The following is a 141,710-nucleotide window of genomic DNA, read 5'->3' on the forward strand; positions in this document are numbered from 1 at the left end:
GTCTTGTGCTCTGTGTATTTAGATACTGATTTATGTGTCCAGAGATCTGGTTGCAGTCATGGCCATTGTCTTTTTTTTTTTTTTCCTGAGACAGGGTTTCTCTGTATAACCTTGGCTGTCCTAGACTCACTTTGTGGACCAGGCTGGCCTTGAACTCACAGCGATCCACCTACCTCTGCTTCCCAAGTGCTAGGATTAAAGGTATGCGCCACCACGCCCGGCGCCATTGTCATTTTTATAAAAGAACCTCCTGTCTCAATGTTGTGTAAAGAGTGTTCTCCATCAGCCAGGTGCGGAGGCTGACGGAGGCAGTGGCAGGGGAATCTTTGCGCTTGAGGTGGTATAGTCTACAACAAGAGTCTAGGACAGGGGCTGGAGAGATGGCTCAGAGGTTAAGAGCACTGACTGCTCTTCAAGAGGTCCTGAGTTCAATTCCCAGCAACCACATGGTGGTTCATAACCATCTAAAATAAGATTTGGTGCCCTCTTCTGAATAAATAGTAAATACGTCTTAAAAAAAAAAAGAGTCTAGGACAGCCTAGGCTACACCAAGAAACCCGGTCTTCAAAAACCAAACCAAACCAAACCAAACCAAAAAATTGTTCTCTATCATCCCTGGTTGGACAATAAAGAGCTGATTCAACCTATAGCTGGGCAAGCGAGCGCAGGAATCAGGACTTCCGGTCCCAGTCAGGGGTCTCAGGTAGGGACCACAAGGAGCAAAAAGAAGAAGAGAGAAATAGAAGGTCACCATGAGGTCGCCAGGCGGACATGGAGGAGACAGCCAGGACAAGAAAGAGGCTAAGATGGACAAGTAATGGGCCGTGTGAAGGGATGGAGGCCAGGCAAGTGTGGTCAGGTTAAAATAGCTGAGAATCTGCCCGGCTACACTGCCATAAGCTTATAATCAATCTAAAAGGTCTCCATGACATTATTCCATCTGCTGGCAGTCTCTGAGAGAATCCTGGTTTAAGTGCTAGGAACCGAACTCAGGTCCTCTTCAGTAGCAGTATGTACTCTTAACCTCTGGACTATCTCTCCAGCCCATGGAGTATACTGATACATGTGGCTATGTTGTATATCTTTTTTTGTTTTGTTTTGTTTTGTGTTTCAAGACAGGGTTTCTCTGTGTAGCTTTTTTTTTTTTTTTTTTTTTTTTGGCTGTCCTGGACTCGCTTTGTAGACCAGGTTGGCCCGTGACTGAGCGATCCATCTACCTCTGCCTCCCGAATGCTGGGATTAAAGGCGTGTGCCACCATGGCTGGGCCTGTATACCAATATGAGTCTCCTGCTTTGTTTTCTCTTGACTTGCTTGCAGTTTATTTTACACTTATATTATGGAAATTGTGTTAGACAAAAAGCAGGCTCGAGTAATTTTGTGATTTTGAGTTTAGGATGTATGGCAGGGCAGCAGAGCTGACTCAAACAGTAACAACAGTGCATTCGGCCGGCCGAGTAACATTCCGTCAGGTGGAGGTTCAGGAGCTGTTAACTGACATTCCACACAGTGGTGGTCCCCGGACTGCTGACCTTCCACTCGGTGGTGCTATAGGAACTGCTAACTAACTTCCAGGTGGTAGTTGTTCAGGAAGTTCTGCAGAGGCAGCAAGTGAGAATAGAACGGCTGCTGCCAGAAGCTGGCAGCTGCAGGGACAGTTTTCAAAGAATTCAAACGTGGGCCATTCAGCAAGCAGGCATTTGTCATTTGCAGCAAATTGGAAACGTGAAAAGGCTTGACCGATGGGTGCCTCGGGGACAGACGGAAAATTTAAAAACCAGATTCTGTGTTCTCTTATTCTACAAATGAGCCACTTCTTGGTTGGATTGTGGACATAATGAAAACATGGATTCAAGCTTTGTTCCCCCAGCATCTAAACAAGGCTGAGTGGTTGCCATGTTCTTTAAGCTTCATCACACTTCCTAAGGATGACTAGAAAGGGGCTGGAGAGATGGCTCAGTGGTTAAGAACACTGTCTGCTCTTCCAGGGGTCCTGAGTTCAATTCCCAGACAGAACTCTGTATACATAATAAATAAATCTTAAAAAAAAAAGAAAGAAAAAAGAAAAAGGATGACGCTGGGCGTGGTGGCGCACGCCTTTAATCCCAGCACTCGGGAGGCAGAAGCAGGTGGATCGCTGTGAGTTCGAGGCCAGCCTGGTCTACAAAGTGAGTCCAGGACAGCCAAGGCTACACAGGGAAACCCTGTCTTGGAAAAAAAAAAAAAAGAAAAAAAAAAGAAAAAGGATGACAAGAAAGAAGGATACCAGAAAATTATCCAGAAACGACAAGATTCAGTAGGCCAGTCCCCGAGGCAAGACCAAAACAAAGTGGTCCAAAGGCCAAGTTCAGCACAAGCTCAGCTACTTAGCGCTATTTAGCGATGCTATAGATGTCAAACTGTAAGGTGGAGGGGCTCCAGCTACTGTCGAAGAGACAGGAACAGGCGCAATCAACTGTACATTTGGAAAAATAAAACTTTATTATTATTATTATTTTTAAAACATGGAATGAGCTATGATCAGCTCAGTGGTCGGACTGAGAAGAAACTCCAATATACTCCTGAAAGTGGAGGGGCCAGGAAGCAATATTGATATTGAACCAAGGTATCAATATCAAACCGCTGTGTGTGTTCTGTAGCTGTTTGGCCCCCTTGTAGGGTCCAGCTTGACTCAGGGCAGCCAGCCTACGCTGATGGTCCAGCCTGACTCAAGGCCAGCCAACCTATGCTCAGGGTCCAGCTGTATCTAAAAATATTCCACTACCCCTAGCCCTGGAATGCACTTAGCCCTCCTAGCTAGCCTGCTAAATTCTGCTTTTACAAAAAGATATAAAAAGCACTTGTGCCTGCTTTTGGGGGTCAGCAGCTTGTCAGACCTCGATGCGCATCGACTCAATAAAATTCCTGTGTGTATTGCATCGACATCGGACTCCGTTTCTCTCTGGGGACTCCGGGTATAGGCTGGAGATGTCTCTGTCTTTACAAAAGCCAAACTTGAACCAAAAAGGTCATCATGGTTGCTCTGTGATAGTAAGGTGCCAATTTGGTCTACATTGGCTTTCTGAAAGCCTGGGAAGCAGGGACATCTAATAAGTACGCTCAGCAGGCTGACTTGAGTAAAAATAAGACTCGAAAAACCAAAAAAAAAAAAAAAAGAAAAGAAAAAAGAAAAAAAAAAGAAAAAAGACTCGAACTCAAGACAACTTCCTCAGTCTATCTGTCCATTTTCTTTGTGAGCGTTGGCTCCTATCCTTTGCCAATACATATTGCTTGGATAGCAACGTTGATTTGTTTTTTTGTTTTTGTTTTTGTTTTTGTTTTTTAGCAACGTTGATTTGTAAATGCTCCTTACGTATAGGGTCATCGTTTTTTAAAAAAATCTCTAAGCAAGGGATTTTTGTTGGGAGTTTAAGCCAAGGTCATTAGAGGGCAACCCTAAGCTTTTCAGGTCAAGAGCAGGTCTGTACTCCTCTAGAATTGGGTGGTAAGATGCACTAAGGCCTCAGGGTGCCGCCAGGACCCATGTCGGCGCGGGCTGACGGCGGCAGTGCGCAGGAGCGGAAGCTGCGCCGCCCTTCTTCCCCCCCCCCCACTGACTTCCGGCTGCCGCTCGGGTTCTCCCGCCTCCTACCGCGCCGCGGCTCGTGGACGTCCCGCCATGGCACTGTCGCGGGGGTTGCCCCGGGAGCTGGCCGAGGCGGTGTCCGGCGGCCGGGTGCTGGTGGTTGGCGCGGGAGGCATCGGCTGTGAGCTGCTGAAGAACCTGGTGCTCACTGGCTTCTCCCACATCGACCTGGTGAGGCCCGGGCTGCGGCTGGCTGGCTGGATGGCGGTCAGCGTGAGGGACGCGGGGCCCAGATCCCGGGCGGGAGTCAAAGGCGGCGCGGCCCGAGGGAGAGAGAGAGGCCTGGGGTTAGGGTCGCCGCGCAGGAAGCGGGGTCGGTGAGACGCTGGGGCCCCGGCCTCCCGGGCCTCCGCTCTCCAGTATTGCGTGCGCCGCCGCCGCTTCCCGCCCCCCCCCCCATCCCCCAGGGAGCCAGTTTCTCCAGTTACACTGGGTTGCAGGAAGAGACCCCTGCAGGTGCCCGTCACTTTAATTCGAATTTAATTGGAAAATAACGACCCTCGTCAGAGCGGGGTCTGCGAAAGGCAAGCGACAAGCATCCCGGCGCGGGCACACGTGCGTCCCCTCCGAGTCGGCCCCCCGGCCTCCGGGTTGCAAGTGCTGCCTCTGCATCTCGTTTTATTTTTTTAACAAGATGAGGGAAGTGAGACACTATGAGGTTTGAGTAACTTACCCTGGTGTTGGGGGTGGGGTGTGGGGGAGGTGTGGGGACACGGACGGGGACTCCGCAGGTGGCTGGAGAGATTCCTTTGGGGGCTCTCGCACGCCTTTGAGCCCGGCACAGTGCAGATGGGACTTCGGTGTTGATGTCATTTAAAGATGTTCCCTGGGGTTTTGCACGATAGGATGTGACCGCTTGTGATCCCTGCAATTGGGAGGCTGGAGGATCGGAAATTTGAGCTCCGCTTGGGTTAGGTTATGTAGCGAGATCTTAACCTCAAGAAATTAGTAGTAAAAAAAAAAGTTTTTTGGTTGTCGGAATTCTTAAGTTTTGCCTCAGTATAGTGTGCAACGATAGGATGCCGCTGTAATTTGTTAGTATATTGGGGATACTCTCTGAAGCTTGGTTGTGAATCGAAAATGCCTTAAGGTTTAGTAGAAACACAGGACGAAGTTGTAGGTGTCAGGGGGAAAGCATGGCAGAATTGGAGGGAAGGATCTGTGTTCTTTATTGGTCAGATTTCACACCCAGCTCAGTTCCAGAGAGAATGCGGTGTGCCGGGTAACCACTGTTGCTGTTTTAAGGGTAGTTTTTGCAGTGGTCAAGAATGAAATGAAAAGTAAATGCTTGTTCTTTGTTTAAATTGTTTTCCTTTGGCTAAATTTTTTGCAGTGAACTGTAAAAGTACGAGTGCGTATTTCAGTGCTTCTGTTTTGTGATTTTCACAAACTGCCCTAAACTGTTTATGATGAGAACCTTTTGTTTGTTGTTTCTGTAAGTTTATTGTTATAGAATGCAAATGACATTGGCCCTTATTTTCTTTTTCTTTTAAGTAGCAATTAGATTAAAATTTTAAATTAATTTTATTAATATATTTTATTAATTTATTCATATTACATCTAAATTGTTATCCCATCCCTTGTATCCTCCCATTCCTCCCTCCCTCCCATTTTCCCCTTACTCCCCTCACCTGTGACTGTGACTGAGGGGGACCTCCTTCCCCTCTATATGCTCATAGGGTATCAAGTCTCTCTATGGTATAGATTAAATTTTATTTTTAAAGTTTTCCTTTAGTTTACGTGCATGGATCTTATGTCTGCGTGTGTGTTTGTTCCTGGTGCCCTCAGAGGCCGCAAGGGGGCGTTGGATCCCCTAAAGTTGGTGTTAGTAATGGCTCTGACTCACGGTGTGGGTGCTGAGAATTGAGCCTCTGGTCCTATGTAAGAGCAACCTGCACTGTATTGAGCCATCTCCTAGACTAGATTTTAAACATGACTTGATTTTTATGTATGTTTTCTACCATATGTAGGAAATTTCCTTTAACAGCCCTCAAGTACTCCGAGTGAATTAAAGTACCAAACATCTTCTACATCTAATTACCACATCTTATTTTATTTATTATTTTTATTTAAAATTATTTACTTTTATTGATGTTTTGTCTGTATGTCTATGTGATGGTGTTGGATCCTGGAGTTACAGACAGTTATGAGCTGCCATGTGGGTGCTGGGAATTGAACCTGGGTCCTCTGAAAGAGCAGTCAGTGCTCTTAACCACTGAGCCATCTCTCCAGCTCTATTTTTAAAATTTTTAATGTAAGACCATTTATCGAAAGAGACAAACCACAAGATGAAAATGAAGGCAACAGAAAAGTTCAGCTTCTCACAACCAGAACAACTATCACATCCTTAAAAAATAAATTTAGAAAAGCGTTGTACAAGATATGTTGCAGATTTGCGTTCCATTAATTGTATCAATTCATAATTCTCATAATTCATAATTCTCAGCAAATCTTTTTAAAGTGTGAGACTTAAAACTCATTTTTCAGTGTATACATAAATGTTTTTATCCCATACATGTTTATTTAACGGGGCCATTTAATGCCATAGCAATTTATATTTCTTTAAGTTTCATTCTGTTTTACTTAGTATTGAAAACACACGAAATGTGCTTTAATGCATAAGAAGCAGAGTGGATAGCAGCAAAGGACGGGGGCGTGAAGGGGAATCTGGTCGTTCACATTGCGATGATTCTGCACAGTAAGGAGAGCTAACTCACACTTCTAGACCATCAAGACATCCCTTTCCAAGAACCAAAATAAACTGAAGGCTCCTGGCAGCCACTTCCGCACCCTGAATAAATCGATGATGCTTTCACACATAAAAACTAAATGTTATGGTAGCAAAGGCTTCAGTGGCAATGTAAGTCTGTAAACTGTACTCCAGTCTCGCATCTGAACCCCACAGTGCAAGAAGCAGGGCTCCCCATCTCTTAGTAGTGCTTCTCCTGCAAATATTCCTTCATTTTGTTTGGCAAAGGCAGTTTGTGAATTAAGTCTATTCTGGTATACTGCCGTATAACAGGGCACAAGGCATGGTGGCGCACGCCTGTAATCCCAGCACTTGGGAGGCAGAGGCAGAGGCAGGCGGATCACTGTGAGTTTGAAGTCAGCCTGCTCTACAAAGCAAGTCCAGGACAGCCAAGATAACAGAGAAACTCTGTCTCAAAAAACAAAAACAAAAACAAAAACAAAACAAACAAAAAACAGCACAATAGATTATTTTACATTTGAAATAATTAGACAGATGGCCATTTCTTTGTTGTTTGGGGATGTGTAGCCCAGAGGAAACTCAGTTGTGTTCCTGGAGCAGTGTCCACCATTTTTTAAAAAAGATTTATTTATTATTTACACAGTATTCTGCCCACACGTGTGCCTGCCCACCACAAGAAGACACCAGATCTCATTACAGGTGGTTGTAAGCTACCACGTAGTTGCTGGGAATTGAACTTGGGACCTTCAGAAGAGCAAATGGTGCTTTTAACCTCTGAGCCGTCTCTCCAGCCCCAACGCCCACCATTTTTTGAGACGTGGTCTCTAGCTGCCCTCCACTCTGGAAATGTAGTAGGCTGGCTAGCTAGTGTGTCCGGGAATCTCCCATCCCCACCTCCCTGGCTCTGGATTGCAAAAGCTTGCTACTGTGCCCAGCCTGTTTTAAAGTGGGTTCTGGGCATCAAACACTGGCCTTTGTAGCTGGCAAGGCATCTTCCTGCCTGCCTTCTGTCTCCCACTTTATTTACTGTGTTTTGAGGCAGAGTTTCAATGTGTAGCTCTGGAACTCATTATGGAAACAGGCTGACCTCCAACTCACAGATAACCAAGTGCACCATCTTGCACATGGCAGAAAATCTTATTTTTTATTAAAAAGCTTTTATGCTATGTAAGGAATTCCCTGAAATATTTGCAAGGATCATGATGAAAGAAACAAAATATAGTCATCCCTAATGTGTTGTTTTCTTGGGGGCCAGGGTTTCTCTGTGTAGCCCTGGCCATGCTGGGCCTCGCTCTGTAGGCTAGGCTGGATTGAACTCACTGAGATCCTCCAGCCTCTGCCTCCCCAAGTGCGTTAAAGGCTTGTGGCACCGCCGCGGCCCCCACTACCACCGGGCTCCCCTCGTGCGTTCTTGAGGTTACCTTTGACAGAAGTAGTGTGCTTTCCATGTGCTTTACATGTGAGGTTAGCACTTTTTTAACATTTAAAAATTTGGTGTGACTTGTTCAGAAAAGCACTGGTCCGCTAGTAAGTTCTGGGGAACGAATGCGGGATATCGCGCTGCTGCTCAAACACTGTGATTTATCTTGACTCTCTGCGTTTGTAGATTGATCTGGATACTATCGATGTCAGCAACCTCAACAGGCAGTTTTTGTTTCAAAAGAAACATGTTGGAAGATCAAAGGCTCAGGTATTGTTTCCCATGCTTCCTTTATCAGACAAGACCATGACTCCCTGCAGAGGGAGGAAGCGAGAGGAGCCAGCTCTTTTTCATGTTTATGATGAACATTTTATTTGCTTTTTGTGGGGCACATGTGCATGTTCCTTGCATGGGAATCCTGCCTCCATAGCGTCAGAAGCTGAAGAGTAACCCATATCCTCCCCTTTTTGGTCTGAAAGGGCTGGAAAGCAGCCAGTTGAGGTGTCTTTTGTCTCCTCTTCATACTGAAATTAGTTCTTCACACCCTGGAGGCCAGCTTCTCTGTAGCTAGAAAAGTGCAGCCTCCCTGGCCTGGTGAGGGCAGAGGTCTTGCTCTTTTGTTTTCTGTCAGCCCTCCCTCCCTCACCACAGGTGTGGTGCTGTTTGTGCTTTTTAGACTGAGTTCTTCCTCTGGTGTGGTCTTAACTGTTCACCTGGAGGCTATGGATGGCTTCTTAGGCTCTGAAGTGAACGAATGGCACTTGGTTATGATAAATCTATCATAGTTTAGTTTTTTCTTTTTATGCTTGACATACAAAGCCCTGAGTTAGAGCTCCAGCCCCAGGGTTTCTATTTTGCCCAAAGTTGCCATTTACATAGAAGTGTGTATGGTCGCATATCCAGGAAAATTAATTTTATAAATATGCGTATCCTTGATGAAATCTTACCACGTATTTTGTACATAAACAAGATTACCGTGCTTGCTAATTGTGTATGTATGTGTCTATCACGTTTGCAATGCCGGCACAAATCTTAACAATGATGTACTTTTGCTTTGCCTCAGGTTGCCAAAGAAAGTGTGCTCCAGTTCCACCCGCAAGCCAACATTGAGGCCCACCATGACAGCATCATGAAGTACGTACACCATTTTGTTACAAAGCTCTTTGTTATGGCCTTCTTCTTCTTCTCCTCCTCCTCCTCCTCCTCTTCTTCCTCCTCCTCCTCCTCTTCCTCTTCCTCCTCCTCCCTTTTTGTCTTAAAGACAGGGTTTCTCTGTGTAGCCTTGGATGTCCTGGACTCACTTTGTAGACCAGTCTGGCCTCGAACTCACAGAGATCCGCCTGCCTGTTCCTCCCCAAGTGCTGGGCTTACAGATGTTTGCTGCCACGCCCAGCTTGCTATGAATTTTTTTTAACTTTTTTTTTACAGCACAGGGTATTTTATTTTTATCAGGTATCTGTGTGAGTCTGGCATCACTCTGCATTTGTAAGATGACTTCTAGAATACTCAGGGCAAGATAAGCTGTGTCTGCGTCAGTTGCATTGCTTTTACCGTTTCATGTGCATTTGAATTATCTGCTAAGAGATGGTTAATGTCAGTGAGGAAGTTACTTGGGAACTTAGAAAGGAGTGAACTTTCATGCCTGAGGAGCTTCTGGGGCTGTGGATAAGCCATAGTGTATGACTGCACTTCCTTCAGTAATAACAGATCCGACTGCTTAGGGAGGTACGAGAGCAGAGGTCCATGGGTGTCACACACCCCTCCTCCACTAGTAACTGGTAGTAAAAATAGTCCCTGTGTGAAGGGCTAGAATTAGAGGGGGCTTACACTTTCTCAAGCCATTTCTTTCTTGGGCTATTTCTAATTTTCTGGATGTTTGCCTTGTAGACCTGCCTATCGCCCTATGACCCTCTTCCCCTCTGCCGCTTTCCCAGGGCTGCTAAAAGCAGAGCCCCGAGGGGCCTGAACCCTGCCTGATCGTGACCATGTGAGGTGAAGCCGCAGGCCCAGCAGATCCTGGGAATGCGTTCCTTGTATGTTCCCAGGCACTTGCTGCCCTGAGAAGTCAGTGGGGTGGGGAGGCACAAGTGAGGTTATGCCAGTTTTCCGACAGCTTAAGAGTTTGTCTTGGTGCCTTAGGTAGCTGGTCTTTGAGAATAGTTGTTTTAAAATGTGCTCATGTTAGGAAAATTCTAGCCTTCCCGTATCTATGATATGTGCTCCCACCAACAGTTAGATTTACAGTTACTTATCCTTTTCAAGACTCTGTGCTGAGAAATTCATCCATGAGGCCTGTTTTGGTGACCTTTTTTTTTTGTTTGTTTTGCTTTCCAGCCCAGACTATAATGTGGAATTTTTTCGACAGTTTATCTTGGTTATGAATGCATTAGATAACAGAGGTAGGTGATCTTAACGTCTCATGTCTCATTGTTTCCTCTTTCCCCGTGTCAGAGCTGGTTAGAGATTTAGTATCCAAGTATAATTTGGACCTTACAAGACCCAAAAGGAAATAAGGACAGGTGAGGTTTTTGACTGTGTTACAGTTGTACTCTGTTGCCCAGGCCAGTCTGGAACTCACTGTGTTTCCCCAGGCTGTCCTTAAACTGGTGACATTCCTCCTGCCTCAGTCCCTGGCATGCTAGGACTTCCCTGCAGTTAGCCACTGTGCACTGTGCTGCTGTTTACCAGGAGGTGTGGATAGAGGGGCAGTTGAAGGTTCTGTCGAGCGTGACTGCCTCTGGTGTGAGTGTGTGTGTTTCAGGTGGTTACAGTGTGTCTTGAGTTGTGTACAGACCTGGGAAATGGCACCCGTGTGCCGCCAAGGAGGATGACAGTACCAGCGTCAGGTGATTGTAAAGTGTTCTGGGGTGAGGAAGTGAGGTGCTAGCTGCCCTGCTCTGGTGCTGAGACAGGAGGGTCTCCTTCAGATGCTGCTCGCCTTGTGGCTGGGTTTGATCTTGAATTCTGCTGATGATCCTGCTTCTGCTTCCCGAGGGCTATGTAACAGCTGCTCAGGATGCACAGTTCCGGCTTCCCCGGTTGAAGGTGCTGGCTCTAGAATTACTCTAGCCTGACCCCAAGATCTTAGAGCAGATCCCCTCAGATGGGAAGGCCTGTTTCTGGGAAGCCAGGCATGGTGGGCATGTCTTTTATCCCCATTCCTTGCGTAGAGAGCTGCGGGCCAGCCAGGGGCTATATAGTGAAGAAAAACACCGTGCTGCTAAGTGTGTGTGTATAGAATTGCTAACAGGGAGAGCACGGAAAGCCCGAGTGATGCTTGTAACCTGCCTCATCTGCTGCCTCCAGCCCTGTGCTTCCTCACTGCTTCCAAGTTAGTAGTCCGTACTTCTCAGCCTCTGCCCGGATTACTTGATGATAAGGAACGGGCAGACATAGTTTGAGCAGCTAATGCCTTGCTTTCTTAATGCTTTTGATGTTCCCCCCCCCATTTTAAACTATCTATCTATCTATCTATTTATTTATTTATTTGTGTGAGTGGGTGTTTTGTCTCTATGTATGTCTCTGTAGCATGTGCTGGCCTGGTGCTCAGAGTTCAAAAGAGGAGGCCAGATCCCTTGTAATAGACTTACGGACAGTTATGAGCAGCGTGTAGATGCTGGCAGTTGAACCTTGTTGTCTAGAAGAGCAGCCAGTGCTGTCAACTGCCATCCCTCCTACCCCAGGGCCTTGCACACAGCAGACAGGCTGCACACGCAGCCGGGCACCTGAGAATCCTTCCAAGTCTTTTTCTAGAGTAAATCTGCACTATCCATTCCTTAGTTTGTGACTTTCCTGAGTGTCCCTGTCACCACATGTCTGGCCAAGGCTAGCCCAGGTCTGCAGCCCTAACGGGCGGAAGGGGTTGAGTTACAGTCATCATAGTCACAGTGAGCATGAGCTTTATTGAAAGCCAGACAATTGTCATAGTTGTCATCTGAACTTGGTGTCATCAGAAACTCTTGCTAACTACTGCTTTCTTTCAGCTGCACGGAACCATGTAAATAGAATGTGTCTGGCAGCTGACGTGCCTCTCATTGAAAGTGGGACTGCTGGTTATCTTGGACAAGTGACCACTATCAAGAAGGTGAAGGAACGCCCTTTTCATTTCCGCCTACTTACTTGAGACCTAGAAAGGAAAGGAACTCTGGGTGTGTATAGTGTAAGCATCCAAGGTATAGAGGTTTCATGTCAGATTAGTCACGGTGAGGCTCAGGTCCCTGGGGCCACTCAGTTCCCAACAAACCTCCATGCTCAAGCCTAGGATGTTTTAAAGGCAAAAGGAACAGAGCTTTTGATTCTGCAATACTTTGTTTCAGTTAACTTATCTGTTAAAATCCTTAGACCAAGTTGGGCGTGGTGGCGCACATCTTTAATCAGAGCACTCGGGAGGCAGAGGTTGGTGGCACTCTGAGTTCAAGGCCAGTTTGCTTTACAGAGCAAGTGTTCCAGGACAGCCAGGGCTACACAGAGAAACCCTTTCTCGGAAAAAAAAAGAAAGAGAAAGAAAGACCAAAAACTAACAAACAACAGAAAAACCCTTAGACTGACTTGACAACAAATTGTACAAAAATTCTTAGTAGTTGTGGAACTTTGTCTTGTGTTGTAGATGACAGAATAAAGCAGACTTATAATGGCCACATATGGTGACAGTCTTGAATCTCAGCAACTGGAAGCAGAGACAGGAGGATCTGTTTGGTTTTAGGGCCAGCCTGGTCTACATAGTGAGTTCTAGTCCAGCCAGGGCGATGTAGTGAGACCCTGTCTCAAAACAAATCAGAAGTTGGTGTGGGGCAGTGAGATGGCTCAGCAGGCGCTTGCTGCCACGCCTGAGACCTGTGCGTGAGCCCTTGGAAAGCTGCATGTTGTAAGGAGAAAACAAACGCGCCTGTGCTATGGTGCTCCTGCACGCACACGTACTACATAAGTGCAGTAAGTCTAGTTAATTATTGGATTTGGGAGTCTAGTTCAGCTGTAGAAATGAGATAGTAATCCTAACTCCAGTCAGTGATGTTAATTTTTATCTAAACTAATCTGGATGTACAGATCTGAAGAGAACTGAAACCATTTGAGCATATTTGTGAAATATTTTAAGCATTTAAGCATTTTAGTAAGAACAAGAGTAGATGGTGTGCACTCAGCCCTCATTTTATAAAACCCTGGGTTGTGATTGGCTTGCTCTTCAGAGCTGTGTTTTAGCTCCTTCAGGAAATAAACATTAAAAGCTACATTTGAAGCTTTGCATGCTCGAAAGTATTTTTTTTAAGCACTTAAAATGGGCTGGTTTGTCTTATTTTTTGACAAGGCGTATTTGTGTCACAAATGTGGCCCTTGTATTGAAGTGTTAGTCTTGGAAGCTTATTCTGTGCGTTGCATAGGGGTTGTTGTGTGTGTCGGTGTGTAGACCAGCGGGGGCATGGAGTCTGGATGCGTCCTGGCAGTAGGTCTCTCATTTTTTTCCCCTACTGTGATGGCTTCATCCAAGACATTTTTTGGAAGATGAAGAGCACAACCGTGGAAATCCTGAACCTGCCATTTAATTTATACTAAAACAGCTGTGGTGGGTTTTGGTTCTTTACCTGTTATTAGAAAGACTGTTTTATGCTCCCGTATGCAGGCTGAGGTTGAGACATGCTGAGGTAAAAAGGGATTCATCTGGTGCTCCCTCCCTGGGGACCCCTTGGTATCTCCTGAGACAGAGGATCATTCCAGTTTATTTTTATGAGATTTTAAGGAATATCAGGGTATTGAAGGTATTGACAGAATTTTGCCCTTTAAAGACTTGGCTAGGAAGCTGCCCTTGGAGTTCTGTTGTTAGGTGAAGTCGGAAGTAAGTGTGGTGTGGTGTTGTACTGCACTGCCTTTGTGGACCTGCCTTCAGCGCTGTGGGGTGCAGCTATGACTGCTCACTCGACTACCTCCGTGTGGCGACTCCAGACTCTATGGACAGGGAGGATTTTGCAGGCACTAATGCTTAAAATTTACCTTGACAACATAAATCCCAGGAGGAGTGTGAGTGAGTGAATGGAGTGTCTACAATTGCACTACCTTACAACCATCATGGACCACTGCTTTCTCGTGTCCTAACTTCATAGGGTGTGACTGAGTGTTACGAATGTCATCCTAAGCCGACCCAGAGGACTTTCCCTGGCTGTACAATTCGGAACACACCTTCAGAACCTATTCATTGCATCGTTTGGGCAAAGTATTTGTTCAAGTAAGTGTTATATATTTCTGTCATGTTTTTCAGAACTGATTGTGGAGAGTGAGGCCATTTTTATTTAAATAGTCTTAAAACGGTTATGTTTACAGTGGTTAAATATGGTGAAGAGACACCAGTGGTTTTCTTGGGTTTAACTCAGCATTCTTTGCATGCTGTGTATGAAATTTTGGATATTTAGTCTGGTATTGGGGACAGGCATACAGCTAAGTTTCCACAAATGTATATATTTGGAAATATGAAAGCATGCTTATAAATAACTATTGGTTAGACAAGAAGTCACAGTGGAAGTTAAAAATACCTAGTGTGGCTGGGTTAGAGCTCAGCAGCACAGCACTTGCTGGTGTGTGCATGAGGCCGTGCTCTGGATCTTTAAGCCTGTCCAGGACCCATCCAGAACCAACTGTAACAGCAGGTGAGACGTGCCCCTGCAGTGGTGCGATGCCTGACTGGAGCTAAGAAGGCCGGCTCCAGGCCTCATGAATGAGGAAAGACTGACACTGCTGCCGGAGGAGTCTTTAAACAAGGGGTCAGCGCCAGTAAATAAGAACCAACAGAGAACGCAGTGTTAGCACACAATTTCCAGATGGGAATAGGGTCCCAGGTGCAGATTTCCCTTAACACTTTATATTAACTTGATACCTACCTCAAATCTAAGGAACCAGTGCTGATAACATGAGTGACTAGAAAGTTTCTTGCTGAGCAGTGGTGGCGCACGCCTTTAATCCTAGCACTCGGGAGGCAGAGGCAGGTGGGTGTCTGAGTACTGGGATAGCCTGGTCTACAGAATGAGTTCCAGGACAGCCAGGTCTACACAGAGAAGTCCTGGGTTGGGGTAGGGAGTTCTTACAGAATGTCCTGTCATCCCCAGAGTCCCCTCCTGGACACTGTGAGTTGTCATGTCTCTGTAGCTCTTGGCTGCTTTCTTGGGTTTGGCTCGAGTAGTAGATCAGCACAGGGACCTGCTGGTGGGGGTTGTCTGGTGTCGTCTGCGTGGCACTGTTTGTCCTGCGTGAGGGCAGATGCTTCCAGCGTGGCCAGGTTCTGCTGAGCTGGCCTTGGTAACTTTGCTGAGGTGGTCTGCGAGCTCCCTCACCTTTCCACTGTGCGTGTCCTGGGCAGCCTGCTCCAAGGAGTGCAACCATGTTCTTTAGGACAGTGCATTGAACAACTTTCACTTCTCAAGAGAATGTTCTCCTCTCCTCACTCCTTACCCCCCCACCCCCCAACAGGGTCTCTTGTCATCCAGACTGCCCTGGACCATGTCACATAGCTGGGGATGACCTTGAGCTCCTGGTCCTCCCACTCCCAAATGCAGGGGTTATGTAGCTCTGAGTAGTACCAGGGGTCCAGCGCCCTCTCCTCGCCTCCAGGCACACAGGAAGTGCACTCAAGACTCATTTCTCTCCTTATCCCAGCAATCCAGAGGCAGAGGCAGGCTCTAGGCCAGCCTGCTTTCCATAGGGAGTTCTAGGACAGCAGAAATTTTTATTGCTTATCTTTTTTTTGTTTGGGTTTTTTTGTTTTTTGTTTTTTGAGACAGGGTTTCTCTGTGTAGCCTTGACTGTCCTAGACTCGCTTTGTAGACCAGGCTGGCCTCGAACTCACAGTGATCCGCCTGCCTCTGCCTCCCAAGTGCTGGGATTAAAGGCATGCACTACCATGCCCGGCTTATTGCTTAATTTTTAAGCGTAATTGGTGTCAGTGTGAGGAAAAATTGTTATTCTGTAATACATGTAAATCTCAGTGAAATGAGGGTCTAGGTAGAAAACTGTTATTGGGATTAGGGATTTATTGATTGATTGATTGATTTTTTGAGACAGGATTTCTCTGTGTAGCCCTGGCTGTCTTGGATTTCCTTTGTAGACCAGGCTGGCCCCTAACTCACAAAAATCCACCTGTCTTTGTCTCCCAAGTGCTGGGATTAAAGGTGTGCAGCCTCCCCCCACCCACCTTGCACCTGGCTTGGAATTATTATTTTTTAATTATATATATGAAGTATTTTGTCTGCTTGTATATATGTGTACCACATGCATACCTGATGCCCTAAGTTCAAAAGAGGGGGTCAGATTTTCTCATGTGGGTGCTGGGAGGCAAGTCTACGTAAGAGCAGAAAGTTCTCTTAGCCACTGAGCCATGTCTTCAGCCTGGGGCACAGTTTAAACCATACAAAGAGTGGAAGCAAGAGTTTATCTACGCAAGTGCTGGGTCGTAAAGGGCTTTTATGTGGAGAGAGACTTACTTGCTGTCAGCTGTAGTTTGTGATCCAGAATGTGTTTCTAAAAGCAATAAAAGTGTGGCTGATCAAAAGCAGACATGGTGGCACATACCTGTAACAGCAGCACCTTCAATTCAAAGCCAGCCTCATCAGCCTAGTGATTCCAGTACCTAGTAAGACTGTGTCTCACACACCTGAGTGTGGCATGGAGTGTGGGACATGCAGCTCAGTTTGCAGGAGTATTTGCCTGCATGACAGAGACGGCAGTTTTGAATGTTGGCCACAAAACACTAACTTGACCTTGCTAACATGAATAGACATGTCTCACTCAGTGGAAGACCCCATTAGGCAGTCCAGCAGGGTATGAAACATTGGCAGCTCCCACAGAGTACTATTGGAAGTTAAATAGGAGCCCTGTAATTTTAGGGGTTTTCTTTTTTGGGGGGAAAATGTGTGCAAAGGTTACCAAGAAGTAGTGCTAAGTCTTATCCCTGAGGAAAGGTTGGCACGTCTGTATCTGAGTGATTAAACCGGCTTTAGGATAACCTGGCTGATGAATATCAGCTTAATTTAGCATTATTTTCTTTTCCAAAAGAATACAAAGTGCCTTATTCTCTGCTGAGTTTCCCCACCTTGGGAGTGTGGAGCAGATGTGTCATGTTTGTGGGGCAGGCGCCTTGTGAGTGTCCTAGGGTGAAATGCTCTTCAAGAAAGAAGCATGCCTGTCTCTACTAACACGGTTTCATTCATAGTGGAATATTTGAATCTAGTGATAGCTGTAAATGCACATCTCAGATCTAGCCTAGGTGCCATGAGCAAACAGTGTGAACAGAGTGACACGGCACTCCTGGACTGTGGCCTGTGGCTCATCAGTTGCTTAGGGTGTCCCTGCTGAGCATTGTACTATTGTCACTTAGGCACTTGGGAACAATAATCACATTGGTTCCAAATACCTGTACCTAAATGGTCACTGTACCTAAATGGTCACTGTTCTGAAATTGCAGCCAGTTGTTTGGAGAGGAAGATGCTGATCAAGAAGTGTCTCCTGACAGAGCTGACCCTGAGGCTGCTTGTAAGTGACTGTTGCCTTTTCTCTCCTAATTTCTTTTTTTACTGTGTTATTTATTTATTATTTATTTTTTTCTTTGCTAATTTAATAGTGGTGCCTTAAGGAACAGCGATGGTTGCTGTTATGTGCTAGAGATTCCATACTTAATGTGCAATTACATTTAAAAATTAATATTTTTTAAAAATTTATTTCTTTATTATTATGTATACAATGCTCTGCCTGCATGTGCACTTGCAGGCCAGAAGAGGGCATCAGATCACATCATAGATGGTTGTGAGCCACCATGTAGTTGCTGGGAATTGAACTCATGACCTCTGGAAGAGCAGTCAGTGCTCCCAACCGCTGAACCATCTCTCCAGCCCCAAAATTATTAATTTTTATTTTATGTGTATGGATGTTTTGCCTGCGTGGATGTCCAGCCCCCATCCAGTTTTTGGGGGGCTGGTGGTGGTTTTTGATTTGTTGTTTGGTGGCAGGTTATTTTTTTTATTTGTTTTGAGACAGGGTCTTCTATGTAGCCCTGGTTGTCTTGAAAGTCACTAAGTGGACCTTGCTGGCCTGGAACTCAGAGATATCCATCTGCCTCTGCCGCCGAGAGTGCTGGGATTAAACATCTGTCTACCACACCCATCCTTGTGGCATTTTAAAACCTTTTAACAAAGGAGTACTTCTGTTTCATTGATGAAGAAATCAAGACGAAGGCAGGCAAGGTGGTGCACGCCTGTAATCTCAGGGAGGAGAGGCAGGCAGGCCCCTGTGAGCTTGAGGTCAGCCTGGTCTACAAACTGAGTCCAGAACAGCTAAGGCTACACAGAGAGACCCTGTCTCATCAAGATGAGACGTTTCACAGGCATTTCACAGATCTAGTCACTGTTCTACTTACAGGCCTGTGCTTTGAACTGTTACACGTGTGCTCTTTAGAGACTGAGTCATAGGGCTGCAGAGAGGCTCGGGTTCAGAGTACTGGCTGCTGTTCCAGGGGACCTGAGTTCAGTTCCTAGCACCCTGGTGTTGGCTAGCCTCCTCTGGCTTCCAAGGGCACAAGTTATCCACGGGGTACTCATGCACTCATGTAGGTCACACCATCCATGCATGTAAAATAAAATTTACATTAAAAACACTGGGGCACAAAGAGAGACTGGTGATCATATTATTGCCCTGAAGCTCTGAATGTGTTGCATATGACTGACTTCTTCTCCCACAGGTGAGAACTTAATTATTATATTGAGAATTATTGAGACTACGACGCTTGTTTTGTAGGGGAACCAACAGAAGCAGAAGCCAGAGCCCGAGCGTCCAGTGAAGATGGCGACATCAAGCGTATTTCCACTAAGGAATGGGCTAAGTCAACTGGATACGATCCAGTTAAACTCTTCACCAAGGTTAGGCTTGTCTTCTTGCCTGTGTAATCGGAACACCTCTACCCTCCCCCACCCCTCCCCACTCCTCCCTGCCACACTTTAACATTTATTTTATTTGTGTGACTGTTTTGCATACAAAGACCATGTGTATGCTGGTACTCGACTCAGAGGTGGGGTTCTGACCAGAGAGAATTGGAGTTATGTATGGTAGTGAGCCACCATGTGCATGCTGGGAACTGAACCCCGGTCCTCTGCAAAAGCAACAGAGTTCTTGCCAGGCAATGGTGGCGCACGCCTTTCATCCCAGCACTTAGGAAGGAGAGGCAGGTGGGTCTCTGTGAGTTTGAGGCCAGCCTGGGACACAGTGAGTTTTAGAACAGCTAGGGAGGACTACCTACACAGAAAAACCCTGTCTTTAAAAAAAAAAAAAAAAAAGAGTGTTTTTAACCCCTGAGTCATCTCCTGAGCACCCAGGGCTTCACATTTGATAAACATGACTCTACTTCTGGGTTTACTCTTTTCTTTTTTAATTTAATTTAATGTTAATGTTGTGCTCATGTGGAGGTCAGAGGACAGTTTGTGGAGTTTTGCCCTTCTGCCTTTACATTGGTTCCAAAAAAGGTTGTGCGAACTACTCGAGGGAATTGATGACAAACCAGAGTGGTGCTAGCACCAGACCTCAGCTTTCCGAGCCACCGAGCTGTGGGTTTTGAGTTGTTTGTTTGGGGGTTTTGTTTTTGGTTGGATGGTTGGTTGGTTGGCTTTTTAAGACAAGGTTTCTCTGTATAGCTCTGCCTGTCCTGAAACTTGCTCTGTAGACCAGGCTGGCCTCAAACTTAGAGATCCGCCTGCTTCTGCCTCCTGAGTGCTGCGAATAAAGGTGTGTGCCACCAGCGCCTGGTAAACAGTGAGTTTTATTGGGGTTACTTGGTGAGCAGAAATAACTCAAAGACAGTTGCATTACCAAAGCCACTGTAGCGTAGTGACAGGTCACAGAGCTGGAGCACAGTGCACACCCTGCAGAAGAAAAGCCTTACGGGTCAGAGTGTCTCTTCTAGGCCGCTTGACTGATCTCTGCTTCTTTCTGTCTTGATTAGAGCAAGCCTTGTAACTATCCCTTTTTTCTCTTTGGGACAGGGTTTCTCTGTGTAGCCTTGGTTATCTTGGACTCATTTTGTAGACCAGGCTGGCCTTGAGCTCACAGAGATCCACCTCCCTCTGCCTTCTTGCGGGCTGGGATAACAGGCGTGTGCCACCTCGCCTGGCCAGCTATCCTTATATGTGTAACCTTACACTCTACCTGGTAGACCTGGGTAGTTGCAAAGACTTCCTAAAGCTCTTGGACGAGCTTCCCTGCAGGATGAAATACTGTATCTTGGAGGAAAGTGCCACACTAAGGTCAAACTGAGGCCTTCAGCCTGTGTGAACACCTTTAGGGAGTGAGCCTTCTTTTTTAATGGTATATAGATAGTTCAAATCTTGTGAAGTAGTCTGTAGCTTTGAATTAGTTTTGTTTTAGTTACATACTAATGTTCTAATAAAATGCAAGGTGTAGTCACATTGCATTGGGAAGTGATAGCTGCTGTGCTAATGGAAGTGTCCTGCAGGAGGGGTGCAGCGCCCCTTAGCAGGTTGGCCTGCCTGTTGTAAGTCTTCCGTGAGTTCTAAGCCCTTTATTCTCAGTGCATTCTGCTGTCGGCTGAGTGTTTCTTGAGGGATCTGCAAGGCTGGGGTGTCCTGTCTGTGTCCTTGTGCTTCACACTGATATGGGGGTGGTGGGTGTGCAGAAGGCTCAGCAGCACTGAGGGGGCTCTTGTCCTGCCTCCTTCAAATACCTGAGCTTTTCCTGTACTGGTGAAAACTGTCACTCTGCTTTTATACACCATACCTTTTTGGGGGGAGGGGTGGTTTCTCTGTGTAACCTTGGATGCCCTGGACTCGCTTTGTAGACCAGCCTGGCCTTGAACTCACAGCGGTCCACCTGTCTCTGCCTCCCAAGTGCTGGCATTAAAGGCATGCACCACTGCACCTGGCTTATACACTGTACCTTTAAGCCTGATTCTATGCTATAATTAAAGTATAGCAGCAAAATTTGATCTGCTTTTATCAACTTTGGCTCTACCGGATTCATGGGCTTTGTTTATTTCAGCTTTTTAAAGATGATATTAGGTATCTGCTGACAATGGACAAACTCTGGCGCAAGAGGAAACCTCCAGTTCCCCTGGACTGGGCTGAAGTACAGAGTCAAGGTAAAGACTGCAGCTGGTCCTTCATGTGCCCCCCTGGGGTGGTGTCTGGGTGCACAGGTGATTGGGCTGAGCATAATGAGCAGACATTAGATGCAGTGATTAGAGAGGAGGTGAGACCCGCCAGCTGGGCTTGCTCTTGTAAGCTGGCAGTTTTCCCAGTGTCTGGCTATATATATATTTTTTTTTTCTTTTTTTTTTTTTTTTTTGAGACAGGGTTTCTCTGTGTAGCCTTGGCTGTCCTGGACTCGCTCTGTAGACCAGGCTGGCCTCGAACTCACAGCGATCCACCTGCCTCTGCCTCCCGAGTGCTGGGATTAAAGGCGTGTGCCACCATGCCTGGCTGTCCTTGTATTTTATTTTGTTTTTTTGAGACATGTTGCAGTTATTTTTATACAACTGTGTTTGCTTCTTAACCTGGCTATCACACAGATAATTGAGACTCTTATAATACAAAGTTTCACAACAGGATCTGAGCAATTTAAGTCTGTTCTCTTTGCTATTTTGTACTCCCAGCAATACTTGCACTTCATAGCTTTCCTCCCTGGCTCCAGCTCCTTCCTCCTGATCTTCCTTGGACCTCTCCCTGCAGCTCATTCCTCCCCTTCCTCTCCTAACTCTTTCCCCCTCCTCCCCTGGCTGGCAGGAAGTCCAGCCCTATTCTCTCCCCTGCTCATCGATCGGCTGTAAGCTGCTTTGTTAACACAATAAGGGGGCATTTGGAGAACAGAGTTTACACAACGTTTAGACAGGGAATCAGAATTTAAACTACACAGTAACCTTATACTTACAGATAGGCGGTGCATGTGCACATGAGTGTAAGTTATCACCAAGCCAGAAGAGGGCTTTGGGTGCTCTGGAAGTTCAGCCAGTTCTCTTAACTGTTCGCATCTCTCCAGCCCGGCCATTATGTTCTTGGATGTCCCTCAAATACCACGAGATCCCACATGGTGTTAGATGGTTCGCAGCTTCAGCGGTTTTCTTGCATACAGACTTGTTGTGAGACTTATCAAGGAATTTGGGTTGAATTTGGAGTTGAATCTGTTGACTAGAGCAAGGTGGTGTTTATTAAACATTCTTGTTCATTTTTAGGAGAGGAAACCAATGCATCCGATCAACAGAGTGAGCCCCAGTTGGGTTTGAAAGACCAGCAGGTTCTTGACGTAAAAAGCTATGCAACTCTGTTCTCAAAGAGCATTGAGACTCTGAGAGTTCACTTAGCAGAGAAGGGGGATGGAGCCGAGCTCATCTGGGATAAGGTTTGTCCTGATCTGTGTCCGTCCATTACATGTCTCACGTGGTATATTTGGGTTTTTGGTGTTTTTTTGTTTGTTTGTTTGTTTGGTTTTTCGAGACAGGGTTTCTCTATGTATTCTTGGCTTTGTAGACCAGTCTGGCCTCGAACTACAGAGATCCACCTTCCTCTACCTCCCAAGTGCTGGGATTAAAGGCGTGTGCCACCATCTCTGCTTCCAGTTGTTGTATTTGAATGTGAATTTTTATGTGCATAAACTTAATGTCACAAATTTTTATTTTGGCTTCCAGTAACACACCCATGGTTTATGGTTTTAGTGACTAGAAAATAATTTATTCTAGTGGCATGTTTGACTGACTTAGAAAAACAGATCTGTTTTTGGAGGCAGCAGCTCATCTGCCTCATTTGACCTTAAACATAGTAAAAAAAAAAGAAGAGAAAAAGACAAAGCTGGGCATGATGGTACATGCTGAGAGGCAGGGCCCAGCCTTGTCTACAAAGAGAGTCCAAGACCGCCAAGGCTATACAGAGAAATCATGTCATGAAAAACAAACAAATTGTCCACACACACCTTCAGGACAGAGCCTGGGCCCTTGTTTGTGCTCGATAATTAACTGAGACACATTGGCAACCTATGCGTTTCTTCAAAAGGGTGTTACTGCGTGGCTCGGGCTGACCTTACACTTGAAAGCATGTGCTGCCACACTCAGTGCTGAGATTGCCTTTCTGTTGGAGTGGATAGAATGTTTCAGAAGTCTGGGAGTGTGGAGCCTGGCATGGCCCACACCTGTAATCCTAGCACTTGGAATGCTGAGGTAGAGCACCATGTTTGAGGCTATCCCAGGCTCTAGCATGAGCCTGTTTGAAAAGTAACTCAGAAAGGCCTCTCTATACAAAAATAAGATGATGATGTTTTGGTTTTGTAGTATCTGAGACAGGGTGTATCCTCCAGGCTGCTGGGGTGACTTTGATCTTCTGGTCTTGCTGCCTCCTTTTCCTCACAGTTGTACACTACTTTTCTAGTTCAAATGATGCTGGAGATTGCATTCAGGGCCTCACACGTGCTAGAGGGACGCTCTATAAACTGAGCTCTATTTCCAAGAGCATAGTTTTTTTTAAAGTTGAAATTGTGTTTAGTTGACATTTCAATTGCAGGTAAAGTTGATTACTTGACAAAGTGACAGTTTTGCTGTGGGGACTGAGGATGTGTCTAGCTCTTTAGTGAGGTGCTCACTTGCCTGGTGTGCATGGGGCCCTGGGTCTGATCCCCAGCCTGTGAAGGGAAATAGATTTGCTATGCATCTCAGAGGAAGGGAAAAATGCTTGGCCATTTTTAGAACCCTCAGACAACTTTAACTTTGTATGCACAAAGTTTGAAACTTCCGCTGAATCAGAAGATGTCTAAAACAAAGTTGGAGACTCTAGATTTTTGAAATTCTTATAAACACCAGTCTTGGTTTATGTGATATAAATGGTAGATTTTAAAATATTTTCTTTGTTGTTATTCTAGTGATTTGGAAAGTTTCTGTTTCTTCACTGGGGCCAAATAAGGAGCTCATGGAGCTGAGCACTGCTGCCCTTGTGCCTGTGGCTAATGAAGTCCGAGGCCAGGCCCTTTATTTGTTTTTTTGTATATGTGATGTTTCACATCTGCGAGGCAGGCATCCCAGGTGCCCACATAGGCCAGAGGAGCTAAGCAGGTCCCCAGGAGTTGGAGTTATAAGTGGTTGTGAGCCATCATGTGGTGCTGGCTGGCAACTGAATTTAGGACCTCCGGAAAGTAGCCAGTGCTCTAAATTACTGAGCTGTCTTTCCTGCCCCACAAGCCATTTCTCCTCCTCCTGTTCTTCTTCTTCCTTTTTTTTTTTAAAGATGTATTTATTTATTATGTATACAGTGCTCTGCCTACACATACACCTGCAGGCCAGAAGAGGGTATCAGATCAGATCACATTATAGATGGTTGTGAGCCACCATGTGGTTGGTGGGAATTGAACTCAGGACCTGAGGAAGAAAAGCCAGTGCTCTTAACCTCTGAGCCGTCTCTCCAGCCCCACAAGCCATTTCTTTAAGAATAAAGGCATATAGCCAGGTGTGGTGGTGGACACCTTGAGTCCTAGCATTCAGGAGGCAGGGCCAGGCAGATCTCTGTGAGTGCAGGTCAGCCAGGGCTGTCAAAAAATAAATAAACCAACCAGAAGGGCATTTTCTAGAGCAAGCCAGCTATGTCTCACTACCAAAAATAGATAGCCAGAGCCAGGCGTGGTGGCGCACGCCTTTAGTCCCAGCACTCAGGAGGCAGAGGCAGGTGGATCACTGTGAGTTCGAGGCCAGCCTGATCTACAAATTGAGTCCAGGACAGCCAAGATAACGCAGAGAAACCCCATCTCCAAAAGTAAACTAGGAAAAAAAAGAAGAAGAAAAAGAAGAAGAAGAAGTAGACAGCCAGACAGCCAGACATGCCTTTAGTCCCAGTGCTTAGAGGCACAGGCAGTTGGATCTCTGTGAGTTCGAGCCCAGGCTGGTCTACATAGTAAGTTCCAGGACAGCCAGTGTTATGCAATGAGACCTTTTGAAGGTAGAGACTATGAGGTCAGGGTGTTTTGCATTTGAGTTTGAATTGGGGTGTCATTTGAGAGCATGTGATGGGCATAGAAGCAGTCACCTGGGCTCTTCATTCTTACTCGTGGGAAAACAGTCTAAGGCTAAGGGCAGGTAAAAAACATGAATGCTAACAAAAACAGCAAAACCTGAGCTGTGCATGTTGGTGCACGCCTTTCATCCAGCACTCAGGAATCCAGCACTCGGGAAGAAGGCAGGCCATTCTGAGTTTGAGGCTAGCCTGGTCTATAGAGTGGGTTCTAGGACAATCAGGGCTACACAGAAAATCCCTGTCCTCAAAAACAAAAAAAGAATGCCACTTAGTCATTCCTCGGTAGCTCTCGCAGCACACAAGATAGCTGTTCAGCTCTCGAGTTACATACGATAAAGAGACCTATCGCCTGACAATCCCAGCCGCATCTGGGGAAGACCCTGCTGGTGCGGCTTGATGTGTTTACTTTTTGTTTGATGTGTATCAGTGTTGTGCGTGGGTGCGTGCGTGGAGCTGTAGTTGTAGGTATGACTTCCGTGTGTCGCTCTGGCCCTCTGTAAGGGCTGCATAGTGGTCGTAACTGACCATTGGGCCATCCTTCCAGTTCTCCAGGGTATTTAAGTAGGAATGCTTTCCTAGCAAGCACGGTGCTTCCTAGTGTTCTTGGCAGACTGTCCTCGTGGGCCAGACAGCCAGATGAGCCCTTCCTGCTGCTTACTGTGCCTGAGGCCTCATCTGTCCAGCCTGGTGTGTGACTGCCACATGACAAATTTGTAAATGGTGGCTATTCTGAAGATAATGCCAGTGAAATGACTTTGATTGGACAGTTTGTCATTTGTGTTACTGCCAGGACGACCCACCTGCAATGGATTTCGTCACTTCTGCAGCAAACCTCAGGATGCACATTTTCAGCATGAATATGAAGAGCAGATTTGATATAAAATGTAAGTTGTTTGTGCTTTCATTGTGTGATCAGCAAACACTTGTTGAGTTTTCTTTTTTGACAGCCAAATATGTCTGTTTCTCTCCTCTAGCAATGGCGGGGAACATCATTCCTGCTATAGCTACTACTAATGCCGTGATCGCCGGCTTGATAGTGTTGGAAGGATTAAAGATCTTATCTGGAAAAATAGACCAGTGTAGAACTGTGAGTAATTTTGTTTGGTTTTGGTTTTTGAGATAGTGTCTCACTATGTAGCTCTGGCCGATCTGGAATTCACTGTATGGCCCAGACTGCCTTGAACTCCCAGGGATCCATCTGCCTCTGCCTCCTGAGTTATGAGATTAAGAATGTGTGCCACCACTACACCCAGCTATTTAACCTCCTTTTAAAGTAACTTTATAAGAAACACATTAAATGTTCTGAAGATTGAACTCAGGGCCTCTCTTGTGCTAGGCAAGTACTGCTACCCCGAATAAGGAAATGCCTTTGGGATTTTAAGACAAAGTCTCATGTAGGCCAGGCCAGCCTTGATCTCACTGTATAGCTAAGGGTGACTTGAAAAGGACCGTGGGAGTGTGTGCATCCCTTACCCCACTTTCGGCTTGATTTTTTTTAACAGATTTATTTATTTATTATGTATACAGTTTTCTGCCTGCACATACATCTGTACACCAGAGGAGGGCACCAGATCTCATTATGGTTGTAAGCCACCATGTGGTTTCTGGGAATTGAGCTCAGGACCTTTGGAAAGAGCAGACAGTGCTCTTAACCTCGAGCCATCTCTCCAGCCCTTTGATTCAGTTGTTTATTTGTCTTTATTTTAGGCTGCTATGTTTTTAATTTCTAAGGTTTTTTTCTTTTTCTTTTTTTTTCCAGGACAGGGTTTCTCTGTGTAGCCTTGGCTGTTCTGGACTAGATTTTTAAAAAATATTTTATTAATTTATTCATATTACATCTCAATTGTTATCCCATCCCTTGTATCCTCCCATTTCTCCCTCCCTCCTGCTTTCCCCCTATACCCCTGCCCTATGACTGTGACTGAGGGGGACCTCCTCCCCCTGTATATGCTCATAGGGTATCAAGTCTCTTCTTGGTAACCTGTTATCCTTCCTCTGAGTGTCACCAGGCCTCCCCATCCAAGGGACGTGGTCAAATATGGGGCACCAGAGTTCGTGTGAAAGTTTATTGCACGTATTGTACTTGGCTGGTGCCATAGTTTGAACAGGACCCCTGGGCCCAGATCCACCCATCATAATGTTCTTCGTGTAGGCTGGACTAGATTTTGTAGACCAGGCTGGCCTCGAACTCAAAGCAATCTCCTGCCTCTGCCTCCCAAGTGCCGGAAAAGAAGCTGAGTGTTCTGTTTCTGCGTCCTCAGACGGCAGGAAGAGAATGAGCCGCACTAGGCCTGACTTGAGCTGAGTTCTCAAAGCCCACCCTCCGTGACACACCTCCTCCAACAAGGCTGCACCTCCAATAGTGCCAGTCTCTATGCGCCTATAGGAGCCATTTTTATTCAAAGTACCAGTGTGTGTGTTTTAGGTTTACTTATGTGTGAGTGGTTTTTGCCTATGTGAATATATGTACATTCCTAGTACCTTCAGAGGTCAGAAGAGGATTGCAGATCATTAGGAACTGGAGTTAGAGGTGGTAAGATACTCTGTGAGTGTTGAGGTTTGAACTTGTGTCCTTTGAGTGAGTAGTCAGTGGTCTTAACTGCTGCGTCATCTCTCTAGCCCCCCAGGAGACTGTTTTTTTGAGATGGTCTCACTATGCAGACCAGGCTGGCCTGGAGCTTTGTGTGTCACTTAGGCTGCTCTCAGCGCTCACACGGCCTGGTTTCTGCTTCCCACGTGCTGGGGTGAAAGGTGCACACCATCAGCCTAGCTTCACTGTTAGTTTTTAGATTTGCCTTGGTCCTTAATTTTGTTACTATTGTTTGTTTGGATAATAGAGTCAGGGTATCACTGTAAGAAATACGTTTGTTTTCTTCATAAAAATGTTGTCATAATCATCAGATTTTGTTTGGGAAGACAGTTTATTTTAGTTCCTGGCATCTGTGAAAGCGGTGTCATTGATTGCCTCAGTGGGTGTTGGTCTTGTTGACAGACACAAGGGGGCACAAACCCATCAGATGATGGCTCAGCCCTTACGCTTGCTAATTTTAAATCATGTGGCAGGAGACTGTTGTGCCAAGGAGATGTCTTTTTGTTAGGCTGAGCCTTCTCCATGGCAGCTGATCAGAAAGATACAGAACCAGGCCTCTTAGAGTGCCATTTCCCAGATCCTTTTTGACATCCAGAGGAAAATACTGACACCATTTCTGATTGGTTGTTCAGTAAGCAAGATTTTAAGACTGGGTGTTATTAGCATGTGTTTTTAATCTAAGCATGCAGGCAGTGGAGGCCGTTGGATCTCTGAGTTCGAGGCCCACCTGGTCTATAGAGGGAGTTCCAGGACAGCCAGGGCTACACAGAAAAACTCTGTCTTGAACCCTCCCCCCGAAATTTTTTATTTTTAGGTTCATCTATAAAAATGGTAACTCAGTGTTTCTGATTCCTGCTTGTGTTTTCTTTCTGAAGATTTTTTTGAATAAACAGCCAAACCCAAGAAAGAAACTCTTGGTGCCCTGTGCACTGGATCCTCCCAACACCAACTGTTACGTTTGTGCCAGCAAGCCGGAGGTGACTGTGCGACTGAATGTCCACAAAGTGACCGTCCTCACCTTACAGGATAAGGCAAGTGCAAGGACTGGTTCTCTTTTCCAGGGTGGAATTTACAGTGACACTTTATAGTGTGGCTGTGACACGCTTAAGATCTGATAATTGCAGCCCTGACTCTTGCATGGCCTCTGTCGGTGGTCCCAGGACGTGTTCCTTCTCCTAGAAGGAGCCGGTGTGCCTGGTGGGCTAGATGATAGCACAGCAGTGTCTGTGGGTAAGCAGGGGACAGGCAGAGGGGAAAGCCATTCCCCATGAGTGACCTAGCCTTCAGTTGGTTTAGTGGGTGAACAGTGCTAAGGCTGAGCTTCTTCCTCTAGAGCACATGTCAGGCAGTGGCTCCCCTTGGAGGATGTGTAACTTGCTTTCCTAGGACAGAGTTGCTGTTTACCGTGGAGCTGGAGGACCACACTCAGTACTGTGGTGCTCACACTTGGGAGAGGTTCCATACATGGCATCTTTGAACTTGAGGAAACAGGAAAGGTTATCTGAGGATTGGGTTAGGTGTTTTTGCGTCTGTCAAACACCTTCCATGACAGGGTTGACATGGAGACTGAGGTGATGTGCAGCAGATGTGAAGCCTAAGCTTGCTGTGGGGGGAGGACCGGGCCCTCAGGCTGTGTCTGCTCCGCATCCACGGGCACATGTGGGGCTGGGATATAGGCAGCTTCCTGCGTTCCAGTTGTCGTGAGCAGAGAGAATATTAAAAAGGGCAGAGAACACTCAGTGGGGCAGATAAGCTGACAGCCCAAGGCCCTTGGTGGAAGGAAAGACCCAATTCCAAAAGCTTTTGTGTGCTCTGTGTGTGTGTGTAGTGTGGCACTTGTGTGTACGTACTCGTGTATATAACACACGTGCACAGTAATTATGTAATAAATTTTAAAGAATAACCTGAATTCTCTCCAGTGAAAAAGTAAACCTATATAGTAGAGCAATATAGGGTTTTTTATGGTCTCTAATCACCTACACTAATTAATACTTAATTTCTCCACTTTTAGATAGTGAAAGAAAAGTTTGCTATGGTGGCACCAGATGTCCAAATTGAAGATGGGAAAGGAACAATCCTGATATCTTCAGAAGAGGGAGAGACAGAAGGTACCGCCCTCACGTGGCCTCCTAAAGGAGTGAGGAGCTGGGCTCCCTCTCATTGCATGTGTTAGCATGGTGTTTGCTGTCATAGTCCTGGCTGAGGCTGCTTGCGGGCGGTCTCTCAAGGTGGTGGTTGTGTTCCACAGTTGCAAATTTGGAAGCTGACTCATGCCGGGGCATCCTAAGGACTTGTCAGTGACCTAGTGCAGACACTGGCTGTTTACACATTATGATACTTTTGTTCATTTCCAAGGCTGCTTTGCCTGTGTCTTGGGCTCTGGGGCTAGGTTGGTGGTGAGCGTGCTCTTCAGGCCGTTAGTCACACTGGCGAGCGTAAGGTTTTATTTTTTTATCCAAGAGTGGCAAGGTCTTGTTGGTAGACAGACAAGGAGGCTTGCGCTTGGTAGATCAACCCCTCTACCACTGAACTGCTCCCTGGCTCTTGAGATTTCATGTCAGGGCAGGAATGTAATAGGTTGATTGAATGCCAGCTTGACATGCATAAAGACCTAGGTTCAGTTGCAGCACTGCCTAAACTAGTGTGGTGCCGCACACTCCTGTGCCAGCCCTCACAGAGGGGAAGGAAGCAGGAGGGTCAGATGGTGAGGGCTAGCCTGCCCTCGTGGCAAGTCTGAGGCCAGCCAGGCGTGGCGGTGCATGCCTTCATCCGGGGACTCGGGAAGCAGAGGTAAAAGGATTGCTGAGTTTGAGACCCTATCTCCTGCCAAAAAGCATCAGGATTCTTGTTAATAGTAGTTTTGCTTGTTGAAAAATTAGTTGAGGTCTTAATTAAGCCATGTGTAATTAGAGGTCTTGATGGCTGGCCACTTGGGAAGTCTGGTTTCATAGGCAGGCCATGTTCCAGACAACTGTCCCTACCTGGAAGAAAACGTTTATCTGCTGTTCTGTGCCGTGAACTCACTAAAGAGTTCATTGAGATGCTGCAGAGCATCTCGGGATTGGAGTATGTTAAAATGCTCTGAAGGCCCTGTGAGTCCATGGAATTTCAGGTCTGTTTGCGTTGAATGGGAGGTGTTTGTGGATCCTTGCAAGGCTTTTTGGTAGTTGATAGTTCAGGGCTGAATTCCCTAAGTGCCTGGTAATGATTTGCTGTGACTGTAAACACCACTGCCTGCAGCACTCAGAGACTCAGCTGGGAGCCCATCTCCTCCCTGCTGTGTCTTAACGTGGCCTTTCTGCCAGGAATATGTATCCCTGATCTCTCAGTGGACAGGCTTCTTCTCCATAGACTCTTTTTTTTTTTAAAGTACTGTAGCCCAGGCTGGCCCAGAAAATAACCGTAGCCTTTGATTCCCCTGCCTCCACTTCCCAAGTGCTAGCTTCACAAGCATGTGAAAGACCATTTTTAACTAGTTAACATGTGTACAAGGCAGTGTCGTCACCTCCATCGCTTTCTTGGGTGCTGTGGGTCAGGATTTGGGAATGCTGATTGTTTAGGAGCACAGTCCAGACGGAGTGGATTCAGTGTTTAGGAGCTACGCTGCCTTGCTGAGACATAACTAAAGCATTTTCTTTCTGCTCACCCTCAGCTAACAACCCCAAGAAGTTGTCTGATTTTGGAATTAGAAATGGCAGCCGACTTCAAGCAGATGACTTCCTTCAGGACTACACTTTACTGATCAACATTCTCCACAGGTAGGAGCTGCTAGTTCTGGGGGGTAAGAACTAAGCACACACAAGGAGAAAGTGGAGCCAGGGCCCTGTGGGGAAGCTGCGCTGCTCACAAGGGCTGTGCAGGGCCTGTACCTACAGAAAAGGCCAGGACACAGACGTACAGTGATGGGCAGCAGGACAGTTTCAGGCTAAAGTCGGCAGGCTGATCAGGGGCTGATCATCTATGCTTCTGACAGCTCTTCTCAAAGGCACATCTCTGGGGCCGGTGAGGTGGCCCAGTTGAGGGTGCTGGGGATCTGAATTCAGTTCCCAGGTCTCATGTAGGGAAAAGATAGATTTCACTCCCCTTGGTCAGCTGACTTCCACATGTGGACAATGAGAAACATATGCTAAATAAATTGAATGTTTTTAATCTTACTATTTTTTTAAAGATTTATTTATTATGTATATAATATGCTGATTGCATGTGTGCCTGCACACCAGAAGAGGGCATTAGATCACATTATAGATGGTTGTGAGCTACCATGTGGTTGCCAGGAATTGAACTCAGGACCTTTGGAAGAACAGCTAGTGCTCTTTTAAATTATATTTATTTCATCTGTACTTATGTTTGCCTGAGGGAGTGTGTGGTCTATGCATACGCATTCATGTGTACCATGACAGGACATACGTGGATGTCAGACCAACCTGATTGCTGTCGGCTGACGTGGATGTTTTGTCTGTGTCATGTGTGTGCATTGGATCCCCTGGAACTTACTTTGCAGGTGGTTGTGAGCCACCATGTGGATGCTAGGTGTGGAACCTAGGCTCTCTAGAAGAGCAGCTACTGAGTGCTCTAACTGCTGAGCCATTTTTCTGGTCCTTCCGTGTACTGTAAATGTGCCCAGTAGTCCCAGCAAAGTGACCTAAAAGGTTGTCACAGTAGTCTTGCCTCCTGTTCAGAGTGTTAGTAGGACTATAAATTCTACAAAATTACATAATGGACTCAAAGCTAGATATCAGTGGTGTGCTAGCTCTGGCCTCACTGGGACAGCAGCTGGGGTGAGGTCAGTGGTAGGCTTGTGTTTACTTGTCAAAGAAAACATCAGGAAAGGGCAGGGGTGGTCAGTGTTTGCAGGAGCAGCACATCGGGGTATGGAGTGTCTGTCTTCCTTATGTTTCAGCTCTCAGCACTGAACCACCTGTAAAATGTGCGTCCCCTGTTCTCCTTGATGCATAGACATTGATGCGTATTTTGGGACTTGTGTGTGAGTAGCGAGTTGCCAATAAAGGTGGGGAGACCCAGAAACCACATAACCCTGTCCCCAGAACACCAGGACCAGGGCACAGATGGAGTGAAGGAACTCTGGACAAAGCAGCCCAAGAAAGGACATCTCCGTGGTGCTGGGCTGCAGTATTTCTGCCTCAGTTTCCATGTTAGCAATACATAAGGAAGACACAGGCTTCACTGTTTGAATCGGAGAAGCTCTGCTCTGTGGAATTTTCACAAGTGTCTTAGAAACAAAAGGCTTCTGGGGCTGCAGTGTGTGCTCCCAGCTGTGGGTTTGCTTCTTTACTATGTCGGCACAGCTTGGCTTCTGGTTTACAGCCTGCGTCTCTCTTTCAGCGAAGATCTAGGAAAGGATGTTGAATTTGAGGTTGTTGGTGATGCCCCAGAAAAAGTGGGGCCCAAACAAGCTGAAGATGCTGCCAAAAGCATCACTAACGGCAGTGATGACGGTGCCCAGCCTTCCACCTCCACAGGTGAGTCACCTCCAAGCCAGAGGACTTAAGCTGGTAATTTGACAGACACCGTATAAATGCTAAGGCTTAGTTGCTTGGGAATTAATTGGAATGGAGCTTTGACTTTCATGAGCCAGGAAGACCTTTACAACTAGGGGGATTCCTAGACGGAGTTGGAACACAGTTGGATTCACAGCAAACTGTGGGTTCAGTTCTTGGTCCATGGTCTGTTCTGTTTAAGCTGCCAACTGCCTGTTTTATTTTGAAGTTGCAAATCATGCATCTGGCTCTTTGACCAGGTCGTTGCAGGGTGAGTGTGGCTTCCAGGAAGGCACTGCCTAAGCAAAGCCCACCTGAGAACGTTCTCAGGGCACCTGCTGCTGACACCTGGCGCCTTTCAGACCCCATCCTGAGCTGCTCTTTGGTTGGACCATTACCTCCTTGACCTCTCTATTCAGTTTTTTTATTTTATTTTTTGTTTTTTGAGACAGGGTCTCTCTGTGTAGCCCTGGCTTTCCTGGACTTGCTCTGTAGACCAGGCTGGCCTCGAACTCACAGAGATCCACCTGCCTCTGCTTCCCGAGTGCTGGGATTACAGGCAGGTTTTAACTTCTCCTACTTACTCGACCACTTGCCTTTTGGTGTTCTTGAGAATGCTTGCTCAGGGCTGTAGCATCCTCTGAGAATTTACGGGCGAGCTCAAGGCTGTGGAAGTCCCCTCTTGGGCTGGCCCAGTCCTCTCCCCAAGCTGGAGCATTGTCTTTGAGACTTCAGTTCTTCAGAACATCTAAGGGGAATAAACACTGATGCTCTACTGTGGGCAGGTTTTGAAGGCTCTGTAGGGAAGATGCAGTTCTGCTTTTAGTTTTGGCACTTGGGAGACACACTGTCTTAGGGAGTAGGGTTAAAGAGCACAAGCCACACTGTGGCTCTAGGAGGTCCATCTCTGCCCTCCGTTTCCTATCTGGAAGTGAGGTAATAATGCTGTCTTCTTTATAGGATGATTAGATGAGTGCACAGTGCTCAGAGCAAGCAGTCCCTGGCGGCTGTAAGTGGCTTGTTGCTGTTGCTGCTCTTTCCTCTGTTAGGGTGACCCTGCCCTTCTCAGTTGGGGACCCTCTCAGGAGGCATGATAATGTACGTGTTTAATTAAGTGCTGGTCACAGTTTTTTGTTTTGCTTTGAAAAAAAAATAGGACATTTCCCTGGGTCAGTTCGGTTCCCTAGTAACACCCTTTTCCTAAAAGTAGACATGCTTGTTACACGGAACACTGGAGGCGTTCTCTGAGGGTGGCCAGTGAGGGTGGCTTCATTCAGAGTGAGCTGTATGTTGTGAAGCCTAGGCGAGCAACTAATATCTCCCACACTTCACCGTTCTTTGCATTGTTTTCTGAAATAAGCACAAGAGCAAGATGATGTGCTCATAGTTGACTCGGATGAAGAAGGCCCTTCCAATAGCGCCGACGGCAGCGAGGACGAGAGGGCCCGCAAGCGGAAACTGGAGGAGAACGAGGGCGCCAGTGCCAAGAGGAGCCGCCTGGAGCAGCCGGAGGATCTTGATGACGTCATAGCCTTAGACTGAGCAGGCTCCTTGATCTGGTCGGAGCCGAAGGTTAAGTCCTTTGTTGCAGAGGGAAAGCACAGGCTGCGGCGGCTTTGGTGGGTCCGCTCCTGTAAAAGCATTGTTTGCTAAGACTGTTAGAGACCCGTTGCTGTACTGAGGTAGGAATAGTGTTTGAGACTTTGAGCAGAGCAGGGTGGACCAGTGATGAACTGAAGGGTGCGTGCATGTTGCCTTCCCTGTACATAGCCTTAGCTATCGTTTCCTAGTGGGAAATACTGTGGGGTAGGAACGCTGGGACCTGGTTATAAATATTATGCCTTTATTTTTGGCTAGAGAAGAGTTATTTTTAGCCTAGATCTAACCATTTTCATACTCTCACCTGAAAGATGCACAGAAGTGTCAAGTGCTATGCATTGAGACTTGTTTTTAAATGTTACCTGGCACTGTGTATATTAATGTAAAACAATGTTAATTTACTCAAAATTTCAGTTTGTACTGCCTGGTATGTCTGTGTAAGAAGCCAATTTTTGTGTATTTGTTACAGTTTCAAGTTATTTATATTTGATGTTTTGTAAACTCAAACAGCAAATATACTGTACTTATGGACCAAATAAATGGCATCTGCATTCTTGTTATCTGCTTCTGCTGCCTTAGTGGCCTTGTATCTGTCACACGCGTGAGTACTGGGGCTGGGGACACTGCTGTTGCCAATCTGCCTGCCATGCTGGTGTGGGGGCCTGAGTTTGGTCCCCACCTCCTGTGTGAAGAAGCTGGGCGTTACGTCATGGTAGCACACCTTGTAATCCCAGTACTGGGAAGGCAGACGGGATTGCTGAGGCTCATGGGCCAGTAAATGACCCTGTCTCAAAAACCAAGGTAGATGGCTCCTGAGAAAGACCACCCGGAATTGACCTCTGGCCTCTAGACACACACAGGGGACAAAAGTGTCTCAACTCTCCTGGGTGCTGCTTCCTGCACACACCTGGTAGGTGGAGGCAGAAAGATGAAATAAAGAACTCAAGATCAGGTGCTGGAGAGATGGTTCAGAGGTTAAGAGCACTGTTATTCCAAAAGTCCAGAGTTCAATTCCCAGCAACCACATAGTGGCTCACAAGCATCTATAATGAGATCTCATGACCTCTTCTGGCCTGCGGGCACACATGTGGGTAGAATACTGTATAAATAATAAACAAATCTTAAAAAAAAAAATTCAGGATCATATTCGGTTGTCTCTGGAGTCTGAAGTCACCCTGTGTCTCATGACCGTCTCAAAAAAAACAAAACAAAACAAAAAACCAACCAACATAGGTGCCTCCAGAGCTGGCTGGGGCGGAGATCCATGAAAGAACATCGGTTTGATGACAGCAGCACTTAGCGGCAGAAAAGCAGAGATTTAAAAGTTGGCCTGGCAGTGTGGCTTGGTGGGTGGCGGTGCTTGCCAGAAGCCTGAAAACAGTTCAATCCCCTGGGATTACACGTTAGGAGAGGACCAACTTCTCTGTGCTGACTCTGACCCCCACACATGTCTTGGAGTGTGCCCTCTCGCACAAAGAATCCCCAGAACTCATCTAAATACAAGGTAGGCTTGGCTGCTGGCCTGTAATTTCATCCTGAGAAGGCCGGCTCTAAAAATAACCTAAGGAGATGGCTTAACACTTAAGAGTATTGCACTCTCGTTACAAAGCCCAACTCAGACATACGCATAATTAAAAAACATGCGGGCAGTAGAGGTGGTTCAGAGGTTAAGAGCACTGACTGTTCTTCCAGAGGTCCTGAGTTCAATTCCCAGCAACCACCTGGTGGCTCAAAACCATCTGTAATGTGATCTGATGCCCTCTTCTGGCCTGCGGGTGTACATGCAGGCAGCACTGTATACAGAATAAATAACCCACTGTATACAGAATAAATAACCCAGTAACACTTCTGCAATCCGTCTCAACCAGGCAGCAGTGGTTGCACATGCCTTTAGTCCCAGCACTTGGAAGTCACAGGCCGGCGGATCTCTATGAGTTCAAGGCCAGCCTGGTCTACAGAGTGAGTTCCAGACAGCCATTACTACTCAAAGAGACCTTGTCCCAAAAAATACATTTTAAACATTATGTGTATAGCTGGGCGTGGTGGTGCAGCCTTTTAGGCTATACAGAGAAACCCTGTCTCGAAAACGCCCCCTCAAAAATATGTGTATGCTCAGATATTTGTGTTGCGGGGGAGGGGGTGTGCCACAGCACTTGTGTGGAGGTCAGAGGATAAGCTAGCTCTTAGCATTTTAAAGCAGTATTCTTGAGGTCCAGAATTCTCCATTTGGCTGTTTTTAGGGAGGATATATTTTTAGAGAAGTATTTTTATAGATAACTTTTATAGATACTGGGAATCTGCTTCTTGACTTCTACACGTAGCAGGAACATTTTCCTCCTGCATTCAATCCAAAGCACAACAAATTCCAGCCAAAAGCTTTTTTGGGACAAAGGAAACAAATAGGAGCTGAACGTGGTAGTACAAGCCTTTAATCCCAACACCTGAGAGGCAAAGGCTGGTGGACCAGTCCCTCTGAGTCTGGTTGGCCTCGAACTCACAGCGATCCACCTGCCTCTGCCTCCCGAGTGCTGGGATTAAAGGCGTGCGCCACCACGCCCGGCTGGGCCAGCCACTCTTAATTCCATCTGGGGTACAGGTGTCCTGCCTGGCTCTTTGCACAATGAAGTCCAGGCTTCTGTGCAGGTCAGTCTGCGGGCTGCCTAGTTCCCTACCCCGGGTACCTGGGGACTGTCCTGCCTCACTCTGAGCAAAGAGTGCCTGGAAGGGAGAGGACTTTGACTTGGACATGTTTCCCTGGGTCACTGGGACTGGACATGGGGTTTGGTTTTCTTTCTCATGACAGCTCTTTCCAGCGGAAGACAGACTTTTTAGTTTGTGTCTCTAGGGATAGCGCCCCCTACCTGCACTGATGCTCAGAAGGTGACCATGCCCTAAAGCTATAAAAGAGGAGCCCTTGCATTTCAAGGTGACTCCTACCACAGTCACACTAGCTGAGCTTGGCCTTGGGAGTTGCAGGAAGATTCTGCACACAGTGACTGGGCTCCTACTTCTTAGTGCCTTTCAGAGAGAGAGAGAGAGAGAGAGAGAGAGACAGACACACGGAGGAGGAAGAGGAGGAGGAGGGGAGGAAGGGAGGAGGGGAGGGAGGGAGGGAGACCCAAGGCCAACAGATTGCCACTGGCTGCAGGTTGCTGGGCCCTCCCTTGTCCAATGCTCATGAACTAGAACGACCATGCTGAGTCCCTTTAGTTCAACCTATGTAAGCAGAAAACTCTAGAATAAATAGGGAAAAAGCAACACTGGAGCATAGCAATTGAGAATCCTGGCCTGTTAGCCAGCTTCCAGACTTGAGCCAGTTAGGGACACAGAAGCCATTGAGGGGAGGCCATGTCCCCTAGGTATGTTACTGCTAGCCTTTCTGCATCCTTTACTCAGAGGGACCAAAGTACTGTACCACTGAGAAAAGGAACCAATTGGACTTTTCAAGGCCTAGTAGATACTGGTTCTAAGTTCATAGTAATTCTGAGAACCCCCCCTTCCCTCCCACCAAACAAAACCAAACTGTATTGTGGCTCTCCAGTTAAAGTAGGGGCTTGTGGTTGTCAACAGTTTTTTTTTTTTTAAAAAAGACTGTCTGTGTGTGTGTGTTTGCCTGGATGTGCGTGTATTCACCATGGTCATGCCGGTCAGATCTCCTAGAACTGGAGTCAAGGCTAGTTGCCAAGGGAAGTTGAGATGGGTCCTTTGCAAGAACCAACACGTGCTCCTTGCTAAAAGAAGCAAGCTTGGCGGAAGATGGACTCACAGTGGGTCCTGGAACTCATCCTGTGATTCTAAGTCCCAGACTGTGTAATCGGGACGGCTGTACCTGCAAGTTTCTACAATTCCCACACTGATGGCCCGTTTTGAAACTGCCAGAATTCCCACATCGGTGTCCACATCCATGTGGCACAGGGCAGCCTGCATCACAGCGGAGATGCCGTAGCAGAGAGCACGGGAGGGATACGGGGTGGGAGGATGTGGTCTCAGGGCTCAGCCTGGCGCGGGGGGGGGGGAAGGGGGTACTGGCGGGAATGTGGAATGCGCCCTGACGAGCCCCCCAGCCCCCCCAAACCGCAGACCAGAGACTGGGCCACCCCGTCGGCCCGCCCGTGTGTCCCCGTGCAGCCCGCTGTACCCCTCAGCCCCGCCGTCGCCGCCCCTACATTCCACAGGCCGCTGCGCAGTCTCTTTCCCTCGCATTCCAGACGGGGCAAAGGAGTCGCCCCCCCTCCCCTCTCCTCCCCCGCTCGCCGTCCCCCCCCCCCGCGCGGCCTCGGAGCAGGGGGGGGGGCGCGGCCCCGAGCTGCGCGCGCATTCCTCCGGCGCGCGTCTCCGTCCCTCCCTCCTTCCCCGCCACGGCCCCGCGCGAGCGCGCGGCCCACGCCGAGCGACCGCCACCCGGGCCCCGCCCCGCCCCGCGCCCAGGGGTCCCGGGGCGGGCTGCGGGCTCCGGGCAAGCGGACGATGCGGCGGCGCTCCCGGAGCGGCGGCGGCGGCGGCGGCGGTGGCGGCAGCAGCGGGTGGCGGAGGCGGAGGTGACGTGCCGCGGCGGCGGGCCGACGGCCATGCAGCGCTCGCGGACGGCCGCGGACGACGCGGCTCTGCTCCTGGCCGGGCTGGGCCTGCGCGAACCGGAGCCGACCGCCGACTCCCCGGGGCGCGTGCGGCGAGGGCCGCGGGCGGCGGACGAGGCGGCGCCAGCGCCGGGCCGCAGAGGCAAGGGCGGCGGTGGTGGCCCCGAGGCCGCGCCCGACGTCCCCGGCCGCCCCGAGCGAGGCCCCCGCGCCAGCCTGGCGGGCTCGGACGGCGGCAGCGCGCGCTCCAGCGGCATCAGCCTGGGCTACGACCAGCGCCACGGCCCCGGCCCCGGGCCGCCGTCGGGGGGCAGCGCGCGCTCCAGCGTGTCCAGCCTGGGCTCCCGCGGCTCGGCGGGTGCCTACGCGGACCTGCTGCCGCCCGTCGTCGGCCCCGCACCCGCCCGCTCTCCGGAGCCTGCCCCGTTCCCGTTCCCGTTGCCGTCGCTGCCGCTGCCCCCGGGCCGGGAGGGCGGCCCGAGTGCGGCCGAGCGGCGGCTGGAGGCGCTCACGCGGGAACTGGAGCGCGCGCTCGAGGCGCGCACGGCGCGGGACTACTTCGGTGAGCCCCGCGGGGCCGGCGTCGGGGGTGCGCGAGGCGCTGGGAGCGTCTGTTCTCCTTCCACGGATGCTAGGGACCCAAACAAAGTCAGGTTGATTGATAGAGTAAGCTGTTTTCTGGACACTTAAGAGAGAGAGAGAGGGAGAGAGACAGAGACACGGACGGAGGACAGACAGACAGACAAACAGACAAGGTTTTGCTAGGTAGCTTTGGCTGATCCAACCCGAGGGAGATCTTCCTTCCTCTGCCTGTGGAGTGCTGGGATCAGAGGCAATTGGATGCTGCAAAAGATTTAGTTATGTGTATGTTTAAGGTACCCTGGGAGGTCAGAAGAATGTGTCAGATCTCTCGGAGCTCGAGTAGCCGTCGGTTTGTGAGCATTAAGGCTGTTGGGAACGGCAAGCGCTCTGCTAACCCATCCTTCAGCCTGATTTGCTTCGTCTTCATCTTTAGCATTGCTTGGTGAAGAGCTGACCAGAAGTCTTCCTCCCCTTCCAACTGTGTGAGGCATGGGAGATGGGGTGCCCTAGGTACCCTGAACCGGTGGGACAGAAAGTTTCAGTGCCGGTAATGGCTGCAGGTGGGACTGTGTGAAAGCCACACAGGCCTCTCTGGGCCTTTCTGGGCTAAGTCGTGTATATATAGGATTCTTTCTAAAGGAATATTGAGTTAGTCGAGTAGCTCCGTGATAGAGTGCTTGCCCTATCACAGCCATGGGTTTCTTCCCCAGCAAGGTAAAGCAAATAAAACCCCAAGCCAGCCTTACAGCTGGTTACACGTACATAGGGGGGGAAAACCCACCCACACAAAGAAAAATCCACACTCAGACTTTACACTTTAGGTTGGCATGGTTGGTACAGGTCTGTAATCCCAGCACGGGGGACAGTAGGATAGTTTAAAGGTGGTCTGGTCTGCGTACAGTTCCAAAGCAGTCAGGACTTTGTTTCAAAACGTGGGAAGAGAAAATGGGTTTTATACCATCAAATAGAAAAGAAAAGGAGTAAGACTCAAAACAGCCCTGCTGAAGGAGTCCCGTGCAGTAGCAAGGCTCCAAAGCCTCTCTCTGGTGGCTTTCCTTGGCACAGGACCTTCAGTGAGTCAGGAGTGTGGCTCCTGGCTTGGGGGTGTGTGCGTGGTTAGCAAGCCTGGGACAGGGCTGGCAGATTTGGAGCCTTCTCAAATTCAGTAGAGCTAGCAGTTCCAGGTTCCATTGAGGTAGATCTTGGGGGAGTAGAGGCTATCCCTTAGCAGGTCAGGTGGGTGCGTTCCAGAGCGGAGGAAGAAAGGGTATGAAGGATTGTAGCCCAGGATGGCCAAGGGCATAAGGGCTGTAGAGTTGGCCTGTCATGATAGGGATTCTGGTTAATGGGCTGGGAGTAGACCCGGGCATCTTCTGAAGGGGACACTGAGCATCTGATCAGCTCCTTGTGCCCGCACACTTAGGGGCTGGGCACTGCTCTGTCTATTGGCCCCACGGGGTTATGAGAGAGACTGTGTTACCCTTAGTAGGTAATACGGAAGTAAAGGCACTGGTGGCCAAAGACTGCTGGAGGTGAGGGTTCCTCGCCACCGAGCAGCAAAAACTCATAGACAAGAGTTGGCTGAGCAGAGACGGTCCCCTCTCTGAATAAGGCCTCATCTAGTGCAAGCTGGTCTAGAATGTGCTCTTTAGCCAAGGATAGCTTTTATCTTTTGCCTTCACCCCAAGTGCTGGGATTACAGGTGTGCACTACCACAAGCCAAGTTATGGGGTGATGAGGGTGGAACCGGGGGCTTCATGCATGTTATGGAAGCACCATGTCAGCTGAGTCATTATCCCCAGGCCCTCTCTTTTAGTTAGGATCTCACTCTGGGTACCAACTGAGTCCAGGGAGCCATATTTCCCTCCTCTGCCTTCCTGAGTGTGGGGATTACAGGTGTGAGCCACCATACCTGGTTTAAAAGCTAGACCCCAATACTCCAAACCAAGAATATGTTAAAGCCGGGCGTGGTGGCGCACGCCTTTAATCCCAGCACTCGGGAGGCAGAGGCAGGCAAATCGCTGTGAGTTCGAGGCCAGCCTGGTCTACAAAGCGAGTCCAGGACAGCCAAGGGTACACAGAGAAACCCTGTCTCGAAAAACAAACAAACAAACAAACAAAAAAAGAATATGTTAAATGGCAGTTTCCAGTTAAAATAAGCACCTGGAATCCAAGCATTTGGAACATTGAGGCAGCAGGGGTTATGCATCCCAGGCCAACCTGCACTACAGAATGAGACCTGGACAGCAAAACAGAAAACAGAAAGGTATTAATTTCATGTTTGTTTGTTTTTAATTTTTTAAAAAAAATTATTTATTTTTATTTTATGTGCCTTGGTGTTTTGCCTGCTGCATGTATGTCTGGGTGAGGGTGTTGAATCCTGGAGTTACAGACAGTTGTGAGCTGCCTTGTGGGTGCTGGGAATTGAACTTGGGTCCTCTGGAAGAGCAGTCAGTGCTCTTAACTGCTAAGCCATCTTTCCAGCCCATCATGTTTGTTTGCCTTTTTTCTTTTTCTTTTTTTTTCTCGAGACAGGTTTTCCTGTGTGGCCTTAGCTGTCCTGGACTCGCTTTGTAGACCAGGCTGGCCTCGAACTCACATCGAATCTCCTGCCTCTGCCTCCTGAGTGCTAGGATTAAGGCGTATGCCACCACGCCCCGCATTTGTTTGCTTTTTATTTATTTTTTATTTTTTTATTTTTTTGGTTTTTTTTCGAGACAGGGTTTCTCTGTGTAGCCTTGGCCATCCTGGACTCACTTTGTAGACCAGGCTGGCCTCGAACTCACAGCGATCCGCCTGCCTCTGCCTCCTGAGTGCTGGGATTAAAGGCGTGCGCCACCACTGCCCGGCTTTGTTTGCTTTTTAATTTGGAAAAAAAAATTAATTTTTATTTTGTGTATATTGGTGGGAGAGTCTCAGAGCCTCTGGAATTGGAGTTACAGACAATTGTAAGCTGCCATGTGGGTGCTGGGAATTGAACCAGGGTCCTCTGGAAGAGAGGCCAGTGCCCTTAAATGCTAAGCCATCTCTCCAGCCTGTTTGCTTTTTTACTTTGAAGGCCAGAGCCTTAGCCCAGGCTAGCCTTGTGCTCTTCTTGTTTCAGCCTCCCACGTGCTGGGATTATCTTCATGTACCACCCCAGCTGGTGGTTTAAAAATTTTCAAAATTTTCGACCTGACTAAATACCTATTACAGAAGGGAGTCTGACTTCTAAAAGCCTTGTCTGCAGTGTTGCTCCTCCTGAGCCATCCCCAGTTCCCTCCTGGCTACGCTCTGCCTCAGTTGACCCCTCCCTGGGTAACCCTGGGCCATTACTTGGTGTTTTTGGCACTTTGCCTTCTTGCCAGTTCCACTGCCTAAGGGAGGCCACAGCCTCAGGCCCTTGGACCTACCCCTGTGTTGCTAAGGTTCCTAGGGCCACACCCTGGTTTTGCTTCTTTTCAGCAGCCTTTTGGTTCCAACACCTGTTTGATTTTTTAAAAAAGATTTTATTTATTTCATGTATGAGTGCTCCATCTCTCCATCTGTATATACACCTGCAGGCCAGAAGAGGGCACCAGATCTCAGTATAGATGGTTGTGAGCCACCATGTGCCTGCTGGGAATTGAACTCAGGACCTCAGGAAGAGCAGACAGTGCTCTTATCTCCTGAGCCATCTCTCCAGCCCCCACTTGTTTGATTCTTAACAGGACCCCCACTCTGAATTGCTGAAGTGACCCCAACTTTGCTGTTCTGCCCAGCTATCATAAGTTTGGAGAAAGTCCCTGAGACTAGGATGAACTTTTTAAAAAATTAAAACATTAAAAAAATTATGTGTGTGTGTGTATGTATGTATGTATGTATGTGTTTACATATATGTATGTGAGTGTGTATGTATATGTTTGCATGTATGTGTATGTGCGTGTATATGCGTGCTTGCATGTATGTATGTGTGTATGTGTTTGCATGCATGTATGTGCGTGTCTCTCTATATGTGTGTCTGCGTGTATGTATATGCGTGTTTGTATGTGCATGTGTGTATGTGTGTGTGTGTGTGTGTGTGTGATGGGTGTGAGTGCATGAATACTGTAGCGTGTGTATAGAGGCTGGAGGCTAACTTGTGGGACTTGGTTCTTTCCCTCCACCATGTAGATCCGGGGCTTGAACCTAGGTGTCAGTCTTAGCAGCAAGACCCTCTGACCCACTTCACTGGCCCTGGAGAAGTTTAGATCTCCGACCTTAGTGGCTTGCAGGACTCTGTGTTGCCCTTAGCCTCAGTAGTTTGCTTTTCTGTCTTCTGGTCTGTGACGCCCATCCTGCTGCCCACTTCCCTCAGAATTCTCACTCTCTGTGGACTTGCTCCTCCCTCCGTGTTTCCAGCCCATGGCCAGCCTTGCTCTCCTGCTGTTGAGAGGGTGACATGTCACTCTCCCTAGCCTCCAGCTTGGCTGACATGGCTGAGGGGCTAAAGAAGCAACTTGCTCCCAAACTGTCCTGGTTTGATCCCCAGAACCCACGTGGTTGAAGGAGAGACTGACTCCTGCAAGTTGTCCTCAGACCGCACATGGACATGTACAACATCAAATTTTTTTATTTAATTTCAATTTATTTGTGTTGGTGTGAGGGTGTCATATCTTGGAGTTACAGACAATTGTGAGCTGCCATGTGGTTGCTGGGAATTGAACCCGGGTCCTCTGGAAGAGCAGGCAGTGCTCTTATCCACTGAGCCATCTCTCCAGCCCCAACATTAATTTTTTTTATTTTTTATTGTTTTGGTTTTTCTAGATGGGGTTTCTCTGTGTAGCCCTGGCTGTTGTGAACTCACTCTGTAGTCCAAGCTGGTCTCAAACTCACAGCGATCCACCTGCCTCTGCCTCCCGAGTGCTGGGATTAAAGGCGTGCGCCACCATACCTGGCAGGTCAGCTATTTTTGAGGCAGAGTCTCCTTTTGTAGTTCAGGCTGGCCTAGATAGCGCTCACTGTCTTCCTGCTTGACTTTCTGATCACTGAGATTGGAGGCATATACTCCTACACAAAGTGTTGTGATTAAAGCAATCTGGGTACATACTTAGAGAAAAATCAACTGTACACAGAAATTAATGTAACATGGAAACTTCCCCTCTTACGCACCTTTTAATCCTTCTATTCTTTGTTTTTTAAAAAGATTTTTACTAATTTTATGTATTAATATTTTGACTGCATGTATGTCTGTGCACCATGGCTGCGCCTGGTGTCCACAGAGGTCAGAAAGAGTGTATCAGATCCCCTGGAACTGGAGGTCTATATGGTCAGGAGCATCCACGTGGGTGGTAGGAATCAAACCCTAGACAGTCCTCTTCAAGAGCAGTGATCTTAGCCACTGAGCCATCTCTCCACACCCTTACTTCTGAGAGCATCTTGCTGTCATAACCTTGGCTGGTGTAGAACGTACAGCATAGACCACGTTGGCCTCAGAGTCACAGGGATCTGCCAGCCTCTGCCGCCCAAGTGCTGGGGTTAAAGGTGTGCACCACCATGCTGGGCTTCCCCACCCCCATCTTCCAGTGTTGATTGTGGTCAGTCAGTCAAGTAAATGGCAAAGTCTGATTCTCATAGCTGGTGGGGGAGCAGCAAGATGGGGGAGGAAGCCGTCTTTCACTCTAGGAAGAGAAGGTGGCTAGTATGTTAGGGGCAGACTGAAGAGTGAAGTCAGAGGGGGTGACGCATAGCATTGCTACTTAGAAGACAGCTTGAGGGCGCTTCCGTGAGCCTCAGATATGAAAGCTAGCTGGGGCAACACAAAGAGGGCCGCTGGGATGACTCAGTGTGTTTATGCATTTTCTACTGAGCCTGACCTGAGTTCATTTCCCCAAGACCCACATGATCAAAGCAAAGGCTTAGAGCCCACGATGGAGCAACCGCATGGCCACAGGAGCAGCTGAGAGCCTGATCTTTTTTTTTTTTTTTTTTTTTTTATGAGACAGGGTTTCTCTAACAGCTCTGGCTGTCCTGGAACTCACCTTGTGCGTAAGGCTGGTCTCGCACTTCCAGATCTCTTCCTGCCTCTGCCTCACGAGCGCATGGATGAAAGGCAGCGCTGCCGCACCTGGTAGAGAACTCACATTTTGATTTGAATACAGAAGGCAGAGAGAACACTCTGGGAATAACCCAGATTCTTTTGAAACCTCAGACCCCTCCCAGAGACACACCTCTAACAGGGCCACGCCTCCTGATCCTTCCCAAATAGTTTCACTAATTGGGGACCAAGTATTCAAACATAAGAGCTTATGGGGTCGTTCTCAAGCAAGCGACCACAGAGATGCTGAGTAACTGAAGGGGGCAGCCTTGGGGCTCTCCTGGAGACCTGGTCTCAAAGTGTACAAGGGTTAGAGCCTGGCATCCCTCGAGCGCTGCTGGCCAGTCCTCTGGTTTTTCCCCTCTCTTGGCCCGAAGGGGTGGTCCCCACTTCCATCCGGTATTTCCAGATCCCTGTATAGAAAGCACTCTCCTTTCAGTACATGATGTAAAGACTACAGAGGACCTCCCTCACCATCCTATATAAAAATCACACACATCAGGTACGCACTCTGCCACGAAGCCCCTAGATCATTCTGTGCAGCTGTGCTGTTCTGGAACTTTCCACGGAGCCAGACTGACCCTGAACCTGAGCTGCTCCTACTTTAGCCTCTCCAGGTGCTTGAATAAGAGGCATGTATCAACGTACCTGGCCCTCTAGGTTTGCCTTTGGTTCAGATTGTTTGAGATGAGGTCTCACATAGCCCATGCTGGCCACAGCTGGCTTGGCTTCCAAGTGCTGCGAATACAGGCATGTGCCACCGTGGCCAGCTGCCATAGATTTGTTTAAAGAATCTTTGTAAAGCTGGGCGTGGTGGGGCACATGCCTATAGTTGCAGCACTTGGGGAGGCAGAGTCGGGTGGATCGCTGTGAATTTAAGGCCAGCCTGGTCTACAAAATGAGTCCAGGACAGCCAAGGCTACACAGAGAAACCCTGTCTCAGAAAAACAAAGACAAAAAAGAATATTGTAAAAATTGCAGGGTTTTTTGGGTGCTTTTATTGATATGTGTATGTTGTCTGTGTGTGTGTGTCCCTGCTTACCTGTTTGTGCACCGTGTGTGCACCTGGCTCTTTGATTTATTCTTAATGAGCCTGACTTTTCTCCATAGTGTTTTTACCATTGTCATAATGATCATTGCTGCTGTTTCTTGGTTGCTGTTTGAGACAGAGTCTCCATATAGACCCTTGGCTAGCCTCCAGCTTGCCATGTAGTCCAGGCTGGCCTGGAACTCTGAGCTATCCTCCTGCCTTGTTCTCCTGAGTACTGGGGTCAGAGACACACATCATCTGACATGTACCCTCCTTATCAGACACTGTGTAGCTCCTGCTCTGGGTCCTTCCTCTGGAATACTTGGTCGTTGGGGCTGGGGGTTTTTATGCACTACACTTCATCTGCATTTAAGATGTGGGGCGGGCAGGCAGCAGGCCGTGGGTGTCTGTGGAATGGGCTGGGGAATATGCGGATCTTGTACAGGTGGGGAGGGATGCCTGTCAAGGGCAGTGACGCCTTTGAGTGTGCCTGTGTGGGGCCTGAAGGTACATATTTATTCTGAAGAGCAGGATCTGGCTCAGAGGCAGCAGGAAGGTTGTCTTTCAGTCGGGGGTGGAGAGGTGTGGCGTGCAGTTTCTAGTTTTTTTTCTTTCTTTTTTAAAATATTTTTATTTAATCTTAAAATTTATGTGTATTGGTGTGAGGGTGTCAGATCTTGGCGTTACAGACAGTTGTGAGCTGCCATGTGGGTGCTGGGAATTGAACTCAGGACCTTTGGAAGAGCAGACGGTGCTCTTAACCACTGAGCCATCTCTCTAGCCCCGGTTTCTAGGTTTCTAATGCTGATGGTTGAAGCTGATAGTCGACTTGGTCTCTGCCTGTGCCTGTGCTCCGTGAAGCTCTTCGGTGCTGAGGCAGCGGCAGCCAGCCCTGCATGCTGCCTATATACACAGCCTTTCTAGCCACTGTGGCCAACTCGCTGGCCGAAACCACTTCAAGGAGGAAAGGTTATTCCAGTTCATGGCTTCGTAGTATCTGACACAGCAAGGAAGGCAGGATGGCTGGTGCTGTCCTGTTGATAATGGCAGGAACATCAGGGTCGCTCATCTCAGTGGATTAGAAAGCAGAATATTTGCCCCAAGAGCAGAGTTGAACTGCAGCCTTCAAGACCCATACAGGATATGGCCTGTATCCACTGGGTCCCTTAAGTCTCCAAAAGAATGCCTGTGGGGAACATCACACATGCGATGCACAGTGGTGTCCCTGTAGTGAATATTAGTTGCTAGGGACCTGGTGACACTGGCCTTGGGAAGCCAACTTGCCTAGGGTCAGGCAGGTCTGCACCTGACCAGCGTCCCAGCTGGCCACCCAACTCCATAGAGCCTAGTGCCAGCTGCTGTTCTGTTTCTCCCACACAGGCATTTGTATCAAGTGTGGGCTTGGCATCTACGGAGCGAGGCAGGCGTGCCAGGCGATGGGGGGCCTGTATCACACTGACTGCTTCATCTGTGACTCCTGCGGTAGGTAACCCCCACCCATCCCTGCTGCCCCCGTCACTCCCTCACACCCGAGGCTCAGACAGAGGGGACACTTAGCTCTGGGGCGGAAGGAGGCTGCTCTCGGTCACCTTCTCTCTGGGCCTTGGCTGTGGGGCTTCTCTGCCTGGGAGGGAGGGAGGCATGGGGTGACGGGGCTTGTATCCATCTGCACTTGAGGTTAATATTGAAAAAGAAAATAGATTTATTTATTTTGCTTTATGTGTATGAATGTTTTGCCTGAGTGCATGAGTGTGCACCACATGTGTGCCTGTTGGGTCCCATGGACTTGGGGCTCTGAGTGGCTGTGTCACCGTGTGGCTGTTCCAACTGAAGCTGGTCCTCTGTAAGAACAGCAGATGCCCCTAAATGCTAAGTCATCTCCAGCCCCTGCGTGGGATATTTTGATCTCAGAGTGTGTCTTAGGGTCTCTGCTGCTGTGATGAAACACCATGACCAGAAAGCAAGTTGGGAAGCAAAGGGTTCCACATCACTTCACTACTGAAGGAAGTCAGGGCAGGAACTCAATCAGGACAGCATCTTAAAGGCAGGGGCTAATGCAGAAAACATGGAGGGTGCCGCTTACTGGCTTGCTCTGCCTGCTTTCTTACAGAACCCTCGTCCACCAGCCCAGGGATGGCTCCACCCACAATGGACTGGGCCCTCCCCCACTGATCACTAATTGAGAAAATGCCTTACAGCTGGATATCAGGGGCATTTCCTCAGCTGAGACTCCTTCCTCTCTGCCGACCCTAGCTGTGGCAGGTGACACTGAAAACCACCAGAACACAGTATAATACATAGTACCGAGTCAAAGAGAGGCTACTTTTGGGGCAGGAAGACAGTGGCTCATACCTGTAATGCTGGCACGCTGGAGGCTGAGAAGCACTGAGCTCAGGGCCAGCCTAGGTGACAGAGAGTCCCTTTCTCAAACAGAAACAACCAGATCCCTCTGTATCTAGGATGGACAGCCATTTCTTCAGGTGCCAGTTTGGACAAGTCTATGTGCTATGATGAGAAGACTGCCTCTTAGGCCTCATGTCCCACCGTCCTTTGGCTAAGTCAGTAATGCACACCCATCTTGTTCTTGCTGAATAAATGTTGTCCATATATATATATATATATATATATATATATATATATATATATATATATATATATATATTTCTTATTTAAAATAAAAGGGGAGGAGTGGGCAGGAGACGGCTCAGTCAGTAAAGTGCATACTGCACAAGGATGAGAACCTGAGTTCGAGCCCCAACATCCATGTAAAAAAAGCTGAATGTGGTGACCATGCCAGGGAGGCCGAGACAGGAGGACCCCAGAGTCTTGCTGGCCAGCTCATCTGCCGGCTCCAGGTTCAGGGTGCAATTCTGCCTCAAAGAATAAGATGACGAGCGATGAAGGAGGACATCCAGTGTTAACCTCTGCCTTTCACAGCACGTGCACACATAACCCAATTTAAAAATAATTTCTCGTATCTTGCCTTGTTCATCTATAACCCGAGGAGGCTACAAGGCTGAGACAATGGCGGTGGGGCAGGGCTGCCCAGGCTGGGGCTGCCGAGTGGCTCAGGCTGTCATCAGCCCTTAGAGTGGGCTTTATCTGTAGGGCAGCGGCTCTCACGGTGGTGGCTTTTCTTTTCATCCATGTTGCGTGTGTCAGTAGTGTGTGCCTCCTGAGTGTGGCACAGCCGCCCATTGTGTGAGCAGCCCCAGCTTGTTTCTCCTGTCATCGTTAATGAGCACTAGGCTGCTTCCATCTCCTGCAGAGTTCATTGCTGTGCATGCTTTTCATTTCTCTTGAGGAAATTACAAGGAGTAGGGTTTTGGGGTCATAGGGTATACATATATATATATATAAATATATATATATTTAAAATTTATTTAATTTTGTGTGCATTAGTGTGAGGGTGTGAGATCACCTGGGACTGAAGTTACAGACAGTTGTAAGTTGCCATGTAGGTGCTGGGAAATGAACCTGGGTCCTTTAGAAGAGCAAACAGTGCTCTTAACCACTTAGCCAACTCTCCATCCCTGCATATATATTTTTAAAAAGATTTATTTATTATATATACGATGTTCTGCCCGCATGTACACCTGCAGGCCAGAAAAGGGCACAGGTCTCATTACAGATGGTTGTGAGCCACCATGTGGTTGTGGGAATTGAACTTAGGACCTCTCAAAGAGCAGCCAGTGCTCTTAACCTCTGAGCCATCTCTCCAGCCCGGTTATGTGTATGTTTAATTTTATAAGAGACTGCCAAAATGTCTTCCCAAGGCGTTGTACATTGACAGTCCTTAGAAACCTAAGAATCACACTGTTCTGCATGCATGCCAGTAGTGGGCGCTGATGCCCTTTCTAAGTAACTTCTGCTGGTGGAATCTTGTCGTGGGTTTAATATGCATTTCCCAGTGAGCATCTTATTGTTTGCTTTTTGGCCATTAATATATCATCTTTTCTTTTTTTAAAGATTTTGTTTATTGGCCAGGCGTGGTGGCGTATGCCTTTAATCCTAGCAGAGGCAGGCAGATCCCTGTGAGTTCGAGGCCAGCCTGGTCTACAAAGTGAGTCTAGGACAGCCAACGCTACACAGAGAAACCCTGTCTCAAAAAAAAATTTTAATTTATTTATTATTTATACAGTACTCTGCCCCCATGTATGCCTGCAGGGACACTGGATCTCATTGTAGATAGCTGTGAGCCACTATGTGGTTGCTGGGAATTGAACTCAGGACCTTTGGAAGAACAGGCAGTGCTCTTTACCTCTGAACCATCTCTCCAGCCCCTTATATCTTTTCTTGAAAAAACAAAAAAAGAAAAAGCTTACATTTTTGTAATATATTTGTGTGTGTGTGCAAAGCCTGCAGGAGCCAGTTCTCTCCTCCTCTGTGTGGATCCAGGGATCAGACTCAGGCTGTCGGCATGGCAGCAAGCATCTCGGTGCCTCAGGCAGCTTGTCTATTTAGATACTGTTCAAAGCTTCTGCCCATTTTTATAAAACTGAGGATTACTTGTCTTTTTGTTTTGTTTAGGGTTTGTTTGTTTATTTATTTTGTTTTCGAGACAGGGTTTCTCTGTGTAGCCTTGGCTGACCTGGACTCACTTTGTAGACCTTAAACTCAGAGCGATCTGCCTGCCTCTGCCTCCCCAGTGCTGGGATTACAGGCGTGCTCCACTGTGCCGGCTTGGGGTTTTATTTTTAATTACTGTGTGTGTGTGTGTGTGTTCGTGTGTCTAAGGGGGAACTAAGTATATGTGAGTGCTGCTGCCCAAGGAGGTCAAAGGTGTCAGATCTCTGTGGTTGGAGTCCCAGGTGGCTGTGAGCCATCCTTGTGGGTGCTGGAACTGAACTCAGGCTCTCTGCTCTTAACCACTGGCGTCTCTCAACTAGTTTTGAGTTCTTTGTTTCTGAGGCAGGGTCTCTCTAGCCAGCTAGCTCTGTCTGGCCTGGAACTTGTAATGTATCCTCCTGCCTGCACTTGCTGATTATTTGACTTTCTTTCTTTTTCTTTTTCTTTTTTCTTTTTTCTTTTTTTTTGAAATTTAAAGAAAAATTTTAAGATCTGAAAAACAACTCCTATAAGATAGATTTTTCCATAAAGCTGGAGCTACACTATGTGTTGCAACTATCATGTTAAAATATACATTAGACACAAATACTAAAACCATGAAACAAGCCAGTATTCTTGAACAATTGAGCAAAGATAAAATGCCTAAGGGACAACATGATGCATAGAGGATGGATGGGCTCTTTAAGCACCATTAAAAAAAAAAGAGCCCCGATGGATGAGTGTTCAGTTATATACTCTGAAGTGAACCTTTGGCACTAGGAATCAGAGCATGTTGTCGTAGAGCATTAACACGTATTATAAAAGTGGGTAGTGCCAAAGGAACAGAACCCCCAGCATTCAGAAGCAGCGTTGTCAACCAGGCAATAAAACACTCTACAGCGTGTCTCTCTTGTCCATCACTGAAGACACTAGGAGAAACAGTGAAATGAAATAGAAACAGAAAACAAATATCAACTCTGTTAAACGCTAACGGTCGTCAAAGTCCATCATTTGTACAAGAGAAGGACTGAACTACACTGTTCACAGGCTCCAGGCACGAGTGAGAGCGCGCACCCCTCGCGGCTTTCCGATGGTACTCGGCAGGAGCCGCTTCACAGTCACAGGCACTGAGCAAAAGCGCAGAAGCCTCCGCCAGGTACTTGAGGAAATCATGTTGATAGTGCAGGAATAAAGCAGGGCGTTTCCCATCTAGAGGTGTGTGAGCTAACATCGCTCCAGTTCGCACAAATAATCTCAGTAAATGTGGCTCTCCATACACCCGGGGCGTGGGTGCGTCGGGGTGACCCGTGAGCATTTCAGCATACTGTGGTCTCTGTGATTTGTGGAGTCGCTGGGTGGCCAGCATCACAGTGAAGTACCCCTCCATCCGGCCGCAGCCTCGTTAACAGCGCGCTCCGTATTATCTGTGTTTCTCATAATCCTCCAAAATGGAATCCACGTTCTTCTTGGCAGGAAGATAAAAGAGCTGTTTGTGTCTGTGATCAAGCCCCAGGCGTCCACAGCCATGGCTCCAGCTCTGCAGGAATCCTTACCTTAACTTCAGCTCTGTTCAGGAATGTGTCTTCATCGTCAGCTGCAGGAGCCACCCGGGCTCTTTTCTTCCCAGGAGGCTGAGGCGTCTCACTGTACTGCCACCATTTCCCGCTGTTTTCTGCCTGTTCCTTTTTTGTTTTCACTTAAACATTTTTCTGTTGCAGACCTGATGTCTTCTTTCCCCTGTCATCTTGCCCTCTGCAGATTGTCCCTGGTTGGCCTTTTGACGTTCTCCCTGTTTCTGCAAGTTGGTGTCTGCGTATTTGAGTACTCTGCTTTCTGGAACCCATTCATCCCAATTTTTATTCCAACCACTGTAATGGATAAATTATTTCTCCTATTTGTCCTTTATGGCGACCCTTACACACTTTGCTTCATAAAGAAGAGGCCCATGAAAGCACACCACTCACTCACCCTCCTGGAATTTAGGCTTCAGGCCCTGTGTGGGTGATGTTTATAAGTGACTTGTCGCCTCCTCCTTCTCTCTACCCCACCTAACTTAGCGCTGTCTGGAACAGCCAGCTCTACAGCCTAGGCGTGATTTGCCTGATTATTTGCCTTTTAATTACTGAGCAAAGCTGGGGTGCAGTGGTACACGCCTTTAATTCCACTACTCAGAGAGGCAGAGGCAGGTGGATCTTTGTGTGTTGGAGGCCAGCCTGGTCTACAAAGGGAGTCTAGGACAGCCAAGGCTACACAGAGAAACCGTTTCTTGGGTGGAAATAAAGACAAAGAAGTTATGGACATATACACTATGTGAATACTTTCCTCAGTGATGCTTTTGTTAAGAAATGTTAAGTTTTGACTAAGCCCAGTTCATTAGTTTTTGTGTGATGGGATTACAGGTATGAGCAGCCACACTCAACACGCAGTTTAGGTTGTTAATGTTTATGTTTATGTTTACATTGATAACAATTTCATATTAGAGTCATATGTGTGCAGAGGTTAGTTCCAGGTGTTGTTTTTTTAGGAATTTTTAAAAAATTTAAGGCAGGGTCTCTTACTGGGACCCGAGGCTTGCCAATTAGGCCACTGTAGCTGGCCAGCAAGCTGCAAGTACTGCCCATGTCACCTCCTCAGGTAGGTAGGCTGCTGGGGTGGCAAGGGTGTGCCGCCATTGCAAGCACTTCCCTGACGGAGCCACCATAAAAACAAACTGATTTCTACAGAAAATAAAAGATGTTGAGATTGGGTAGCACCTGAAAATGAACACAGCTGTTGTGAGCTGGGAAGGTGCAGAATTTTACCCAGCAGCGTGCTGGCAGTTAACCTGCTGATGGAATGGACATACTTCTGGGTCAGAGCCTTCACACACACTTCCTGTTCTGCTTGACTCTTGGCTTTCATGGGATGGGGAGGTCCTGGGTGATGTTGCACTCTCCGGCTATGTGGCAAATCCTAGAAACTTAAGCTTAGGAATTATAGTTTTTTTTTTTTTAAAAGATTTATTTATTTATTATATATACAGTGCTCTGGCTACATGAACACTTGCAAGCCAGAAGAGGGCACCATATCACATTATAGATGGTTGTGAGCCACCATGCGGTTGCTGGGAATTGAACTCAGGACCTCTGAAGGAGCAGTCAGTGCCCTTAACCTCTGAGCCATCTCTCCAGCCCAGGAATTATAGTTTTAAAAAACATTTTTGAGGTGGATTCATTGTGCTGCCCAGCATGACTTCAGACTTCTTGGTTCCAACAATCCTCCTGCCTCAGCCTCTGGAGAAGCTGGCACTCCAGTAAGCCTACCCCGATATTTTACAATAGGCTGTCAGCAAAATCTCCTTGTCCCTTGTCCCAGAAGCACCTCTCATCTTTGTGATGCTGGACAGCAAACAGACTCACACTTTTCCTAAGGTGGATGCTCTCTGTCTCCTGAGGAGTCTACTCTGCAGGCAATTTTGCACAAGAGAGTCCTGTTAGAGAGCTGCCAGCCTTTGCCTACAAGACGTGCAAGTTGCGCCAGGGTTGACTCTGTGATGTGCTTTCTCAGCCTATGTCTTGGGTTTCTGTGGGGCAAGTCTGGGTTAACAGCACAGAGGACCTTCCCACATTTCCCTAGGTTTATCCCATATCTCCCTAAGTTTGTTGCTTTCTGTCTTTATGCTGTTATCAGCATAGTTTCTTTTTAATTCTCTCTCTCTCTCTCTCTCTCTCTCTCTCTCTCTCTCCCTCCCTCCCTCTCGCTCTCTCTCTCTCTCTCTCTCTCTCTCTCTCTCTCTCTCTCTGTGTGTGTGTGTGTGTCAGTCATTGTGTCTGTGTGCGTCTGTGTATGTTCAGTGACAGCAATGCCCTGAGAGTGTCCTTAGGAGCTCCCTCTGGATCTGGCTGTTCAGTTCATTATGGCCACCGAGTGTGAATGCTGGGAACCTAATTTGGGTCCTCTGCAAGAACAGTCCAGTCTTAACCATGAGTCATCTTTCCAGCCTCATAAATGTAGGTTTAAAAGTTTTAACCAATATTTGTTGCCAGAATAAAAATGCATATGGGATCTGGATGGTGGTGGTGCACGCCTTTAATCCCAGTGCTTAAGAGGCAGAAGCAGAGGCAGAGGCAGGCGGGTCTCTGTGAGTTTGAGGCCAGCCTGGTCTACAGAGTTGAGTTCCAGAACAGCCAGGACGACACAGACAAACCCTGTGTTGAAAAACTAACCTCCCCCATACCCCAAAAAAGCATTTGGTTCTCATATGCTGGCTTCTAGCCTGTCATACAATTACAATAAACTGAAGTGGGCTAATGGGATACTAATGGTTTTCTGTGTAACATAATCATATTATCTGTAATTATAGATGGCTTTACTTCTTTCTATTCTCCATCCCTCTAAATTTCATGTCTCATTATTATACACTGCCTAGAACTTCTGGCACAAGACTAAATCTTTTCTGTTTTGTGGTACTGGAAATCTAACCCAGAGCCCCTCACTGGGGGATTCTAGGCAGGGGCTTTACCACTGAGGCACACCCCAGCCCCTCACTGGGGGATTCTAGGCAGGGGCTCTACCACTGAGCCACACCCCAGCCCCTCACTAGGGGATTCTAGGCAGGTGCTCTACCACTGAGCCACACCCAAGCCCCTCACTAGGGGATTCTAGGCAGGGGCTCTACCACTGAGCCACACCCCAGCCCCTCACTGGGGGATTCTAGGCAGGGGCTCTACCCCTGAGCCACACCCCTAGCCCCTCACTGGGGGATTCTAGGCAGGGGCTCTACCACTGAGCCACACCACAGTCCCTCACTGGGGGATTCTAGGCAGGGGCTCTACCACTGAGCCACACCCCCGCCCCTCACTGGGGATTCTAGGCAGGGGCTCTACCACTGAGCCACACCCCAGCCCCTCACTGGGGGATTCTAGGCAGGGGCTCTACTACTGAGCCATGCCCCCAGCCCCTCACTGGGGGATTCTAGGCAGGGACTCTACTGCTGCCCAATATCCCTAGCTTTGAGAGCCCACTCTTTCCAGGTACCTTGCCCGATCTCTCTTGTCCTCTCAGGGGATTCTAGGTAGGGGCTCTACCACTGAGCCATGCCATTGTGTGCCCCCAGTTCTGATGTATTTTTAGGCAGGATGTTTATGTATAGCTCAAGGTAGCCTTGAATTCCTGCTGCCTCTTGAGATCTGAAATTACAAAGTAGGCCACAAAGCTGTTTAAGAGAAAAACTACTTAATATCTCACCAACATGCTTAAAGCAGCTGCATATTTTTCACAAGCACCCTCACCAGGCAGTAGTTTCTTCCCGTTGCTAGTGGCTCCTGGCACCTCCTGGTAGATGGTAATGCCAGGTGAGGCAGTAGACATAGTAGAGGTGTGACAGGAGGAGACCTTCTTGTATTTGCTTTTATTACAGTTTTGTCCACTGTTGCAGTTTCTTTTTGTTTAAGAGGGGCTGTCTTATAGCCCAGGCTGGCTTCCAGTGATGCTTTGCGGCCAAGAATGAACATAGACTTCAGGTTCCTCCTGCCCTCACATCCCAAGTGCTAAGGTTACAGGCACGAGCCACCACACTCAACTTTTATTATTTGTTTTTTTCAGGGCGGGTCCTATCCTGTAGCCGAGGCTGTCCTCAGACTTTGGGGTCCTGCCTTCATCTTTAGGATGTTGGGTTAGAGGTGGGAGCCACCACTCTAGCTTGAAATATTTATAACAGTAGCATAGCACTGGGAGGATGCTTAAGGATATTCGTAGTTCACTCTCACATTGGTTAGAGGTGAGTACTGAGCCTCAAGCCAGGCTCCGTCCTGGTCCCAGCATCTCCCACCCCTTTCCCTTGCAGGGAGACGCCTCCGCGGCAAGGCCTTCTATAACGTGGGTGAGAAAGTGTACTGCGAGGAGGACTTCCTGGTGAGTCTCCACTGTGTTGCTGGCCGAGCTGGGTGGGAGCAGGGGCGGGACCCTCCTTCGGACTCATATGCAGACCTGAGGCCAGCGGCAGTGAGTGCCCCCTTGTCACGTGACGTCCTGGATCCTGTGTCCCCTCTCAGTACTCCGGGTTCCAGCAAACAGCTGACAAGTGTAGCGTGTGTGGACACCTCATCATGGAGATGGTGAGAACCTCCCAGGTCTCCCGGAGGCCCCCCCCCCCCCCGCCCCTCTCTTGCTCCAGACCGATGGTAGGGCCCTGAGCCACGGCCTTGGAGGGGCCGTGCTGAGTGTCCCGCCTGCACTGACCTTTCAGTGCCTCTCCAGATCCTTCAGGCCCTTGGCAAGTCCTACCACCCGGGCTGCTTCCGCTGCTCGGTGTGCAACGACTGTCTGGATGGTGTTCCCTTCACCGTGGATGTGGAGAACAACATCTACTGCGTCAGAGACTACCATGTGTGAGTTCCCCTTGTTGGGGCAGTGGAGCTCACGGACCCTCTGTTCCTGCTTACCTCTGCCTCTCTGATTCTTGCTTTTGTCCTTTTTTGCCCCTCTGTGTTTTCTCAGCCTGTGTGGCAGGTGTGTTAGTAACGCTTCCCACTTTGGTGACAGAATCCTTCACAGAACAGTGTAAGAGGCTTATTTTGGCATGGGCAAGGCCTGGTGTTGACATCATAGTGCTGGGGACAGCTCTGGCTTTGGGGACAGGAGCAGGAAGATGAGATATCTTAGCTGTTGGTGGAACAGAAAGAAGGGGCATCAGGAAAGAGCCTGGTGTGAGGTGTAACCATTAAGTTTCTTCCTCTAATGATGACCTTCACTAGCCAAGCCCACCTCCAAAAGGCTCCACAGCCTCCCAAAACATGAGACTGGGGCATGGTTCACATGGAAGCCTGAAGGGCAAGGCAGGGCCGCCATGCTTCCTGATCGCCTCCTGCCTCCACTTCCCTACATGTGCCCCTCCTCTTCCTGGTGAGCTCACGGGACTGTTCCTGCTGTCTAGCCCTTTGCTCCCAAGAGAGAAGAGCCCTGGTGTCCCATGGCAGCCAGTCTGTTTATGTGCTGTGGGCCTGTGCCACTGCTGAGTTTGGGTATTGGTGCCATCGTTTGTCCTTGGTACTCAGGGTGGAGCAGAGGTCTCCCCTAGGGATGGGTTCAGTCTGGGTATGAGGGGCCAGAGAGTACACAGGAGATGTCGAGAGAGAGTCTGAAGCCATCCTGGAGGAGGAGGCAAATAGGAACTGCAGTGGCTGGTGTCCACACGGGAGGGCGGGGCAGGCTGACGTGGAGCTGTGGTGGCAGACGGCCCCTGTGCTCTTACCTCTACTCATCCATCTTCTCACTGCATTTTCCTTTGTTTTTCAGGGTGTTTGCACCAAAGTGTGCCTCCTGTGCCCGCCCCATCCTCCCCGCACAGGTAGGCACACCTCACCTGGGAGTGGCAGGCGGCCGGCCCTGAGGCTCTGCTCGCTCCTGCCCGTTCTGCCTCAGACCCTGGGCCACAGAAGGAGTGGCTCCCGGTGGCTGTGCATCCTGTGCTCTCTTTGGGGCTGAGGAATAGATAGGGGTGGGGCAGGCGAGCCCCGGGTGAATTACAAGGAAGCTGTGGCCTGGTTTTAACTTGTTCCACTGCAGCACTCTGCTCCATTCCCTGCAAAAGGAAAGTTCTGCAGTGGGTGTTGGGTGGCCTAGGGCCAGAGGACAGATGAGGAAGGCCTTGACCTGTGTAGCTCCCACTCCCCCACCCCATGACTGGGTCTCTCTGTGTAACCTTGGCTGTCCTGGACTCACTTGTAGACCAGGCTGGCCTCGAACTCACAGAGATCCACCTGCCTCTGCCTCCCGAGTGCTGGAATTAAAGGTGTGCGCCACCATGCCCGGCTCGCCTGTGCAGTTCTTAATTTTGGGTCTTTCTGCATGAATTATCTATGTCCCAGTCACCATCCTGAGGAAGCAGGACTGGTAGTGGGAGTTCCTGGTCCTGGAGAGGTGAAAATGCAGCCATGAGTCAGCACTCATGTCATTTTCTTTCTTCCTTTAAAAGGAAAATTATTTATTTTAATTTTATGTGCATTGGTATTTTACCTGAATGTATGCCTGTATAAAGGTGTCAGATCCTGGAGTTACAGGCAGTTGTGAGCTGCCATGTGGGTGCTGGGAATTGAACCTGGGTCCTCTGGAAGAGCAGGCAGTACTCTTAACTGCTGGTTTTTCTCTCTAGCCCCTCGTGTCATTTTTTTTTTTCTTTTTTCTTTTCTTTTCTTTTCTTTTTTTTTTTTGGTTTTTTGAGACAGGGTTTCTCTGTGTAGCCTTGGCTGTCCTAGACACGCTTTGTAGACCAGGCTGGCCTCGAACTCACAGCGATCCACCTGCCTCTGCCTCCCAAGTGCTGGGATTAAAGGCGTGCACCACCACTGCCCGGCTGTCATTTTCTTATTGTCACATGCGTATGTGTGGCTCCAGTTGGGGAAGATGGCCAGGGCGCATGCCCAGTCACTCTTGGGAAGCTGCAGAAGTTCAGCGTCCATGTGCATGGGGCGTGCCTGCGTAGTGCGGACACTGTAGGTGTGCTTTAATGGAAAGGTCATAGTGCTCCAAGTCCAGGAAGAACGCGTGTGAACCCTGCCTCTTCCTCTAGGGCTGTGAGACAACCATTCGTGTGGTGTCCATGGACAGAGACTACCATGTGGAGTGTTACCACTGTGAGGTAAGCCCCGGCCTCCTACACACAGGCGCCCGTTTCTCTTTCTGATAGTCACATTTTCACTAGGTGAGGTGTTGGATTTAGTAGACTAGATGGAAATTCAGACTTAGCAGTGCCCTCAAAAGGTGATGTGTACTGTTGAAGAGAGTTGTCAGAACCTTGGGACATCACAGAAGGTTTCCTGGAGGAGGTAACACTCAGCCTAAGAGTTGACTGTTGAGTAAAAGTTAACCAGGCAGGCAATGAAGGTAGCTTGAGGCAGTAAAAATTGTGCTTATGTAGAAAAGTGTGTGTGTGTGTGTGTGTAAGATTTTGCATTGCTGGTAAAGCTGCCAGAGGGTAGGGATAGAGGCCCTGCAGGCTGAAGAGTGTTGGCTTCCCTAGGCCAGTGCAGAGAGAAAAAAGATCACAAGATTCCATGGGGCTTTTTGTTTTGTCTTTGAGACAGGGACTCTACATAGCTGGCATAGAACTCGGTTATTAGCTTAGGCTGGCCCAGAATTTGTACTCTAGGGTTTTTTTTGTTTGTTTTTTTGTTGTTGTTTTTCTTTCTTTTTTTTTTTTTTTGGGTTTTTCGAGACAGGGTCTCTCTGTGTAGCCCTGGCTGTCCTGGACTTGCTTTGTAGACCAGGCTGGCCTCGAACTCACAGCAATCCACCTGCCTCCCGAGTGCTGGGATTACAGGTGTGCACCACCATGCCTGGCTCCTTGTACTCTAGTTTTTTAAGACAGGGTTTCCTTGTATAGCCTTGGCTGCCCTGGAACTGGATATGTAGATCAGGCTGGCCTCAAACTCAGAAATCCACCTGCCTCTGCTTCTCAAGAGCTGGGATTAAAGTTACCCAGCCCTAGAACTTGTACTCTTAACTGCCTTAGGCTCCCGGGTTTTGAGTCGCCTTGAGAATATACCCCCAAAGACCCAAAATCTCTTTAATGATTCAACCACTTCCTTCATGGACAAGGGACCAGGCACCCTTTTTCTTTCTTTCTTTCTTTCTTTTTTTCTTTTTGGTTTTTTGAGACAGGGTTTCTCTGTGTAGCCTTGGCTATCCTGGACTCACTTTGTAGACCAGGCTGGCCTCGAACTCACAGCGATCTGCTTGCCTCTGCCTCCCGAGTGCTGGGGTTAAAGGCATGTGCCACTACGCACTGCTTTGTTTGTTTGGTTTTTAAAAAATAAGGTCTCACTGTGTGGCCCTGGCTGTCCTAGAACTCAATATAGATACATACACACAAACACAAACATACACATATACACACAAACACACACACACACACATCCACACATCTATGTAGCTGTTGGCAACATTGTAGGGACATTTCTTCATCAAAACATGTTTGTAATGTGCAGTGTGCAAATCCAGCCAATGGTTTTCTGCTCTGTGTTTGAACAGGTGAAAGACGCCTGCCAATGTGTATAGCTCTGTTTGGGCTGCATAACCAGACTCTGTTAGGGTGTCATAAGTCCCTATCCATGCCATAGGAAGGATGAACATATAATAAGAGGTCATGAGGACTTGGTCGCCTAAAGAATGCAGACACATTCATGCCTCAGCCACTCTTCCAAGCTGTCTCTCATAGCGGGATCCGCATTCGCATCGTGTGTTTTGTTCTTCTGGGTCTCCTGAGTCTGCAGCCGAGGTTGCCAGTAGGTCTCCCGTGGTCAAATCTATTCTTTATTAACTTTGAAGGAATCCATAGATTTTTCTCTCCTGTGGAGATAAATACATAGCCTTTTCTCCCAACAGAGCACATTTCCTGACTGAGGTTAACACATCTTTATAGTCTGTAGGCTAATTTAATTCAGCAGTTCTTTCTAAAATAATAGTGTTTTTTCAGCAGCCATGCTACCTGTCTCATTGACTGTTATGGAAAGTACATATATATTTTTAAAAAAATCTAAATTTCAATTGGTCCAGCCTTTCAGACTTTTTCAACCAGGACTTCTCTAAAGCCTGAAGTTTCTCAACATTTAGAGAGTGGAGCAGCTGAGATCAGCAGCTTTCTTTGAAGCTGTCCTGGGAGCGGGTTTTGATGGGGAACGGCAGCTGAAGCAGTTGAGGCTGGAACCTGCTGGAATAACTGTGTCAGCCCCTCAGCTCCCGGGGGAGGAGTCTTCTCCCAGACAATATATAGTTCTAAGAGAATAAATGCATGAGATGTACAGGATGCACAGATCAGTTAAGGATATTTTCTGCTCGTTTTATGAACAGAAGGAAGACATGTGTAAATCTTCATTCATGTCACATGTAATAGTCAATCGTGGGGACTCTGTAGCCGACAAGAATTACTGACTATGCGTAGAAGTCCGTGCCTCTGCCAGTCCCAGAGCTGTTCCCACGTATTGGGGTCAGTGGTATAAGTTAGCTGCCTGTTCTGCAGGTTGAGTTCATAGACTTATAGGCTGATGTAATTTTACCTGTGTCCGTTCCATTTTGACCTCTCTCAAAGAGGATGTATGATATTACCATTGAACATACACGGAGTATCACATTGAAATATAAACAAGACGGTATAGATCCAAATATCCTCCTCTGGGCTCTTGGGCACCAGTTGCTGCAGGCCAACCCATCTCCTGTCCCCCGAGGAAGCGTCCCGCATCTAAAGGGATAAGCCGGTTGCCCCGAGGTGCAGAGAGGCATCTTGTACCTGTTTACAGGTTTGGGCCTGGGTTTCTACATTTGTTGCAGCTATTTTTTTCACCCCACTCCTTTCTCCACATGGAATGGGTGGTTCCACCTTTCAAACATAGGAATAGTAGAGCCTTTGTGCTTTGGGCCCTCACTTAGGCTGGCATGTGTAGAGCCCCCCTCTGTGTTTCTGTGTGCTAGGCTGAATCACTTCCTGTCCCCTCACACGCCTTGCTTCTACAGGGATAAGCCCACAGCAGTGTGACACATCACCTTAGCTTTTGCCTGTGGGAGCCAGTCAGCTCACATGTTCATCTCCCGCCTAGCTTTGGGTCCTTAATTGATTAACAGAATATCTCATTTAAGCCAAAATGCCTTTCCCACCAGTTTTCCTGTCTTTTAGGGTAGTGCAACTTCTTACATAAACCTAAGATTGATGTGTATCCATCCTCTAGATCAGTAAGGACACAACTATCTTCTACTATTATTATTACACTAATAATAATAATAATAACAACAACAACAATTATTATTTTTGGTTTTTTAAGACAGGGTTTCTCTGTAGCCTTGGCAGTCCTGGACTCACTTTGTGCACCAGCCTGGCCTCGAACTCATAGAGATCTGCCTGCCTCTGCCTCCTGGGTGCTGGGATTGAAGGCATGTACCACCATGCCCAGCATATTATCCATTATTATTTTTTTAAAAAGATTTATTATATATACAGTACTCTGCCTGCATGTACACCTGCACACCAGAAGAGGGTACCAGATCTCATTATAGATGGTTGTGGGCCTCCATGTGGTTGCTGGGAATTGAACTCAGGACCTCGGAAGAGCAGTCAGTGCTCCTAACCTCTGAACCATCTCTCCAGCCCCCCTATTATCCACTATTAAGAAGAAACTTACATAGGAACTGTAAGGACTGTCTTTGTAAGTGGTTCTTCAGCAGGTTCCTTTTTGACTTCCTTGTGTAGACCAGGCTGATCCAGGGTTTAGAGATCTGTCTGTGTCTGTCTCCTTTGTGTTGGGATTAAGGGCTTGTGCCACCACTGTCCTAAAATATTTCATCTCCATTCCATATCATTGTAACTCAAAACTTTTAAACAAACATCACACAAAGAAACAGGAAATTTCTAAGTTTTGGGCCAATTGTGCCCTCTTAGGGTGCAGCAGTTAAACCTTGTACATCATTCCTTGGAGTTTAGTTGTTAAAATGTATCAGCAGGCCCTTTTCAAAGACAGCTGACAGACATGTTGTAGCCAGAGAGCCCTGAGCTCCAGCTGCAGTAAGTCCTTCAGTTCCCTTCCTACTCACGGTCATTTCATTTTGAATTTTTGTAGAGAGGGTCCAGAAAACCATGGTCAGCACTGAACACAGTGCAGCCAGGTCCCTGACAACAACCAATACAAAGCCGGAAAGGATCCGAATGGTCTCTGCCATGGGGCTTTCTTTGCACTTCCGCTGCGGCTGTCGGCCTAGTTTTCTTTAGCGTGCTGCGTTTAACCCTGTTGCTGCGCCGTCAGGCTCTAGTCCCAGAGCGGCCGTAGCAGCAATCGTTCAGTACTTTGTTGGAAGGCAGCAGCTCCTCTTAAGAGAGCCGTGCCTCTTGCTTTGGTTCCCAGCTCTTTGGCTCAGAAACCTCCTTTCACCCAGGACTTCTCAGACTGTCACTCAGGTGTAAGCCCTGTGCTGGGTGGCCATATACTTATTATGGCCGTATTATCTGAACTGCTGTTACAATCAATAAGGACACAGCTGTATTTTAAATGGCCTCCTTTAACTTGGGACCGGGCAGAATTAACCCTCTAAACTGTCCTGATCAGTTCCTAGACCCCATGGCAAGCCATGTGCTTTAATCGTTCCTGCCTGGGCTGCTTCCCATCCATAATCCCAAGGTGCTTGCTCATGTTCTTCGTTTGCGCTGCTCCCCTCCATCCACGCCGTAGCCCATCGTGACCGCCTCTCTCCCTCCTCCTGTACCTGCCTCAGCTCTCTTGCCCTGTGGTCCCCTGACCCCAGGCCTGCAAACCTCCATCTCTGCCTCTCTCTTTTTCCGCATATCAAGCTACAGCATTAAAAAAAAAAATTAATCAATCAGCTTTAAATAGGTAGGGCAAGGTTTATAGAATGTGTTCATCATTTTTCAGTACCTTTATCAGGAATATCTTATTTTTTGACATGTCTCTGAATTTGAAGGAATGCTAACTTGTGTTTTCCACTGTTGCAGTAGGTCTCTTCCCCATAAACTCACGTCTATGGCCTTACTCTTTCTCTCTAACCTTCTGGTCCTACACATGTAATCCATGTTAGACTTTGTTTTTACCTGAGACAGTGTCCCAGTCCCTAGGAGCTGTGTCTTCTGAAGTTGCCAAGTTGGATTCCAAGAACCTTGTGAAGTTATTGTTACATCTTCCCCTGCGGTCTTCAGTCTCAGTTCCATTTAGTTGTAGTTTCTGCTTTGGTGTGGGATCTTTTATAGCAGTTTCCCAAATACTCGTTTCCTAGTAACTCTAAAAATCTTGTTCTGTTCTTCGAAGTAGTTAAGCTTAGAACTGCACTGTCTGTCATATCAGACATTAATTTTTGTAGCTGTTCTCTAGAACAGTCTCCTTGGCTGACAGAGAACGATGATCTCAGGTTGTTTGTCAGGGCCAAGCAAAGCCCCTTTGGCTGTTTCCCCATTGTAGGGAATTGCCTCATATATCTCTGCATGATTTATATTCATGAGCCATGTGTCCACCATTTCCACATCTTATACAGACTCAGGAAGTTCTCTCCTGGGTTGACACTAGAGAAAATATCATCCTTGGGAATTGTTTGTCTTCAGTCCTTCGGGCAATGTCTTCTACAGCCGAAGCATTGGCCATTTAGAGCTCTCACACTTGTAGCAGCTGCTTGTCCTAGTAGAGTGGCGTGGTACGCATTAGATCAGTATGCACGGTAGTTTTAGTCCATTCATAAGTGGGAGAAGATCTTCCTTTACAGGTCTAGCAGCCCGTTTGCATTCAGCTTTAGCATTCTCAAAAGCAAAGACACGATGAGTACTTGTTTTGCATCTGGTGTAATAGTGCTCTGTCTACAGCTGGAGTTAGCAGTGAGATTCGCCTGAGCCCTGGGTCACCTTGGTGAATGATTCCCCATTGCCCCAGGCATTTACAGTTACTGCATGACACTGCTCTAAGGTGGCATCGTCAAACATGACCTGCATTTGTAACTCAGCACACTGACCTTCACCCAGCAGCGGATCCTTGACAATATTAATGAATATTAATGCCTGTAGTCCTATTACTTTGCTCCATAGCTAAAGCCTCTTTTCTCCACCATGTGAGTATTGTAGTTGAGGGCCACTTTCTAAGATAGGTGATAGTAAATCTTTCCAATCTTTGGGAATTATATGATTTTTTTTCTTGGCCCAGTTATTTAGTACCTGTTTTGTATAAGGTGAGTGCACGCGCCATAGGCTACCATTGCCTCTTAAAATGTTTTTAGATCTAGCATCCTTATGGGCTGCCATCTAAATTCTTCATAATCTAGTAATTGTTTTATGGTTGCTTGAACAATTATTGTAGGTTTGTTTGTTTGTTTGTTTGTTTTAACAGGTGTAGACTACTAGCCTACAATCTCATCATAAGGCGGAGCTGTAGGCTTGAGGTTGAATTCTTCTGTCCTACCTTGAGAAAATCTCTTTATTCTGATTTAAAGGATCTCTAATTTCTGTTCTATGGCTTGTTAGCATTCTATGTCTCCATTCTCTCCTTATCTAAGCCTATTTCTTGTCAACGTGAGGAATAAGGACAAAGAGATTTCCTTTCTTCTTTATTCTGATTTTTCTTAGAGTGGAAATAGAAAACAGCGAAAATTACTGAACATATTATAATTAAGTTTATATTGGTAATTAAATAAAGCTACAGGATCCAAATGCCCTCTGCTATTGTGTTTTCCAATTTTTTTTTTTTTTTTTTTTTTTGGTTTTTCGAGACAGGGTTTCTCTGTGTAGCCTTGACTGTCCTGGACTCGCTTTGTAGACCAGGCTGGCCTCGAACTCACAGTGATCCGCCTGCCTCTGCCTCCCGAGTGCTGGGATTAAAGGCGTGCGCCACCACGCCCGGCCTGTTTTCCAATTTTTAATATAGGAAAAAAATGTTTAAATCTTGTTAACTTTCTGCTTCCTTTGGAGTCTTTATTGTTCACATTTACAAAACACTTCCACTTATTTCTTTTGACAATTCCAAACTTATTTATTTTATATTTATTTCTGTACTTAAGCTTCCCTAAACTCTGTCCTCTGGTGACTGCCTGCTCAGAGCATACATTTCTGGCTCTGAGGTCTGGAATTTCACCTCTCTGACTCTGCTCCTTCAGCCACGTTCTCCTGCCTGGATTCTCTCATCTGCTTCCTGTGTCCAGAACTCGTGGCCAGTCGGGATCTCAATCCTGTGCCTAAGCCTGGATTTTGGATCCCATGTTGGTGTGTCAGATATTGCAGAGCTTTCTTGAATCCCATTTGAGGTATATTAGTTAAGACAAGGAGGCATCTAAGTAGTCTAAGGCCGTTGGCCTTTTGTGGGCAGGCTCTGAGCCTGCTGGTAACTGAAGAGGACTTCTCGGTACTCTGTCTCTCCACCTGGTCCTCACTTCTCTGCTCCATTTCCTTCTGTCTCCTGTGTCCATCCACATCTCTCCATGTCCGCCTGCATCTTCCTGTATTTCCATCTGTCTGGATTTCCCGCCCCAGCTCCACTGCCAGTTCTTTATTATGCAGAAGTCACATTCCTAACTCCACTAGTAGGCTGGGGAAATCACCTTCCTTGGGCAGCTTCCAGTATTTTTTTTTTGTTTCTTTGTTTTTGTTTTTTGAGACAGGGTTTCTCTGTGTAGCCTTGGCTGTCCTGGACTCGCTTTGTAGACCAGGCTGGCCTTGAACTGACGGCGATCCACGTGCCTCTACCTCCCCAGTGCTGGGATTAAAGGCGTGCACCACCGTCCGGCAGTATTTTTAAAAGCAGGTGACATTTACATATCCTGCTAGCTGTGTGTTGCAAGCTTCAAATAACAATTAAAACCACACTTTTTCATAGCCAGAAATTCAGTATTTGTTGATCACCCCAACAATTGCTGAGCTAGATCTCCAGCCTTTGTGGTTTTTTAATAGCCCAGGCTAGACTCAAACCCAATTTCCTACTTCAGCCTCCTGAGGTTACAGTCTAATAAACAGACTGCAAATTTTGACTTTGGTTCCTGTGAGACACAGTCTTACTATATAGCCATGGCTGGCCTAGAACTTGAATTTCTATATCTTCCTCTGGAATGCTGGAGTTACAGATGTGGCTATGACAACTGCCTGTTAGCTGTTGCTGTTTAAAAAATTATTAAGGAGTTTGAAGTTGTATGTGTTTTAAATATGAAAAATAAGATATAAAATATGCACCACACAATAGATAAAATATGGAGAAGGTTATCATATGAGCATGGGAGGAGAAGGAATGGGGGGAGAGGAGAGGAGAGAGAGAGAGAGAGAGAGAGAGAGAGAGAGAGAGAGAGAGAGAGGAAACAGGAAGAGAGAAGAAAGATAACAACAGAGAAGAAAGGAGAGACAGGAGTAGAGAAGAGAGAGGTAAGATGGCAACCGAGGAGAAGGATGAGAGGGAGGAGAGGAGGTGGGTTTGTCCTTTTATGTGCTCCTGGGTAGGGGCATGACCAGTGGCAGGGAGGTAATGACGCCATAGGTTGCTAGGCAGATTTGGGCAGTATGCTAACATTCCTCCCTTTTTCTATAATTAAAAAAATGAGGACATTGGATTGATTTTTATTGGAAGCAGCTCTGGCTGCCATGCAAGGGAGAAAAGAGAAGAGCAACCAAATGATCAGATTATATGGTGAAGGTGAAGTTGAAGGAGAAGGAAAAGCTGTGCCTTGGAAAGTGCAGGGTAGAGGGCGGGGTATGGCAACCATGTCCTGCAGCAGATGGGGACTGAGGAGTGCTGGGGGAACCTGGAGCCGATTGTCCCGGGTCTGGAGCACACCTTACCTCAGGGTAAGAGAAGAAGAAATCAATGTATTCGACTGATTCTTGCTGACAGGGCGGTGGCAGGGGGTTTAAAAGGCTGAAATGTTGGCCAGGTCCAGGGAGAGCAGGCTGTTGTGTTTGCTGTCCAGGGTCTCAGAACATCTGTAACTGGGAAGAACAGTGCAGGTCCAGCTGACAGGATCTGTGAGGTTGGACTGGAGCACTGTGGGTAGGTGTTTTAATGACATCCCAGATGTAGGAAGTCTGGCAGGATACCGGACCATATATGTGGGCCGAAGGCAAAGTTAGTAGGTTAGGGAGAAAATTCCCTTTAGGTGTGCATTTGCAACTCTTGGGAGAGCAAGCAGAGACAGAAGTTTTAGAGTAAAGAAGAGAAAAGCTCCAATGCAGGGAACTTTTTATTTTTCCTTAGGTGTATATTTGACACTTTGGGGAGAACAAGGAAAAGACTGGAAAATGAAGTGCCTCCTTTCATTTTATGTGATTGATGGTGGCAGTTAAAAAGGTCTGGTTTTGGATTTGTCCAAGTTTGGCTGCAGAGGTGTGTAAGCTTAGCAGCTCCAGAAGGCATCCCAGAGGAGCTGGAGGGTCGGCCAATGGAGAGGTGAAGTCAGTAATCCGTTAGTGCATCCCCAGAAACAGAATGTGACTCAAAAAGACAGGAACAGACTGACCCAGTGACTCGTCAGTGTTGGCCAGTGACCAAGAGAGCCCAGCTCTGGTGGATGAACTGGCCCGGGGACATAGTCACCTAGTGCACCAGGATAGTGCGGTGGTGGCAGCGGAAACAGAACTGTGTTGGTGGTCTTGCCCAGTGGGAAAAGTCCTAGTTGGAGGTCCTCAAGGACCAGCCACAGTCATGTAGCCTGGGGTTGGGAATCTCTGCTCCAGGGAATCAGAGAGGTGTTGACAGTCTCTCGGACAAAGGGAAGCGTTTACACGGACTAGGAAGGGGGAACTCACTTAATTAGCCAGTGTTGGGTGTAGAAAGGTAGCAATCGGGTAGTTAGGGAGGGGAGTCCTGATACCAGGGAATCCCACCCTCCAAAATAGGCAATAGGTGGAGATTTAGACTGTTGATTACCAGTACTTATCTGGGTTTCACTTGACCTGAGAGGTAGATTTTCTGTAACTTAAGAGTCCTTTTAGGTTTGCCAAAAGAGATAAATTTTAGGCATCACTATTGTTTGTAATTTGCAGTGAAATACACATTGTAGGAAAAGGCAGTAGACATACAGCATAGCAGAAGCTTGGAGGAAAAGTTTGGGTTATAAGCATGACTACTCTTTGAGCTGAGCTTAGAAAAGGCAGAGCCTTATGGAACTGTTTGATACCTTTGGAACAGCAATGTGAGGAGAACAGAACCTGTAGAGCAGAAGAGCAAAAGCTCACTTGATTTTGACTTCCAGCATCAGTACACATCATGAAAGGGGTTTCTTCCCCCTGTTCAGAAGACTGGTTGTGTATAATTTAAGCACAACCAGAAACATTTTAAGTAAAAGACAAACCAAAGGAAATTTAAAATCTTGAGCTTGGAGCTATGATAGAGGATCATATATTAGAATGTTTTACCACAGTTAGATTAATAAGTCAGAGCTCCATTGATTAGTGTCAGAGCTCTGAACAGTCTCAATGCAGCAGTAGCATAGCAATAAGAGATAAAACATCCTTTTAGACGTTTTGACTGTCATAACTTGTATTTGCCAACTTAAGATACTCCCGTAGACCTTCTAACATTCATGACTTGCTTGTACCAACCGTAAAACACCTTCTCAGATGCTCCAACACTCATAAAGCACCTTCTTGGAAGCTTTCAGACATAGGTGATATTGCTATGAGCAACCACTGTCCTTCAGCTCAAAGTGGCAAAGGGTTGTATCTGAGACCTGACCTGTGAGGCTGGTACCTTGGTAGGTTGTATGTAGACTTGACAGTAGCTCTAGGAGTGAGGTTTAAAGTTGGGTCTCCTAACAGGCTCCGTCTGAGACCAGTCCTTCAAGTCTGGTAACAGGGTGGACTGCATCTAGACCTGATGGGTGAAATTTGGTCTCCTGCCTATGAAGAGGCCTGGGAAGGTGTCTGAGGCCTCCCATGGTAGGAGTTGGCAGTGTGACTGCGTAGCCTGAGTATGAGGTTAAAACAGAATTGCAGCAGTACTCTGGGTTTGGCTGCTCAATCTGAGAGCCATCTGTGCCCTGCCAGGTCAAGGAACGTGAAGGCTGGAAGTGTCTAAAGCTCTTGTACTGGTTGACCCTCCAGTGGCTGCACACAGAGGACAGGCCTGCATGTGAGCAGTGACACCCATAGGCCAGTCTGCGGCAGGCAGGGTATGGGTTTCAGGTAGCAGTGGGATCAGTGTCCCTTTTTGGCTACATCTGAAACAGGTCCCTGGCTGAGCTGGCTCAAGCTGGATCCCTGTGGGAGTGGGGCATTGCAGACCTCTCTTTCCTTGCCTCAGGGCAGCGGCTGAGGCCTGGAGCATGGTTTTCAGCTGTAGCTGAGCCTGTCCAGAAGGCTTCTCTTGCTTGGGCTTTAAAGATTTTAAAAATAATTTTTACCAGTTCCTGTATGGGGGTTTAGGAACCATCCTCAGCCTTTTAGTTAAGATGGCAGTGAGACCAGAGTCTATCTTAAGAATATTTAGGTAGACAGACTTTGTGTATAGCTTACCTTAATCATTAAAGACTAAGACTTTAGGCTTTATGCTTATTAAGTTGGAGTCTTAAACTTCATAAACACAGTCCATAAAAAGAGAACAGAACAGCATTTTGTATATTTCAGTTTATAAAAGGTCTATAGCTTATAAAAGTTGAAAGCTATATTATAGATTAGCAAAAAATAAGGCTAAATATACTTATAAGGCGGTGCTTTTTAGGCTTTAAGAATGAAGGTAAGCCACCACACTCAAGTTTTGACATTGTAAACAAGTGAATGTTGTACAGCAGAACATTATAGAACAATTTGAAAGTTGTATCACACCCATTAGCCAGGAAGCCTGTAGTTGAATCCAGGAGGAACAGCATTTATTTATTTGTCTAGGAATTAGTAAAGACATGTTAGAAATAAAAACATTTGAACCAGGCTGAAAAATACAACCTTGAAAATGTAAAAATCAAAATTAGGTAACCATTGAAAAAGACAAAAGCTGTATTTGAAGTTTAGTAAGGATTCGAACAGGGATGGCAGCCCTTTGTAAAGATGGTAGATGTAGCCATATTTCCCAAAACAAAGATGGTGGTTAGTCAGATGCTTGCCCTCAGCCAAGATGGTGATGGGGCAATAACTCCACTCCCTTTATCCCAAAACCAACATGATGACTTGTTATGTGTTGTGAGCAGCTAGTTGCAGAGAAATTTTGAAAGTGCCAGATCTTGATAGCTGTGCTTTCAAGCCTTCCAGTGAGAGCACCTCCTCCTAGATTTCTCCTGCTTGGGGCAGGAGGGCCCAGGTCATAAGGCAGAGCAACCCAAATGCAGGTGGCTGTGGATCAGAAGATGCTATTTAAAATCCTCAGCAACTGAGATTACCTAGTGAGGTGGCTGTGGTGGCGGGGAGGGGCAGCCCAGCGCATGCTTGTCCCACCTCAAGGACTCTGGACCAGCGGGGCACACTCAGTGGTGGCTGATAGCCTGGGGCGCCTTCTGCTGACCCTGCTCCCAGCCCATCTGTGTTAAATTCCAAAAGGCTGCTGTGGAAGAGAGAGAGCTGGAGGACGCCTTTGGAGGCGAGAGGAGGGGTTAGCTGCAAGTGTGCAGGCCACGTGGAAAGGAGAAAGCCTGAACCACGTGGGTGATTTTTAAAATATAATTTTAAATTTTCATCAGCAGAAAACTGAGGTCTGTTGGAAGGGCTCATTCGGGCAGGGCAGTGATGGGATCACAGCGAGGTGTGCTGCATGTGGCAGGAGAGCTGAGCAGCAGCCGGCAGATATGCTATGCGGAAGTTTATTAGATGGGCATGCGCAGAGAAGGAAGGAGGGCCCAGGGAGGGAGGGAAGAGGCGAGAGAGGTGGGCGGTGGGGAGAGACGGAGGAAGGAGAGCAAGAGAGGAGAAAGGTGAGAGAGAGACTAGATGGTTTGTGTTTTTATATCCTGCTGGGCAGACGTCATAGGTTGCTAGGCAGACTGGGGGTAGTATGTTAACTCTGTGTGTGTGTGTGTGTGTGTGTGTGTGTGTGTGTGTGTGTGTGTGTGTGTGTGTGTCTGGCTTGCTCTGTGGGTTACAGGGATGTGAGTTGTGGTCTTCATGGTTCTGTAGCACATTCTTAGCACTGAGCCATGTCGCCGGTCCTGCTTTGATCTTTAAAACCAAAGCTTGTGGAGCTGGGCACGGTGGTACGCGCCTGTAATCCCAGCATCTGGGAGGCAGAGGCAGGAGGATCTCTGTTAGTTCGAGGCCAGCCTGGTCTACTGTAATGCCCAAGTCATGAAGCCTCCACAGACTACCAGAGACCAGCCAGATGCCATGTACACAGGGTCTTTTTATTGATCTTGCTCTGGAGCCAAGGACTGTTCGTTTCCCAGAGGCTGAGGAAGGTGAGCGGCCTCGGCTCCTTGGGATACAAGGTTTAGAAAGGCAGAAACCGCAAGTGGGACTTTTCCAGCCTTGACGTCACATAGTTGGGTAAGGGGCATAGGAAGCTATCTTCAGGGGAACTCTTACCTAAATTTTCATCTGCTGTAGCTGTTACACTGAGGGTCTCCCACACAATTGGGGAAGGGGAAGCTGGCCCTAATCTGGTAAGGTGAGCTTTTGTTTGGGTCTCAGGGAAGTGAGCTCCTCGGTGTAGCTCCCGAAGGGAAGTTGACTTGAAGCTGATTGAGCGCAGGGCAGGGAGGGGGCTTCTGCTCAGGGAAGCTAGCCTTGTCCAGTTCCCACACTACAAAGTGAGTCCAGGACAGCCAAGGCTACACAGAGAAACCCTGTCTCGACAAACCAAAACAAAAAAACCCCCAAGCCCCCAAAAACCCCCCATAGCTTGTGAAGCTGGGAATGGTAGTGCCACCTTTAATCCCAGCACTTGGGAGGCAGAGGCAAGTGGATCTCTGTGAGTTCGAGGCCAGCCTGGTTTATATAGGGGAGTCCAGGATGGATGAGTATAGAAAGACCCTATTTCAGGGCTGGAGAGATGGCTCAGCAGTTGAGGGTACTGACTGCTCTTCCAGAGGTTCTGAGTTCAATTCCCAGCAACCACATGGTGGCTCACAACCATCTATAATGTGATCTGGTGCCCTCTTCTGGCCTGCAGATGTACATGCAGGCAGAGGGCTGTATTCATAATAATAAATAACTTTAAAAAGAAAGAAAGAAAGACCCTATTTCTAAAAACAGAAACAAACAAAACCACCATAGCATGTTAGGCTGAGACCGCATTGACTGCCCAGCCCTGTCCTTTCCCTGAGACTGTACTTGGGTCCAAGTCCTTGGTGTCAAGCTTGTTCCTCTTCGGTGTCATTAAGGCTCCAGCCTGCGTACCTGCCCCAACCCTCGTGTCTCCTTGGTGAGGATGCCCCTTCTCTTGCTCACTGGTGTTCAGGGTTGTGTTTTTTCTTCTGCAGGATTGTGGGATGCAGCTGAGTGGGGAGGAGGGACGCCGCTGCTACCCCCTGGAGGGGCACCTGCTCTGCCGCCGTTGCCACCTGAGGCGCCTCGGACAGGGCCCGCTCCCCTCTCCTGCTGTGCACGTGACTGAGCTCTGAGAAGCAGCTATCTGAGGGAGGGGTGACCTGTGCTCTCCCCTCCCCCCCTCCACCCAGCTGCTGTCCCTTCCGCAGGGGCCGGACCCCAGCGGCAAAGAAGCAATTTCTATTTATTCACCTTCTGTGCCTGAAGCCACTTCCCCTGCTGGGTCCCAGGACAGCCTCTCCAGTGCACTTTGCTCCTCCCTGTCTCAGCTCCCAGAGGCAGGGCTTGTGCTGGTGGGGGAGGCATGCCTTACCTGTGTGCGGTCACAGGGCCAGGGAGCAGAGACAACCTAGGAACACCATGATTTGGCCTTGGTGGGTGTTTTCAGGGGCATTTTCCCAGTGCTCTGGATCCTAGCCCCGGTGTTTTGCTGGCATCATCAGCCTCTGAAGACCCTGAGCAGAGAAGACCTGGAGAGAGAGAGAGAGAGAGAGAGAGAGAGAGAGAGAGAGAGAGAGAGAGAGAGAGGAGAGAGAGAGAGGGGGAATATATGAATATGGATGAGTGAGTGCAGGAGGGGGCTACTTGAAGACCGGGCCAGGGAGCATCTGTGCACACTGTATCAGGCTCCACCACAAAAGCATATGATTTGACTTAAATTAAGTTTTTTTCCCTCCTGGAGGATGTTTGCATTTTCTTTAAAAGAATATAGTTTTCTTCTAAAAACTTGGATCAAGGTGGTTATTTCTTAGTCGCAGGAGGCTTGCTCATGGACATGTTCATGTGCCATGTAGCTACTAGAGTCACCGTGGTAAGAACATTTGTAGTTTTAACTACTTCTGCATAAATTCTTCTAAAATCTGTCTGTACCTGCTTCAGATTTCAATGTGGCATCGTTTGTCAGGGTCTTCAGGAAAGGGAGCTCTTGAGCTTCAGCACATGGTGCCTATAAGTTAGATTTTCTTTAGGGAGAGAATGCTTATGGTCACTGGGAAGTACTGAGGAGATTTTGAACCTTTGCTTGCCTGCGGCCATGCCCGGGGAGCTGTGAGCACATGTCCTGTCTGGGTTGTCAGTGACGGGGCTGCTGGTTCTGCTGTGGTAGCGTTTTTTGTTTGGTTTTGCTTTGCCTTTGTTACTTGTTTGTTTATTTATTTTGAGTCAGGGTCTCCATTTGTGTTTTTCCCCATTCCCAGCCATTGCTGCCGGGCTGCCTCCATGGCTGCGTGCCTTGCAGGAAGGGCGTTTCTCTGTCGGGATAGTCCAGGTGATGTTGGATTCTGGATGGGGGTCCATAGACCCTCAGTGTCTCAAGTCTGCTAGAGCACGCAGAGTGAGGCCCATGCACAGGGCTCCTGGATCTCATAGGGGTATAGAAAAGAGTCTCCCACTGTGTTATAATTAGATCTTTTTGATGAGATGGCTGGTACCAGACAGCAGTAGAAACTTCATCGTTTGCAAGCCCGTGATGACCCTGCAGTGTTACAGCCCTTCCATTAAACCCCCTTGTAAGGGCAGAAGATACTGGCAGATACTCCCTTGTCGGTTCACAGCTAGAATGCAGGTCTGCCCACTGCTTCGTTGGTGGTACGTGGCTTGCTTGCTCTTCAGTGGTGACTGATGCAGCTATAGATGCCTGGCATCCAAGCCCCAAGGGTCCACAGGTTAATTCTTAAGGGAATAGGGAGTCCATCTTTCCCCAGAATAAATGAGGAGTCTCAGACAGTCATGGTGGAAGAATGGAGTGAGTGTACATTTATTTCCTAAGTCAGAGACATTATAAACCTTGGGCAATGGGAGGGGTTTTGAAGGTGAATGTGTTTAGCTTGCTGTGGCTTGGTATGCCCAGGATACTTCATTTACATGCAATGTCACAGTCTTACCAAAAGAGGGGGAACACAGTACTTAATTATTGTATGGGTGGGGGAAGAATGGCAGGGAAGGTTAAAGTTCATTTGCTGAAAACTTAAGTTTTCATTAGCATAGGGTGGGATATTCCCAGGAATCCTCAGGAAAAGGTTGGGCCTGTAATTTACCCTGAGGGCTGTGTGACTGTTTTTAGAGGATCTCGGGTTTCCCCAGATCAGGGGGAGAGGAGGGAACCCAGCTGAGGAAGGGAGTCTGTCATTTTGGCACCAAGTTCAGGGGCTATTAGGTATTGCTAGACTTTAATCTTACCTTTGTAGTAACCCAGGCTGCCCTGGACTTTCTGAACCTCCTGCATGAGCCTCTGGAGCGATGCTATGCGTTAATTACATGTTTGTGGAATCATTTGGCAGGACTGAGCACTAGTGTAGTGTTACCAGGGCTCCTAGGGCCCTTTATGTCATTTGGAAAGTTTAGAAATGGACCAGTCGGAGGTGGTGGTGCATACCTATAATCCAAGCATTGGGGAGGCAGAGGCAGCCTGAGTTCAAGGCCAGCCTGGATTACAGAGGGAGTTCCAGAACAGCCAGGGCTATACAGAGAAGCCCTGTTTCTCAGCACAGCTCACACTCAGTCTTTTAAGTTCCATAAAATGTTGAAATAAAAGACAAGTCGGGGAGGCAGAGGCAGGTGGATCACTGTGAGTTTGAGGCCAACCTGGTTACAAAGTGAGTCCAGGACAGCCAAGGCTACACAGAGAGACCCTGTCTCTCAGAAAATTGAAAAAAAAAAAAAAAGACAAGTGGGTTACTGCTCTAAATGTGGTCCCAGCCACCACCACCATCATCAGAATCCCCATAGCTGAATGTACTTTGATGAGGGAGTGTCTGCTCCAAGGTGTCATGCAGTGTTGGGCAGAGAGAACTGGACTTGGCCTCTGCGGCCATGGGGGTCAGAGCTGTCATCACCTGGACTTACAGATTGCTGGACTCAGGTCCTCTGCTAACGCAGTGAGGGCTCCTAACCCTCTCACCAGCCCCTCTGCTTCCTTTTAAAATTATATTTTTATTTATTTACTTTACGTTAGGAAGGACACTTGTGTGCGTGCTGCCACTTTATGCAGCACCCCACAGAACTACTTAACTCTACAAAAAGTTTGGAAAACAACAAAGTGCAGCAAACAGCGTTACCAGTGTCTGTAAGTCTCCTCAGGGAAGAGGAGTAATGAACTGAGAACGTTATGGCTGGCTAACACCAGTGGGAGTGTGACAGTGGAAAAGGCAGCCAGAAGCTTTGTTTATTTTTTATTTTTTTGGAGGAGTCCGTTTTCTCCTGCCGTGTGGTTGCTAGGGATTGAACTCAGGTCCTGAGGCTTTGTGGCAGTCACCTTTATCTCCTGAGGCATCTACACAGCCCTGTAAGCGCAGTTCGAAGAATTGCCTATGTCTGTGTGAGCATCTGAAGAAATGAAGAGAAAACGGATCATGATGTTTCTTCCTTTTTTGGTTTGATTTTTTTTTGGGGGGACAGGGTTTCTTTCTGTAACAAGCCATGGCTGCTCTGGACTCACTTTGTAGACTAGGCTGGCCTTGAACTCACAGAGATCTGCTTGCCTCTGCCTCCCCGAGTCCTGGGAATAAAGAGGTAGCGGCATGCCCGGGAATCTTCTCTTGTCCTTTCTCTTCTTTCCTTCTTAATTTCTTTCTTTCTTTCTTTTTTTTTTTTTTTTAATAGGATTTCACTAAGTTTCCTGGATGGTTTGGAGCTCCCTGTGCAGACAAGGCTTGTCTTGGACACACACAGATCTGTCCCCCTGCCTTTTCCTCCTGACTGCTGGGATGATTTCTTTTTGAGATTGTGTCTACTATGTTGTCCGGTCTGGACTAGAGCTGCTGGCTGAGTAGTTCTCTTGTCTCAGTGTGGGGTATCCACCAGAGAATTCAGCTTGCACTTGGGCTTAAGCCACCAGAAAGGTTTTATTAGCTGGTCAGTGTCTACACTGTCTGTTCGGATCCCAATGCAGCTCCAAGTCTTTCTCATGGGGAGCTTTTAAGGACAAAGCCCATATTCTGGGTTGACATACCGCAGTTAACAAGAGCGGTCAGCCAGAAGCGGAACTCCAGAAGCCAAAGAGGAAGCTTAGTCCATTTAAAGACTTTGCCAGAACTAAGGGCTTTGATGGACTAGGTCTTTGTATTGGTTTTGGCAGGTGGTTCTGTCTCCACGCTGAGCTTTACAGCCTGAATGGTTCTTCCATGGCGGAGCCGGTTGTGCTAAGCTGTGGGTCCTTGTTTCTAGACTCCCAAGGCACATGGAGTACAGACGGGCACCACTGAGCCTGACCATCTTACTTGTCCATACTTAAGGCCCGAGGACTGATATTTGGATTCAGTGTGTTGTGATGATGGCTGTGATCCATCCCCATTCATAACTCATAATTATAGGCGTTGGGATAGTGGGAAGGCTCAGTAGCCCAGCGGTGGGCATGGCAGGGGGAATGACAAAAGATGGAGTCCCTGAGACTCCACAGTGGCACGTCATCCTGCAGTAGGACGGGCAAGAGTTCTCGAGCCTGTAAGACCTGGGTGTCAGGTGGGAGTTACAGAACCAGGGCTACGGCAGGAGTGACACAGGGAGTCAGCCTGGAGGAAGGCTTAGTGTTAACACCAGGAAAAAGGACACAAAGCCATGTGCCCTCTGTGTGCGTTTCTTCACCGAGAGTGTGAGCAACTTCGTGCATGCAAGCCCTGGAGAACGGGGGGCGTATCCTGTCCCTGAAAGTGGCTTTGAGGCAGAAGGTTTGTAGACAACCCAGGGGGAGACTGAGGTCCGAGGACAGTGTCTATGTACGTGGTCCTGCTCAGAGAAAGGGTAGAGAGCGGGTGAGGCCCCGTGGGGTAGTAGGACAGAGGCACAACTCTCCGCTGTCCCCCACAGCAGCCCGAGGAGCTCCCTTATTTAGAGACAAACTACTCACTAGGTGTGGTGGTGTGCGCTCTCGTTCCAGCAGGCAGCAGGCAGCAGGCAGCAGCAGGCAGATCTCTTGAGTTCCCGGCCAGCCAAAGCTGCACAGAGAAACCCTGTCTTCAAACACCAAAAACCAAAACAAGCAAACAGAAACCACATGCTGCCTCTGTAGTGCGCCCAAGCTGTTTCCCAGGCCCACTATAATCTTAGCACAGCACACGCCATGTCAGAGGCAGCGCTCTATCCTGAACCCATCACATTGGCCCCAACACCTGCCAAAACAAAGAGCAAACGGCCCCTCTTCCCAGCGAGGTCCCTATGCATTGTCCTTGCTGTGATGCCCCTGTAGCTCTGCTTCTCGCCAACTGCAGTGTGACAACCAGGATGTGGTTTTTGTACCTAAAAGACAAAGGCTGTGTGTGCTCTCTCCAGGTCCCCAGCTGTCCTGGGCTGTCACCTGTGCTCAAGGACATCCTCCTGCTTCTGTTGCCATTAGAAGCTGTGGCCCCGAGAAACTTTTTGTTTGTTTGTTTTCCAAGACAAGGTTTCTCTGTGTAGCCCTTGCTGTCCTGGAATCTGCTGTATAGACCAGGCTGGCCTCAAACTCAGAGATCTGCCTGCTTCTGCCTCCTGAGTGCTTGGATTAAAGGTATGTGCCACCACCCCCTGCTACCCCTAAAAATAAAAAAAAATATTTATTTTTATTTTCTGTTATGACATTTTGGCCACATGTACATCTGTAAGTCTTAAGCACACATGATTCCCACGGAGGTCAGAGTCCCTGGAACTGGAGTTACAGATGGCTGCGAGATACCGTGTAGGTACTGGGAATCGAACCTGGGTCCTCTGAAAGAACAGCCAGTGCTCTTAACCATTGAGCTAATTCTCCAGAGATGTTTCAGCTCATGTGGTGGAAATGGTATGCCCTCAGCAACTCCTCCTTGCCTCCTCCAAGCCTGACTGTTCGTTTCCACTGTCAGCTGTGTTTAGAACCCCGTAGGAGATGGAGGCACACGTGTGTGTGTGTGTGTGTGTGTGTGTGTGTGTGTGTGCAAGGACATTTTCAAAGATGACTAGCTGAGGCTGGGAAGGTCCACCCTAGGGTAGGAGACACCATCCTGTAGAGTAGGAGCAGGATGAGGAGTTAAAGGGGAAGGGAGAGAGCCAGGAAGTCCCAGCATGCCCCTCTCTCTGCCCCCTTAGCCACCACCGCCCTAACCTGGATCTCACCACACCGTCCCTTGCTACCTTGGACTGACAAGCTGAGGCCAGATGAGTCTCCCCTCCTCCCGGCTGTCTCAGCTATTTGACGCAGGAGAGAAACACTAACAGTGATCTCACTCGGGCGCTGAACAAGCCAAGTTGTGTCCTGTACCTGACTCATTTCACTCATCCCAACATCCTCTGGCTGGCAGGTAGCGCTTCCTTCTCCATTTTACAAAGAGTTTTGGGGGCTGGAGAGTTGGCTTAGCAGTTTAGAGCACTGGCTGCATTTGCAAAGGACCTGGGTTCAATTCCCAGCTCCAACATGGCCGCTCCTTGCTGTCTGTAACTCCAGTTCCGGTGTATCTGACACCATCACACACATACACAAGCAGGCAGAACACCAATTAGATAAAATAAAAATAAATTAATTGTATTTCAAAATTCATTAATTTCCTTTTTTCTTCCTGTTTGTTTCCTCGCATGTATATATGTGTGGGACAAGTGTGTCTGGTGCCCTCCCCTTTTCAAACCTGGATGACACTGCTTTGTATGTGTTTCTGTCACTGAGTATGTGTACCACGTCAGCTGTTTCCCTCAAAACTGATAGAATGCCTGATGCAAGCACCTTCAGCAGAGATGGTTTATTTTAGATCACAGTTCAAGGCGGGGTGCAGAGTGGAGAAGCAGCCACAGTATGGGCTCTGACACCCAGGCTGAGGCCCTCAGCTTAATCCCTCGAACCCATGTGGCAGAAGGGGAGACTTGCCATCACACATGTTGACACCTGACCAACCCAGGTACACAGACACGCATGCACACACGCAGACACATGCATGCACAGATGCACACACACACACACACACACTCACTCATGCACCGATCAAAGAGACAAATAAAAGTAAGGAAGCCAGGGCACCAGGCGCCTGAGGTAGCTGTTCCTGTCGCTGTAGGGAGGCAGAGCAGCTCCCCATCCTTGAGATGTTGGTTGCTGTATCCAAGGTCCGTCTCCCTCTTAGTGGTTAAAGTCTCTGGAATTGCTCTCGTTGGCAAGTCCAGAGGTGTTTTCTTGAAGAGAGTGATGTAGGCCAGTCCATTATGATGTATCACATTTTTTCTTAGTTGTCTCTTGAAAAATATTTTGTTATTGCTTTATGTTTGTGACTATAACCAGTTCTAGGAACACAGATATATAAGTTCTTTGAGATCTCACTTTTTTTTTTTTCTGAGACAGAATCTCACTATGTAGTTGGTGGTGGTTATGCAACTATACTGTTCTGGGGAGACACAACACACATCTGTTTGCCCTAGAGAGAGAACCCATGATAGACCAAAGCATGGGAAGTCAACTTGGTGACCCAGTGAGTTTAACTGGAGTTCCTTACAGGAGTAAGGGTGAGAGGTTACTCATAGACACAGAAAGACTTAAAAGAGAGCTGCATCACTAAGGCCCACCGCAGCACGGCGACAGCTCACGTTGCCGGGAGCCTGGAACTCCCTGCAGGGCCTGCAGGTGGCTCAGCACTCGGTCTGTCAGCGCTTAGTGCTCACTCCGGCATAGTGAGTCTGTTTTAGGGACTCCCTGAAGCTGTTTTGAGTTGTTTACCTTCCTCCTTTGGGAACTTCCTACAACATGGAACGGCTCGATCTTGGAAGACGTTGCTCCACATCAGTAGCTCTGGATGTTCTGGAATTTACAGTGTAGACCATGCTGGTCTTGAACTTTCAGAGATCTGCCTTGCTCTGTCTCCCAAGTGCTGGAATTAAATGTGTGTGTGTGTGTGTGTGTGTGTGTGTGCGCGCGCGCGCGCACCATATGTTGGCTCACTTTAAAGTTTTAGTACATTTGGAAAATACTACTTGAGTGTGTGTGTGTGTGTGTGTGTGTGTGTATGTGTGTGTGTGTGTGTGCGCGCGTGTGCATGGCAGGGCGCACATTAGGAGGCCCAAGCACAGCTGCCGGAGGAAGTTCTCTCCCTGGATCATATAGATCCTGGGGATCAAATTCTGCTTGTCAGGCCTGATGGCAAGGACTTTTACCCACTGAACGCTTCCACTGCCTATTGTGTGTCACTGCTCCTGGAAAGGTGTGGACAAGGGTCCGATCAGGGGCAGACAGAAGTATGGATACCACAGAAATCCAGCTGGTGACCCAGTGAGTTTTATTGGAGTGACTCACAAGGAGCAGAAATGCCTCCCAGACAGCTGCATCACCAAAACCTGTCTCAGCATGGCGACAGCTCACTAAGCTGGGAACCTGGAGCTTCATGAATACCGTGCACGTACCTCAGGATGTCAGATAGAAAGATCTGGAAGGTCATACAATCCTGATTCTGACCTGAAGTGCTTTTGGCTGTACAGGGTGAAGAGGCCATAGCTAATGCCACTCTGGGCCAAGTCCCCAGAGAACTGGGCAGGAGTGGACAAACAACTGCCTGTCTGTCACTACTATCCTCCTCAGCCTTGGCCCTCTTACACATGACACCTGCACACTCACTGAAGGCTAGGACACTGTCTGCCTAAGGCTGGGCCACGTAATCCTTCTGGTGCCGGTTTCCCAAGAAGCACCCCCAAGATTCTTGGTTTTTGTAGAGCTGCGGTTAAGTTCCAGGCCTGTACGTGCTGTGAGCTGAGCCCCGCCCCAGAGGCAGAAGCTCCGGAGTTTCCAAATCTGTAGAAGGAAGCGTTAGTGCCTCATGTGGAGTGAAGGGTTTGCACAACGTCCTCGTGGTCCCTAGACCACCCTTAGCCCCCAGAGAAGCAGCAGACCCTTCAGAAGCAAGCTCCAGCCAGAAACTGGTGCGCTGCAGTAGTAGGTCACAGATAGCAGGCCTCAGCCAGTGCAAGGTGGCTGCCTCCTGCACTGTTTGGTGTGAATATGGGTTCTTTATTTCTGGTAAGATTTCATGTGCTGGAAACTTGGTCCCCAGCATCACCATGTGAGAGATGGTGGGATGTGTAAGTGGGGAAAAAACTGAAAGGTGTTCAATCCTCTGGGGTGTTACACTGGGAAGGAATAAATTGATGTAGACTGGCTGAGTAGGTCCCCCTGTGTGGATGACGGAGACCACCTTCACATGGACACGGCCGTGTGCCTAGCGCTGTATTCCGCCCCTCCATTGGTGATGGGGTCCTCCCCAAAGGCTGAAAGAGTAGTCTTCAGGAGTTTGGACCTGAAGTCTTAAAAATGATGAGATCTTTTTTCTTTATAAAAACCCAGCCTCAGGTGTTTTATCATAGCATTATGAACAAGATTCTATGCCCCACTTTCCCCCAGAGCATACTCTATAATGAGAGAACTTGTACTCCTGGGGCCTTCCATAAGCCTCCGCATCATGAGGAACCTAGATATACCCCAGATTGAGCCTACTGGGTTGAGCCTCAAGACTCACGTGAAGACATGGCTCAGTAATGGAGCGCCTCCCCAAAGCAACTATTAATGCCTGGTGTGGGAAAGGGCTTATTACCATGGCCATGGAACAGAGGCACGGGAAGTGTCCTGAAGCTCTAGGGTCTCCTAGAGGTCCCCACTGAGCATAACATCCAGAGGGGAAGGAGCTGGGAACAGAGCTGTGTAGTTGGCATTAACATAAACCCAGTTCTGTTTCTGGCTAGGCCTCACGCTTTGGCCTCCTGGCAGCACTGCAATTGAGTGGTGGCAGTTCAAAGTTACACTGGTAGCCTTTGCCATATGCTCTAACCCAATTGATGCCCAGTCTCAAATCAAAACAGCCCAGGCTCCCTTGTGAGTTGCAAGGCTTTTATTGTTGGGTTCCTGTTTTTGGACACCTGGGGTTTGCAGCACCTCTGGAGTTGAGTAGGTAAGTGACTTCATTGAAGCTTCCTGGCAAAGAGACTCCCATCAGCACGAGGGGCTTTTAAATACTCTGTTCTGAAAAGAGAAAGCCAGGTGAGGTCTCTGGGTTAAAGCACACCTCTGGCTACACTGACCATGCACAGGACACCTCCTGTTGAGGGAACTGAAGCCAGGGCCAGGGAACGTTTTCTCTATCCTGTCCACCAAGCCGTGTCAAGGCAAGCCTTGTAAAGAGCCTCCACTCCACCTAGATGGGGTGAGCCATCCTGTGGGAGATCATGGGCTTGTGTGGGAAGAATTGGGAGGACCTAGCAGGACTCCCGGTGAGCCTGTGGGGCATCTGGGTCCCTGTGTTGACCCTCAGACACAAGCAGGCAAGGCAATGACTTTTTCTACTATTTCTAGGGATAAGAGTGGATTCACTTAAATTCTTCACTAGAATGCCCCTGGATTGGAGTCTACACAACGACCTTGGAGATGCATGGAACAAGAGAAAAAGATGAGTTTTGGGGATGGTGGCGGTGGTAGACTTGAAAAGTTGGGATGAAAGAACCAGGCTGAAGACAGGGTGCTGGTATGGGTGGCCCCAAAAGGCTGATGGAGACCAAATGGGGTCAGGTATGTCATCTGGCTTGGTTGAGCAGAACAGGCGGACCCAGCTCAGGCAGCCTCTGTGTCCCTTCCTGGCCCATCCTCCTGACATTCTCAATCAGGCGGGTCATCTTTCTGCATTTACAGAGAAATTGCCCTGCTGGGGAGGAGCCCAAACCCCCACCCCCTAGCCTGGAATGAGCAGGGTAGCAGACAGGCTCCTGGGGGAGACACAAGAGAGAGGCTCACCAGCAAAGCCATTGCGTGCTTTTTGTTACCCTCTGTCAACTTGTTCACACATGTCTTCAGCTTTTTAGCAGTTTTCAGTAGCAAAGAGTGAGAGTTGTATTGTTTGATGAAATTAATATACTCAGATACGCTCCCATAAAGAAACAGATGAGCCTCCTTTGCGATAGCTGGACACACGTCACAATCTAGAAAACAGAGAGAAGGCGACCCTCCCTTGAGTGACTTGCATCAGAACACAGGGAACCTTCCATGCGGTCTGCTCACAATACCCCAGGAGGTGAAGGTGGGAAAGCCAGGAGACCCTGCATCCTTGACACCTGCACTCTAACACCCACCTCCCCCTGAGGTCAGGAGCAGGGCGGCCCCCAGCAGCACGAGAGCCCCAGCCAGCTTCATGGTACCTGTGGCAGGTACTCCTCTCCGGCTTGGGCTCATTTTATAACTGCCCCTGGCTGCTCGCTGGGCAGGGACAGGCCTATGATTGAGCTCTGCCTGGACCCTCCCTTCCCAGGACACTGCTTGGAACTTCCTGGGGCTGTGTTTGTCAGGGGGACCTGTATATTTTGGCAGGAGGATCAGATCCTGGTCAACAAAGGGCCCTGGCTCAGCCTAGTCACCCTCTTAGTGTTCCTTTTAAGGTCACATGCCATGTGACAACCAAAGAAAACGATGATGAGGATGGGGTGAAAGCCTCTCAGTCAGACCTCCAGAGTGAGGCCCGGGTCTCCCTGTCACACTAGGGCACTCAACATTTAGTTAGAAACCTCACTAGGAGCCAATGGCTAGGCCAGGCCAGATCATAAACTACTGACCCCTTGGTGACCCTGCCACCCCAGATTTTGTCCCTGTTCCTTTCCTTTGCTTCATGGCTTCTTGTGAACCCGTCTCTTCACCCAGAAGTCTTCCTGCTTCTAGTGCCATCCTTCCACTTGACTTTTTTTTTGTTGTTGTTTGTTTGTTTGTTTTTAGATAGAGTTCTCTCAGCACAGCCCTGACTGGCCTGGTACAGTGTAGACCAGATTGGCCTGGAACTCACATAGGCCTCCTGAGTGCTGAGATGAAAGGTAATTCCCTACCACATCTGGGTAAACTTGACCTCTTAAACCCATAGTCAAAGTTTTGTGGTTTTTTTGTTTTTTGTTTTTTAGTCAGCATCTTGCCCAGGCTAGTCGAGTTGATAACCTTCCTGAGAAAGGTCTGTTTCTGTGTGTGTGTGTGTGTGTGTGTGTGTGTGTGTGTGTGTGTGTGTGTGTGTGTGTATCCTGTGTCTCTGTGTGTGTGTTTGTGTTTGCCTTTATATGTGTGTATGTCCTGTGTTTGTCTCTGTGTGTTTGTGATTGTGTGTCTCTCTATGTGTTTGTGTATGACTATGTGTGAGTCTATGCATGTGTGTATGCCCTATGTATGTCTCTGTGTGTGTCTTGTCTGTCGTGTGTGTGTGTGTCTGTGTCTGTTTATGTGTGTATATACATACATGTGTGTCTGTATCTGTATCTGTGTGTATTTCTAAGTGTGTCTGTGTGTATGTGTGAGTGTATGTGTGTGTCTCTCTGCATGTGTCTATGTGTGTGTGTGTGTGTATCCAGCTTTCCCTAGGACTTGTGGTAAGCATTGTTAAAATGTGTGTGTGTGTATTCAGCTTTCCCTAGGACTGGTGGTAAGCATTGTTAAAATGTGTGTGTGTGTGTGTGTTTGTGTGTATGTGTGTGTATCCAGCTTTCCCTAGGGCTGGTGGTAAGCACTGTTAGAATCTAATAACAGTAATCGGGTATGGTAGCACACACCTGCAATCCCAGAACTTAGGAGGCAGCGTCTGCGGTCAGCCTGGTCTACACAGGAAGTCCTAGCCCAGCAAAAAGCACACAGTGAATCCCTGCTAATAGCCACCATTAGTGTCTTCTTTAAGTTTACACTGCAAGCGCCTCATGCTCATTTTCTCATAATTAAACAAAGATATTTCAGTCTGGAGCGTCTGACCCCCTAATGGGCCGCTGCCAGACTATGCCTTGCTGCTCTAGCTACTTTGGTTACTGGTCACAAAGCCAGCATGACTCCCTGTTGCCAGCAGCTGCCACCTTGAATACCCGACAGATAACCTTGGGAAAACTAAAGAGCCCTCCTCATTTTTCGGTGCAGTAATAGACCACATCAAGAACCCACCACGGCAGAGGGACAACCTGCTATGTGTCTAGGACACACCAAAACCCTCCTGGAGTCTCATCCCCAGTGTGGCAGTGCCGAGCACTTCACGTGGTTGGTGGGTGTGGAGCGGGGCGGGGCTTCTGCCACCTCACTTCCGTCCACATATCCCCTGCTACCCTTCTGCCTTCCGCCCCGGACAGCATACGTGGGGTTGTTGTATAATGGACTGCCAAAGTTCCAGACCATGCAGCAAATTAACTTCTTTTCCCTGGACATTACCTAGTGTTGGGTAATGTCAGGCAACTGAACGTGGATCGCAACAGCAGTGCACAAGGGTTCCTTGGCCGTAAGAACACGCCCGACCTCCACCACAGCGCTGGGCGCTGAACCCTAGTTCCTCTCCCCGAATTACACTTGCATTGGATGCCTTTTGGTGTCCTGTAGCTGTCTAATGGATCAGGAGAGCAAGGCAGAACGCTTTCCCAGAAAAAAAAAAAAGAAAACAAAAAAACCAAAAAAACAAAAAACAAACAAACAAAAAAACCCTCAAAAAAACTCAAAAACAAAAACAAAAACAAACCACCATAGGTCACTACTTCTCTCAAGTGTATAAACAAGACCTTTCTTAAAACAGGAAGCTATCTCCCATATAACTCAGGCTGGCCTCCAATTCTTAACACCCCCCCCCTTCCCTATACAAGTAATATAATCATGTATGTAATTTGGCTGGTATTACTTTGTAAAAGTAAACATTGTATGTGTTTTGATAACTCAGAATTAGTAGTTTGTTGTAAAGGGCACTTGACTGTCCCTTATTGTCCTTTAGAAGTGACAGGATGAAATTTGCTGAGGACTTAAAAGAGGCCTAAGCCTTTTACTTCCACTGATTAGCTGAGCCAAACAGGATTTGTAGTTAGGTGCCAGGTACGAAGGACTTACTTGTGAGCTGTCTGCTATGGCCTCTGGTCTTTGTATGAACTTGCTGGTCCCGAGGGCTGCAGAGCCTGCAAAAAATTTCCCGTGGATGTTTTTCCCTTTCTTGGAAGCATTAGGAATGGAGCCAAGGGCGTACTGTGGCTAAGCAGGCGTCCACTGCTGGGGGACCGACCCCTACAGTGCTCTGCTACCCTGTCTGCTGTCTCCCTTATCAGCGCGGCCATTAGGGTTTGGGTAGATCTCACAGAGGTAGCTGCCTTGTCCTAACATGGCAGAAGACACACGGCATGCACATATTTCACCACAGATTATAATTATAAAAACTTTTACCACTTGAACCATTAATATTCTGTTTACCAGATATCTGTACTGTTTAACCATCTCCTCATATATTTATCTTGTGTGTGTGTGTGTGTGTGTGTGTGTGTAGATACATTCATTTGTATTTGTGGATGTATGGTGTGCTGTGCTGGATAGCTTTTTCTTTTCTGTTTTCTCTTTCTTGTTTTTTGAGATAGGGTTTTTTTTTTTCTGTATAGCCTTGGCTGTCCTGGAGCTCACTCCACAGAACAGGCTGGGCTTGAACTAGCACACCTGCTTGCCTCTGCCTCCCAAGTGTAGTGATTTAAGATGTGTGCCACCACAGCCTGGCAATGTGCTGGGTAGTTTTATATCAACTTGATATAAGCTAAAGGCATCAGAGAGGAGGGGACCTCAGTTAAGAAAATGTCTCCATGTGTTTCAGACTGCAGGCAAAACTGTTAGGCATTTTCTTGATTATTGATTAATAGGGGACAGCCCAGCTGTGTAGTGGCCCCTCTGGGCTGGTGGTCAGGTTTTCTCATAGAAAGCAGTCCAAGTTTTACTTCCAGTGCTTTGGAAGTGCTATAGCAAGCTGTTTAGGAGAAATAAATTATACAAATTAAATGTCAGTAGATTAAATCATGGTCGTGTCCATTGCTAGTCTACTTTTATCACAAGAATATACATCTTAGGTACAGCAGATAGATATGACTCTATAGAAGGATAAGGCTTCCAAAACCCCAGAGACATGCAGAATATGGCATTTAAAAATGTTTTTAAAATGTATAAATTGACTTAAGACAGTTTACTGCCTGACCAGTCACCCAAAACACTTTATAACGTTGGAGCCTCATCTTCAGCTTTCTGGCCTAATATCTCTTTCAGACTTGTTCTCAGGGCAGGAGCTATTGAGGACTTGCTTACCCTGACTTGGCAGAGTGCGCCGTCGACTCTGCCTGCATCTAACAAGATCGTTTGAGATCAAGATAAAGAAGTTAAGCTATTAGAGTTGAGATAGGATAAATATTGAATCTCATTCGGAAATCTAGACCCAACAACACAGGAAAGACACTACTTCAAACGAGACGAATGCAGATGGCCAAGTCACCATGAATGTAACATGTATAGAACTCATTATTCTCATGATTGTCACATGGTCCTCCCTGCTGTATGCAGTTTGTTTTAGACATGTGTAATAAAAAAAATGTTTTTATAGTTGGATGGTGGTGGCGCACGCCTTTAATCCCAGCACTTGGGATTGCTGTGAGTTCGAGGCCAACCTGGTCTACAAAGCAAGTCCAGGACAGCCAGGTCTACACAGAGAAACCTTGTCTCGGAAAAAAAAAAAAACCAAAAAATGTTTTTATTACTTTAAAGATTCATTGCCAATGAGACAGGTTAACTCCTGGCAACACCCAGCCTACCTCACAGAGGATGATGAGCATTAAAGAAAAGAACCTCCTTATGGAAATGGCTTCAAATGCAGCAAACAAGCCACTGGTCCTCATTTCTACCACAGACAGAATTCTGCCCAAAAAGGGGCAAGCTTGGATGCAGGTAGAGTCTACGGTGAAACTCTGCCAACACAGGGTAAGCAAGTCCTTAATAGTTCCTACCTCACAAATATGTCTGTCAGATATGTTGGGCCAGAAGGCTAAGGAAGATGCTCCAAAGTTCAGGTAGAAAACTGTCTCTGTCGTGTTTTCATTTGGAAAGCTACTACCCTGCACTCCTGGTATACTTAGGTAATCAAGTTTGTTCCTCAGGGAGTTGAAGACCAGATAGTTTAGTTTTACAACGAAGCTTAATTGTTTAGGGGTTAAGATGTTTTTAGGTCTAGATAGGTGTTCTAAGTTGATAATGACAGTATGTGATGGAGATTAAGGTTACATTCAGAAATTTAGATGCACCAAGATAGGAAAGATTTTTTTTTCAAGGCTGTCAAATACAAATAGCCAAAACACTAAGAATATAACATTTATATAATTCCTGATTGTGTCATGGTTCTTCTTGCTATAGGTAATCTATTGTATATACGTGTAATAATATAAATGTATATGTAAAAAAATTAAATAAAAAAAAGCACTCCGGGGCTAGAGAGATGGCTCAGAGGTTAAGAGCACTGTCTGTTCTTCCAGAGTCCCTGAGTTCAATTCCCAGCAACCACATGGTGGCTCACAACCATCTTTAAGGTAATCTAACACACCCTTTTCTAGCCTGCACATGCACATGCAGGAAGAGCACTGTACACATAGTAAATAAATAAATAAATCTTAAAAAAAAAAAAAAACAGCCCAAGCCAGGCGGCAGACATTGTACCTCCACGGGCTCTGTATCGGCTCCTGCCTCCAGATTTCTGTCGTGTTTGAGTTCCTGTTCTGACTTAATCTGGTGATGAATGATGATATGGAAGCATAAGCCGAGTAAGCCCTTAGTCACGTTCTTTTCTCTCAGTAACAGTTCACAAGGCATACATACGCAGATGCACATGGCAGCCAGAAAAAGACAATCAGGTGCCTCCAGTTGCTCTCTAACATATAAATATGTATATATATGATGTATGTATGCATGTATGTACATATTGTATATACATATGTATGGACACATAAATACATACACATACATATGTATGTTTCTGTGCTTTTTTGAGATTTTATATTTGATGTATGGGGAATTTGCCTGCGTGACTATCTTGTATGTTCTATGTGTGCAGTGCCCGGATTTTTATATTTATTTTATGTATGGGGAATTTGCCTGCATAAATATCTTGTATGTTCTATGTGTGCAGTGCCCGTGGAGGCCAGAGGACAGTGTCGGATCCTCTAGAACTGGAATTACAGAGTAGCTGCCATGTTAGTGCTGGGAGCCAAATCTGCATCCTCTAAACAGCTGAGACCACCTTTTAGCTTTTGTTTTGTTTTGTTTTTTGAGACAGGGTGTGTTACTGTTCCTCCAGCTTGCTGATTTTGCTAGGTTGGCCAGCCAGTGAGCTTGAGGTGGGCTCCCTTGGGCTGAAAGTCCAAGGCTGGCTTTTCTCATGGGTTCTGGGAGCTGAAACTCAGGTATCCAAGTGAGTGTGTCCGTAAGGTCAGTGACTGGGCCTACCCCCACCCACCTTGCTGTTTTCTTTGGAAACATGTTGCTTAACCTTAAGGCCTGAACGGAAATGAGGCCCTAAGCGGAGCATCTGCATGGACTCGGGAGAGAACACTGTCTTTCATTCCTATTTACGTATCTGCTCATCCAACCGTTGATGTCAGCGTGGCTTCCCGTATTATTTCACAATTAGATTATAACCCAATATAACGCTGTTGAGTTTGTTGATCAGCTTGGTTGAGATCTGTCCATTAGGGGCCGTGCTCAGACTTCCTTGTGCCAGTTTCCCCAGGCATTTGTACGTGCGTTCTTTTGTTGTGTTCATGTGTGTGTGTGTGTGTGTGTGTGTGTGTGTGTGTGTGTGTAGGGGGGCACAGGTGCCATGAAGTGTGTGCATGAAGGCCAGGGGGCAATTTACAGGAATTAGTTACTTTTTTTTTTCTACCAGGTAAGATCTGGGGTTTGAACTCAGGTCTCCCAGCTAAGTGTCAAGCACTTGGAATCACTGAGCTATCCCAACAGGCTTTCACCTTATTTTTTAAGACAAGGTCTCTTACTGAAGCCGGAGCTCAGATGGGATTAGAGGTGCATTCCACCACACTCACCTCTTTTCTTAGGTCCTGGGGATTTGAACTCAGGTCCTCATGCTTGCATGATAAGCACTTTACCCACAGACTCAAATCCTTAGCTACCCCCATTATTGTAAGTGGTGCCGTGGATTAACCTGAGGGCTTTGCACATACTAAAAAAAAAAAAAATTACTCTAGCACTGTAGTAGTGAGCTAGTGACAACATGTGAGTTGGCGGGTAGGTAGGCATGGTGCGGGAAGGATGCAGCCATCATGGCGGGTAGGTAGGCATGGTGCGGGAAGGATGCAGCCATCATGGCGGGTAGGTAGGCATGGTGCGGGAAGGATGCAGCCATCATGGCGGGTAGGTAGGCATGGTGCGGGAAGGATGCAGCCATCATGGCGGGTAGGTAGGCATGGTGCAGGAAGGATGCAGCCATCATGGCGGGTAGGTAGGCATGGTGCAGGAAGGATGCAGCCCGTCACGGCGGGTAGGTAGGCATGGTGCAGGAAGGATGCAGCCCGTCGTGGCGGGTAGGTAGGCATGGTGCAGGAAGGATGCAGCCCGTCACGGCGGGTAGGTAGGCACGGTGCAGGAAGGATGCAGCCATCATGGCGGGTAGGTAGGCACGGTGCAGGAAGGATGCAGCCCGTCACGGCGGGTAGGTAGGCATGGTGCAGGAAGGATGCAGCCCGTCACGGCGGGTAGGTAGGCACGGTGCAGGAAGGATGCAGCCATCATGGCGGGTAGGTAGGCACGGTGCAGGAAGGATGCAGCCCGTCACGGCGGGTAGGTAGGCATGGTGCAGGAAGGATGCAGCCCGTCACGGCGGGTAGGTAGGCACGGTGCAGGAAGGATGCAGCCATCATGGCGGGTAGGTAGGCACGGTGCAGGAAGGATGCAGGCCATCATGGCGGGTAGGTAGGCATGGTGCAGGAAGGATGCAGCCCATCATGGCGGGTAGGGAGGCACGGTGCAGGAAGGATGCAGCCCGTCACGGCGGGTAGGTAGGCAAGGTGCAGGAAGGATGCAGCCATCATGGCGGGTAGGTAGGCAAGGTGCAGGAAGGATGCAGCCCGTCACGGCGGGTAGGTAGGCATGGTGCAGGAAGGATGCAGCCCGTCATGGCGGGTAGGTAGGCATGGTGCAGGAAGGATGCAGCCCGTCATGGCGGGTAGTAGGCATGGTGCAAGAAGGATGCAGCCCGTCACGGCCGGTAGGTAGGCATGGTGCAGGAAGGATGCAGCCCGTCACGGCGGGTAGGTAGGCATGGTGCAGGAAGGATGCAGCCCGTCACGGCGGGTAGGTAGGCACGGTGCAGGAAGGATGCAGCCATCATGGCGGGTAGGTAGGCACGGTGCAGGAAGGATGCAGCCCGTCACGGCGGGTAGGTAGGCATGGTGCAGGAAGGATGCAGCCCGTCACGGCGGGTAGGTAGGCACGGTGCAGGAAGGATGCAGCCATCATGGCGGGTAGGTAGGCACGGTGCAGGAAGGATGCAGGCCATCATGGCGGGTAGGTAGGCATGGTGCAGGAAGGATGCAGCCCATCATGGCGGGTAGGGAGGCACGGTGCAGGAAGGATGCAGCCCGTCACGGCGGGTAGGTAGGCAAGGTGCAGGAAGGATGCAGCCATCATGGCGGGTAGGTAGGCAAGGTGCAGGAAGGATGCAGCCCGTCACGGCGGGTAGGTAGGCATGGTGCAGGAAGGATGCAGCCCGTCATGGCGGGTAGGTAGGCATGGTGCAGGAAGGATGCAGCCCGTCATGGCGGGTAGTAGGCATGGTGCAAGAAGGATGCAGCCCGTCACGGCCGGTAGGTAGGCATGGTGCAGGAAGGATGCAGCCCGTCACGGCCGGTAGGTAGGCATGGTGCAGGAAGGATGCAGCCCGTCATGGCGGGTAGGTAGGCATGGTGCAGGAAGGATGCAGCCCGTCATGGCGGGTAGGTAGGCATGGTGCAGGAAGGATGCAGCCCGTCATGGCGGGTAGGTAGGCATGGTGCAGGAAAGATGCAGCCCGTCATGGCGGGTAGGTAGGCATGGTGCAGGAAAGATGCAGCCAGTCATGGCGGGTAGGTAGGCATGGTGCAGGAAGGAAGGATGCAGCCATCATGGCGGGTAGGTAGGCATGGTGCAGGAAGGATGCAGCCCGTCATGGCAGGTAGGTAGGCATGGTGCAGGAAGGATGCAGCCCGTCACGGCGGGTAGGTAGGCATGGTGCAGGAAGGATGCAGCCCATCATGGCGGGTAGGTAGGCATGGTGCAGGAAGGATGCAGCCCGTCACGGCCGGTAGGTAGGCATGGTGCAGGAACTCGAGGTGGCTGAGCACATCTGCAGGCAGGAAGTAGAGAGACAAGAATGTTTGGGCTCAGCCGGTCTTGTCTTTTCCACTCCTGCTATGACCACAGTCCGTGCAGCGCACATGAATATCCGTCTACCTACATCATTTGACCCCACCTAAAACTCCAACACGGGCAGAACTTTGTCTGCACGGTGACTCTGAATCCACTCAAGGATAACCATCAAGATTAGCCATCATACTGCAAGCAGGGTGAGCTTCCGTTTCAGAGCTCCTTGTCCCCAGGATTGATCGCCACCACACCCAGCCGACAATCTCCCTTAGGGCAGCAGGTTGATTTGAACGTGAGTCAGCCTACACACATAGCACTGATTGTGGTCACAAGACCACTCTATTTTTATAGGCCGTCCGGAGTGGCCTCTTCTGGGCTGTGGATAAGTGAGAGTTCATGGTACGAGGGATGGAAACCTCATGCTACTGCTGACAGTTGTCACTGCACAGACTCTACTCTTTAAACCTCTTTGAGACATGCTTACTGATAGAGGTGAGAAACACAGGACCTGGACAGCGGGAATGAGCTGCCGTGGCACTTTAGGGGAATTTGTGGTAGGAAAACATCATCAGCCCCAGAGGCAAACCCTGAGAGACTCCCCTGGTGAGGAGTCGCTGAGAGCCCTAGATGGTGCCTTTTATGTCCTCAGGGGTCCTGTCCAAACGGATGTGCAGATGGGCACAAGAATTGCCCAGACACACACACTTCTGCTCATGGCTTGATCTCAGGACGATCCAGATTGTTGGCTATGGCTCCCTACGGTGACAGAAGTCCTCCTTCACCTCTGCAGTTCCGCGCTTGAAGAAGACATGCTTGGAGCCATGAGAGGCAAGGAGGTGTATGACCAGGAAGCGGAGGTGACAGGAAGGACAGGATGACAGGGCATTTGGCTCAGCCCGTGGGCTCCTTAGAAATGTCAGCTCTAACCACTCTTTGGCAAATATATGAACAGTTCTTTCCAGAATGTGACGACATCAGGATGTCTCTAGCTGTTGGTTCTTCCCAGTGGGAGGGTCTCCAATACTCACTCCTTGGTTGCAAGTGTCAAGGGGATCCACAGATGCTATGTCCTTGCCCAAAGGTATCTGGAGCTCTGAGAGGTTTATAAGGAAGCAGGATCTGCTTTGAGAAGAGCATTTAGCACTCTCCGCCATGAAGGGGACACTGTTCCTGCTGGCCTTGTTGGTGACCAGAGAGCTGGGCTTCCAGACAAGTGAGAGCGGGAACAGACCCTTCCTCTGACCCTTCCTCACCCCATCTCACTTCCATATAGATGTCTAAGCAGTGTCCTGAGGCTGATCTGGGGGGTGGGGGTGGGGTTGTCCCTGGAAGGTTGCAGGGCAGGAAGTCTGCAGAAGACCCTAGAAGCTTTCTGCAGCAGTTGTGGTGGGTGGGGTGGGGAGGCGGAGGTGTGATGGTGATGAAGGGCCCTTCATCCGCATGCCCAGTGGAAGCTGCATTATGTGTGGGAGACGTGTGAAGGTTAGTTATGCAGGCTGGTACACTCGCGTATCCCCCCTTCCGCTAAGACTGTGTGTCTCATGGCAACCCTGTTGTATCTGGGAGACAGCAGCCATAGGGAGGGCAAGACTTTGGTTAAAGTCAGTTAATCCATTCGTGGATGTGGCAAGGGTTCATGAGCCTCCACTTCTGCCGGCCTGTGGTCTTTTAATGCTTTTCTGTCTCTGTTTACAGCGGAAGCATGCCAGGACTACTATAAAGTCATTGCTTCCATAAGTTTTGGAAAAAGGGCGCCAATGCATTTCAAGCTTAAGGATTTCAATCCTACTTGGAAGGAAAGACTGGCTTTTAATAGAATCCAGGATTGCTACACTGAGGGAGGATTGATGACCAATTACTGGAAATCCAAAATCCTGGTAAGTTCCTCCGTACCCCAACTCACTCATGCAGTATATGGTGGAATGCTGTGGACAAAAGATCAATACAACCAGGAATGAGTGTTCGGTGATCTGGAGAAAGGTGTCCAAAAGCTTGGCCACCCTAGCACATATCAATGCGGCATGTAGTGTCCAGCTTGCTCAATGCAAGTTCTAAAACTTTACTCACACATGATGGTTAAACATAGGTCTCTCAGCCATAGGAAGGCAGGCAGTGGAACAGGAGAGTGCTTGCTCTGGCTTCCACAAAGGTAGGGCACCCTCAGCACTTCCCACTTCCTCTGCAGCCTCCTTTGCCTCTACTCCCCTGCCTCAGATGGGGCCCTCCTTCTGATGGCATTGTTAGAATCACAGCCAGAACCTCCCTCCATAGATCCAATGCCACCCCGACCCCAGGGAGTGAGTTCACCTGCTCACCACAGCTTCTGTTTGTCTCCCATTTGTCACTTGTTTCAACATACCTGGATTACAGTGATGTATATTTTGGTCAGTGCAATGCTCACCCTGTTTCCCAACGTGATTTTAGTCTGAGTGTCAGGTCCTGTAAATGCGTGGCATTATCCAAAAGAGAATTTCTTCTAACACACCCACGCAGGAGATATCTTTATAAAATGGTCATACAGCCAATGTGCCGGACCGATGTCCTCAGTGCAGGAGACATCACCATAACTCATACTCAGCCATTTTGTCCTCTCTGCAGACCTACCCCTGTCGTGCCTTCTGGAACCTTCTCCCCTTCATTCTTGCCTGGCTAGAGTAGCTGTGGATGGGCTGCTCCTGCAGCTCCCTTGGTGCAGGGTCTGTTGATGGAGACCCAAGTCACTGCAGAGAATTTACTTCACTGTGGAGGAGGAGCAGCCTCATCATGGGCGCTTGGGGATTCCTGATTTTGTCCTTTTGTTTTCCAGAGAAACACCAACTCCAGCCAAGAATGCCTGGCATTCCATACCAAAGATGACTAAGCAAAAAGTATGGCTCTTGCTTTAAAATTTAATAGCAAATATCGAATGTTTTAAGACAACCCATCTTTACAAAATGCCTGATCCGAGTGCCATCTTGCTGACCTGTCTTCTTTCTTTCCTCAAGTTGGAATCCAGACACCTGTCCACTCTAAGTTCAGTCTATTAGGCTAGTTCTAATAAACACGTGCAGCTCTGTTCTGTGCCCCATGTCTGTGTGCTTTGACGGAGTCGGGTGAGGTCTTCAGGAAGTCTTGAAGACAGAGAGAGAAATGACTTGTGTGGCAGCTGAGAGCAGGGTGGCTGCCCCTGAGTAGCCAGGTGAATATGGGAAAGCCAATGCAGTCTTCTTTTTTTGTTGTTGCTAAGTATACTGGGCCAGCATCAAACTTAGAGAGAGATCCACCTGTCTCCGCCTCCCGAGGCCTGGGTTGAACGTTGGGCACTATACTGTACCTGTCTTACTGCAGCTTTGTGAGGCTGGAAGAAGCCGGTTGTCTGAGGGCAAATCACATGTAAAGAGCCACAGGCTTCACTAGAGAAATGGGCAGCAACGAGGTGCACAGCTACTCACCTTATATGCTGCCTCAGGGCTTTATCACAGGACTGCGGGTCCTCAGTTGTCAGTCATAACAGTGGAGTGACTCGGATGCTGTGAATGTCAACAATCCATCACAGCCCGGTCTGTGTCGCAAGTTCCACAGAGAGAGACCCTGCCTGGGAAGCACATACAAAACTGCACAATAAACAAAAGAAATTTGCTGGTAAAAAGAGTTGAGTAGACGCTCAAATACAGAAGAGAGAAAATGGTCGGGGAGAAGGTTCAGTGGGTAGAGTGTGCTTCTGTGCATTACTGGGGCCCGGAGTTTGACTCCCTTGTAAGGCCAGACTAGGAAGCCCATGTCTAGAATCCCAGTGCTTCTGTGGAAAGATGGGAGGAGATAGGTGCATTCCCATAAATGTGTAGGCCAGCTAGTCTGGAGTCTGCAGTGTCAGACAGGCAGAGACCTGTCTTAGATAAGGTGTGGACGGTCTGTCCTCTGACCTCCGTACGTACATGTGCTCTGCATCACACGCTCACTCACAAAACAACAACCAAACAGCTAAAAAGGCGAGCAATGGCAAGCAGTACAAACAAGAATTAATGACCAACATTAGTTAGTAGGGAGGCACAAAATAATAGCGCAGCTAACGAGAGCGGCAAACACTGGGAAGCCGGATGGAGCCCAGCAAGTGCTGGTGAGCCAGCTGAGGAACTCAGCGTCCAGCTGCTGGTAGGAAAGGGGCGTACAAACAGGACACAGTTTTTGAGTGTGTAAGGGAAAGGGTGTGCGCAACCATTGACTAATGAAATGCTCTGTCTGTCAGTTTCCTCATTGGTGAGCGCGTGCTGCTTCCTCAGGAAGTTTGCCTGGTCCTTAAAAAGAGCCACGGGCCTCAGCAGGAGCACAGCTCGCCAGTGAAAAACCAATGACCCCAGACGGTCTTGAGCTTTAACACCCCAAGTCAGTATTTTTCCAAAACCACAGCCTAGGACCATCAGGCGTGATTATAATCTGAAACTGATTGAGGTTATCCAAACCACTAAAACCTAACACTGTTTTCTCTGCCTGTGGAATCCCCAAACAAAGAGTGAGGCTTCCTACTTGGGTTGTTGTTGGATTTTTGTTTGTTTGTTTGTTTTTGGCTCCTAATCAACACTGGTCCCTCATGTGGCTCTGTGTGGCATGATGTATGATGTATGCTCCTGCTCTTGGGACACGTAAGTATCATGCTCTTTTATTGCCGACATCCCTGTGCCATCATGTCTAGAGGGGAAATCTCACAGGCAGAAACAAGACACCCAGGCTTTGGTGCCTCGATATTGACACACAGGAGAGACTAACAGGGTCATCGCAGCTTTGTTTGGAATGGTCCCAAACTGGAAGACAGCTAATGGTCCCTTAACAGGTGAGCGCACCATGAACTAATGATGCAGCAGAGAAGTGTCTTAAACACACAGTTAGGCGCTCATCTTTTCATGGAGACATCTTTAATGGTTGTACAGGAATGGAAGACACTTATTTTATTTACACAAACTTCTGAAAGAGAAAGACAAAGCCCTATAGTAAAATAAATCAGCGAACACCAGAGTGGGCAGTTCGGGAAGGAGGGATTGTAAAGGGGAGGGAGGAACGGTAGGATAAATGAAGGTGTTTGTTATCAGGATTGCAATGACTTCCCGGGTCTGTGCGTTAAATAATGCACACCATGCCAGCCATGTCAAGAGACAAGCAGATCTCCGTGAGTTTGAGACCAGCCTGGTCTACAGGGCTACAGATAGAAACCCTGTCTCAAAAATACCCCTACCATATTTTATACTTTATGCACAGTACAGGGCACATCAGTTCCACCCCAGTGGAGCTTTAGTGAAAGAAATGGTTCAGTTAAACAGAAATGGTTAAAGAAATAGCACCAAAAAAAAAAAAAAATCTAGATTTCCTGCATCTATTGAAAAACCAGAAAGTTTGGCATATCCAAACTGGACTCACCCTCTTTGGATAAGATTTCTACTTTGTGGGGAAATAGAAGGACCCAGGGAGTCCTAGAAACCTACAAGAAGAACATTGTGATGGGTGGATTGGGGCCCAGGGGTGCCTGCTCAAACTATTGCACTAACCAAGGACAATACAAGTAGTAAACATTGAACCCCTACTCTGATCTAGCCAAGGGACAGGACATTCTCCACAGTTATGTGGAGAGCGGGGACTGACCCTGACGTGAACTCTGGTGCCCCATATTTGACCCCCCTGCCCTTGGTGGGGAGTCCTGATGGCTCTCAAAGAAAGAATAAGCAGGCTACCTAGATGAGACTTGATAGCCTGTGACCATATAGTGGGGGAGGAGGTCCCCCTCGGTCTTAGACCTAGGGGAGGGGAATAGGGTGAAAGCGGGAGGGAGGGAGGAATGGGAGGATACAAGTGATGAGATAACAATTGAGTTGTAATCTGAGTAAATTAATAAAATTAAAATTTAAAAAAAGATTTCTACTTTGAAGGAAACAAAGCCTCATGAAAAATAAAGCCTAGCTTTGAGTCACAGGACCAGCATCCCTTTCTTTCTTATTTTATTTTATTTTTTAAATACTATTTATTATCTATACAGTATTCTGCCCCTATGTGGGCCCGCCCACCAGTTCTCATTACAGGTGGCCGTGAGCCACCATGTGGTTGCTGGGAATTGAACTCGGGACCTTGGGAAGAGCGAACGGTGCTCTTAACCTCTGAGCCATCTTCTCCAGCCCCTGGCATCCCCTTTCTTCTTTCTCCACTTTCTGAAAATCCAGAAACATTTCAGTATATGCCATTGCTCTGAGTATCTACAGAGAAACAACCAGAGAAGGCCTGAAACTGTCGGTATCCCTTTATCTCTCCCAATGCAGTGAGAGAAGATTCTCCAGTGTGCTGCTCTCAACTTTCATTAATCAAACCCAGTGTTTGGATGTATCTATGGCAGACTGTGGTCATCTTATTCTATGTCTATTCTGCACGTCCTGTCATCCAGGGACGGCACATTAGGTAGGGACACATCAGGCTTCAAGCTCCGTGCAGCCTGGTAGCTGCCAGCTGTCAGAGGTGAGACAGCTTCAGCCACAAATACCAATAGTGTGTCTGTAACTCTGGAAAGGGCCTTGGGCAGATTAAAAGCGCAGCAGAGATACTGACCCTCCTCACACACCTGCCACCTGTGTTGTCTCAGGTGTAGTTAACCTCCTTTATACAAGCAATAAACAGGCTGAAGAAGAAATTAGAAAAAAAAAACACCACCAGGCTGAATGGCCAAAGATAATATGAGGTAGCTTGGTGTAGCTCTAAAGAAGCAAGCGGAAGTCCTGAATGGTAAGAACGTCAAGTCTCGGGGTATGGAGAGATGGCTCAGAGGTTAAGAGCACTGTTTGCTCTTGTAGAGGTCCTGAGTTCAATTCCCAGCAACCACATGGTGGCTCACAACCATCTAGAATGAGATATGGTGCCCTCTTCTGGTGTACAGGTGTACATGCACGCAGAACACTGTATACATAATAAATAAATAAACCTTAAAAAAAAAACAAAAACAAAAAAACCAAACAAACAAACAAAAAAGAACGTCAAGTCTCACCCCTACCCAGATCCAGCCAATGGTCAGGATGTTCGCCACAGATGAGTGGAGAGTGGGGTCCGACTTTCACACGAACTCTGGTGCCCCATATTTGACCACGTCCCCTGGATGGGGAGGCCTGGTGGCACTCAGAGGAAGGATAGCAGGCTACCAAGAAGAGACTTGATACCCTATGAGCATATACAGGGGGAGGAGGTCCCCCTCAGTCCCAGACATAGGGGAGGGGAGTAAGGGGGAAATGGGAGGGAGGGAGGAATGGGAGGATACAAGGGATGGGATAACAGTTGAGATGTAATATGAATAAATTAATAAAAAACATTAAAAAAAAAAAGAACTTTAAGTCTCCGAAGAAGAAAGAAATTGGGCACAAAAATGATTTGGTCTACGGCTTAGAACAACCTGCACCTATCCTTCTGTATTGTGTTCACTATAAATAAAGAAGCACCCCAACTGCCCATCAGCCAGGCTGCAAAACTCCCCCAACCCCTGTGCCTGACTCGTTCCTCCCTTTCCTCCCTCAGTGTTTGCATCTACGTCTCTTCAAGCCACGACCCGCAACCCAGGGCTGGAGCTCAGCAGGCAACAAGTCTTGTGGCTACAGAATCCCCATGACATGTAAATGCCACGGCTAGAGAATCAATGTGACACATTATTAGCTGCCACTTTTCGTATGGCATGAAAGGAGCTTTACAGGTGGCTTTCTCCTGCTCATACAAAGAGCAGGAAGCCAGCCTTTACTGTTCTGTGCATCAAGCCACACCACCATCATTAACAGGGACATGCTGCACAGAGACTGGGAAAGTTGATGGCACCTGTGTAGCCCTAGGCAGTTCCCCAAGTGGTTTCCAGAGCCCTTTTTCCTGTGTGGCTTCCTGCCCTTCCACAGCTCCTGACACACACACACACACACACACACACACACACACACACACACACACACGTGCGCGCGCCAGCAGGTGCTCTCAACACCTGGCCCGTGGAGCAGGGAACTGACATTGTTAGTTACCATCAAGCCTGAACGCTTTTTCCCCTCCCTTTATCAGCAGCGCTATGTGCTTTCCACGTGTGTCCGTCTCTGCTGGCAAACTCTCGTGTTGTGCCACCGACTCTGTAATCCTTTCCAGATCTAGGGAACTGAGTGGTGACATTTCCAGCTTGCATAGCTCATCAGCCATTCTTCCAATCTTTTTAAAAACAGAATACAGAAAGAAGACAAAGCAAAACCAAACAACAACAACAACAAGCCAAAACAAACAAACAAACAAACCTGAGAGCAGCTCAGAAGAGAACCCCGCAGCATCAGCTGCTTTAAACAGTTTGCTGATGTCTTGAAACAGTACACTCATTTCTTCATGTCCTGCCAGCTCCTATATGGCACTAGAAACCAAATTCTCCGTTATTCCTAAGCCACATCTGGGTGTCACTTGTTAGCACTTTGTGTCTTAGCAACCATCTTGGTTGACACTTGTAGTGCTCTTTTTTTTTTTTCCCAAGCCCTACTTTGTTTGGGGTGTGTAGGCCTCAACCTCCCTTCCGTCCTCCCAACTCTATGTAGGAAAGAGACTGTTAGTGGAGAGAGTGGGCCAATTTGCTTCTCCTGGCCGTTTAGGGTTAAAGGGTCTCTGTCTCTATACCCATCTCCTTCAACTGCAGATGCATCCAGAAGTCTCCTCCAAACTGCTGAGCCTTAAAAAGTTTCTCTCTCAGTCTGGCACTGCCTGTCTCTGGTCACTTCGAACTGCTACATGCCCCACACCAGCCAAGTACGGCTTGCTCGCTCGCTCCACGCTCTTATTTATACCCTCAAAGGCCTAGACCACGCCCCTCTCTGTGCTGCAGGAGGAAGGCTTTTCCAGGTGGCAGAAGCCACGCCCCCTCCATGAGACAATGAATGGGTGTAGCCAAGCTAAAGCTCAGACTGAAATCCCCAACCCGGGATTAGAAAAACTATATATATACAGCTGCACTCTCAGGTCAAAATGGCGGGTAGGGCTGCTGTTGCAGCGCCAAGCAAGTGGCTGGATGGTTTTCGAAAATGGTATTATACATGTCCCCTGGAGGGGGAGACCTGGTGGCACTCAGAGGAAGGACAGCAAGTTACCAAGAAGAGACTTGATACCCTATGAGCATATACAGGGGGAGGTAATCCCCCTCAGGAACAGGGGAGGGGAATAAGGGGAAAATGGGAGGGAGGGAAGAATGGGAGGATACAAGGGATGGGATAACCATTGAGATGTAACAAGAATAAATTGATTTTAAAAAAAGAAAAGAAAAAGAAAATGGTATTATAATGCTGCAGGATTCAATAAACTGGGGTTAATGCGAGGTGATATAATATATGAAACTGAAGACGTAAAAGAAGCCATAAGAAGGCTTCCTGAGGACCTTTATAATGACAGGATGTTTCGCATTAAGAGAGCCCTGGATCTGACTCTGAGGCATCAGATCTTGCCTAAGGTGCAGTGGACAAAATAGAAGGAGGACAAATACTATCTTGAACCCTACCTGAAAGAGGTTATTCGAGAAAGGAAAAGAGAGAAGAATGGGCGGAGAAGTGAGATCTGTGACTGTGCCTGGTCTCAGCATATTTCTACAAAGCTATCTACAACCTGAATCAGAATTTAAGCATTATTGACTCTGTAGATGCTTCACTTTATTTATTTATTTATTTATTTATTTATTTATTTTATTTTTTGGTTTTTCGAGACAGGGTCTCTCTGTGTAGCCTTGGCTGTCCTGGACTCACTTTGTAGACCAGGCTGGCCTCGAACTCACAGCGACCCACCTGCCTCTGCCTCCCGAGTGCTGGGACTAAAGGCGTGCGCCACCACGCCCGGCTAGATGCTTCACTTTAAATAAGGTCTATTGTAAATGTTAAAAAAAAAAAAAAAAGAAAAAGAAAAAAGAAAAAAGAAAAACCATATTTACATAACACAGCCACGTTGGAGGTGAGGTCTGCTCCGCCAAGATGAGCCGACTCACGTGCAGCAAAATGTTGGCGACCTTGCCTAAGACCTGCTTCCTGTTTGTCCAGTAAAAAGCCAACACACCTGGGCAGGGCAGGGATAGGCGTGGCTAAGGGTTGAGGACTTTTGGGAGAGGACCTAAAGAGATGGGAAGAGGCCAGAGGAGGAAGAGGCCAGGGCTACGGGTTAGGTGGAGAAGAAATACATGGCAGGCTTGAATGGAACATTTGGCCCAGATGAAGAGCATTAGCAAGTATTAGGGATTATGGGTGGGAGGTAGAGCAATGGAAATTGCTAGAAGGAGAGGGCTTGGGGCTGGGCATGGTATGGGATCCTTGGCCCCGAATGGGAAGTAGTTTAGGAGATTAATATCTGCCCTGCTCCAGGTTAACTAATGCTATTTTAAAATATAACTGTGTGTCTGTGTTTCATTGATTGCCAGTGGTTTAGAAAATTTCATAATAATGTAATAATTATTGTAATAATGGTTATAGGCCGAATAATAAACATTAAGCCATCCTGCTATGCATTAAGCATAACAGATTAGCCCCCAGCAGTGGGCCTTTGTCTGCAGGTGAAGGAGAGACGCCCTCCAGGTAGGCTTCATGCTTGGAAATAGGCGGGCGTACCTTACCCTTGCTGGCAACAGTCCACAAGACCCTAAAATGTGTCAAAGGCTTGTTCCTTGCAGAGACACTTTCTTTCTTTCTTTCTTTCTTTCTTTCTTTCTTTCTTTTTTTTTTTTTTCGAGACAGGGTTTCTCTGTGTAGCCCTGGCTGTCCTGGACTCGCTTTGTAGACCAGGCTGGCCTCGAACTCACAGCGATCCGCCTGCCTCTGCCTCCCGAGTGCTGGGATTAAAGGCGTGCGCCACCACGCCCGGCCAGAGACACTTTCAAAGCAAACTGCATAGACTTTAGGCCGAAAGGTGTCAAAAGCTGGCTCTTTGAAGAAACGCTTAGCAAAGGTGCCCTGGAGACAAGCCCCTGGAGGTGTCCTGGGCTTCCTGAAATTCATATACTGTTGGTTTAAAAACTCAGAGCTCACGCCCCATTTCTCCCTCCGTACCACCCTGTCTTAGTCTTTCTTTTATTAACGATACCTTAGTGAATTAAAATCTAGCTTTTTCAATTCTCATTTGTGTTTATTTTATTTTATTTATTTTTGTGTTTTTTTGAGACAGGGTTTCTCTGTGTAACAGCTCTGGCTGTCCTGGAACTCACAGTGACCCGCCTGCCTCTGCCTCCCAAGTGCTGGGATTACAGGCCTGCGTGTACCACCACCGCTCTGGCCCGATTTCAATTGTCTTTATTTTAACCAAGCGTGCTGCTCAGCTGTCTGGCCTTCTTACAGTTTGAGGATCCTCCCCTGCCTCCGTGGAAGGGAAACAGACTCCTGGTGTAAGTGCGAGGCCATCCTGTGCTCCCTCAAGCTAGGAGATCTGACTAGAAAGCCCCTACCCCACCCCCACCCCCACCTGCTGAGGAGGCCTTCCCAGTGACCAGTTCTTGGGACAGGGTCTTCCTCAGCCTCCTCCAGAAAGTCGCCGGAGAACTCAGCCTCTAGGCTGAAGAAAACTCTGCCACCAGATTCTCAGCCCAGCCTCCCCAAGAAAGGAACCCATACCCAGCTCGATGCAACTATACACACCCTTATTAAAAAAAAATACTTCGACATAGTTTGGTGGTGGTGGGGGATTGGCTCCCTGAGAGATTATCCAAGCGTAGAATCTATTGCAGACAGAGGGGAGACAAAACTGTGCAGACTTAGCAAAGCAGAGGTGACTGACTCAAACTGATCTGCCCCATACAGGCCTGTAAAAACCAGCTGTTTCCCAACACCTCAGCTATTAGAAACGAGGAAGGGAGGAAGGGATCCTCATCCACGGTGGTGGTTTTTATTTCCTCAAAGCTTTCCAGGCTTGAAAAGCATGCGCACTAGCTTAACACATGTGCGTCCATGGGCCACAGCATGTCACAGGCACTGCTCCCAGCTGCTTGCAGCCTCAATTCTCAAAGAGCAGTGACGGCTGCAACACATGGCAGGTTGGAGATGCAGAACCAGGAGGCTGGCAGTCTTCTAGACCAAACTGGAGAATGGAGTGAACTACTTAGGGGGGAAAAAAAAAGGGCTGGGTAGATGGCTCAGAGGTTAGGAAAGTTGTCTGCTCTTCCAAAGGTCCTGAGTTCAATTCCCAGCAACCACATGGTGGCTCACAACCATCTATAATGTGATCTGGTGCCCTCTTCTGTCCTGCAGATGTACATGGAGGCAGAGCACTGTATACATAATAAATAAATAAATCTTAAAAAAACAAACAAACAAAAAACCAGACTGCTATGGTCCCTCTCCAAGGCACCATGGCAGAAGGCTCTTGGATCTCTTGACTGTTATTGTTATGGATTCGTTTGCAAACTGCTTAGTGGCGGTCACAATTTTTCTATACCTTCTCTAGGAGAGTCAGGGAGGAAGTAGTGAGAAAGCCCAGACATTCGAGGCTAAGTTACTGGCAGTAAGAAGGGAAAAAGGAACAGAGCTTCCTGATAGAAAGTAGACTGATAATGACTGGAATACGGAGCTCTCTCTCTCTCTCTCTTTTTTAAAATGTTATATGAAGTTTCTTAAGTGAACACGGGAGAAGGAAAGACGGAGGGGAACCCCAGAGAGAGACAGAGACAGGAAGAGTAAGAAGAAGAGAGAGTAGGGAGGAAGAGAGGGGGGGAGGTAAGAGGAGTAGACAGAGAGAGAGAGGAGAAGAGAGAAAAGAGAGGAGAGAAAGATAGGAAAGACAGACAGGAACATACACACACACACACACACACACACACACACACACAGAGAGAGAGAGAGAGAGAGAGAGAGAGAGAGAGAGAGAGAGAGAGAGAGAAGAGGAACACAGAGGTCTTTAGCTGTGAGGTGTTTGTCCGTTCTCTCTGGAAAGGACCCACCTATACAATTTAGCAACAACTGAATTGCAAGGGATGATAGGAGGGGATTAGAAATGTCTTGTGTCCTTGCCCGAGTTTTGCTTAAGATTTAAAAAAGACAAGCCGGGCGTGGTGGCGCACGCCTTTAATCCCAGCACTCGGGAGGCAGAGGCAGGTGGATCACTGTAAGTTCGAGGCCAGCCTGGTCTACAAAGTGAGTCCAAGATGGCCAAGGCTACACAGAGAAACCCTCTCTCAAAAAAAAAAAAAAAAAGATTTAAAAAAGACGTTGGCTGGAGTTGAGCTGAAATACGTGAGCAGGGCCATGGTGGCACGTGCCCTTAATCCAAACACACTGGAAATAGAGACAAGCAGATCTCTGTGAGTTCTAGACCAGGCTGGGTAAATCAGGGCATGGGGGTCCTGCTGATAAGATAAGCTACATACTAAGACAGTCTAGGTAGGATTCAAAATGACAAAGTTTTCCTTAAAATTACCATGTAATTCACTTACTTAATAATGGATTTTTATGTCCTTACTAAAAGATAGATATTCATCAATTTTAGGTTTACATAAAGAGAAAAGATATCACACTGCTCTAAAAAAGGCCAGTCAATCTCCCTGAAAGTGGGGCTTCCATGGGAGAACTTGTGCCAAAGAACATTTTGGCCTAATGACATGTCCGTTGGCCAATGTAAGGACCCAAGGTTGGGCAGGGAGGCAGACACTCAAGCTGCATGCTTGCCATGTTGAAAAAGCTTTTGATTGTTGACTGAGTTAAGATGTCACTGCTATGGCAGCTGGCTTATCCCTCTAAACCTAAGACATTTTCATGGGGGCAGGGGGCAGTCAAACCTGATGCAAAGAGACAGTAGACTTACAGGTAACAAAGTACATGGCAGCCTAGTTAGGTCCCAGAGACCCCAAGGCTACAATTTGTACGTTTAAAGTGTGGAAGAGTCTACCCTATATGGAGAGATGGGGTGAGATAAAAACACACACACAAAAAAATGTAAAAACCCAGGTACAAGATGCCTAGGGTGTGTTTAAACTGTGAAATTAAATGGGAGTTTATATAATGTAGGGGACGGGCTATACGGCCAATGTTCAGCCATCTTGTCAGAGCCTAGGTTCCTATTTCTCCAGCAGTCTGCCATTTACCAGAAACCAGCTGACCCTGTCGTGGTTTGGCAGTTAGACACCTGTTGTGGTTTATTGTGGGGTCTGGTCATTCTAAGACCCTTGAGCTACTCCTTTCTGGCTATCAACCAGCTTTTCCAGTAAGACTACTGGTAAAATCAGATTAAAGGCCAGCTGCCTGCGAGCAGCAGTTCTGGGAACTTTTTCCTGACAAGCCAGATTTTCACAACTTCCTTTTCTCTCTGGAATTTCTCTCTCTTCTGCAATTATAGCAGCTGGAAAGGTAGACACCTGCTAGAGCATTCCAGAGTTAGGTATCCATAGCAACCCTTGCTTACGCAAATACCCATGCCTCTGTGCCTATAAAAACTCTGTGAAAATTTTCAATAAACAGGGTTTGATTAGAATCCAGACTTGCCCCCTTCTGCATGTCTTGTGTTCTGTCCCTACACAGGAAAAATTTCCTCCAGAATGTTAGTCGAACCCTGGCAGGCTGGGATAATAAAAAGTTTATTTAAAACGTAAGGCTTTTTCTTTTGCTCAGGGCATCCAGCCTGTCTCTAAACAGGATTTGTTATCTCAGGAAACAGGTAGCAACCTAGCCTATATATCAGGCACAACAGAGTCCAGAGAAGGACATTTTAGAACTATACAAGTCTTGTTGTAATTTCAAGTAGATAATGATTGTATATTCTTTGGTAATGGTAATATTCTACTTCTTCTTGGAAAAAAGTAAAAATTAAACAATCCCAGGTAAAACAGAGACTGCTAACTTAAGTCATTTGATACTTAGATGAATTCAAACTGCAGAACAAGCAGGTAGCTTATGTTGCTAATCCCACTACATGGGAACAGCTCTGAGACTGGCTGTGACGTGAATGTGTATGCACAGCCAAGGCTTCTTGTGCGTTACTGAGTGCCCGTGACTTATTATTACATACCATTCTTCATATGGCATGAAGTAGCAGAGAGCCAGCCTTAATTGATCTGTGCAACCTGCCCACCTTACACATTTTATAATTTTAGATCTATATAATGCTTGTGAGGAAATTATATGTTTACAGAGCAAAGCAACCTGATGCTGAGGCTGGATCAGACCTGACAGGATTCATTTCTCCAGCCTTGCTGAGACACTGACATCCTGCATCCTTAATGTTCCAGCACCAAGTGCTTCAGTTGCTGTTCCTCATCAGAATAGGACAGCTTCGAAGAAGGCTTCTGATCGCAATCGTCCAGCATTTCAGACCATCTCGCATAGGACTTCTATTAAGCCTAGAATTTCTTAACATTTAGAGACTGGACCACAAATGCTATTCCTAGCTTGTTTAACCATTTTTCCCAGTTTTATTTGGGTCCCTACAAAGATATTCTTAATTCCAAATCAGCTAGAAGAAACCTTAAGAGAACGATGCCCCATTTCCCTTAAGGGGGGTTGGGTAGGCTTTTGGTTGTTTTCATGGGCTATAGATGTTTATTATCAATGAGAGTTTGGTTTTAGGTTATTATTGGTCTTATTCAGAGAGTCAGCGACTCCTCTCCTCTTTTTCCTTTGTTTTTCTTAGGTGTGGAGACAGGGGCTAAAAAGCAAGGGCAGAAGATACAGGCAGATGCCCATGCTTTGTTGGTTTACAGCTAGAACACAGGTGCAGCCACTGCTTCGTTAGTGGTCAGTGGGTTGCTTCCTCTCCAGCGGTGATCGCTGCAGCTGTAGATGCCTGGCTGGCAGCCAAGCCCTGAGGGTCAAGAGGTGAGTTCTACAGGGAATGGAGGATCCTGTCCTTTCCCAGAATAAGTGATGTGTCTCAGGTAGTCATGGTAGAGGAATGGGTGAGAAAGGGAGCGAACATTTATCTCATGAAAGAGGGACATTATAAACCTTGGGCAGTGGGAGGGGTTTTGAGGGTAAATGCGTCTGATTTGCTGTGTCTTGGGGGTGCCAAGGATGTTTCATTTATATACAATAGCTCAATCTTACCCAAAGAAGGAGAACACATGCTTCATTATCCTACGGGTGGGTGAAGAGCTCCAGTTAAGTTTAAAGGTCATTTGCTATTAGTTAAGGTCTCATTAGCATAGAGTGGAGTATTCCCAGGAATCGCCAGGTCCACACTGGGTGGATTTCTTATCATGAAAGGGTTGGGCCTGTAATTTTTCCTGAGGGCCATGTGACTCTCTTTAGAGGGTCTGGGGTTTCCCCAGATCCGGGAGAGGAAGGAACCCAGCTGAGGAAAGGAATCCGCCATCCTGGCACTGAGCTCAGGAGCTATCGAGTAAGGCCAGACTTCAACCTTGCCAGCAGGGTTGTAGTAACCTAGTCTGGCCTGGAATTTCTGAGCCTTCTGCATGAACCTCTGGAGTGATACAGTGTGCTACTTCAGTGTTTGTGGAATCAGGTGGCGGGACTGAGCACTAGTGTAGTGTTACCAGGTGAACCAAAGCTGGTTTCCAGGGCCCTTTCACCTCAACTGGAAATTTTATAAGTGGGCGGAGTGGTAAATCCCAGCACTCATGATACTAGGCAGTCTGAGTTCAAGACCAGCCTGGGTTACAGAGTGAGATCCAGGACAGCCAAGGCTACACAGAGAAACCCTGTCTTGAAAGGACAAAAGAAGAAAAAGAAAAGAAAGGAACAGAAACCACAGTAATCCTTAGCAACATAGCAGATTTGAGGCTTTCCTAGACTATATGAGAGCCTGACACATGCAGTAGATCATAGGTATATAGACAGATAATTATGTAGATAGATAGTTAGATACACAATAGATAGATAGATAGATGACCAGACAGAGAGCGCATAGGCAGAAACAAAGATAAAGAAAGTTTTGCTAGCCAGGCGGTGGTGGCGCACGCCTTTAGTCCCAGCACTTGGGAGGCAGAGGCAGGTGGATTGCTGTGAGTTTGAGGCCAGCCTGGTCTACAAAGCGAGTCCAGGACAGCCAAGGGAACACAGAGAAACCCTGTCTCGAAAAACAAACAAACAAACAAACAAACAAAAAGAAAGTTTTGCTTTTGTAGACCAGGTTGTCCTCAAACTCACAGTGGTCCACCTGCCTCTGCCTCCCAAGTGTTGAGATCTGTTTTTCTGTTTGTTTGTTTGTTTGTTTGTTTTTACTATTATTTTAAATTCTGTGTAGCTGGCTGTGTATGCACATGGGTATATATGTGTTAGTGCAGGTGTCTGTGGAGGTCAGAGAACTCATCCCCTACAGTTACAGCTCGCTGAACCCAGCTCATCTGCTAGAGCAGCGAAGGCTCTCAACTACCGAGGCCTCTCACCAGCCCCTCTGCTTCCTTTTAAAATTACACTCTTATTTATTAATTATATGTGAGGAGAGGCACGTGTGTGTGTGTGTGTGTGTGTGTGTGTGTGTGTGTGTGTGTGTGCATGCTGACAATTTATGGGGCACCATACGTAGCTATCAGTATAGGAAACGGCTTTGTCAGTGTCTGTAAGTCTCCTCAAGGAAGAGGAGTAATGAACTGAGAACGTTATGGTTGGCTAACACCAGTGGGAGTGTGACAGTGGAAAAGGCAGACAGAGGCAATTTTTTGAGGAGGAGTCAGATTTCTCCTACCTTGTGGATCCTGGGGATTGAATTCAGGTCACGAGGGTTGGGAGCAAGTGCCTTCATCTCCGAAGGCATTCGGCCAGCCCTACTACAAGCACAATTGGAAAAACTGGCCATTGTAAAAGGCGAAAAGATTTACGCGACCTGAAAAGAAACCAGAGTAAATGGATAAAGAAACTGTGGTACGCTTACAGAAATGGAATGCTATTCGGCTATTAAAAACAAGGAAATCTTGAAATTTGCAGGCAAGTGGATGGAACTGGAAAAGATCATCCTGAGTGAGGTAACCCAGACCCAGAAAGACACACATAGTATATACTCACTCATAAGAGGATATTAGCCACGTAATACAGGATAACTACACTTCAACACAGAGACTGAAACATCAACCAAGGGCCATGTATGATGTGGACCTAGACCCACTGCTCGGGTGTAGTAGCAAAGTCTCCTTGTGGATCCCACATCTGGAGAGTAGGGACTACCTCAGACATGCACTCTGGCCACTGAACTTAGATCTCTTCCCCCTGACAGGACGGCCTTGCCAGGCAGCAGAGGAAGAGGTTACAGGTAGTACAGATGAGACTTGATAGGCTGAGGTCAGATGTTAGGGGAGGAGGGCTCCCCTTTCTGAGTGCTAAGGGAGTGAGGGAGGGAGGGGTGAGGGAGGTGGGTATCAGGAGGGAATGAGGGAGGGGATACAATCAGGCTGTAAAGAATTTAAACTGCAGAACAAGCAGGTAACTTATATTGCTAATTCCACCATATGGGAACAGCTCTGAGACGGGCTGAGACATGAATGTCTAGGCATAGACAATGCTTCTTGTTGGCTACAGAATCCATATGAATTACTATTAGATGCCATACTTCATACGGAATGAATGAAGATTTAAAGATGTCTTTTTTCCCCCTGCTCATACAAAGAGCAGAAAACCAGCCTTAATTGTTCTGTGCATCACACACACCTTATACACTTATAATTTTAGGACTGTATAATGCTTGTGAGAATTTATATGCTTTCAGAACAAAAGAATAGGACACTGACATTGGATCACACCTGACAGGATGTGTTCCTCTCAGAATGCTAGACACTGACATCCTGTATCCTTCATGTTCCAGCACCAAGGGCTTCAGTTGCTGTTCCTCATCAGAGCAAGACAGCTCCCAGGACACCTTCAAAGAAAGTTTCCAATCCCAATTGGTCCAGCATTTCAGACTATCCCACACCAGACTCTAATTAAGCCTGGAATTTCTCAACATTTAGACACTGGGCCACAAATGCAGTTCCTGGCTTGTTTAACCATTTCCCCAATTTTATTTGGGCCCCTACTAGGTATTATTCATCCAAAATCAGCCAGAAGAAGCCTAAAGAGAATGACACCCCATTTAAGGGGGGGGTCAGTAGGTTTTTGGTTGCTTTCTTGGCCTATAGAGGGTTATTATCAATGGGAGTTGGTTACAAGTTATTATTGGTCTTGTTTAGAAAGAAAACAAGGTTAGCCTCAATGATGTCTCTCTTTTCCCTTATCTTCCATTCTTAGGTTTGGAGCTAGAGGTTGAAAAGAAAGAAGGGGGAATATAGAAATATATAGGGAAGACAGAACAAAATGTAGATTAGTGAATCCACTCCTCAACTTAATGTCTCAATTGTCACTCACAAAGTTATTTTTAATTCACTGGCATAGAATTTGGTATATAGATGCAAAATAAGTTTAATTGTAGATACAGTGGTATAGAACTCAAATGTAAATTTATTCTTCATACACATTTTATATATATATATATATATATATATATATATATATATTGCTCTAATATGAGGTACTGTACCCATATCACTCTATTATAATACAAAGTTTACTTCCAATACTTTGAAAGTGCTATTGCAGGCTGTTTAGGATAAATAAGTTACACAAGTTAATTGTTAGCTGATCAAATCATGGTCATGTCAATCACTAGTCTACTTTTATCACAAGAATATACATCTTAGCTGCAGCAGATAGATATGATTCTATAGAAAGATAAGGTAGATAAGTTAGATAAGGTCTTCAAAAACCTCAGAGACATGCAGAATATGGCATTAAAATGTTGTTATTATTTTAAAGATTCACAGACAATGAGACAGGTTAACTCCTGGCAGCACGCAGCTTACCTCAAAGAGGATGATGAGCATCAAAGAACCTCCTTATGGAGTTGTATTCAAATGTGGCCAACGAGCCACTGGGAAAAATGTCCTCATTTCTACCACAGACAGAATTCTGCCTTAAAAAGGACAAACTTGGATGCAGGTAGAGTCGATGGCCAAACTCTGCCAAGACAGGGTAAGCAAGTCCTCAGTAGTTCCTGCCTCACAAATATGTCTGTCAGATATATTGGGCCAGAAGGCTGAAGAAGATGCTCCAACATAATAGAATTTGGGTGACTATTTAGGTAGAAAACTGTCTCTGTCATGTTTTCTTTTGGAAAGCTACTAACCTGCACTCCCGGAATACTCAGATAATCAAATTTATTCCTTCCCAAGTCTCTGATGGAGTTGAAAACCAGGTAACATAGTTTTACAATAAAGCTTAGTTGTTTAGAGGTTAAGATATTTTTAGGTCTAGATAGATGTTTTAAGTTGACAATGACAAGATGTGATGGAGATTGATTTACATTCAGAATTTTAGGTGCACCAAGATAGGAAAGATGTTTTCTTCAAGGCTGCCAAATACAAATAGCCAAAACACTAAGAATGTAACATTTATATAATTCCTGATTGTGTCATGGTTGCTCTTGCCGTAGGTAGGTTATTGTATATTAAATGTATATGTTAAATTTTATTTTTAAAAAGGCAGAAAGGGACAGAGGTGACTACATGCAAGGTGCAGGACCTCAGCAGGAATCCCCAAGCACCCATGATGAGGCCGCTCTTTATCCACGGGGATGAAAATTCTCTGCAGTAATTCACGTCTCCATCAACAGACCCTGCACCAAGGGAGTTGCAGGAGCAGCCTATCCACAGCTACCCTAGCCAGGCAAGAATGAAGGGGAGAAGGTTCTAGAAGGTATGATGGGGACTAGGTCTGCAGAAGGGACAAGACGGCTGAGTATGAGTTTTGGTGATGTCTACCGCACTGTGGACACCTGTCTGGCACATTGGCTGTATGACCATGTTACAAAGATATCCCCTGTGTGGGTGTGTTAGGATAAATTCTCTTTTGCATAGTGCCGTGGATTTGCAGGACCTGCCACTGAAACTAAAGCCCTTTGGCAAGTAGGACAAGATTTGCACAGCTCAAAATATACACCTCTATAATCCATTTATGCTTAAAACAAGAGACAAATGTAAGTGAAGGAGACGCTGTGGTCAGCAGCTACAGGCACTCCCTGGCGTGGCGGGTGGCATTTGAGTCATAGAGGGTGGTCCTGGCTGTGGCTCTGACAATGCCACCGGAAGAAGGACTCCACCTGAGGCAGGGGAGTAGAGTCAAGGGAGGCTGCAGAGGAGATACATAGAGCTGAGGGTGTCCTACCTGAGGGGAAGCCACACCAGGGACTCCTCTGATCCACCACTGCCTTCCTAACTATGGATGAGAACCCTGCTTTTATCCACCATGTGGGAGTGAATTTCAGGAACTTGCGTAGAACTAACTGGGCATGCTGCGTTGACGTGTGCTGGGGCGAGCGAGAGTCTGAACGTTCTTTTCTAGACAAGCTGACACGCATTACTCATCATGTTTATAATTTGTTCCACAGCAGAATACTACCATATGCTGCATGGGTGAGTTGGGGGAAGGGAGGATGCTACCAGAGTTTGGTCTTGTGAAAGTTTGGTTATTGTTCCTTCTTCCTTGTAGCAATCCTGGATTTTTTTTTTTTTGAAAAGCGATTCTTTGCTGGACAGTAACATTGAATTTCTTCTCCTTCTCCTTTTCCTTCTCCTTCTCCTCCTCCTCCTTCTTCATTTAATTTATTTTATGTATGATTGCTCTATCTGCATGCCAGAAGAGGGCATCAGATCACATTATAGATGGTTGTGAGCCACCATGTGGTTGCTGGGAATTGAACTCAAGACCCCTGGAAGAGCGGTTGGTGCTCTTAACCGCTGAGCCATCTTTCCAGCTCCCAGCATTGAATTTATTAAGGACAGACTGTGTTAACATTCTGCTTCCAGAGCCTATGGCAATAGCAGCTTCACGGTAAGGAATGCTGTAAACAGAGACAGAAGAACATCATTAAAGGACCCCAGGATGACAGAAATGGGGTCTCTTGGTCCTTTGCGACATCTACAAATATCTTAACTGACCTTCCCCACAGAGTTGCCCACCTAAAGGCTGTCATCTTCAAGATACAACAGGGTTGCCATGAGACACACAGTCTTAGCGGAAGGGGGGATACGCGAGTGTACCAGCCTGCATAACTAACCTTCACACGTGTCCCACACACGACGCAGCTTCCACTGGGCATGCGGATGAAGGGCCCTTCATCACCATCACACCTCCGCCTCCCCACCCCACCCACCACAACTGCTGCAGAAAGCTTCTAGGGTCTTCTGCAGACTTCCTGCCCTGCAACCCCCCAGGGACAACCCCCCCCCTGCCCACCCCAGATCAGCCTCAGGACACTGCTTAGACATCTCTATGAGAGTGAGATGGGGTGGGGAAGGGTCAGAGAGGAGGCTGCTGTTTCCGCTCTCACTTGTCTGGAAGCCCAGCTCTCTGGTCACCAGCAAGGCCAGCAGGAACAGTGTCCCCTTCATGGCGGAGAGTGCTAAATGTCCTTCTCAAAGCAGATCCTGCTTCCTTATAAACCTCTCTGCCCTGAGCCTAGTGCCACCTGCCCCCAACACTGATTACAAGGAGATCCAAATACCTTTGGGCAAAGACACAGCACTTATGGATTCCCCTAGACACTTGCCACAGAGGAGTGGGTACTGGAGCCCCTCCCACTCTGAAGAATAAATGGCCAGAGACGTCCTGATGTCCTCACTTCCTGGAAAGAACTGATTCTACCTTTGCCAAAGAGCGGTTAAAGCTGCCCTTTCTAAGCAGCCCATGGGCTGAGGCACGTGGCCTGTCATTCTCTCCCACCTATCACTTCTGCTTCCTGGTCACATTGCTATCCACCTCTCATGGCTCCAAGCATGTCCTCTTCAAGCGTGGAACTACAGGAGTCAAGGACCAGTTCCATCGGAGCCAACAGACCAGCACACTGCATCTGCCTGAGTTCAGTGCATGTGCTTGTCTGAGCCATTTTGAGATCCTAGCACATCCCTTTGGACAGGACCACTGAGGACACTGAGGCATCATCTGGGGCTCTCAGTGACTCCCAGCCAGGATAGTTTCCAAGTGTTTGGCCATGTGCATGTCCTCAGGGGCTACTGATGTTTTCCTACCACACAGTCCGCTAAACTGCCACGGCACATCATTCCTGGTGCCCTGCTCCTGTCTTTCTCACCTCTGTCTGTAAGCATGTCTCAAGGAGGTTTAAACAGTAGAGTCTTGCAGTGAGTAGTAGTAGCATGAGGGGTCCATCGCTGTACCATGATCTCTCAGTTGTCCACAGCCCAGAGGCCACTGTGGACTGGCTACAAACTAGAGTGCTCCAGTGACCACAGTCGGTGCTGTGTATAGACTGTCTCAGGTTCATATCAACCTACTATCCTGAGAGTGGGGGGGGGAGAGAGGGGAGAGAGAGAGTGGAGAGAGAGAGAGAGAGAGAGAGAGAGAGAGAGAGAGAGAGAGAAGGGGGGAGAGAGACAGAGAGGGGGGAGAGAGACAGAGAGAGAGGGAAGAGAGAGGAGGGAGAGAGACAGAGGGGGGAGAGAGAGAAAGGGGAGGGGGAGAGAGAGAGAGAGAGAGAGAGAGAGAGAGAGAGAGAGAGAGAGAGAAAGAGAGAGAGAGAGAGAGAGAGAGAGAGAGAAAGAGAGAGAGAGAGAGAGAGAGAGAGAGAGAGAGAGAGAGAGAGAAAGAGAAAGAGAGAGAGATCTGTGACACAAATGAGATTGTCGGCTGGGTGTGGTGCTGATCTGTCACGACCCCTCCAGTGGAGTCTGTGTGACAAATGTTACAGCACAAACTGAGGTGATTACCCCTGCCCAGGGAGAGCCTCCTGGAATGGGCCTGATGTTTCTGCCAGGAATAACTGATTGCAGCCTTCTTGTGTTGGCACATTCTGTCTTTGTTTTTTCTCCTAAGCTACTCTCATATCACAACTTTCCAAACATGACCATGTTGCTATGAAACGCCCTAACTTGGGACTGCAGCCAAGGGCCATTCAGGCCCGGAGTTCACCCCCAAGTTCCGTTCCACTTGTTAAAAGAAACATGGCTCAGAATTAATCATCAGTTGATAATTTATATTATGTCTTACAAATAAAGTGTTTAAGAAAGCTCCAGATAGTGACACTCAGACTTAAACTCTCCCCTGGGTTGGTCTGTTTGTCATTTCTCCTATCTTTGTCCACCAACGCTTTGAGGACTCTAGTTGCCAACGACCTATACTCGACTGAGATGGCCCGTGGCACTGATCATTCCTGGGGACAGGAAGCTCTGAAAGGGAAATGTGCCCTGTTTGCAGTGTGGGATGGCTGATCTTGATCATCATCCTGATTGAATTTGGATTTACCCTGAAGACAACGCTCTGTTTGTGTTGGAGATTTTGGCTGAGTTCGTCTATGTAGGGAGATGGACATTCCCGTGGGCAGCATGGACTACGATCACAGCCTGAGTGGAAGGAGAAGACCAGCTGAACACAAGAATTCCTGACTCTCTGCTTCCTGCCTGTAGATGTGATCAACCACCTCGAGTTCCTGCACCATGCCTACCTACCCACCATGATGGCTGCATCCTTCCTGCACCATGCCTCCCTACCCGCCATGATGGCTGCATCCTTCCTGCACCATGCCTACCTACCAGCCATGATGGCTGCATCCTTCCTGCACCATGCCTCCCTACCCGCCATGACGGGCTGCATCCTTCCTGCACCGTGCCTACCTACCCGCCATGATGGCTGCATCCTTCCTGCACCATGCCTACCTACCCGCCATGACGGGCTGCATCCTTCCTGCACCGTGCTTCCCTACCCGCAGTGACGGGCTGCATCCTTCCTGCACCATGCCTCCCTACTCGCCGTGACGGGCTGCATCCCTCCTGCACCATGCCTACCTACCCGCCAACTCACATTTTGTCACTAGTTCACTACCATAGTGCTAGAGTAATTTTACAGTCTGTGCAGAGCCCTGAGGTTAATCCACTGCACCACCTACAAAAATGGGGAGATGGGTCCATGGGTGAAGTGTTCATTATGCAAGCATGAGGACCTGAGTTCAAATCCCCAGGACCTAAGAAAAGAGGCGAGTGTGGTGGAATGCACCTCTAATCCCATCTGAGCTCCAGGTTCAGTAAGAGACCTTGTCTGAAAAAATAAGGTGAAAGCCTGTTGGGATAGCTCAGTGATTCCAAGTGCTTGCTGCTAAAGACCCGAGTTCAAACCCCAGAACCCACCTGGTAGAAGGAAAGAACTAACAACTGCAAATTGTCTCCAACTTTCATGCACATACACCAGGGCACTGATGCCTACACACACACACACACACACACACACACACACACACACACAGGAATACAACACATGAACACACATATAAAAGTCTTTGGAAACTGGCGCAAGGAAGCCTGAACATGGTTTTCCTATTGGACAATCAGAACAACAAATTATATAATATACAATTATAATATAATTGTGAACTAATATGTGAACCACGCTGGCATGAATGCTTGGGCGAGCGGATAAGTAAATATGAATGCAAGACAGTTCTTTCCTGAGTATTTCTAGGCGCTCCGCTTAGGACTTCCTTTCCCTTCAGGCCTTTAGTGTGAGCTACGTGTTTCCAAAGAAAACAGCAAGATGAGTCCAGGGTTGGCTCAGTCAGTGAAGTGCTAGATAGGCCCACCTGAATTCTTGAGTTTCATCCCCAAGAACCCCTGAGAAAAGCCAGGCTTGTACTTCCGGCAGTAGGGAGACCACCCCAAGCTCACTGGCCAACCAATCTAGCCGAATTACCAGGGTGGTCTGAGCTGTTCAGGGGATGCTGATTTGGTTCCCAGTAACCAACCACATGGCAGAGAACAACCATTGGTAACTCCAGTTCTAGAAGGATCCAACGCGTTCCTCTGGCCTCCACAGGGACTGCACACATGCAGTACATAAGACATTCATGCAGGCAAGTTCCCCATACACATAAAATAAAATAAATAAAAATCTCAAAAAAGCACAGGAATATGCATACATGTATATGTATGTATGAATGTGTATATCCACATGTGAGTGTAAAATATGCATACACATACGTCTATTTACATGTTGGAGAGCAACTGTATTGTATATATGCCATGTGTCTTAGTTAAGATTACTGTTGTGGCCAGGCGTGGTGGTGCACTCCTTTAATCCCAGGACTTGGGAGGCAGAGGCAGGAAGATCGCTGTGAGTTCATGGCCAACCTGGTCTACAAAGCAAGTCCAGGAAAACCAAGGCTACACAGAGAAACCCTGTCTCAAAAAAAAAAAAAAGAAAAAAAAAGAAAAAAAAGAAAAAGAAAAAGAAAACAAAAAAAAATTACTGTTGTGATAAAACAACATGAGTAAGGGTTTAATTGGCTTATATTTCCATATAACCACTCATCTCTGAAAAAAGTCAGAACAGAAACTCAAACAAGGCAGGAATCTGGAGGCAGGAGCTGACGCAGAGGGCATGGTTTACTGGCTTACTTGGACTGCTTTCTTATAGAACCCAGGAACACAAGTCAGGGGTGGCAGCACCCACAGTGGTCTGGGCCTTCCCCTATTAATCAATAATTAAGAAAATGCCTAAGAGGATTGCCTGCAGTCTGAAATTATGGAGGCATTTTCTTTCTTTCTTTCTTTCTTTCTTTTTTTTTTTTTTTTGTTTTTCGAGACAGGGTCTCTCTGTGTAGCCTTGGCTGTCCTGGACTTGCTTTGTAGACCAGGCTGGCCTCGAACTCACAGCAATCTGCCTGCCTCTGCCTCCCGAGTGCTGGGACTAAAGGCGTGCGCCACTGCCCCCCAGCTGAGGCATTTTCTTAATTGAGGCTCTCTCCTCTCTGATGACTTTAGCTTATATCAAGTTAACATAAAACCAGCCAGCACACTGCCAGGCTGTGTTGGCACATGCCTTAAAACATAGCACTTGGGAGGTCGATATTCCAGTTCAATGCCAGCCTGGTGTACAGAGTGAGTTCCAGGACAGCCAAGGCTATACATAGAAACCCTATTCCAAAAAAATCAGAAAAAAGAATAGAAAAGAAAAGGCTAGCCAGCACAGCACAGCATACATACACACAAACAAATAAATATATCTACACACACACACACACACACACACACACACACAGAGAGAGAGAGAGAGAGAGAGAGAGAGAGAGAGAGAGAGAGAGAGAAATGTGAGAAGATGGGAAAACAGTAGAGATATTTGGTAGACAGACTATTAATGGTTCAAGTGAAACAGTTTTATACTTATAATCAGTGGTGAAATACGTAGATGTCTTAAGCCGGGCGATGGTGGTGCACACCTTTAATCCCAGCACTCGGGAGGCAGAGGCAGGTGGATCCCTGTGAGTTCGAGGCCAGCCTGGTCTACAATGTGAATCTAGGGCAGCCAAGGCTACACAGAGAAACCCTGTCTTGAAAAACCAAACAAAAAACAAAAAAAAAAGTAGATTTCTTCTGCCATGTTGGGACAGGAAGCTTAACCTCTGTGAGCTCTACCCAAACCCTAACACCAGCTCTGGTGAGGGAGACCCCAGAAAGGCTAGCAGAGTGCTGCAGGGGTCCCCCAGCAGTAGACACCTGCTTAGCTACAGTTTGCCCTTGGCTCCATTTCTAACGCTGCCCAGAAAGGGAAAAAAACCCTCCACTGGACACATTGTGTACACCTCGGCAGCCCTTGCGATCCTCAAGGTCATGAAAACAAAGACCAGAGGCCATAGTGGACAGCTCAAAAGTAGGTCTTAGTACTTGGCACCTAATTGCCAAAACAGTTACCGATGCATATCCTGTTTGGCTCAGCTGAGCTGTAGAAGTCAAAGGTTTGGCCTTTTAAAGTCTTCAGCAAATTTCATTCTGTCACCTCTGAAGGACAGAAGTGAAAGTCAAGTGCCCTTTACGACAGACTACTTAACTCTGACTTTTATCAAAAATACGCACAATCTCTACTTTTAAAAATTAATACCAGCCAAATTACAGGAACACTTATATAACGTGAAGAAGGAGGCAACGGCTTGTGTCGCGCGTTGGAGGCCAGCCAGGATTATATGGGAGATACTTTCATATCTTAAGAAAGATCTTGATTAGGGCTGGAGAGATGGCTCAGTGCTTAAGACAACTGTCTGCTCTTCCAAAGGACCCAGGTTCAATTCCCAGCACCCACATGGCAGCTCACAACTGTCTGTAACTCCAGTTCCAAGGGATCTAATGGCCTCAACCAATCCAAGTAAAGCAAAAATAAATAAAAAATTTAAAAAAAGAAAGATCTTGTTTATAGACTTGAGAGAAATGAGGTGACCCCATCAGCCCATCTACCCAGCATTTGTGGAGACCTCCTATGTGCTTTCCCTGGGAAAGAGTCATGTCTTGCTCTCCTGGGCCCTTAGACATCTAAGGATAAGGGATCCAAATGGAAGAGGAGATGGAGAAGAAGAAATAGGGTTCAGAACACAGTGCTGTGGTGGAGGTCTGTGCTTTCTTATAATCAAGCAACCCGTGTGCACTGCTGTTGTGAACCGTGTTCACTTGCTATGACATTACCGAACACTATATTACACTAGGTAATGTCTAGGGAGTTAAATTGCTTCATGGTCTGGAATCTTGAAAGTCCAAGAAAGGACAACTCCACACAGGCACCGTGTTGTGCTGTCTGAATGCACAATGCCAGGGAAAAAGGAAACAGGGGATAGATGGAAGAGAGCGAGGTGGTAGACGCTCTGCCCTGCTTCATACCCACCCCGTTCACTGACCGGCACTGCCACACTGAGGGAGGGTTTTGGTGTGGACCAGCCCCATAGCGGGCTGTGCCGCTGACATGGTAGTGTCTAAGACGGCATCAAAAAATGGCTTTTGACTCATCGAGAAACGAGACTGCTCTTTAGTTTTCCCAAAGTATCTGTGGAGTATTCAAAGTGGCTGGTGCTGGCATCAGGGAGTCACGCCGTTTTTGACCAGTAGTCAAAGTAGCCAGAAAAACAAGGCATAATCTGGCAGTGGCAAGTTGGGGGGGTGTCAGATGCTCCAAACTGAAATATCTTTGCTTTTAGTCATGAGAGAATGAAAATTAATCACTTGCAGTACGAACTTAAAGAACACAATAATGGTGGTTATTAATAGGGACTCAGTGTGCATTTCTCGCTGGCCTGCAACTTCCTGTGTAGACCAGGCTGACTGCAGACTCACAAAGGTCTGTCTGCTTCTGCCTCCTAAGTGCTGGGATAGAAGGTGAATGCGACTATACCCTGCCATTGTTAAGAGATTTTAACAGTGCTTACCACCAGCCCTAGGGAAAGCTGGACACACACACACAGACACACACAGACACACACAGAAACAAATACACACACACACACACATATGCATCGACACACACACAGGCACACAGAAACACACACAGACATAAGACACACACACAGAGACATAGACACAGAGACACAGACACATACACACACACACACAGAGAAACACACACAAACACACAGAGACACACACAGACATATACTTACAGACACACAAACATAGGCACACATATAGACACACACAGATACACAGAAACACTCACACAGACATACAACACACACACACACAGACACACAGACACAGACATACACACACACAAAGAGACAGTCATACACACAGAGATACACACAAACATACACACAGGCACACACACACTCACAAACATAGAGACAAACACAAAAAAACCACAGACACAAACATACACAGAGAGACAAGCACAAACACAGACACAGAAACACACACACAGAGACCCAGAACATACACACATATATAGCCACATAAACAGAGACACAGGACACACTTGCATATATAGACACACAGACACACACAGAGAGACACAGGACACACACACACACACACACACACACACACACACACACACACACTTTTCTCAGGAAGGTTATGAGCTCAAGACTAACCTGGGCAAGATCTTGTCCCAAAAAACCCAAAACCAAAAACAAAAAAACCCAAAAAAACCCAGAAACATCAACAAGGGGTTTACGAAATTTAGCCAGGTATGGCTGTGCACACTTTTAATCCCAGCACTCAGGAGGCCGAAGAAGAAAGACCACTGTAAGTTCAAGGCCAACCTGGTCGACATTGTTCCAGGACAGCCAGGGCTATGTTGAGAGACTCGACCTAAAAACAAACAATAACAAAAAGGTCAAGTTGAAGGAAGCGCTGCCTGCCATCCAGAGGATATTGGGATGAGTGAAATGAGTCAGGTACAGGACACAACTTGGCTTGTTCGGCGCCCTTGAGTGAGATCACTGTTAGTGTCTCTCTCCTGCGTCAAATAGCTGAGACAGCCGGGAGGAGGGGAGACTCATCTGGCCTCAGCTTGTCAGTCCAAGGTAGCAAGGGACGGTGTGGTGAGATCCAGGTTAGGGCGGGGTGGCTAAGGGGGCAGAGAGAGGGGCATGCTGGGACTTCCTGGCTCTCTCCCTTCCCCTTTAACTCCTCATCCTGCTCCTACTCTACAGGATGGTGTCTCCTACCCACCCTAGGGTGGACCTTCCCAGCCTCAGCTAATCATCTTTGAAAATGTCCTTGCGCGCGCGCACACACACACACACACACACACACACACACACACACACACACACACACACGTGTGCCTCCATCTCCAGTTCTAAACACAGCTGACAGTGGAAACGAACAGTCAGGCTTGGAGGAGGCAAGGAGGAGTTGCTGAGGGCATACCATTTCCACCACATGAGCAGAAACGTCTCTGGAGAATTAGCTCAGTGGTTAAGAGCACTGGCTGTTCTTTCAGAGGACCCAGGTTCGATTCCCAGTCCCTACACGGTATCTCACAGCCATCTGTAACTCCAGTTCCAGGGATTTTTAAAAAATAGTTTTTTTAAAAAATTAATTTATTCTTGTTACATCTCAATGGTTATCCCATCCCTTGTATCCTCACATTCTTCCCTCCCTCCCATTTTCAGCTCCAGGGATTCTGACCTCCATGGGAATCATGCGTGTGTATGACTTACAGATATACATGCAGTCATCACAGAAAATAAAAATAAATCTATTTTTAAAAGTTTTTAGGGGTAGCAGGGGGTGGTGGCACATACCTTTAATCCAAGCACTCAGGAGGCAGAAGCAGGCAGACCTCTGAGTTTGAGGCCAGCCTGGTCTATACAGCAGATTCCAGGCCAGCGAAGGCTACACAGAGAAACCCCGTCTTGGAAAACAAACAAACAAAAAGTTTCTCGGGGCCACAGCTTCTAATGGCAACAGAAGCAGGAGGATGTCCTTGAGCACAGGTGACACGGGTGACAGCCCAGGACAGCTGGGGACCTGGAGAGAGCACACACAGCCTTTGTCTTTTAGGTACAAAAACCACATCCTGGTTGTCACACTGCAGTTGGCGAGAAGCAGAGCTGCAGGGGCATCACAGCAAGGACAATGCATAGGGACCTCGCTGGGAAGAGGAACCGCTTGCTCTTTGTTTTGGCAGGTGTTGGGGCCAATGTGATGGGTTCATAATAGAGCGCTGCCTCTGACATGGCGTGTGCTGTGCTAAGATTATAGTGGGCCTGGGAAACAGCTTGGGCGCACTACAGAGGCAGCATGTGGTTTCTGTTTGCTTGTTTTGGTTTTTGGTTTTTGAAGACAGGGTTTCTCTGTGCAGCTTTGGCTGGCCGGGAACTCAAGAGATCTGCCTGCTGCTGCCTGCTGCCTGCTGCCTGCTGGAATGAAAGCGCACACCACCACACCTAGTGAGTAGTTTGTCTCTAAATAAGGGAGCTCCTCGGGCTGCTGTGGGGGACAGCGGAGAGTTGTGCCTCTGTCCTACCTCCTCACGGGGCCTCACCCGCTCTCTACCCTTTCTCTGAGCAGGACCACGCACACAGACACTGTCCTCGGACCTCAGTCTCCCCCTGGGTTGTCTACAAACCTTCTGCCTCAAAGCCACTTTCAGGGACAGGATACGCCCCCCGTTCTCCAGGGCTTGCATGCACGAAGTTGCTCACACTCTCGGTGAAGAAACGCACACAGAGGGCACATGGCTTTGTGCCCTTTTTCCTGGTGTTAACACTAAGCCTTCCTCCAGGCTGACTCCCTGTGTCACTCCTGCCGTAGCCCTGGTTCTGTAACTCCCACCTGACACCCAGGTCTTACAGGCTCGAGAACTCTTACCCATCCTACTGCAGGATGACGTGCCATCGTGGAGTCTCAGGGACTCCATCTTTTGTCATTCCCCCTGCCCTGCCCACCGCTGGGCTACTGAGCCTTCCCACTATCCCAACGCCTATAATTATGAGTTACGAATGGGGATGGATCACAGCCATCCTCACAACACACTGAACCCAAATATCAGTCCTCAGGCCTTAAGTATGGACAAGTAAGATGGTCAGGCTCGGTGGTGCCCGTCTGTACTCCAAGTGCCTTGGGAGTCTAGAAACAAGGACCCACAGCTTAGCACAACCAGCTCCGCCATGGAAGAACCATTCAGGCTGTAAAGCTCAGCGTGGAGACAGAACCACCTGCCAAAACCAATACAAAGACCTAGTCCATCAAAGCCCTTAGTTCTGGCAAAGTCTTTAAATGGACTAAGCTTCCTCTTTGGCTTCTGGAGTTCCAATTCTGGCTGACTGCTCTTGTTAACTGCGGTATGTCAACCCAGAATATGGGCTTTGTCCTTAAAAGCTCCCCATGAGAAAGACTTGGAGCTGCATTGGGATCCGAACAGACAGTGTAGACACTGACCAGCTAATAAAACCTTTCTGGTGGATTAAACCCCAGTCCAAGCAGAATTCTCTGGTGGATACTGAGGCAAGAGCACTGACCGCTGGGACAGGAGCTTGGGGCCCGACGGAGAAAAATAATGAGACCCTGTCTCAAAGTGAATTAATCCCAGGAGTCAGGAGTAAGGGGCAGGTGGGGAGATCTTTGTGTCCATGACAAGCCTTGTCTCCATAGGATGTTGCAGACCATCCAAGGATGCTTGTTGAAAACCTGACAAAGAAAAAGAAAGAAGAAAAACAAAAAAAAGAAGGAAGAAAGAAAGAGAAGAGAAGGAAGGAATCCTAGCACCCAGGAGGCAAAAGCCGGTGGTTCTCTGTGTGGTCTACGCCAGCCTAGTCTCCAAAGTCCAGTGAAGCCAGGCTTAGTTACACAAATAACCCTGTCTTTGTTTTTTTGTTTTTGTTTTTGTTTTTTGAGACAGGGTTTCTCTGTGTAGCCTTGGCTGTCCTGGACTCGCTTTGTAGACCAGGCTGGCTTCGTACTCACAGCGATCCGCCTGCCTCTGCCTCCCGAGTGCTGGGATTAAAGGCGTGCGCCACCACGCCTGACAAATAACCCTGTCTTGATAAAGCAACAACCCTTCCCCCAAAAAAAGAAAAAGAAAAAAAGAAACAAAGAAAGAAAAAGCATGAAACATCATGAACCCCTCATTCTTTGTTTCTTCAGCTGCTCATACAGACATAGCCTATTTTTCTCCTTGAAAAAATTTATTTATTTATTTTTTTTTACATATACATTTACCTTAGTACATGTATATACCATAAACTACCTATAGCAAGAAGAACCAGGACACAATCAGGGATTATATAAATGTTACATTCTTAGTGTTTTGGCTATTTGTATTTGACAACCTTGAAGAAAACATCTTTCCTATCTCGGTGTGTCTAAAAATCTGAATGTAAATCAGTCTCCATCACATCTTGTCATTGTCAACTTAAAACATCTATCTAGACCTAAAAACATCTTAACCCCTGAAAAACCAAGCTTCATTGTAAAACTAAGCTACCTGGTCTTCAACTCCATGAGAGACTTGAGAAGGAATAAACTTGATTACCTGAGTATGCTGGAGTGCAGGTTAGTAGCTTTCCAAATGAGAAGATGACAGAGACAGTTTGCTACCTGAATAGTCACCCAAAACTCTATGAAGTTGGAGCATCTTCTTCAGCCTTCTGGCCCAATATATCTGACAGACATATTTGTGAGGCAGGAACTATTGAGGACTTGCTTACCCTGTGTTGGCAGAGTTTGGCCATCGACTCTGCCTGCATCCAAGCTTGCCCTTTTTTAGGCAGAAGTGTGTCTGTGGTAGAAATGAGGACATTTTGTCCAGTGGCTTGTTGGCCACATTTGAAGCCATCTCCATAAGGAGGTTTTTGATGCTCATCATCATCTTTGAGGTAAGCTGCATGTTGCCAGGAGTTTACCTGTCTCATTGTCAGTGAATCTTTAAAATAATAAAAACATTTTTTTTTCGAGACAGGGTCTCTCTGTGTTAGCTTTGCCTGTCCTGGACTCACTTTGTAGACCAGGCTGGCCTCGAACTCACTTAGATCCCCCTGCCTCTGCCTCCCTAGTGCTGAGATTAAAGGTGTCTGCCACCATGTCCAGCTAAAAACATTTTTAAATGCTATCTTCTGCATGTCTCTGAGGTTTTTGAAGACCTTATCTAACTTATCTTTCTATAGAATTATATCTATCTGCTGCACCTAAGATGTATATTCTTGTGATAAAAGAAGACTAGTGATTGACATGACCAGCAATAGCATTTTCAAAGATTTGGAAGTAAAACCTTGTTATAATTGAGTTATATGGGTACAACACCTCATATTAGAGTAGAAAAAAAAATATATATACACAACAATGTGTGTGAAGAATTAATTTACATTTGAATTCTATACCACTGTATCTAGAATTAAACTTACTTTGCATCTATATACCAAATTCTATACCAGTGAATTAAAAATAACTTTGTGAGTGACAACTGAGGCATTAAGTCTTCCCTATATATTTCTATATTCCCCCTTCTTTCTTTTCAACCTCTAGCTCCAAACCTAAGAATGGAAGATAACGGAAAAGAGAGACATCATTGAGTCTAATCTTGTTTTCTTTCTAAACAAGACCAATAATAACTTGTAACCAACTCCCATTGATAATAACCCTCTATAGGCCAAGAAAGCAACCAAAAATCTACCTGATCCCCCTTAAAGGAAATGGGGTGTCATTCTCTTTAGGCTTCTTCTGGCTGATTTTGGACAAATAATACCTAGTAGGGGCTCAAATAAAATTGGGGAAGTGGTTAACCAAGCTAGGAATTGCATTTGTGGTGCAGTTTCTAAATGTTGAGAAATTCCAGGCTTAATTAGAGTCCTTTGTGGGACAGTCTGAAATGCTGGACCAATTGGGATTGGAAACTTTCTTTGAAGGTGTCCTGGGAGCTGTCTTGTTCTGGTGAGGAACAGCAACTGAAGCCCTTGGTGCTGGACCATGAAGGACACAGGATGTCTGTGGGGAGCCAAGACCATAGCCAAGCAAGCATCTTGGACCTTGGTGTAATTCATTGAGTGGACCTGGGGCAGGCTGCCTTGTGACCTCTTTCCCTCCTTGCCTCAGGGTACATTCCAGAAGGCTGCCTTGTAACCTCTTCCCCTCCCTCAAGGCACTCTCCAGCTGTTCTCAGTATTCCCGGAATTACAGAGGCCTTCAGAGGATGAGCGAGCGAAACGAAGTCTATAGATAACATCTTGTGGTTCCAGATGCCTAACAATTCCACCCAGCCCCAGAACCACAGGGGCCCTCGCCCTGCCAAACTTCCTGACTTCCTGATAGCTTGCGGAAAACCGCCCACCTGGATCACCCCACTCAGCCTCCTGCTTCAATGGTATATAATTGTCTGTAAAAAAAATAAAATCTGGGGGCTGGAGAGATGGCTCAGCAGTTAAGAGCACTGACTGCTTTTCCAGGGGTCCTGAGTTCAAGTCCCAGCAACCACATGGTGGTTCACAACCATCTATAATGTGATCTAATGTGCACTGTATACATAATAAGTAAATAAATCTTTAAAAAAAATAAAAGTTGGTCAGCTTGATCAGACTCCTTGACTTGCTGTCCGTTCTTCACGTCTCTTGTCCCCCATTCTCTCCCTAGGGGTCCGAGGGTCCCAGTTGATTGTCCGGCGGGTCCGGATAATGACTCCCATCACTGATTATTTTCCCACACTCATGACATGCGTAAAGCCTTTCTTCAGTGTGGGCGTTCTTATGCCTAATAATATGGACTCTTTTGAGGTACGTTTTCACACCCAGTGCATTTACACAGTTTTTCTTCAGTGTGTATACTTTGGTGATCAAGAAATTTGCTTTTGTGGCTAAAAGTTTTCCCACCTCCCTTGCATCTGTAATGCCCATTTCTATGTGAGAGGTTTGCCAGCATTCAGGGCCTGTGGGTAAGCGCCTTTGGTTTCCTGCTAGAGGGGGTGTGAGTTTTTTCTACTCTCTTCACTTATGAAAAGGAATTCAGAATAAGAGACTATATTTTTTTTTATGGGTGTTTTTTTTTTCTTTTCCGAGACAGGGTCTTTCTGTATAGCCTTGGCTGTCCTGGACTTGCTTTGTAGACCAGGCTGTCCTCGAACTCACAGCGATCCGCCTGCCTCTGCCTCCCGAGTGCTGGGATTAAAGGTGTGCGCCACCAGGCCTGGCTGAGACCGTATGTTTTTTTTTTTTTTTTTTTTTTAACACAGAGATCCTTGTCCTCATCATCACTAAAATTATTCCATCAACTGTCTTGGTGTTGGGGGGGCATATATAGAAGGAGAATTATATTTCACATGCCCCCACATGTATGCAGTTTTTGTCTGGAACTTAACTCCCTGATGCTCAGCTTGCAGAAAAATGTTTCATGGCTGGGCCACGCATCCCACAAGGTAGGTTCTCTGGATGACTGAGTCAGCTGTGGTAGCCTTGACTTTTGATCCTCTTTGAAAATGTGTCTCCGAAACCTCGACTTAAACCCCAAAACCTTGGATGCAGACTATGCTGAAGCAAATGGGAACCTCACAGGAGGACACAGACCCACTAAAAATGCCCATCTTACAAAGCTAAGGATTCTAGGCCGGAGAGATGGATCAGCAGCTAAAAGCACTGGCTTTTCCTCTGGACAATACAAGTTCAACTCCAAGCATCCACATGGCAGCTCATAGGTAACTCTAGTTCCAACGAATCCAACACCTACATCCATATATACATGGATGCAAAACAGTGATGTATAGTCGGGATGTAATATGAATAAATTATAATACATTAAAAAATAAGAATTTCTCTTGGGAGGCAGAGGCAGGCAGACCACTGGTATGAGGTATTGTACCTATACAACTAACTCATTTATAGTATAAAATTCACTTTCGATATTTTAAAAGCTGCAATTATGAACTGTTTAGGATAATTAAGTGATGCAAGTTAATTGTTCGCTGATCAACTCATGGCCATGTTGGATATTAGTCTAATTTAGCACACGAATATACATCCTAGGTTTAACAGATATGAATCTATAGATAGATAGATTATGTAAAAATGAATAAATAGGTGGCATTCCAAAACCTCAGAGACCTACAGAAAATGCCTCTTAAAGATGTTCTTATTAATTTAAGGATTCTTTGACAACGAGACACTGTTGCAAGATATTTGATCCCATTGTGATCTTTCAGACTGTGAACTTAAAAACCTGGTGTATATATATATATATATATATATTTTTTTTTGGTTTGGTGCAATTGATCCCTAATACACATGTTTAATCCAAGAAGTGGAGCTAAAAACAAGCTGACAGGGCTTGAAGAGTAGCAGTTGACTTTGAAATGAGGTAATGGCGTGTGATTGTACAAAGAACATATAGGACAATTTTTATATGTCCTTGGACATAGGACAATTTTATATTTTTATAATGTCCTTGTCTTGTAGCCAGGTCGTAGGGAAAAAAGTTATTTAAACTTTTACTATTTACATGATGTCTTTTTTATTTTATTTTATTTTTTGTTTTTAAAATATTTTATTTAATTTTAATTTATGTGCATTGGTGTGAGGGTGTCAGATCTTGGAATTATAGACAGTTGTGAGCTGCCATGTGGATGCTGGGAATTGAACCAGGATCCTTTGAGAGAGCAGACGGTGCTCCTAACCACTGAGCCATCTCTCCAGCCCGATGTCTTTTATGAAAATTTGAAGCTTCTAACAGTTTGTATTTTTTAGCTGAAGCATATGGGCCTTGACTTACTTTTATAACCTGCCACCCCCAATTTATTGACATCTCTATAAAAGGTAGGAGCTTTAGAAATAGGTGTTCCTTACTATATGAGAAAGTATCCAACTTTTTCTTTTTTTTATAAACTGAAGTTATCTGCTTTGGGGATACTTTTTAAATTTCTCCCCCAAAATTCACTGCAAGCTCTTTGTCATTTCTCATTAACTGTCCATCATAGGGTAATTTCAGCATTAGTGTAGGCACTACAATCTCTGCTGGGTCTCTTCCTTCTAATTGATGAAGTCTTATTTTTTCTTTCTTTCATTGTTTTCGTAGTGTTTTTTTTTTTTTTTGAGACAGGATTTGTCTATGCAGACCTGGCTGTCTTAGAACTCAGTCTGTAGACCTGGCTGGCCTCTGCCTCCCATGTCTGGGATTAAAGGCACACACTGTTGCTGCTACCTCAGCCACTGCCACCAACTGGCCATTTTATTATTCTTTTAGAATCAATCCAGAAAATTTTTCTATATAGAAAAAAAAAAACTTCTAAAATTTTTTATTCTGTGCTGAAAATTTCCTAAGATACTGTTTTCTCTGTGTACAATAATTCCTGTGGGCGCGGGCATATATACCCAAAAGATGCTACTCCAAACAGCAAGGACATTTGCTGAACTATGTTCATAGTAGCTTTTATTCCTAATAGCTAGAATCTGGAAAAAAAACCTAGATGCCCCTTAACCAAAGACACACATGGTGTATATGCTCTATACTCACTTATAAGTGGATATTAGGCAGAAATGGATGTCTTCTGAGAGACTTTACCCACAAGGGGCCCTGGACAGATGCTGGGACTTGCTGCCAGACTGTGAGTGGAGCTCTGAGTGTTTTAGAAGTACGGTGCACGGGGAGCGGGGAAGACAGGACCTAGAAGGTTTGGGAGCCCCACAGGTTGGCAGATCTGGACCCAGGAGGCCCTGAATAAACTGTCGCGCGGCAACCAAGGACGATGCATGCGGTAAACCTTGACCCCAGCCCCCGCCCCCGCCCCCCCCCCGTTCAGACATAGCCAATGCACATATCATTCTCCATGGTGGCAGGTAGAGCAGGGACCGCCTTCCACATGAACTCTGGTGTCCCCAGTTTGATCACTTCCCCTTGGTGGGGAGGCTCGGCAGGCACACAGAGGGAGGGGAAGCACTTTCAGGATGAGGACCTAAGAGGCTGAGGTCAAATAGTGGGGTTGAGGTCCCTTTCTGTCAGGGGTCCAATGGCAAAAAAATAGGCCTGAGGAGGGTGGGAATGGGAGGATACAAGTGAGGGGATAACAATTGGGATGTAATAGGAATAAATTATCATACATTAAAAAAAAAGAATTTCTCTTGGGAAGTAGAGGCAGGCAGATCACTGTGAGTTCGAGGCCAGCCTGGTCTACAAAGTGAGTCCAGGACAGCCAAGGCTACACAGAGAAACCTTGTCTCAACAAACAAACAAACAAACAAAACACCCCTCCAAAAGAAAAACAAACAAACAAACAAAGAATTTCTGAGGGAGAATGAGTAGTAGGGAAAAGAAATAAAACACAATTATGTAGGAACCAGGCCCGACTGGGCTGCCTGCCTGTCTTGCTGTTTCATGTCCTGTTTCTAGCAGCTTCCATGTCTGTGTTTATCTTGGTTAGCTAGTCATGTTTACTGCTCTGAGAACGCGCCCCTCCCTTCCTCGAGACTTGTCCTCCTGTGTGTGATTACCTCTTGAGAGGGATTTCACCTGGGAGGAGGAGTCCTGTTTGGCTGCCTATAAGAAGGCTCTTTGGAACTCTGCGGACAGATAAGAATAAACCACTGCAGCGGCTGCGGCGGCTGCGGCGGCTGCGGCGGCTGCGGCGGCTGCGGCTGCTGCTCTCTTAGCACGAAGGACCCGCTGTGTTATTGTGTGCGTGCGTGTGTGTGTGTGTGTGTGTGTGCATGAGTTAAATCCACAGTCCCTCGCCCTAGACTCGGTACCGCGGTGGCGCGGGCGCCACACAATTGCACTTTGGATCTAAGCAATCCACATGTGGATCTTGTAATTTCTTTTCTATCCAGGCCAGTTCTCTCTCTGACTCAGCTGACAATTTTCTTGGATTCTTATTTTAATCACCTTCTAAGCTTTGAAATGAAATTCTTAGCTCTTGAGTAGTTAATTTACTTGTGGGCTGTTCCCAGTTCATTTCTCCCAGCGAGTTTTGAAAATCGTCAAGAGTCTGTAACTCATCTCTTCTGATCTGTACCTTCAATGGCTCGATTGTCTGTAGGGTCTATCTTATACCCTAGATAATAAATAGAATCTCCTCTTTGTGTTTTTCTGGAGCAATTTGTTATTACCAACAAGACAAAATTCTCTTAAACAACTTTTTTCCCCTCAGTTCAGAATCATCCAGTAAGATATCATCCATATAATGATAAAATTATAGAGTGAGCACTCTGTTTATGAATTATTTCTAACAGCTGCTGTACAAAATATCAACACAAGGTGGCGCTGTTTAACATTCTTTGTGGCAAGACTGGTACCTTCTCCTAGGTTGTTGATGGTTAAATGCGGGCACAGTAAAAGCAGATTTTTCTCTATCTTGTTTAAAAAGCAATTGTCCTTTCAAATGAAAATCCCAAACGTACTATTTTACCAATAAAGACTCAGGACCAGATGCCGGGGGGTAAACCTGTTAGCTCAGAGAGACAGAGAAAGCACCCAGCTGACCTTTTTACTCAGCTCTAATCCTGATGAAAAAAGCCCAAAAGGCTCACTAGCTCAGCTGACAGGCCAGGAAGTAAAGGCCAAAAAAAACCCTAAGGCCAAAGGCTTGCTTGGTCAAAGGCCAAAGACCTGAGGAACTCAAGAGCTAAAAAGCTAAAGGCTAAAGAGCTAAAGAGCTAAATAAAGGCTAAAGAAAGCTCCTACTTCTGCAGGCTGTCTTCAATACCCCTTCAACTCAAAGTCCCTCCTGCTCTCTAATGCCTGTTAGCTGGTTTCTAGCTCCTTCTCTTGACCTGAGGTTAACTTGAGTAAATCTTGTGGGCTTTGAACTTTTCCAAACCTCCTTTATCTGGGGTTCTTTAATGCTTACCCCTGCCTTTCATATAGGTTCACGGGAACGGGAGAAGTAGACCGTTTTTTTAGACTCAGTTCCTTTGAGTGATAATAGAATTTCAGCAGACCCAGTAAGTAGCAAACCACCAATTCAGCAAAGGTGCTATCAACCCGAGCAGTTCCTCTTCTAGTGGACAAACACCACCTGTTATCTCAAAAGTCTGTTTCCAACTCACAAATACCCACACACCCCCTCGCATAAGTCTATTTCACATCCCACACTAGGGGTCAAAACAAAAACATATTTACATCCACTACATAACCCCCCTTTCCATTAAAAATATAAACTATATACAAGAAGAATATTTATGAGAATTACCAGGTATAAAAGTTAGATTTACAAGGCCCAGTCCATTTGTACTTGACAATCTTGGAGAAAGTATTCCACTATCTGTCCTAGCCTAGTAAGCCCTACCTTAGTGTCCAAAAGTTTCCTAAATCACTTTCTTATTATAACTTACACTTATCAACCTAAAACATGTTTTTAGACCTTAAGCAACTAAAGCAATATAATGGTAAGTCATCTTATTGCTATCCCATCAGAGACTTAAGAAGAAAATATTATCTCATATGTAGGAGGCTCAGGCAAGCAGCTTCTAAAAGTATAGAAATGACAGAGAACAGTTGACCGCCTGGACGGTCACCAAAGTTTTTTTTTTTTGTCCCCATATTTTGGGGAAGGGGGCATCCGGTCTTCAGCCTACTAGAGGCTTTTCTGTAAAGCGGGAATTTCCGAAGGACTGGTCCACCTAGTCTCTGCAAAGTTGGACAGTCATTTCCCTAGTGTCAGGTTTCCTCACGGTTTGGACAGTCAGTCTGCTACCGGCAGTAGAGATAAGAACAGTTTTCTGTTTCTGTTTTTGTTTTTGTCCAATAGCTATTTTGGCACATGTGTTTTTTTGATGCCCTCATCTTCATGGAAGTACATTTGGAGGTGCTGCCAGGAGCAGATATGTCTCTCCGTCAGAAAGGCCCTTTATTATAAAATGCTATATTCTGTAGATCTCTGGAGTGTTTGAATACCATTTATCCACTTACTATAACGCATAATCATAACTGTGTTTCAATCAATCAATTTATCTATTTCTCTACATAGCTATTTATCGATCAACCAGTTTATCTATCTATCTCAATATATAGTAAATGAGGTGGTTGTTTTTACCAGGCTCCTCAACCGTTTCCCAAGCTCCTAAGGTTGCAACAAGACATTGGTCAATTACTACATCTTCAGATCAGATTTGTTCTCCTAAGTCAGCATAACATCCTTCACCAAGCAATTGATTTTTAACAACATTTATCCCCTTTGTTATATTTTGTGGTTCTATTTTTGTGACTTTGTTCCTCCACCATGGTCACCACTGTAACTGTTGACCAGTTTCTAATACACCTGACACAAATCCCTTCCGATCTTGGGGAACAAGTCTATGTTGCATAGCCAGTTCCTTAACATTTGTTTAATGAAAGATGAACGCATTTTTATACTGTACAATAGACTCTTTAAAATGCTTTAGATCTAGGACATCTACTGGATGCCATGCCATCTCATCAAAGCCACACCGCCATCATTAGCAGGGACATGTTGCACAAAGCCTGGAAGAGTTTATGATGTCTATGTAGCCCTGGAGAATTCCTCTAGCAGCAAACTTGCCTCCAAAGCCCTCTTAGCCTGTCCAGCTTTCCTTTCTTCCAGAAGCCTTTCGGCCTCTCTGATTTCCCATTCCTCTCCGCCTCCTTTCCCACGCAGGTGCTTTGAACACCAAGAACATGGAGCAAAGTTGGGTGGCAAAAGCAGTGAACTGCTTAATAAACTCACCCTTTCTTGTCTTATCGAGCTCTGGGCTGGCTGGTTCAACTTAGCTGTTCTGGATCAAACTCCTTTCCCAGCTGAATTATTCAATATGGCTTCTCTCCTGGCCTCTGAGTTGTCCTCCTTGGCCTCAAAGTAACTCAGTAATCTGCTCTAATCTTCTGGATTCTTTTCATTTTCTGGCTCATTCTGTCTTCACCTTATTTCTCTGTCTCTGTCTTTCTTTTTTTTTTATCTCTCTGTCTCTGTCTCTATGTCTCTCTGTGTGTCTGTCTGTCTGTGTGTCTGTCTGTCTGTGTGTCTGTCTGTCTCTCTCTCTCTCTCTCTCTCTCTCTCTCTCTCTCTCTCTCTCTCTCTCTGCAACCCATCTCTCTATTACTGTCCTGGCAAAACTCCTCCTTTTTCTGTAAAACTGCCTTGTAAGTAAGTAGCTTCCATTTTCTCTGTCTTCTCATGACAGTTGGGCATTACCAAGTCTGTTAAATTTTCTCTGATTCATCACCTTTTCTGACATTCAATTAGACATCACTTTCAAACGTGGGTGCTTCCTTCTACAAACTAACTTTACCTTTGTTTAGGATTAAAGGCATCTACTACCATGCCTGGACCTAAGCTTCTCTTTACCTGATATAAAGCTCTATACCAGGCTGGCCTTGGACTCAGATCTGTTTGCCTCTGTCTGCCGGATTAAAGGCGTGTTTGTATTCCAGCTGGATTACCAAGACCTAGAAGATCTTTGGATGCGATCCCTTGCCAGCCTGATCACACAGACCTAGAAGGGCTTTGGATGTGATCTCTAGGCAAAACACCCATGTTCTGAATTAACATTCCTCTACAGTGATTAATAGGGGATGGTCCGGCCCACTGGGGGTGGTTCAATCTCTCAGCTGATGGTCATGGAGTCTATAAGAAAGCAGTCTGAGCAAGCCAGCAAGCAGCGCCCTTCCATGGCTTCCGCATCAGCTCCTGCCGCCAGATTTCTGCCCTCTTTGAGTTCCCATTCTGATTTTCTTCAGTGATGCTCATGTTGTGTCCTGAGATACATGGCAGCCATAGAAAACAATAAGATGCCTCCAGGTGCTCTCCAAAATATAAATAGGCATATGTGTATACATATTTTATATAGAGATATGTATATACACATGCATGCATATACATATATATAAGCATATTCCTGTGATTTTTTTGATATTTTATTTATTTTATTTTGTGTGTATGAGGAATTTGGTTGCATGAATATGTGTGTTGCCTGTGTGCAGGGCCTGTGGAGGCCAGAGGAGGGTGCCGGATCCTCTAAAATTGGAGTTACAGATGGCTGTTAGCTGCCACGTAGGTGCTAAGAATTGAATCTGCATCCTCTTAGCAGCTGAGACCACCTTATGGTTTTTGAGACAGGTTCTGTTACTGGTCCTGGAGCATGGAAATTAGGCTAGATTGGCTAGCCAGCAAGCTTGGGGTGGACTCCCTGGTGCTGTAATTACAAGCCTGGCTTCTCTCATGGATTCTGGGGGCTGATACTTAGTATTCATGTGGATGTGCCCAGCACTTCACTGACTGGGCTCAGCCACCTGGCCCACCTTGCTGTTTTCTTTGGAAACCAGTACCTCATGCTGGAGGGCTGAAGTGAAGTCTCAAGAAGAACATCTACAAATACTCAGGAAAGAACACTGCCTTTCATTAGTATTTATTTTTCTGCCCATCCAACCATCCATGTGAGCATGGGTTCATATATATATATATATATATATATATATATATATATATATATATATATATATATATATATATACACACACGTTTTCACAATTATATAATGATCCAATACAATGTTATTAAGTTTATTGTTCAAATGGTTTGGTCCATTAGGATGACATTCGGGCTTCCTTGTGCCAGTTTCCACAAACACTCATATGTGTGTTTGTGTGGTGAGGGGGTGGGGCACCGGTGCCATGATGTGTGTGCTGAAGATAAGGGAAAATTTGCGGTTGTTACGTCTCTCCTTCTACCCAGGTGGGTTCTGGGGTTTGAACTCGGGTCTTCAGCGGCAAGCACTTGGAATCACTGAGCTATCGCAACAGACTTTCACCTTACTTTTTGAGAGAAGGTCTCTTACTGAACCTGGAGCTCAGATGGGATTAGAGGTGCATTCCACCACACTCACCTCTTTTCTTAGGTCCTGGGGATTTGAACTCAGGTCCTCATGCTTGCGTAATGAACACTTCACCCATGGACCCATGTCCTTAACTACCCCCATTTTTGTAAGGGGCACATTTTTCCCTGGGATGTTCCTTACTCAGGAACAAGATAATCAGAACAAAGCAAACTTAAAAAAGTAAACAGTGTTTGGTAGGCTAGAGAAATTGCCAGTGGATAACATTAAAAGCCTCTACCTCATACTAGTGGACATGGGTATGGGTATAAGATAAAAGAATAAAGTATTTATACCTCACTTGCTTACAAAAAGTTTACTCATGCAGGGCCACTGCAGCTGTATAACCAAGATTAGACAAATGAATAAATTCTACAAATATATAAAATATAAGTGTTGCATTGTGGGCCTAATGATAATTTGCACTCTGACTATTAAAAATTAATAATGCACTGCCTGGGAGGGACATGACAATCTGTCCAGGATGGCTTGGAGAATTTCTTTCTGTTTCGTGCCCTTGAAACAGCAAGAGCTACCAGGCTGGGAAACAGGCTCTCATGCTTTGGCAAAAACGTGCTCTTGAAACTTGAATATTGTTTACAGTTGAGTTGTGGGGTTGATGATCGTAAAAGGATGTAAAAGATAATTCTGTTCTCTCACAGTTTATCAACGATGGCTAAACTTATGACCAAGAGGGGGTTAAAACACGCATCTGGGCACAAAAATGATGTGATCTGTGTTTTTGGGCAACATGCAAGTATCCCTGTCTATTGAGTTCTAGGTAAATAAAGAAGCACTTCGGCTGTCAATCAGTCAGGCTGCAAAACACCTCCCGGTCCCCGTGCCTGACTAGTTCCTCCCTCCCTACTCTAGGTCCACCCTTCCTCCGGCCCTGACCTTCACCCTGGGGCTCGACCCTGGCAGCCAAAAAGTCTTGTAGTTACAAAATCCCCATGACCTGTAAATGCCATCCTTCATACGGCATAAGTAAAGATTTACAGATGTCTTTCTCCTGCTCCTAAAAAGAGCAGAGAAAACAGTTTATTTATTTTTTAAAGATATTTATTTATTTATTTATTACATATACAGTGCTCTGCCTGCATGTACACCCGCAGGCATCAGATCACATTAAAGATGGTTGTGAGCCACCATGTGGTTGCTGGGAATTGAACTCAGGACCTCTGGAGGAGCAATCAGAGCCCTTAACCTCTGAGCCATCTCTCCAGCGCCCTCCCAAACCCCCCTCCCCCAGAAAACATTTTAATTGATCTGTGCATCCTGCCCATCTCATGGCTTTATTATTTTAGAATTGTATATTACTTGAGAGAAATTATATGTTTTTTTAAACAAAAGAACAAGACACGAGTGATGCTGGCTCAAACCTGACAAGAAGCATCCATCAGGATGCTGAGACACTGACGCGTAATTAATTCCGGCATCCTCCATGTTCCAGCCCCAGCTGCTTCAGAAGCTGTTCCTTCAAAACCTTCTCCCAGGACAGCTTCAAAGAAAGCTGCTGATCTCATTTAGTCAAGCACGAATCGATCAACTAACGATTGAGTTGCATTGTTTAATTATCCTAAAACTGTTTGTAATCATAGCTTTAAAATTACTGGACTACTCCAAACAGGGCTTCTATTATGCTTGGAATTTCCCAGCATTTAGAGATTGGACCATAAATGTTATTGCTAGCTTGCTTTAACCATTTCCCCCCCCCCCCCCGCCCCAATTTTATTTGGACTCCCTAGAAGGTATTCTATGCATCAAAATCAAGCAAGAGGCAACCCTAAGAGAATGATATCCCATTTCCATTAAGGTGGGGTGGCTAGATTTTGGTTGCTTTTTTGGTTAATAGCTGCTTGTTGTTTTAATGGGGCTGGTTACAAGTTATTAATGGTCTTAATTAGAGAGGAAATGAAATTAGACTCAGGGATTTCTCTATTTTTTTCTCTATATTTTCTCTTTACGTAAGGAGAGTTGGGGTTACTTTGTCACACACACACACACATGCGCGCGCGCGCGCACTTCTACTCTAGTATGAAGTATTTCGCCCATACAACTCATTTATAGTGCAAGGGTTACTTCCCATATTGCACTTTCACCTTTAACTAGTGTTACTTGCCTGCAGGGAACATTTTGTTTAAAAAAAAAAAAAAAAATATATATATATATATATATATATAGGCTGCATCATCCATCTCTTCTGCCTTGCCTTTAAATCTTTTTTAAAAAATATATTTTATTAATTTATTCATATTACATCTAAATTGTTGCCCTTAAATCTTATAATCTGTGTCCTACTTGATGCCTTTGATTTATTAGATTTATTGTATTATTCACTTCCTCTTTCATCTCAGTTTGGGTATTTTACAACGTTCCTAACTATTTATTTCAATTATTTTTTCTTATCCTACATTGTCCCCCCATTTCCTTTAGTCAATTCCATGCCCATCGATCATTTTGCTTGCACTCATCAATCTTGTTTTTATGACTCCGGGTTTTGAATTTTGGGTATTACTTAAAAAATTTTTTTTTAAGGGAATACA

General features: G+C 47.0%; 3 protein-coding genes, 1 long non-coding RNA gene and 2 pseudogenes across 12 annotated transcripts; 4 read left to right on the plus strand and 2 right to left on the minus strand.

Moving 5' to 3' along the window:
• Nucleotides 1–3,594: 3,594 nt before the first annotated feature.
• Nucleotides 3,595–35,018, plus strand: UBA2 (ubiquitin like modifier activating enzyme 2). Its single transcript, XM_084770920.1, has 17 exons — nt 3,595–3,794; nt 7,940–8,023; nt 8,817–8,887; nt 10,088–10,152; nt 11,737–11,837; nt 13,846–13,967; nt 17,193–17,260; nt 18,518–18,639; nt 20,768–20,867; nt 21,957–22,123; nt 25,562–25,655; nt 25,746–25,858; nt 28,237–28,396; nt 29,377–29,469; nt 31,014–31,119; nt 32,705–32,841; nt 34,220–35,018. The coding sequence occupies exons 1-17, from the start codon at nt 3,657–3,659 to the stop codon at nt 34,399–34,401; spliced, it is 1,923 nt and encodes a 640-aa protein (XP_084627046.1). The 5' UTR covers nt 3,595–3,656; the 3' UTR covers nt 34,402–35,018.
• Nucleotides 35,019–38,883: 3,865 nt separating this feature from the next.
• WTIP (WT1 interacting protein) lies at nt 38,884–74,856 on the plus strand. 2 transcript variants are annotated; one of them, XM_084770922.1, is made up of 8 exons: nt 38,884–39,597; nt 48,062–48,163; nt 57,054–57,121; nt 57,262–57,324; nt 57,456–57,597; nt 58,505–58,556; nt 59,778–59,846; nt 74,060–74,856. In XM_084770922.1, exons 1-8 carry the CDS (start codon nt 39,027–39,029, stop codon nt 74,076–74,078), a joined length of 1,086 nt encoding a protein of 361 aa, XP_084627048.1. In that variant the 5' UTR covers nt 38,884–39,026; the 3' UTR covers nt 74,079–74,856. The 2 variants fall into 2 exon arrangements, with proteins under 2 accessions (XP_084627048.1, XP_084627047.1); XM_084770921.1 differs by having other exon boundaries at nt 57,467–57,597.
• LOC311591377 (mortality factor 4-like protein 1) lies at nt 51,029–54,850 on the minus strand (annotated as a pseudogene). Its single transcript has one exon. The product of its transcript is annotated as a mortality factor 4-like protein 1 (transcript).
• Nucleotides 74,857–85,001: 10,145 nt separating the features above from the next.
• LOC311591639 (androgen-binding protein homolog) lies at nt 85,002–97,271 on the plus strand. Of its 6 annotated transcripts, none has more exons than XM_084771485.1 (6): nt 85,002–85,883; nt 89,578–89,790; nt 94,570–95,054; nt 95,300–95,431; nt 95,914–96,095; nt 97,025–97,271. In XM_084771485.1, exons 4-6 carry the CDS (start codon nt 95,371–95,373, stop codon nt 97,076–97,078), a joined length of 297 nt encoding a protein of 98 aa, XP_084627611.1. In that variant the 5' UTR covers nt 85,002–85,883; nt 89,578–89,790; nt 94,570–95,054; nt 95,300–95,370; the 3' UTR covers nt 97,079–97,271. The 6 variants fall into 6 exon arrangements, with proteins under 6 accessions (XP_084627611.1, XP_084627609.1, XP_084627610.1 ...); XM_084771483.1 differs by having other exon boundaries at nt 94,570–94,710; nt 94,868–95,431; XM_084771484.1 differs by having other exon boundaries at nt 94,570–94,710; nt 94,947–95,431.
• LOC311591641 lies at nt 96,019–102,564 on the minus strand. Its single transcript, XR_014777155.1, has 3 exons — nt 102,480–102,564; nt 97,650–97,792; nt 96,019–96,143 (listed from the first exon to the last, which is right to left on the minus strand). It is a non-coding gene; the product is annotated as an uncharacterized lncRNA (long non-coding RNA).
• Nucleotides 102,565–103,493: 929 nt separating this feature from the next.
• LOC311591253 (cytochrome b-c1 complex subunit 7-like) lies at nt 103,494–103,770 on the plus strand (annotated as a pseudogene). The gene has a single exon. The product of its transcript is annotated as a cytochrome b-c1 complex subunit 7-like (transcript).
• Nucleotides 103,771–141,710: the final 37,940 nt, after the last annotated feature.

Source organism: Acomys minous (genome assembly GCF_964271855.1).
Source record: "Acomys minous genome assembly, chromosome: 20".
Taxonomy (NCBI): Eukaryota; Metazoa; Chordata; class Mammalia; order Rodentia; family Muridae; genus Acomys; species Acomys minous.

Excerpts from the sequence above, each read along its gene's own strand:
- LOC311591639 (XM_084771482.1), top strand. The coding sequence starts at position 95,371 with ATGAAGGGGACACTGTTCCTGCTGGCCTTGTTGGTGACCAGAGAGCTG. Across the intron at positions 95,432-95,913 it reads AGAGCTGGGCTTCCAGACAA|CGGAAGCATGCCAGGACTAC; the intron begins GTGAGAGCGGGA and ends CTCTGTTTACAG. Across the intron at positions 96,096-97,024 it reads ACTGGAAATCCAAAATCCTG|AGAAACACCAACTCCAGCCA; the intron begins GTAAGTTCCTCC and ends TTTGTTTTCCAG.
- WTIP (XM_084770921.1), top strand. The coding sequence starts at position 39,027 with ATGCAGCGCTCGCGGACGGCCGCGGACGACGCGGCTCTGCTCCTGGCC. Across the intron at positions 57,325-57,466 it reads GACACCTCATCATGGAGATG|ATCCTTCAGGCCCTTGGCAA; the intron begins GTGAGAACCTCC and ends GTGCCTCTCCAG. Across the intron at positions 58,557-59,777 it reads GCCCCATCCTCCCCGCACAG|GGCTGTGAGACAACCATTCG; the intron begins GTAGGCACACCT and ends CTCTTCCTCTAG.
- UBA2 (XM_084770920.1), top strand. The coding sequence starts at position 3,657 with ATGGCACTGTCGCGGGGGTTGCCCCGGGAGCTGGCCGAGGCGGTGTCC. Across the intron at positions 29,470-31,013 it reads AGAAGAGGGAGAGACAGAAG|CTAACAACCCCAAGAAGTTG; the intron begins GTACCGCCCTCA and ends GCTCACCCTCAG. Across the intron at positions 32,842-34,219 it reads CCAGCCTTCCACCTCCACAG|CACAAGAGCAAGATGATGTG; the intron begins GTGAGTCACCTC and ends TTCTGAAATAAG.